This window comes from Myodes glareolus, chromosome 7 (assembly GCF_982192425.1).
Source record: "Myodes glareolus chromosome 7, mMyoGla1.1, whole genome shotgun sequence".
Classification (NCBI taxonomy): Eukaryota; Metazoa; Chordata; class Mammalia; order Rodentia; family Cricetidae; genus Myodes; species Myodes glareolus.
Window position 1 is genome coordinate 83,088,437 of NC_142032.1, and position 134,083 is coordinate 83,222,519.

The 134,083-nt window shown below is 45.5% G+C and overlaps 1 protein-coding gene across 1 annotated transcript; it reads right to left on the bottom strand.

Moving 5' to 3' along the window:
* Positions 1-45,744: 45,744 nt before the first annotated feature.
* Positions 45,745-115,724, bottom strand: Otoa (otoancorin). Its single transcript, XM_048460427.3, has 29 exons — positions 115,630-115,724; positions 115,355-115,449; positions 114,524-114,552; positions 114,402-114,432; positions 114,258-114,285; positions 112,783-112,870; positions 109,825-109,956; positions 106,976-107,211; positions 103,108-103,211; positions 97,090-97,190; positions 93,359-93,498; positions 89,187-89,310; positions 85,630-85,845; positions 82,350-82,517; positions 81,707-81,850; positions 78,854-78,912; positions 78,013-78,130; positions 76,564-76,637; positions 76,078-76,213; positions 74,918-75,108; positions 70,958-71,051; positions 67,788-67,917; positions 65,627-65,814; positions 61,416-61,571; positions 53,275-53,417; positions 52,900-53,036; positions 52,267-52,364; positions 47,879-48,065; positions 45,745-46,398 (listed from the first exon to the last, which is right to left on the bottom strand). Exons 2-29 carry the CDS (start codon positions 115,425-115,427, stop codon positions 46,328-46,330), a joined length of 3,396 nt encoding a protein of 1,131 aa, XP_048316384.3. The 5' UTR covers positions 115,428-115,449; positions 115,630-115,724; the 3' UTR covers positions 45,745-46,327.
* Positions 115,725-134,083: the final 18,359 nt, after the last annotated feature.

The window sequence follows — 134,083 nt, forward strand, 5'->3', positions numbered from 1 at the left end:
AGAGAACAGCGAGGATGCAAGGCAGAGAGCACAGCCTCCCAGATACCAGGAGCAGCTGGGGCTGCTGGCGCGGGAGGCACATGGGCAACTCCGCTTTCATGTCTCCGGTGCACCCTCAAAGGAGGTAAAAAATGCTGTCCCTTTAAAGGATGACACAGTTCCATCTGTTGATAGTTAAACTGTGCATGTGTGCACGTGTTATTGCAGAAAGAAATAGGATAGAAAAAAGTGATTCTTGACCGGGTATGGTGGCACACACCTTTAATCCCAGCACTTGGGAGGCAGAGACCAGCGGATCTCTGTGAGTTCAGGGCCAGTCTGGTCTACAAAGCTAGTTCCAGGACATCCAGGTCTACTGTCTCAGTAATGATAATATTAATAATAATAATAATAACAATAACAATAACAATTTAAAAACTGATTCTTTTAGAAGGGGCTACTTAAACTATGGTACATCAAGGTATGGAAACACTACAGGAAGCAAATGCTATACTATATAAGGGAACGAGCACACATACACTTATACGCATGTGAGAAGGTTCATAGCTATAGAAAGAACTCCTGTATGTGCTGTTAAGTGAGAGAGAAAGAGAGAGAGAGAGAGAGAGAGAGAGAGAGGTTATTTCATGTAATAAGGTAGAAAATAGAGATGTGTGTCTTTACTTTATGTTCATAAAAATACCCCCTGAAGGATATACAAGAACCTAATAACCTGTAGGGGCAAAGAAAAAAGATAGTTAAGGAAGAGTCAAAGGTAAAACTTTGCAGTGTATATCTTGAGTGTCATTTTTTTGTTGTTTTTATCGTTATGTGTATGTGTATGTATGACACGTATGTATGCACGATTTGTGTGAATGTTCGTGAGTGTGAATATAGGCAACATGTGCCACCTCGTGCATACTGAGGTCAGAGGACAATCTGGAGTGTCAGCCCTTGCCTTATATCTTACTTGAGACAAGTTCCCTGGTTCCCACTGCGCGTGACGGGCTAGCTGGATGACCAGCTTCCAAGGACGTTCAAGTCTCTGCCTCTAGTCTCACCATTAGAAGTGCCAGGATTACAGATATGTAAGTTGTGAATAAATCTTTAATATTTTCACAAAATAAATGATAAATATGTAAGGCAATAAACATGTGCATTAGCTTCACAAAACCAATGCATCCTACACCACAAATTACCCACTTTCTCTCTCTCTCTCTCTCTCTCTCTCTCTCTTACTCTCTCTCTCTCTCTCTCTCTGTGTGTGTGTGTGTGTGTGTGCGTGTGTGTGTGTGAAAGAGAGAGAGAGAGATTTATCCTACGTAATTTGTTTACCCAATTAAGTGGGAAAAACATAAAGATAGGATGCCATTAATGTAAAAGCACACACACACACATGCACACACACACACAAACACAACACTACACTAGCTGAAAGAACTCACATCCGGTAGGCAACTGTATCTATTCCCATCTTATCTCTGTAGATAGCCTGGGACTGTGGTCTTTTGTAGAGAGCCAGATAGTAAGTATTTGGCCCTGCTGGTCAAGCATCTCAGTCCTGTCTAATCAACAATTCCATCTAAGTGTAGACACAGGTTCCGACGATGTGCACATGAGTGATCTGTATTCCAATAAAACTTTATTCAAAGCATATGGTGAGCCATATTGGCCCTGCCATAGTTTCTAGCTCCTAGTTAGGCAACTGGGATGGGAGGTGTAAGTTAAACATTCTTTAATATTTCATTTTTTAAATTTTCATTTTATTTATTCTTTGAAAATTTCACATGTGTATACAATGTATCTTGATCTTTTCTACCCCTCAATGCCCCCTAGCTCCACCATGGCCCCAATAAACCCCCACAGTATCTCCCTCCCAACTTTATGTCCCCCCTTTATGTTTGCTTGCTTGAACCCGATGTGCACACGGGCATGGGATCATCCATCTGAGAATGAGGAAGGCTTTTCTGTAAGAAGGATGGGAGCCTTTATTAATGATCCTACATAACTAAAATGTGTGTCTTCTTGGGCTGCTATTATAAAATACCAGAGAGTGGGTGGCTGAAACGGCAGATAATTGTTTTCTCGCTGTCTGGCAGTTACAAGTCCTAGGTGCCAGGATTGGTCTCTGATGCGGACTTTCTCCTTGTCTTGAGGACAGCTTGGCTTCTCACTGTGTCCTGCATGGCCCGTCCTCTGTGGCCAGGGAATGATGTCGCGTGCTGTGATATTTCCACTCCTCCTCCTCTCTCCTCTTCCTCCTCCTTTGGATGAAAGTCCTGTCAAGTTTGGTCCTTTCCATTTTGGCCCAATTTAGCCTAACTACCTCACTAAAAGTGCTATATCCAAGCATAGTCACACTGGAAATGACAGTTTTAGCAAATGAATTGGGTGAGATGATTCAGCTCTATCTTCAAGAGACCCTAGAGTAGCACGTCTCAGCCTTCCTAAGGCTGCAACCCTTTAACACAGTTCCTCATGTGGTGACCCCCCCCCACCATAAAATTATTTCGTCGCTACTTCCTAACTGTAATGTTGTTACTGTTATGAATAGTAATGTTTTGATCTGTGTTTCCCGATGGTCTTAGGCAACCCCTGTGAAATGATTGAGTCAAGGTCATGGTGCTCCCCTCAAAGGAAGTGATACAATCTTCCTTAAAGTCTCTCTCTGAATTTGGCTAAGTTTCTCTATCTAGGACTAGCTTTTACCTATTTGTGGCGATATCTTCAGAACTGTGTCGATGCATCCACTCCAGAGATGAGCCATGGCTGGAGCAGCAAGTGATGCCCGAGGCTCACAGGCTTCTTGTTCTGTGATTCCCGCCCATCTTCCTCCACACGGCTATTTTCCCATCTATGCCCAGAAAATGGCTGGTTTCCAGGTTCACCTGTTGTAGTCATGAATCCGAATCAGAAATTCTTTCAGTGTTGCTTGAACAAACAAGGAAAAGACTCTAGAATAACGTTGCAATTTCTGTGCTGGGTTCTATTACTCAGAATAAAGAGAGCAACGGAAAGGGAGATGAGCATTCTCTTGGAGAGCTACGGTAAACTGAGGCACATCCATGGAAAGTGTTGAACACTAAAATTAGGGACTTGGCTGAGTGTGGTGGTGTGTGCCGTGATTCCAGGTCTCAGGAGGCTGAGGCAGGAGGATTGTGACTTCCAGGCCAGCCTGGACTACTCAGCAAGATCCTGTCCCAAAAAAAACATTCGTCATAATCATCTGCAGTTTGTCCATAGAAAAGAGCTCAAATCAAAACAAATGGGCAAGAGAAGTGATTATTCAGTTCACAGGAAAAGATAAATAACATCTCTTAAATATACAAACAGATGTTCAAACTCACTCGCAGCATGAGAAACGCAAGCTGGCTACCTGAACACCATTTCTCATCTCTCTACGGGAGAAAAACCTGAAAAAGGTAATGACGCCTTTTGTTGAGAGGGGACAAGAAGACTCCTATGCTGACGGTAAGAACTTGATTTTAGACAGTCACCGCCAGGAGCGATTTAGCATTCTAAGAAAATTAGAAATGTATGCATCCTCTGTCCCCCAATCCTACCTAAGGATATCCAGGTGCATGAGTGAGGTCCATTAGGGCAGAGTTTCTCATCACTACACTGCGGTAATACACGGGTGTTAGGCCAGGATCCCCGGAGAAGCACAGTCAATAATAGTCAATAGACGCACATACTCACGCATGCATAGGTTTCATACTTATGGATTCAACCAATAATACATAGCAAATATTTCTAAATGTCTCTGGTGCAAACATGTCCAGATTTCTTTTCTTGTCATTGTCCCCTAAACGATATAGTCTGGTAACTAGTTTCATCCCTGACTTGCTTAACACACAAAGTACACAGGAGGCTGTGCACAGGTTACACAGAAACACTTAACTATACCATATGAGGGCCTTGAGTATCCATGGTACTTGTAGAGGCTCCTGGGAATCACACACACACGCGCACACACACACACACACACACACACACACACACACACACACGAGAGAGAGAGAGAGAAAGAGAGAGAGAGAAAATAAAGATTTTGCTGACACAGTTGCGGCCGCTGAGAACAGGAAAGCCAACGGTGTAAATTCCTCTCTGAGTTGTGTGCAAAGACAAGACTGATGCCCCAGACCAAAGACAAACAGGCTGGGGAGAGAATTCCTTCCGCTTCTGTATTTGATTCCGGCCCTCTACAGATTGGATGAGGCCCACCCACAGTGTGGGGGGAGGTGACAATCAGCTACACCAAAGTTAATCTCATCCAGACACACCCAGAAGAGCGGCAAACCTCGTATTTGGACGCCTGCTGCCCAGTGAAGTTGACACATGACATCGATCATCCAGCAAGTGACAGGAGGCTCCTCAGTGGCCCACCTGTAGGAATCAGTGTAAGTAAATTATGGGACACCCAGACAATCGAATGCTGTACAGTCATAAATTTAGAAAAAAAGAAAGAAAAGAGAGGACAATGGAAGGGTTCTCTGCACCCTGTCACGGAAAAATCTAAACAAAAAGTAATGACTGTGTGTTTAGCATTCATATTTGTGTTTTCTTATGGATACATAAAGGTTCTGGAAGAGTTGTAAGAGACTAAAAACGTGACCGCTCTCGTTCAAAAGTGAGAAAAAGTCAAGTGAGAGCCATCGACACGGCAGCAGGTAAGATCCCAGGACTCAGGTGACGTAAGAAGGAAAACGACTTATGCAGTCTGTCCCCTCCCCCACCCCCCACACACAAGTGTGTCCCCTCCACCCCACACACAAGTGTGTGTCCCCTGCCCCTCCACACACACACAGACACACACACACAGTGTGTGACCCCACTCCCTCCCCCCCACACAAGTGTGTGTGCTCCTATGTGGGTTCTGGGGTTGCTTTATGGTTGTTGATCATGGGGGCAGGCCCTTTTACTGAGTCATCTTGTAGGCTCTAACAAACTTTTTCAAAGAAGTAGGAGACAAGGACTCAGAGCGGTTGCTCACTCTGAGGACCTGGGTTGGGTTCTCAGCATCTACATGGTGACTCACAAACATCTGTAATTCCAGTTCTAAGGGGTCCAGTGTCCTCTTCTGACCTCCTTGGACATCTAGCACTCATGCATACATACATACACACACATGCATGCATACATACATGCATACATGCATACATACATACATGCATACATGCATACATACACGCATACATACAGACAGACATACAGACATACATACATACGATGGTCCACATACAAACCTTCAGGCAAAATACTCATACATCTAAAATAAAATCAATAAATCTTTTTTAAAATGAATCGAATGCAAGACAAAGGACAGAGAATTAAACGATTTTTTTTATATCATGTGGATCTTAACTACGAATGTGTCACCCAGATTTGGCAACACTAACCTGAAAATCTGACACCACGGGATCACAAGTTGGCAATGTTTTGAGGGCCATCATGATGGAAAAATCTAGCCTGTGAAATGTTCATCAAGTGGAAAAATCCAGCCTGTGAAATGTTCTTTCATGCACGATGTTACTTAAAATACTATATAAGGTTACCTTCAGGTTATGTATATGAACATGAACTTTGAGTTTAGACTTGGGTCCCATTATCAAGATATTTCATTAGATATATGAAATATTTTCAAAAATTCAAAACACGATCCCAAACATTCTGAACAAGGGTGCTTAACCTCTACCTATCCAGAAAGATTTTTAAATAACTCAGGAGAGAAGAACAAGTAAGAGGTGCCAAGGAAGATAACGTTTTGGAATCATTAGCACAAGGCCTGCCAGGGATAAAGTCATGAAGGTGAGGTGGCCCAGGAGGTTATGCAGAGAGAAGGGGGTGATCTGGAAAACAGACCCCGGGAAGACTCTCAGTGCCTTAAAAATAGTGAGGTTGGGAAGAGGCAGTCAGACTGGTAAAGGACAGGAGAGATGTGGGCTCCCGGATATGGAGCGGTGGTAAGAAATACAAAGTGCAGACTTAAGCATTCGGATCACTTCTGGGATGATGTATTGAAGCAGGTAGTCTTTATTTTGTTTGCACTTTCTGCGAGAAATATATCACTTAGTTACATTTCTTCCCTGGAATTTCTTCCTCTCTTGTCAGAGCAACCTGATTTGAGATGTAAATAAACGGCAGAGATAATGCCCGAGTCTCCTCAGACTCGGGATTCTGCCACCAGCCCAGGATGGAAGCAATGATGAATGGCACGCGAGCCGCAGTGCAATCTCCTCCGCCTTAATATTCGATTATCACGTCCCTCGTCTTCCCCAGACCCGAGACTCCACACATTAACGTTTCTTTGTTCCTTCCACAATGCTGCTATCTCCGTCCCATCTCTAGCTTCGGTTAATATTGTTCACTATTGAAATGAACACAGAAAACCAATTACCCAGGTGGCAGTAAGAGCTGGTCCCATGCCCCACCAGCCTCACTGAAAACGGGATTCCCTGCTCAGATGCCGAGGAATCTGCACACAGCTGAGGCCCTCCCTCGAGCTCCTGGGTGTGGCCACTGATACAGTCACAAGAGGATCAGGCAGCCTGGCCAGCCAAGTCCTTGTCAATGAAGCAGTTGAGAGCAGAGATGCCCGGGATGCCTGAGGTCAATTGTTGAGGCTGCAGCTAAAGCTGTAACTGCATAGATCCTTAAATTCTCAATTCCTCCTGGTATCCATTTGTAAAAATAGAAACAGGCTGGGCATGGGGGTTCCCACGACTAATCACAGCTTTTTTTTTTTTTTTTTCTTTTTTGGAAGTAAGCATGAATATTTCAGGTTTAAAGCCAGCCTGCACTACATGGTAAGATCCAAGTCAGCTTAAGATACAGAGTAGGACCTGTATCAGTCAATCAATCAATCAGCCACCAAGCGATAAATCAGCACAGTCCCCAGCTGTAGCGCACCAGTGACCTTCTTCTACCAGCCAACCCCTACAACCGCTCCTAGGAGCTGGAGATCATTTAGTCCATATTCCGTAAAGGACACGACGGCCTCAGCCATAACAAAAGTGGTTCAGAATCAGGGCAGTTTCTAAAGCCAATGGTTGGTATCCTGAAGAGAGAGAAAAGTAGAGACATAGATCTAAACACAAGAAGGAAGAAGCCATGTGATGGCATTGATTCCAGTTTGAATGACACGGCCACAGGCCAAGGGACAGTGACCACCACTGAAAACCAGAAGAGGTAGAAAGGACTTTGCCCAGAACCCATCTGGGGAGCGGCACCTTTCTGCCACACTGCTTTCGGATTTCCGGGCCTTACAAGCAGAGGATAAGTGTCTACTGATTCAGGCCACCCAGTGTGCAGTATGTTGTAATAGCCACCTCCACGGAGTGTTAGGACGATGTATGTGGTGTATAATATGTGTGACGTGTGTAGCAGAGTGTGGGGTATCTCATGGACCACTTGAAAGTGTGGCAGAACCACCATTGCTCGCCAGCGTTACTTCCTAGTTGGTTGCCCCATGAACAATCAACTTAGCAGGTCGAACAACAGCAGGCAGATGGGTGGATTTGTGGCCTTCTGTCTTCAAGAAACTTCAAGCTTCACACTAATTAATGAGCCCAGCTCTGTTCTAAGCAGAGAGAGAGAGCCTAGGTCCTGCAGGCGATATGGGAGTCAGCTTTGCAGAACTGGGGAAGGAAAGATGGTAAAGGTATATACATGAACACTTCCATAGAGTCCCAGCCCATCACACGGCAAGAAAGCAAAATTTAAAAAAATTAAAACAGGAAGGAAAAGGGCTTTGGGAACAACAACAACAAAAAATTTTTTTTCAACATTTGAAAATAATAAGTATAATTTATAACAAGATTAGCAAAGAACATCTCTGTGTCATAATGAAAATGATAAATTCTGGTAAGACCAATAACGATTAAACATAAATCTGTTTACCTTTTGCAAATTCATACATAACTTTAATGCTGTAATGGTTGAGTTAAGGAGCAAGAACTGGACTGATTATCCCTTCTGGGTTTGTTTGTTTGTTTGATAAACAAATATTTATTTTTATTTTACATACATCGATGTTTTGTCTGCATGTATGTCTGTTATAAGGGTGTTGGACCTCTTGGAACAGGAGGTACAGACAGTTGTGAGCTGCCATGTGGGTGCTGGGAATTGAACCTGGACCCTCTGGAAGAGCAACTAGTGCTCCGAACTGCTGAGCCATCTCTTCAACCCCCGTTTGTTTGTTTGCTTGTTTGTTTGTTTGTTTGTTTGTTTTTAAAGGGAGGTTGGCTGACATGTAAAGGCAGGGGGAGGACTCGGTCACCTAAACCAGTGATGACAAGGAACTGGTAGCAGAAATGGGAGTACTCCACCTGCCTGGATGCTGTAAGCTCTTCCCTTAAAGACATCACAGCCCAGGGAGCCATGCCCCTCCTCTCAGAGAAAAAAAATGAACCGAAATAGACACACCAAAACTTTTGCATTTAAATTATTCTACATTGGAAATACATATCCTGTACATAAATAGAAGTTAAAAGCAATCTTTTTTAAAAAGAGAGAAAGGAAAATCTTGGTCTCATTATTTTATAACTTATTCTGAGATGCAAGGCCTATTTAAATGGGAGAGGGAGCAGATCCAAAATTGTAAATAAAAATCTTAATTCTCCATACCACATCTTAATGAGAACACCATGATTGCCTGGCTGGTAGAAGGACTGGAAATGTGGAGCCACCTTTATGTTAGTACCAAGTCATTCTCAAAATAGCACCAGAGGTTTGGACTCTGAACCCTCTATCCAAAAGTGGTGAAATTGTTACCCCTGTTGCTCACTTTACAAAGTTAAAATGAGCCTTGATATCAGCACCAAATCCTCCCACAAGTGTTAAATTCATGTCCTCTGTTTTCCTTGTTTTCTTAGATTTTTAAATTTTTTCCTATGTGTGCGTGTACCTGGGAATGCTCGCACGGGTGTGCCCACTAGTGTGGGCAGACACCAGATGGTATGTAGACCTGTGTCCTCTTGCATCACTCCCCGCCTGTTCCTGTTCCTCAGAGGTAGGGCCTCCACATCGGAACCAGCAACCCCTGGAAATCCTTCCGCATGTATGGGGACCCTCCACCTCTTACGCGGGTGCTGGGATCTGAACTTAAGTCCTCACGATGGTGGAACAAGCTCTTCACCTCTGAGCGGTCTCGGCAGCAACATCAATTTTCTTTTGTAGTTAATGAGGCCGAATCATCGAGGGGAGAATTCACGAAACCATGTCCAGATTTGTTTGTTTCTTTGTTTGTTTTGAGACCAGACTCACCGTGGAGCCCAGGCTGGCCGAGTACTCATTATCCTTTGCCTCAGCCTCCTAAGTGCTGAACAGTAAGTGTGCGCCATTAAGGCAGCTTCCATTCGAAGGTGGTCTCGTGGGTGAAGCACCTCAGAGAAGTGCTTTGATGTGTCTGGGTGTCCTCAGACTTTTCACATCCAAACCCTGAGCGGGCTCTGTTGGGCTCCAATCTGTGCCAACCTTTGCTTTCACCTTTGCCGAGTCTGGAGGGGTCAGTCCCCTATAGGGAAACGATTGGGCCAAAAGAGTTTATGACTTTTCTTCAACGACTTTCTTCAAGGTAACTGAAGAAACTTAGATGACAATATTTGTTGCATCCAAGTGACCATTTTATCCCCCAATATGTCCAGTAGTAACTGAATCATGCCAAATAGTTCTGGAAGGGAGTGTTTATTCCCACGAGACAGTGCAAATTCAGGCAATATGGTATCCAGAACTTGTGGGTTTGTTCCCTGGCTGAGCACTTATGTGTAAACAAAAAGACCATAATAGTCTGCATCCATTCCGTGACCAAATAAAATCTTCTCAAAGGGCCAGCTTTCGTGGCACTAGCCAAGACTCCTTCCAGGATTCTGGCCGAGTTTCTGTGCCAATCGTGGAAGACGCGAGGGAGCCATATGTGATTGTGAGCACGCCAGCTGCGACCAACTGCAGCCTTCCCGACAGACATTCCCTCCAGTTAAAGCCTGAAGAAAACCAAGTCTTCAGACACTGTTTCTAAAAGGACTGAAGAAAATGGCTCCTCCAAAGCAGTCAGGATGCATTGAAAGAGTGGCTGTGGCCCATCCTGAAAGACGTGGGTGACTTTACACCTCAGCAAACAGGGAAAGAGAAATTGTTGCCATTCCTTCTTTAAAATGGGAGTCACATACCCATCCAGAGCAGACAAGATTTTTTGAAAATGGTATTGCTTTGTAGGTGTCTCTACTCAAAGCCATTAACCAGGTCAGGCACCACTTGAGCGCTGGGTTTTTCAGGGCCATCCTTCAATGAATGGATACTCTGAGGAGAGGGGAGAGAAAGACTGTAGCATGCTCCAACTTTGGGGCTAGGACTGAGGCAAGTTCAAGAGCGGCGTCATCCTTTCGCCTCAGGAGGAGCATCCATGCTTCAGGACGCCTCTCAGCTTCTGATGCTTTTATGTGCTAACCGACAAGTAGTTCACATTCTGTGTGGCCTCAGTAGCCCATGAAAGGGACCTAACCTGTGATGTACTCTCTCATCTTGCTGCTTCCCTACCGAGCCAAGCTTGATCTGAGCAAAGAGATATTTCCATCTTCAATTTCTGCCAATGAGAAATTGATCTGGACAGGAACGAATGGCAGCAATCAATTCTGCATCTAAGACCTCACTGGGAAGCTACCCCTCCCACAACATAATTGATTAGAATGAAACAATTCCTTAATCATGTAATTTGACTCTCAAAACCAAAAGCCTTGCCATACGTTGTTAGAGTGTGTATAGAGTGTGTGTGTGTGTGTGTGTGTGTGTGTGTGTGTGTGTGTGTGTGTTGTGAACCAGATTTGAGGCAATAGGGTCTGGATGGGGCCTTGTTCAGGATGAACGCGATGAATGTTGTGAGCGGTATATCTAGTGAATGGCAGCCTTCCCCCACTCTGGGGCCATTTTTCTCTTGTTCTCTCTTGAGAACGGCTCCCCTGCAGTCTGGTATACACTGCACACCTCTGCCCACTGGCTGGCATGCACGTGTAGGCATTCCTTGAGAACCAGCTACTGTGTCCTTCAAGCTGCATTGTTACCTGTTGTCTATCTTGCTCTTGGAGCTGAGCTGCCTTGAACATCTCCCAATTTCCTTCAAATCTCCCTCATCTGCTTCACCAAACTCAACCAGAAGTTTCCATAAACAGCATTAAAGAGCAGGATATAAGGATGGGCCCTTCTCAATGGCCTTGGCCATGTGTCTTAACTTGGACCCACCTGCGTTCTCAGACTGAATTGTACATCCGGATTCCCGTACAAGCCACAACCAGCACTAGATTCAGATTGGATGGCTCAAACTCTCTCGATTCTTTTGCCCTTACTCTATAGAGTTCTTAGGAAAATCTGAAAATGCTATGTCATGCTTATGACTGTTGTGTAGAGGGACATATGAAGATACACGAAGCACCGGGATCCTGCAGAATAGTTTTACTGTTACTGCTATCTATGCCTCTGTTGCAGGAAAGATCTTCAAACTAAAGTTACAGGGGGGCATACCTTAGCATCCTGTACTGTGGCCAAAGGGCTAGTTCCTGAAACCCAGGGAGGCAGTCATCATGGGGAGGACCCTTTCTCTGACTAGATTAATCTGAGACTGGGTGGAAGAAGAAATTTCTAACTATAAACATCGTAGCAATGCCCTTCTCAAAGTACTTATCTATGATAAAAATAAATAACTCAAGAGGATACTAAAAGCTGCAACAGAGAAACCATAATTTGGCTCAACTGTAAATCTAAAGTTTGCTTTTAAAATTTATACAAAAAAATGTAAAAAGGGGTCTAGGGGGATGGCTCAGCTGGTAAAGCGCCTGCCCCCATGTAACACCCAGCTATGGTGGCATATATCTGTAAACCCAGCATGGGCTATGGTGGCATGTATCTGTAATCCCAGCATGGGGAGTGGTTGGGAGTACAAAGAGATAAGGAGATCCTGGAAACTTCCTGATGAAGAGAGCCCTTGGCTCAAAAAATACATAAAGTGGAGCTCCACTGAGGAAGACATTCAACATTGACCTACACACACACACACACACACACACACACACACACCACAAGTGTAGTGGTATATTATTTGTATTTTGATAAATAAATCTTGCCTGAAGACCAGAAGCAAAGTTAAAGCCACTAGAGGTCAGGCAATGGTGACACACACCTTTAATCCCAGGATTTGTGAGACAGAGTCAGATGGATCTCTGTGAGTTCAAGGCCACCCTGGGCTACACAAGATCAATGCAGAAACAAATCCAGGTGGTGGTGGCTCACACCTTTAATCTCAGTCCTAGGAAGTCACATGTCTTTCATCTCGGCACTAAAGGGAGTATAAAATGAGAAGAGAGAGAGGCATAGTCTGCTTAGCTCTCTTGCCTAGCCTTGGTAGGGGTAAGACTTCTCTAGTGTCTTGGCTGCTTTGCTTTTCTGGTTTCCAGGTTGAACCCCAATTTCTGTCTCTGGGTTTTTATTATTCGAGCTACACACATATGAATGCACACACACAATCAACTGAAGAGGCCACACTGGCTTCTGGAACTCCACAGCCTAGATCCTGAAGTACCTTTAACATCTACGCAGATGCGCCAGTTGGCAAACTGTCATAGCCTTGATTAATAGAGGGTTTCAAATTATGAAATCTGTTCTGCCTTGGGACCCCACTACATTGAAACAAGGTATTCCCTATTTGAGGTTTGATGAACATTAAACCAAAAGATATCTTTCTCCTTGACCATCAGAAATATTGCCTTGCCTAAGTTCCTCATAGTTAAAATGTCTTTGGCTCTCTGGAATATCCCTTAGTAGGGAAGGGCTGCGTGACTCCTCCTGGGAAGACATGGACAAATGTCTACCCACCCCAGATAAGACCCTGATGACCAACAGAAGGAACCCACCCAAGTCTGCTCAATCCCAGTGCCTTTATGAGCTTCCGTACAGGAGAATGGGTGAGGAAGGTTACCCACAGGCACACGGGTGACTCCAAGACAGCTGCATCGCCAGAAGCGTCTCACAGAGTGGGTAACAGCTCACCGAACTGCATCCATGGAGCTTCCTGAGGAACTCGTAGACAGTTCTACACAGGAGTCTCATCTCCCTCAGCAAGTGCTTGTGGCTGATGAGGAGGGACCCCCATGAGGCTTGGAACCTTGTCCTGCCTGAATCTCATCAGTTTCCTCAGCTTCCTGGGTCTTGTAAACCTCTTTCCTCCCTCAAGAAGAAGAAACTGCACAACAGTAAGAGCCCTCTGCCTCCACTTGTGATGATCTTTGTGTCTGTCCTACTAGAGATTGCTCCTAGGCACGCTAGGCAAGGGCTCTGTGGCTTGGCTACACCTCCCTTCCCACCACGCACTCAATTATGGTTAAATTAGGTCTTTCAGGTGTAAAATTGGGTTAAACCAAAACAGAGCCCCGTGGGCCTCCCTGATCCCGCTTAGAGTATTTAATAAGATCCAGTATAAGTCAAAACAAGGTATGCAAAACTGCAATGTATTGTGAAGGTCTAGTCTCCAGTTAGAAGCTCAACTTGACCCACTTTCCCCTTAGAAGGAAGGAATGATGCCCCACTCTTCCGCCACCTCGCTGCAGCTTAAGGTCATGGCCACACCCATATTCTCTGAATTCCTCTAATTGGCCACTGGTGAGTGCTTTGTAGTTGTATTTAGCTAAGTGTCTCCTTCTCTGTGCCTATCTTAACACATGCCCAGCTACACTTTACCTTCACCACCAAAGGCATTGGATACTCTTTGCCCCGTTTCCTCGGCAGCCTTGCCACTGCACGGTCTTTGCAGCAAATCTTAACCACATCCACCGCAATGAATCTGCCTAGAAGGCGCTGCTCTCTGTGCCTCACCGAGGCGTCTCTCAGAAGGAGTGTACCCAAGGCCACCACAGTCAGCCAGACTTCAGAAAGCCCAGTCAGCACAAAATGCCCTGGTCAATAGCTGGCCCCATCGGCACACTTCCCCAGACTTGCAGGGCCTCGCTAATGATCTGGTCACACAGTCTGGCCAATGGGAGGAATGTCTATTCCTCATCTAAACCTTCCTTTGGGGTAAAGAGTGTCATGAATCTCATGCTTCATAGATGCCCAAACCAGCCACTGAGCCCACTCATCCTGAATGCACCACAGCTGTTGATGAAGTCTTGCTTCTAAGAGCCACCTGCCTTGACCAGAGCTCCCAGCTCACACCTCAACACACGCAGAGCCAGCTGCTGAATGAGTCACTAAGAGGACATTTTATCTCCTTTGTCACCCTCTGGGTGTGCCTTCTAGAAAACCACAAGCTTTGTTAAATGAGTTCAGGCTCAAATGGAACACAGCAAATTTGAAAACATAGGCTATGCGACTGGAAAGAAGGCTCAGTGGTCAATGCTCTGGCTGCTCTTGCAGAGGATCTAAGTTCAGCTTCCAGCACCCACATGGTGGCATACAAAGCACATAACTCCAGTGCCAGGGAAGCTGTGCTCTCTTCTAGCCTCTTCAGACATTGGATTCACACGTTGCATATGTGTGTGTGTGTGCATATATATACATATATGCATATATATGCAAAAAACACACTCATACATATAAAAATAGATAAATAAATCTTTGTTTTTTAAAAGAAAAATTGGACCACATTACCCAGAAAGCTCTGTCTTAGACGTATAACCCCAAAGAATTGAAAGCAGACTCTGAGTACACAGGGAGAGATATTTGTAATGTTGACAGCTGCTAAAACAAGGACACAACCTACATGTCTAAAACAGACAAATGAAAAACAAAATGGGGTATAACAATATGCAATGGAATGGTACTCGCTTCTTAAAACAAAGAACTTTTACCATTATGTTCTATGTGGTGAGCTTTGAGATTGCAATGCTAAGTGAAATAGGCCAGCTGGCACCGTAGCACCCGCCACACTCATTAACCAATGTAAACTGGCATCCTAGTTCTGAACTGAAATAACTGCTTCCATGTCCTTCTTCCCAACATTTGCCAAACTTGAATGACTTTAAAATAATGTTTTAAAAAGTTTTGGTCGTGAGACTTAAGGTAGACCTTTCAATGAACAAGAAGATTGGTCCTTTTTAAGACACTTTGCAGAAGAAAAATTCCAAAAAGATTAAAACTGGTGCAGAGACCAAGGAAGCATTTTTTTCTATATCATATTGATCATTTCAAGTGGAACTGTTAGCTATCTTAGAAAAATTGTGGTTCTGAATTGCTTTCGCCTCTAACTCTGGACCTCTGTTCCTAAGGGGTTGTTTCCTAAAAGAAAACACTCAACCAGAAAATTTCAACACACCATAATCTCTCCAAAGATTCAGAAATCTCTGTGAAAAGAGCGAACGTCTAAATTGAAAAGTTCTGGCCATGGCATTCAGGTGTGAGTGAAATCTTTCTTAGTACGTACCCCTCCTCTGTCTCTGTTCAGGTAAGCCAACTTTTCTCTCTGAAGTGAAATAAAATTCAAGTCCGCGACACTAAGCGTCCGTCATACTTAGCGACCTCCTCTCCTGCTTCCCTTTTTGAGGTGTTCCCGGAGACAGCCATCAAATGCCACCCCTCTGCTTAGTCGGCCATTCTTTTCTGTTCATTTTCACATAACCTGAGTGACACTACTGGTGTCATTTCCAACGGGAACTCATTAGACCAGGTCATCTCTGGGGCTTCTTTCCAGGTTCTCTTATGAAGGATTAGTGTCCCCTCCACACTGTGTGGGGGTGACTTTCCATCTACATCAATGCCTTGTCACTAAAACAAAAGAAAATGGCATTCAATCTCTCAGTATGAGATCTCACTAAGTCTGCTATTGGTACGCTACAGATGGGACATTTGGGAAGCTCTCAGCCTTCCTGAGGACCTGTCCCCCCACTACTGACCTTGCCATACAGTCTTCCCAAGTCTGCTGTCTGACTTCCAGACCACCTTCTAGAAGGAGAGTCTGGATCTAGTCACTCAGTGATGCTGATGCAGCCAAGGGATACAGGTCCTCACATTCGGTGTTCCCCCTGGCTCCTGTGCACTACAACACTGGGGGAATGCTTTAAAGATGGCACCCAAGTCTCCCAACTGGCAGCTTCTCTGAGCCTGTGAAGCTGGAGGCCAGATGCCAAGTAGAGGCCAGATGTGGCTGCTACCCTGTGATATCACATGGGAACATGGAATGCGATAAGATATGGAAAATTAGACATCTTCCCTTTCCCAACCCTCCCTCAATCCTGATTCTCCTTCAGCATCAAGAGGCTCTTCTGCAAGGATGAACTTTTCTGTGCAGTGGGGCACAGGACCCACCTTACCTGAGTGCTTTTCCCATCACACTTACTGTCTTTGCAGGCAGTGCCCCTTTGCTAGTTTGCTGTGTAACTCTTCTCCTATGATTTACTTCATGTTTATTTTCCTTGGGAAGAGGAGGTGGAGTATGCATGCAAGTATGGTGTGCAGGTGACTTCTACATTTTTGTTTGAGAGCGTCTCTTACAGGCCTGGTCCTTTATGAGTAGGGCAGACTAGTGAGCTCCGGGGACCCAACTGTCTCTGCCTCCCATCTTGTCATTGCTGGGATGACAGGTGTGTCTCACCAGTCCTGGTTTGGGAACTCATAGGCAGAGCCTCACTCTTTCCAGACAACAGCTGTACTGCCTAGCCCCTGTTTGCTTGATGTTATTCTTCAGGCTAGCTCGGCTTTAATGGGTCTAGTCTTAACCAATAACCTGTCTGTCATTATTCACCAGGGGAATGAATTATATATTGCAGGGGTGACGCTGAGAGGAGACTGGCCAGCGAGAATCCCCTCCCTCCTTCTAGTCCTGTGGACAGAGCATCCTGGCAGAGAAGAGAAGTAGGGTGCCTGTGCCTCCCCAGCACTGGAGAACAGAGTCCAAAGTGAGCTCATGGAGAAGCAGTCACTTCCCAAGCAGCACACAGTACTTGACAAAATACTGTCCTAGAAGATGCCCAGACGAGAAACACCAGTTTGAGGAAATATACTTATCTGCGGATTTGGAGCTGGCTTTCCAGATCCCCTTAAGGCCCAACAAACAAATTATAATTTAGACAAGTCTGGGATTCTTCACAGCTCAGCTTGTGGTGAGGGTATTAGCTTCACAACTACAAACAAGCTAGGCTGCCTCTGTGAAAGCCACTCCGCGGCACCTCACTGGGAAACCTGCAGGCGCCAAGAGCACAGGGATTTCCCTGCATGTTGTCAACCGAGAGGAGCGCGTTGGACCCTCTGGGTGCTATGTCATCCTCAAGAAAGGGCGCTCTTCTAGACCTTGCATAGATACCAACCAACTGACAAAGTCAGACATGAGCTACTGAAAGCTCCCACCACCGTGGAGCAAGAATGACCTCGGCCATGGGTCCTGCTACTGCTGACTCCAGTTTAAAAATCTGTGCAGTCCAATAACATATAGTCCATACCTGGTTCCAAAATGAATATACGCTCTCACCCATCTTGTCTCATACTCCTTACAGTATGCTCCTTCCACCGAGAGTCGGTGTTCTTTCCCTCACTCCTTGCATCCAGGCTAGGTATGCAACTTGTTTAAGATAACAGAACATGGTAGAAATGATAGGTCCAGAGCATAAGACTCAAGGTCTCACATACAGGTGCTTTCTTTTAGGATCCTGTCTCTGCATGGACAACCCTGCCCAAGCTAGCCCAGGAGAGGATGAGAGGTTACATAGAGAAGAACCAATGTATCCCAGCCAACAGACACAGAGAGACAGACAGACAGACATAGACAGAGTGGCAGCTCTTGGATCAGAGTTGACATTACCTTGCCTTGATACTGGATCTCCCAGCTTCCACAGTTGTGGGAAATAAAGTTCTACATTTTACAAATCACTGTCTCTCACATTTTGTAATAGCAACCTGTAAACAGTGAATGAAACAGAGTACCCAAGACCATTCTTTCTCGCCCCTATCCAGAAAACCATTAGGACTTTGTTGGTCTGGTTTAAAAGCTACTTCTTCCGAGACCTCTCTCAGTCTTTGATAAAAATTCTCTTCCTTCATGAATCTTAACAAAACGATTTGTAATTCTTTATCTAGCTATGGAGCTTCTTATTATCTTCCTATTCACAACTGCTTATAATTCCAGCTTCAGAGTGCCCTCTTCTGACCTCCAGAGGTACCTGCACTCATATGACACACAGAAACAGACACCCACAGAGAGACAAACACACACAACACATAGACACAGACACACATCGACACAGACACCTACACAGACATAGATACAGATACACAGACACACACAACACACACACAGAGAGACATACAACACATAGACACAATGTACATACACAATACACATATAGGCATACATGTACACATATACACACACACACACCAACCACAAAGAAAAAGAAAAAGAAAATCTCCCTCAAATCAATGTATGACTTCTCAAAAAATTGTTTAATTCTTAAAGAGTTTCCTACCTTGTATTTCTATCATATTCATCCCTTCCATGAATGACTCCTCCTAGATCCATCTCCCCAGACCACCCAACTTTGCATCTTCTTTTTATTTGAAACCATTGAGTCAAATGTGTGCCATTCATATACTCAGGTGTAAGCCATCCACTAGGCCGTGGTCAATCTTACAGTGTGTCACAGCCTTAAAGAAAACCTCTGTCTGTCTGTCTGTCTGTCTGTCTGTCTGTCTGTCTGTCTGTCTCTGCAACTATAGATTACAATAGGTCCTCAGTTAGGAGTAGGACCTCACGCCCACCTTCTCCCTGCATTCTGGGATCTTGTGTGGCTTTGAGCTTATGAGGATCTTGTGTCATGAGTTCATGGGTCTAATCGCCCTGTTGTATCGAGATAATCATATGATGTAGGAGGGTCTTCATTCTATATGTTACTTTCATCAGTCAAATAAAGAAATTACCTTGGCCTTTTGATAGGACAGCAGCTTAGATAGGCAGAGTAGAGTGAACAGAATGCTGGGAAAAAGAAAGCAGAGTCAGGCAGATGCCATGAATCTCCGGTCCAAGAAGGACGTAGGTTAGGATCTTTCCCAGTAAGTTACAGCCTTGTGGTGCTACACAGATTTAATGGAAATGGGTTAATCAAGATGTGAGAGCCAAGAAGAGGCTAGATATAATGGGCCAGGCAGTGTTTAAATGAATACAGTTTCTGTGTAATTATTTCAGGTAAAGCTAGCCAGGAGCCGGGCGGCGGGAAGCCGCCCGCCGCTCATTTTACAATCATATTTTCCCAAATAGCACAGGAAAGAAAATATGTACCCAAAGATGTCTGGGCCTTAGCATGCAGTAACCCTCTACAGGCAGAAGGTTTAAATTGCTATCTCTTCAAAACTCCAATGCAAATTGTTTCTACTCTACTCGTCTTAATATAAAATACTATTTTTCACTTCTTGGACATCATTTTCAGTGGTTTTTAAAAAGATTCAACTTCATTTTTAATAAAAGAAAAGCAAGGAGCTGTAGAGAAGGCTCAGCAGAGAAGAATGCTTGCTGCTCTTGTCGAGGGACCGAATTTGGTTCCCAGCACCCATGCCAGGCGGCTCATGACCACCTGTAACCACCACAGGCACCTGCATGTGCACATATTATTTTTTACTCTTTTAAAAAGAAAGGCAATTTAAACCAACTATAGCATAATACCCATAAAATTGGGAACAATTTTTAGTGTGGTAACACACTGCTGGCAACGTTATGAAAAAATGATTCTCTCTACCTTTGGAACCTTGTGGGAGGAAGAGGTAGCTGCAAAAATTGTATCCAAAATCCCAAAGAAAGTTTTAAATCAAGCCACAGTTCGACCTCTAGGAGTCCAGCTTCCTGATTCCTCGCACAGACACATGTGCAAAGATTTCCATTCCGTGCTATCTGTAATAGAAAAAGACTGGAAGCCACTAGTGCCAATCATCAGGAGACGGGGTCCAGGAAATACTGTATGTGTTGACTGGGTTCTCTGCAAAGGGCATGCAAAGACAGAATGTAAAAGATTTACTAAAGCTACACCTACAAAGGAAAAAGAAAAGAGAAGGAATTGAGCAGAGAGGCCATTAAAGCCTAGTGTAGATTTGCTTTTCTGAAACCAGCAAAAACTACTTAGAGAAATTGTCTCCCTGACAGCAGACACATACTCAGCTACTGGCTGGAGTGCCTGCCGCTCAGAAGAGCATGCTGGAGCTCCACAGCTTAACTCTGAAAGATCTATCAGCTTCGGGCCGTCAGCACCCCACTCCTTGTAGTGCAACTCTGAGCAACCTCATCTCCCTGTCTGGCCCAAGAGTCACCCACAGCACAAACACGAAAGGGATAAATATGTACTCCACGAAGTACTGTTTGGTTGGCTGTCCGTTGCTGCAATGAAACACATGAGGCAATCAACTTATAACGAGGAAAAGGTTATTCTGTTTCACAGCTCTGGTGGGACCATTGTCCTGTTGCATTGGGGTATTAGAGATGTAACACAGGGAGAAGTAAACTGCTCACCTCATAGCTGAGAGATTGGTGTCCCATGATCCCCTTCAAGGGCACACACCTAAGGACCTACCACAAAGTCCCACCTTCTAAAGTTCCACACGTTGCTGGTGGCATCTAACACATGGACTTTTGAGGAAACACTTTTCCAAGCCATAGCAATAAGACGAGAGAACAAAAGAGAATGCAGTATTTGGGATAAGATGGGCTGCTAATTACAGCTGTGTGAAAACATGAGAGTTGTGTGCTTTAATATGCAAATTTCATTTATAATATCAATACTAGGGAAGTGGAGACCGGGAAATCCCTGCCGTCCCTGGCCAGCCAAGCTAGCCTACCTGGTAAGCTCTGGGTCATTGAGACACAGCCTGTCCCAAGAGTGGTAGATGGTATTTCTAAGGCTGACACCCAAGGTCATCTTCTGACCTCCTCTCTCACGTACACAAACACACAAATTTCTCCCGCACACACATATACACACATGCATGCTACATACTCATGACAAGAAAGGTCAATTTAGCATTGAGGAGATGATTCCATGCTCTTGGCAAATAAGTCTGAGGACCAGAGTTCAGATCCCCAGAAACCCACACAAATGCTTGGTGAGTGTGGAGACCCACCCACCTAGAATTCCATCCTCAGAAGGCAGAAACGGGGATCCACAGAGCAAGCTGTCTAGTGAGACTATCCACAGCTCTGGACTTGAGACCTTGTGCCTCAGGCAATAAAGGGACAGAGCGATGATCCCTAACATCAACACTGGGCCTTCACAGGCAGACACATTGTGCACATACACTCCTATGCTCATGTGCCCTCCCCCACACACACCAACATGCTTACACATCCATGCACACCACATGCACACACATGAAAAAAGGAAAGGGGGAAAAGTTAATTTTCATGTGAATTGTACCTCAATTTGTTTAAAGAAGTAGAAAATACAGGGTTACTGCTGCTTTGAAGACAAGGAAATTGTGTTCAGAACTGTGTACAGAGCTAGCGCGGACCCGTGCATGCAGCCGTGAAACTCGGCGTCTGAGGTCTCCAATCAGAAGACAGCTTCATTTCCTCCGAACAGCCTCTGTGCTGCTCAGATTTCTATCCCAGCGTATAATTACACCCCCTCTTTCAAAAACACCGCTAAAGATGTTGTTTAATTGTTCTCATGGAAGAATAAATTACTTGCCATCAAGAAAACAAGTGATGAAAAACTCCCTGCAAGACTGTGATTAGCAATTCACTGCAGTGCTGAGTGATCCTTCCAGGAAAGCCAGCCCCCATCGGGGTGCACTGACAGTGTCTATGACACAAGGCTCCGTCCTTCCAGGGTCAGAGCACCTCAAGGACACAGACACAGTAAAGTTCTGGAACAGCATGGCAAATATCAAAACTGGCTGGAAAGAAGAGTATTGCCTTATTGGGTGCTGGGAGACAGCTCGGTGGATAAAGGGCTCACTGTGTGAACATGAGAGCCTGTATCTATGAGAGAACATGAGAGCTCCAGCATCTATGGAAAAGCTTGAAGTGCAGCCCAAGTCTGCAACCCCAGTGTTCCAGCGCGTGCACTGGTGAACTGGAGCTCACTGCCAGCCAGTCTAACCAAGAAGTAAGACCCATGTTGAGTGAGAGACCCTGTCTCAAAAGCTAAGAACTATATTAGAGGAAGACACCCAACTTCAACTTCTGTCCTCCGCATTGATGTGCATATACATGGGCGTGCACACACAAATGCATGCATGCACACACACACACACACACACACACACACACACACAATGCTTTACCTGCTGATAATTGCTCAGCAGCAGGTGGATTGGCATGTCCTCATAGGCTGCTTTAAGGTAAGGCTGGCAAGACAGCTCCATCCCCTTTCATTAAAATATAAAGGACTGTCCGCCTACGTCTGTGCACCAAAGCACAGCTTTTGAACCCATTTGATGGTGTCACTCAATAAGGGCACCTTTTTCAACTTGGCTGCCTTTTTTTGACCCAAAAATAATTTCCACCTTTTCTCCAGCTCCAGGCTCCACCAGGTTTTTTATTATTGCGTGTTCCTTTCACGGTGATTCCGAGCTGACCTTGAATGAAGAGACAGACATTTTTTAACTGTGTTTGATTGCATTTCATATTGGACTGCTCCAAGCCCAGACTTTTCTTGGGAGTTGAAAAACCACCAGTTCTTACTTCCAAAGTCACACAAGTAGCTTTTCAATGTCTTTGCCAGTGTTTGGTTTTCTGCCGTCAGTGCTCAGATTTCTCTCGATAGAGAGACATATGGTCCAGGCCCAGTTTAGCAACTCCATAATAAAACCAATTATAAAAATAAGCATCTAAGAATATCTTATGCTTTTAGGCCTGACACGGCTGCTCACTACTCAATTGCTAGTTGTGGTTGGCACTGCACTCAGCATCTCTCTGTGGTCAAGTGTGCTGCTGCAGACTCGGAGGCAATGTCATGTAACCACAGAGAGATTCTGAGCCGGGCGAAGGGACATCCACTCATTGTGTCGCACGTGATGCCAGCTTCAAATTTTTGCTTTAAATTTTTATATCTTCTAGGTCAAAACATCACTTTGACTAGGGTCATCTTTGAGAAAGCACCCTGCATAATCTTGGTGAGGCAGGAAAGCAGATGGCAGAACTGCTTAGGAGGAAGAGGGGGCCAGCGTGGGGAGGCAGGCAGAAGAGGATGGCGGGTGAATGGATGTAGTTGAAAAGCTGTAATGAAATCCATATCTTGTATGCCAACTGAAAGAACTATTTCACAATGATGCTAACATTTCAGGAACTGAGGCAAGGGATTGCAAGCTCAAGGCCAACCTGGGCTACTAAACAAGATTGTGTCAAGAAAAGAAAAGGAAGGGAAGAAAGGGGAAAGAAAAGAAGGGAAATGAAAGAAAAGGGGAGAAGAGAGAGGAGTGAAGGGAGGGTATAGGAGGAAAGGGAGACACAAAAATCCACAAGGCCAGAATTCTCAGCAGTCGTATGTACTATTCATTTATTCCTTCATCCAACAAATATTCATTAAGTGGCTCTTTGCACCCCCAAAACTCTATGAGTCCTGTAAACACAACTGCAAAAAAATAAAATAAAAACACAGTCTCTGACCTCGTGGAATTTGTGATCTATTAGGGAGCTATAGATACTAAGTAAATAACCACATACATGTATTCTTACATGTGGTGAAACATTACAAAGAAAACCGTGCTACGCTAAATGGGACCAGGGGCTCACTTTAATCTGGAGAATGAAAAAAGCAATATTCAACGTGAAAACTGAAAGATTAGTAATTGGGCTAGAGCAAAGAGGGCAGAAATGCATTTCAAGTAGCCAGGGCGGCAAAGCGAGGAGAGCCAGCCAACAAAGTAGTTAAGTGAACGAAAGGAGGCCCGCAGGGCTCACACAGCTAGAGCACCGCAGCTGAGCATCCGAAGGAAGATAGGACCAGAGAGGCCGGCAGCGCCAGCCCATGCTGGGCCTCAGCTTATGATAAGAGTGTGGGATTTTCTAGAAACTGTAAGGGAGCTTTTGAAGGTTTAATGAACACAGCAGCTTGATCAGATAAGTGTTTGTTTGAGGATTCTCTGGCTTCTGCTGAGAAAACAAACTAGGCAGGGAGCAAAAGAAGTGTGGATGTGAGCGGAGGCTAAGGCCCCATCCTGTTGAGATGTTCTAGAAGCCCAGAGTGACGACAGGGTGGAGAGAAAGAAGCAGATAAACTGAATGAGGCTTGTTGTTGTTGTGTTGTGTTGTGTTGTGTGTGTGTGTGTGTGTGTGTGTGTACATACACCACAACACATATGTAGAGGTCAAAGTACAACTTTATGGAGTCATTTCTCTCCTTCCGCCTTAACATGGGTCTCAGGGATCAAGCTCAGGTAGTTGGGCTTACGAGGTAAGCACCCTTGTCCACTGAGCCAACTCACCAGTCAGAACTGGGGGTAAACTGGTGAACTACACAACAGTTGGAAAGAGAGTGTCTGTTCAAGGGCCAAAGAGTATGGTGTAGGAGATGTGTCAAAGCTGTGAGCACAACAGCTAATCACTGCCATAAAGCAGTGTGCCATCTGGGTATCTCAGGGCCTCAGTTTCCTCACCTTTGAAATGAGAACTCTGCTCCCTACTTTTGAAGATGGCTGAACTGATGGATGAGTCTGAAGACAATCACTAGTCAACACTAAAAGCCGGCACTCTCTAAGGCAGTCCGTTGTCACCATCTTCGCCTTTTCCATGATGCCGCTTGCCAAATGGGCTCAGTTTTTCTCTGTCTTTGTCCACCTTCTCACTCCTACTCAAACACTGTTTTGGCTCCTTTTGTGTAAGACTAAGGTCACAGTCCATAAGTCCTCTGGACTGTCAACTCTTTTTGTCCAAGAGAGTTTCTTCTACAACTCTGGGGAGAGCTGTGCCTCCCCATTATCAACAAGTCTTTCAGACACTGTAGACTTTTAGTAGTTCTTAATCTCTTATTATATTACTATTATTAGCACATGTGTGTGTGTGTTTCTGTGTGTGCATATGAGTATTCATGTGTGTGCACATGTGTGTGGAGGCCAGGGATGGATACCGGCTGTCTTCTCCCATTGCACCCCACCTCATTTTCGAGAAAGACTCTCTCACTGAACCTGGAGCTTTATGATTTGGCTAGACTGGCTGGACAGTGACCCACCAGTCTCAGTTCTCCAGAGATGGTGCTACAGGCACCCTAGCCCCAGCTGAGCCATCTCTCCCACCTGCTTTGGCTAGTGTTTTGTCAATTTGACACAAGATAAGTCATTTGGGGAGAAGGAAATGCCCTCACCTGTAAGCAAGCCTGTGGGGCATTTCTTGATTCATGATTGATGTAAGAAGGCATGACCCACTAAGGTAGTATCAGTTCTGAGCAGATGACCCTGGGCGCTCTAAGAAAGCAGGTTGAGCAAGCCATGTGGAGCAGTCCAATAAACAGCACTCCTCTATTGTCTCTTCATCAGTTCTATCTTCCAAGTTTCTGCCTTGAGTTCCTTCCTGCCTTGAGCCGAAATAAACCCTTCCCTATGGTGTTTTACCACAGTATAGAAACCCTAAGGCAAATTATTTTCATTATTTTTATGGTAACATATCATATCAATTTCTTTAACTATCTAAATTAAAGTATTTAAAGTAGCATGGTTTTATCTGAGCAATTCCATGACATGGAAGTCTATAATATGTAGAGAGCTATGTATTTAATGCCTACCTCTCCCAGAAAGTGCACAAGCTTCATGTGTCCAGGGACTATTTATACTGGTCACCACTGTATTTCCAGGGTCCCAGCTAGAAACCAGTGAAAAAATAGAAGGTGTGGCCTCACTGGAGCATTTTCTGGTCACTGTCGTGACTGCCAGTCCAAAATTACCTGAAGCTAGAGAGCTAGTTCAGTGGTTAAGAACACGTTATTCTTGTAGAAGACCCAAGGTTGGTTCTCAGTACCCATGTCTGTTTGACCACCTGTGCCTCCATCTCCAGGGGTTGTCTAATCATTTTTCTGGCCTCTGTGGGCACCCATGTATATATTGCACACACACACACACACACACACACGCACACACACACACACACACACACACACACGCATACACACACACAGACTAAAACGTAATTAGTCCTCATTGCCTACACATGATTCTTAAGTACCGGTCGCCACAAGGCCAACCACATCAGCTCCTCCACAGCAGGGGGACATCATGGAAATGTCTGAAGCCTGAGCTGTGGTTCTCATGGAGACAAATTGCAACTTCTTAGACCAGGAAACTCAAAGTTTGCAGTCAGCTGCTTTTGGATAACTCCCCAGTTAAATCAATTAAAGAATTAATAAATAAATAAAGCTTAAAATCAATCGGAATAGTATTATGCCAACATCAATTTCCGGGTTTTGGTAACATAATAGGGTTATGTAAATATCACCAAGGGAAGCAGCCGACGGACAAAGAACATTTCTGCACTATGTTTGTACGTCCTGTGAGTTTTGGACCATTTCAAACAAAGAGATTACAATTTTTCAAAACCATTTCAAGGCAGCTTTAAAAATTAATTATGGCCATCCAACGTGGAGCACAGCAGCTTCACTTCTAGAGACTTTGGGGAAGAACATAATACAGCTTCATAAGGTATAACTACGTCTCTGTTGATCACAGACCACAAATATGACAACGGTCCCATGAGATTGAATCACCTAGTGATCCGGGCGCTGTCTTCATCAGTCTAAGTACAAGCCGTCATGTTCCCACACCTGGGACACAGGCTAATGGTGCATTTCTCAAAATGGAATCTTGTCATTAAGAGATGAATGAGAGTACTTCACAAGCCATCCAAATGGCAAAAACAGTATACAGCTCATACACAAAGACAGGTAGACTCAACGCTGTAACAGTACCCCCCCTTACAGAATCAAAGGTCCCAGCCAGTGCCGGTTCATCTTGAGTGTCTGGTTGGTTTTTTTTTTAATTGAGAAGCACCTAGCACAATGGTTCTCAACCTTCCTAATGCTGTGACCCTCCAGTATAGTTCTGTGTGTCGTACTGACCCCAGCCATTAAATTATTTTGTTGTGACTTCCTAGCTGTAATTCTAAGACTGTTGTAATTTGTAACATAAATATCTGATATGCAGGATGTCCAATATGCGATGCTTGGGGATCGCGACCCACAGGGTGAGAACCAATGACCTAGCAGGTTAGTGAAGCATGTTCTGGGTGTGCCTGAGAGTTTTTCCCAAGAGGATTAGATGCAGAGGGCACTGACCTAATGAGTGGATTAGCCACTTGGTAGAGTCTCCTTCCAATGGCCATATTAGCAGCTGCTGGAAGATGGAAAGGGGAGCTCAGCTGGAGCACAAAGGTTTCTGGGGACCGTTCTTTGAGCACTATATCTTGTCCTGGTCCCACACAACATGGGAACTCCCCTACTTTCCCACAGGCTCTCTGACATAGTGGATTGAACCCTCTGAAACTGTGAGCAAAATAAATCCTTCCTTTAAGTTGCTTCTGTCTGACGCCTGCCCCAGTGGAGAAATCTTAACGCACACACAGCCCATTAGTCCATTAGTAAGAGTGGTGGCTATAGTTCTCAAGTCTGTTATAAATACTGTCTGCCTTGAATGCCTGTGCAGGGCTCCAAGATGAGTGTAGGGGTCTTCCCCCAACCCATCCAGCCCCACAGTCCTCTCTGCCTTCTTGAACCTGAACAATTCACATCATTCTTCTGTAGCCCTTAGTCCAAGCGTCCTCACGTATGTCCGCAATTCCATCCCTGCGTTTGTGACTTCTTCATCACAGTGGTACAGCATGTGACAGAAACAACTTAGGGAAGGGAGGATTTATTTTTGCTCACCGTACCAGAGGTTTTGTTTGCCATGGCATTGGGAAGGCGTGGCAAAGCTGAGATCGTGATGGCAGGAAAGTGTGACAGGTCCTGTTCACGTCACAACAAACCTGGAAGCAGAGAGAGGTTGACAGGAACCAGGAGCCACTATAATCCCTAAGACTCACCCCTAATGACCGACTTCCCCCATCCGGCCCCTCTTCCTGTGGGCTTCACAGCTGTAGAATAAGTATGTAAAACACAAACCCGTGGGAGACATGTCAGACTCCTGGTGGCAGTCCATACCCACAGATGGCAGGAGTGGATCAGCACTAACACTGACGACCACGCCTCGGTCCTTTCTGCCCACAGTTCACTTCCTGATCACAACAATAACCAAGCATTGAAAAACAATAATCCTTTCTTGGGTCAGCAATTCTAATCCAGGAACTCCTATGCCAGGCTCCTTGAGTTTGCAGCATCAGGACCTGTCTCCCCACCCTACCTTCGCTCATAACCCTGCAGGAAAACCTCTCACTTCCCCCATATAGAGAAACTATAATTGAAAATGGGGCCCCTCATTTCAGGTGTTAATGGGGGAATAGTCACTTCTTCATCTACTATGGCGTGGGGAATGTTAGCTTCACTGAGCCCCAAACAAGTTCTCAAATGCTTTGAAAAAAACCTATAAATCAAAGAGTGTTTGTCCATCTCTCAGCTCCTCAAAACACATGCGTGCACCTGAAGCTTAAACAAAGAAATCCATTAAACAAACAAACCTAAAGTCATAAAACCCAGATTTAGAGATTTATCCCCTCACAATAATGAATATCCAATTCAGAATACCATTTTGTCTTCAAAGAGCCCTGAAGGTTCTTATCTCCGTTATCTCTCCCTGCTGTTAGCAGAAATATTACATCTTTGGAATGAATAAAAACATTATTCCCCAAGCGAAAACAGAAAGGACTTTGAACTATTTGGGGGTTGGGGGAATAAATCAACTCGTAGTTACCAATAAACCAAAAATGAATAAAAAAGACTCTTTCAAACCAAGTTGGCTCCTCTTACCTATGTATGCAAGCGTCAGTTCTCAAATCAGCTTTAGAATAAACAGACACAATCAAATTCTTCTGCGTGCCACACAAGCCCCTATTCAATCAGATGATTTAATGCTCTCTCTGGGGAGGGAGCTGAGCTGTTGATTGAGTTAACCTGATGGCGGTAGACTTTACTTACGCCATGTAATATCTTTCACCTAGAATGGCGTTCCTCATACATTATATGCAATCCTATCTCTACTTCATTCAAAGTTTAAAGCACTTCATTCTACAGAATTGCTGGGTTTTATAATAAAGAATGATAGTGGATACCCGCATACTTGTTTGGTCTGGGTGCTCACTGGACGATGGCACAGGCCAAGGTGACCAGCGGGGACAAAGATCCAAAGGGCCATGTTCTTTTTGCAGGTTAGGCCATGTAGCCTGGCTCAAAGGCCCTTGGCCTAGAGGAAGGATGCCTTTTGATATCCATTAATCCCAGACAGAAGAGTAATTTTTTACATTTATCTACACAATATCAAAGCAGTTTGGCAGTTCACTAAAGGTATCCTAGGTGTCTGCCATGACTGTGGGCATCACCCACCTACTGGCTGCTGCCTAAGCTTCCCTTGCAGGTGGAGACAGGCCTTGGTCCCTAGCCTGGATGCACAGATAAAGCCTTTCCCTATTGTTATGTCTTGGCTCTCTCTCTCTCTCTCTCTCTCTCTCTCTCTCTCTCTCTCTCTCTCTCAGTGTGTGTGGGGAGGGAGAGCATACACTAATATTTTGAATTCAGACATTCACGTTCCTGGGGTACATGTGTTAGTTCTCACCTTCCCCCTTGATTGGCACAGGGTCTCTTGTTGTTTATTGCTGTATGCAGCAGGCGAGGTGGCCCAGGAGATCCCAGCAATTTCCTTGCTCCACTTCCTACCTGTAGAAGCTCTGGAATTCAAGATGCTCATTCTGTAAGCATGACTTTTATATGGGCTCCAGAGATTACCACTCACTAATCTCCTCAGACCTCCAGTATTCTTAAACTCTGGAGTTCCACTCCCAAAAATTGTGAATACAATACCCATTCTTTCTGAGTTTTCTCTTATAAAAAAAAATTACGGGAGAGATCATTCTCAGAATGCTCAACCCTTGACAAACAGAGGATGCTTCACAAAATGCATTATAGGACGACAGAAAAGAGAACATCGTGTTACAAATGCACCAAAGAGCCTTAGTGTTGGCAAACTTAAAATCACATTTCTGTCTTAGAGTATTATATGCAGATGACTAGAAGGATTTTTCACCTAAGTTGCAAAATAAATTTTAGATAAGCTAATTTTAAATATAGGACACTGGGTATGTGGAGAATTGGCTTTGAGAGCTTCTGGGAGAACCTCACAGATATAAACTGGTGTGTTTTAAAGTTTTAGAACAAAAGACAATGCTCCAGAAACATGTTGTACTGGTTGCTTTTAATTGTCCACCTGACACAGTCTATAATGATAACAATGATAGACAGACAGACAGGCAGATGTTGGCATTGTTAGGGCTGTGGGATGTCTACCAAGGAGCGCTCCATACATGGAGTAGATCCAGACTAGAGAGAATCTGTGCAAAGGCAACAGAGCAGAAAGGATGGGACTATATGTCAGCCCAGAAAGTTCCATTACAACCCCGCAATGCTGAACATACAACTGTGGAATTTGGTTTTGGGATTTCATGGGCTTGGGTTTTTTGTTTGATCATTCTCAGCCATGACCTGATTCTTCCATTTGCAATGAGAATTTTTAGCCTGTGACATTATATATTGGAAGTGTGTAACTTGTTTTTTATTTTATGGGAACTCACAGTCAAGAAACACCGTACTTGTTCGATTTTCTTTTAAGACTGGGAATTTCTAAGGTTGGACTATGTTTGCATTATGAGATTCTGGGGACAATAGGTAAAAGGTTACAACTTAAAGTGACACTTGTGTGTTGGCGGGTCAAGCTTTAAAGGGGTAGAGTTGCACTGGTTAGCTTTAATTTTCAGCTCGACACAACCTGTGTTCATCCATGAAGAGAGTCTCAAGGAGGGACTGTGTAGTAGATCAGGCTGGCCTGTAGGCATGTCTGAGGAGGATTATCTTGATTCTGTTAACTGCGTTTGGAAGACTTAACCACTGTGGGTGGCATCATTCCCTAGGCAGGAGATCCTGAATTATAAAAGAGTGGGGAAAACCTGAGTACAAGCATGCATGCATTAGTTCATTGCTCTTAACCGTGAATGTAACAGTCACACTTCTCTTATGGTCCTGCTGCTGCTGTGACTTCCCTGGTATGATGGACTGGAACTGGGGATTGTAAGCGGAATAACTCTTTCTCCATGATTTGCTTTTGTCACAGTATTTGATCACAGCAATAGAAAGAAAGCAAAGCTAGGACACACATACCGTACCAAGATGCTGTCAACTCAGAAAACACCAGCACTTTAGAGAGAAACCCTGAACCACTGGACTGAGTGGCAGCAGCCACACTAACTCAGGCCCTTAACTGTTTTTGCTTGGGCAACTCCACATAGCCAATGTCTGGAAGAAGTTCAGGAAAGACTCACTTTTTAAGTGATATTGGAAGGAAGTGATAAGTGATAAGGAAGACCAGAAAGATGGCTCCGTGGTTAAGAGCACTGACTGCTCTTGCAGAGGGCTCAGTACCATTCTTGGCACTCACATGATGGCTCACGACCATCTGGAACTCCAGTTCCTGGGACCCAATGCCCTCTTATGGCCTCCATGGGCACTACACACATGTGATACACAGACCAACATGCAGCAAAAGACTCATAGACATAAAATAAAAACAAACGAAAATTTGAAGGATGTTTTAGAAAAACAAATATATAACATATGCTTAAGAAACCTCCTGCTGGTTACATAAGAAGTAGAACTAAAAGTAAGGTCAATTGTATAAAGGGATGGTTGTCCTGATTTGCATAAGCCAAGAGCTAGCAGTTTAAAAGGAATTCAGTTCAGCAACCTGTATGGCATCACCCTTTACTACTTATCAGGTGTTGACATCCCCTGAACAGCTCTCATGGTGTCCTGAACATATGCAAACTTTCATTCTGCTGGAAGTGCCTTGCAGGCAGGGAGAACAGTCAAGAAGGACCCAGCCCCACGGAACGAGCAAATATGAGCCATGAGAGGGACAGTGAGGAGCCCGGTATGACTGGAGAGAGATGGTATGCGTTGAGTCCTGCACATAACTTTAAGAACCAGAGGTCTGATTCTGAAAGCCGTGGATGGTCACTGCAAGGTTCTCAGCAGGGACCTGTTTCTTCTCCCATCTTTTCTGAAACAGCACACAGTTGTCCTTGAGGGTCTGGGGGGAAGGTGCAAAATAGACCATGGGTATCAAAGCCAGGGGATGCTCAAGTCCGGTGTATACAGTGGCATGGTGACTGCATGTGGACACCTTCCCAGCCTCCAGTCATCTCCAGATGGCACAGAATACCCAACAGGATGAGGATGGACCATACAAGTTTGCCACACCACATTAATTATGGAATGGTGGCAAAGAAAAAGACTGAGCATGCTCAGTGCTGATGTCATTCCTTGCTGCTGCTGCTGTGTGAAACCCAGGCTGGCCTCCAACTCATGCTCCTCCTGACTTAGCCCTGCACCCTTGTGCCCGGTCGGATGCACTGTTTTCCAGTCATGACTGGTTTGCTTTGCAGATGTGAGACCCACCAACACAGACTGTCTGATGCATTTTGACCTTGTCATTGAGTCCATCTTTGAAGAAAGACCTCACATGAGAACAGATTGTTCTCAACTTTCTGTACCCAAACTGGATTTGTTCTCTCTTGAGACTGCTTAGGGCACAGCTAACGAGCAACACCCCCACATTCAAATTTGTCATCCAGTCTGCTTTTTAACAGCCTTAATTGAAATGCAATTTATATACAATAAAATTCACCGTGTAAGGTTTATCACTCCGAGGGTTTTCATATACTCGTGAAGGGGTACAGCTCTTAGTATAATTTATTTTAGAACATTCTCATCACCCCAAAGAGAAATTACATTCTCATCGGCAGTCACCCCCTATTTTCCCAGCTCCTCCTACTCCCCCACCCCCAGTCTCTGGCAGGCAGTAGTCTATTCTCGCTCTATAGATTAGCCCGCCATGGTCATTCCACAGAAATGGAATTGTATAACACATGGGATATATTTTGTGTCTGAATTCTTTCACTTAACATAAGGTTCTTCAAGATCTACCCATTTTGTAGCCCCAATCAGTAGTTCTTTTTTTAAAAACGCCTTTGCTGTTCTTAATGTGCATAAAAGCATCCATCCACACCATCACCCTCCAAACTTCTTTTCATTCTGTAAAAACTGAAATTGTATACCCATTAGGAAGAACCGCTACACACACTCTCTATCCCCTCTCAAGTCTGTCTGCCTACGCTTCATACTTTTTAATTGCTAACTAATATTCCATTGCATGTCTTCATCAAATTTTATTTAAAGTATCATTTCAATCTGGGATGGAAATAGGCCCTAAGGATATGTGTCAATTAGTTTCCATTACTGTTACAAAATACCTAAGAGAATCAGCTTATTAAAAACAAGTGGTTCATTTTGGCTCATGTTGGAATAAGGTAACAGACCACCCTAACAGGAGCAGATGGTAGAGAATGCCGTTCACCTTATGGCCAGGAAGTGTGGAGACAAAGAACTACATCCGGGCAGCAGTGGCCCCTGGGAGAAGGAGAACTAGCCTCTCCCAGGATGAGCCCCCTTATTGGCTGTCCAGTGCAGAGTAGGCAGCCCTAAAACTACTACACATTACCAATAAAGATGGACTCAGTCAGCTGTATTTACGTGTATCTGTACATATATATACATACACACATATACATATACATATGTATATGTGTGTAGGTGTATATAAACAGCAACAATAAAAGAAAAAGAAGATTTTGAAGAAGGGTCGTTGGGAGGGGCAGGAGGGAGGGAAATGATAGAATTATATTTCAATTAAAAACATTTTTAAAAAGCAAAACTTCACATAATTATTATTTATAATTCAGTAATATCATCCAATATATAGTCAGTGTTCACCTTCCTCTAAATGGTATATGTATGCATATACATTTAAATAGCTAAATGCTTAAGTTATGGTTTAAATAAATTTTATACACTAAGTTTTTTAAGTAAGAAAGAAAAAGAAAAAAGAAAAGGTGGGGTCTCACTGTCTTTGGGGATGCAACCCCAATGACTAGAAAACTGGGTCCCACCTCAGAATTCCCACCCCACCCCCCAGTATCATCGAGCATGGTCTAAGCCTTTAACACAGGATTTCGGGAGAGATTTCAGATGCAAACTGCAAGAGGAAAGACTGAGCTGGGAAAACATAGTGTTGTTGCAGCAAGAAGCCCAAAGGAGAGCTGAGAGCCAGTCACTCTCATGCAACACGGCTGGAAGAGGCCGCATTCTGCTGTGTGTATGTATATCCATCTCCTGAAGGTTTTCTTCACCTTCCTCTGTTTAACCGTTACTGCAAACACTCCACTGCACTTTATCCAGCTCAGCGGCTCACAAGGTTAAAACTGTGGTGTGAAAACTTACCTCAACCCTTCTCGCGGCCTTAGGTATGCCACCTCTGCACTCCTGGGACCTACCTGCATGAAACAAGTCCATGAGAATCTGCACAGCAGACACACTGCACAGAAATGCCATTCTTTCTCTGGAACAACAATTTTACAGCCTCGGTCTCTAAAATGAGTCCTTCACGTTCAACAGATACATATTCTTGAACCTCTGGCCAATATTTCCCGGTGACTTTGCCAACTAACCCTGTTTCTGCAGCAGCCTCACCTAACACGTCAGTTGAAATGCCCAGGGCTTTTTCTGTGGCTGGACCCCACACTGTGTGCAGACTCGATTTTAGTACCGCACACAACGGGATGACTTGATCTTGACACCATAAGGGCACTTAGGTTGGATTTTGTTTTTATGTATAATATTTTTAAGCATTGCGTAGTGAGATACGCTAGAAGTCGAGAGGACTCTGTACTGAACATTTCCAGCTACCATGATTTTACATCTCTATAACACGTTCTGTCTGAGGCCGGTGGGTTGTATTGACACAGAGCATGTCCCACCACTTCTGAACTTGAGAAGACTGACAGCAAGTTTGGGAATAAAAGTAAAAATATTTATATATATATTCTGTCAAGTGGACAAAGAATCAAAAACCCAGAGAATATCACTCTTGGGCTGGGGATGTTTTCAATGTAGAGCATTTGCCTGGCACACCAGGTCCTTGGTTCCTTCCCAGTACTGACAAAATAAGCAAATAGAATAGAATAGCATTCACCACCACAAGATGAAAGCCCCGCCTGATAAGACATAGTGTAAGCCTAGCACCCGAGAGCCCGAGGCAGAACTCAGCTACACACATACAATGACTAGAACGGAAGAAAGAGAGAAATCACTCTTCAGTCTTGCCCTGTTTGACTTTACTAGGTATTTTCTCTCTGCATTTTCAGAGAAAAGCAACGAGAGGGAGACAACGTTTCTACAAGGGAAGAGCTAAGGAAACACAGAACTCCATGGGTTGATCAGTTGTCTCTTTGTTGTAAAAGAATGCATGGTAAATTATACTTTGATTCCCATCCCCTCCCTCCTCCCCCTCCCCCATGATGGGCTCATCAGTAAAATCTATACTGTGGTATCAGCTGCCTGCCTCTGTGAAAGAAATTATCTGGACACCAGCAGCCTCAGACAACACCAGCGTATTATTGCCTCGGTCTCTATGGGCCTGGACTTGGAACCTGAGTCAGCTGGGCCCTCTACTTCCAGGTCTCTTGCACCTCGCAGGTCTTTCAATGAGAGAACCTCATCAAGAGACTTGCCCAGGGAAAGGTCAAGTCCGTCTTAGGAGCCGCCGTCAGAAGCCACCTTCGCTTGGGCCTTTGTCATGTGGAGACTGATCTACCAGAGTGAGGAAGCAAGACAGACTAATGCCAGCCAGACAGAAGTCCTAGTCATTAGTAACCTTATCTCAGAAGTGACACTCCATCCCTTTTCTACATCCTGCTGATTAAAAGCAAGTTGCTAGACTCAGCCGGGAGGGAGAGAATGATCTGGAGCCCTCTTCAAGGCTGTCCGCCACAATTACCCACCAGTGCTTTCATGTGAATGGGACTGGGAGAGGACTCATGCCTAGCACAATGAGGCGCATAAATAACCTGTAATTAGGAGGTGCCCAGAGGCAGTCATTTGCAGACATCCTGGTGAGGTTTTGTTTGGGGAACTGGGATGGTTCCCTGCTGGATCAGTTCAGGAAACACTTGGGTTAATTTGACAATTGTATTCAAAGTCATTAACTACAAGGACAGTTTCCAGCTGTCCCAGGCATAGTAGCAAGAAATTTGCATATCTATGGCATCAAAGACAAACTTAATTAGATAAAATAGGCAATATCAATTGACCTAATTCTGCTTTTATTGGGGTGGGAAGCTGGGGACATTTCCATAGTGTCCTCCTTGCGGCCTTTAAGGGTTAATTCTTTGACACTGGATGTGTGAAATGAAGCAGCCTTCTGGAGAGAAATAGGTGTCTCGCCTCAAATTGGGTAATTGAGGGCGGTTTAGGAGGGAAACTATTTCCAGGACTGTGGGCAAGGTGAAGAGAAACCAAGGGTGTGAAATGTTCTGGAATTAGCAACAGCAGGGAGCTCTTGTCCACCAGGTCTGAAAGGGAAAAGGGAAGAGAGAGGGTCCTGAGACTTGGAGAGAACTCAGCTATAAAAAAAGCAAGTTCTAGAACTACCAGGCTACACAGAGAAGCAGCTCTGTCTCAAAACAGAGATGATAGATAGATAGATAGATAGATAGATAGATAGATAGATAGATAGATAGATAGATAGATGATAGATAGATGGAGAGACGAACAGACAAAGGAAGGAAGGAAGGAAGGAGGGAAGGAAGGAAGGAGGGAAGGAAGGAAGGAAGGAAAGAGCTGTTCAACAAAGGTTTCAAGAGGGATCTAATCCCCCACCCCTCTTTGTCAGGGGGAAGCTGAAGAAAAGGAGATCCTGCTGTCTCCTTCTACCCTCTAACCTGCTCCTGGGTCCTACTAGCCCATCCCAGCTGGACACCAGAAGCTAAGTAGCTTAACCAGGCTCCCTGGACAAGCAAAGGTGACAAGAGGGCAGAACAATTTAGAGATGTGAGGCAGGAATTATTCAAAATCTAAATAAAAAGCCAGGCAATGTACTCGGGGCTTTTTAAAATGGCAGAGGTCATAAAAACCTCTTCAAGGTATGAACAGACACTATGAGCTTCTGAAATCTGGTGTTCAATTTTATATGGAGAAATTCAGTAGAAATTGAGGGGAGGCGTGTGTGTGTGTGTGTGTGTGTGTGTGTGTGTGTGTGTGTGTCCGCCCATAAGGGATGTGCAGAGGCCAGAGGTTGATGTTCAGAATCTTCCTCGGTCTCTCTCTACCTTATTTTTTTGAGACGAGGTCTCTCACTAACCCTGAGCTCACCAATTCACCTGAGGCAGCTTTCCCACAAGCCCCAGAGATCCGCCTGTCTCTGCCTTCCCAGGACTGGTACTACAGGCACAGGCCATACCTGGCTTTTCATGTAGGCAGTAGGAATCCAAATTTGAGTCTCCATGCTTGCACAGCAAGCGCTTAACAGACAGGTCCATCTCCCCGACCTCCACACAAAGCTGCTTGTGGAATGATACTCCTCTGTGGAAGAGCTAAAGTGCTTTCTAGCAATGTGCTCAGGAGGGTCACAGTCCTGTGTAAGTCAGTTTTCCTCAGTGTGACAAAACAAACCAGGCGGATAACTCAGGGAAAGAAAGCTTCATTTGGGCTCATGGATGCACAGGTTTCAGTGCATGGCCACTTGGCCCTTTTGTCTTTGGGCCTATGACACACAGCATGTTATGTTAGGGAGCCCATGGCAAAAAAGCTGCTCACCACATGGTGTCTAGGAAACAGAGAGAAAACTAGAAGACCCCAACATCCTCTTCAGTGGCGTACCCCCACTGATCCTACCTCCTACCTCAAAGCCTGCCTCCAAAGGCCACCCCTACCTCTCAATAGCACCAGCAACTGGGAACCAAGCCTTCAAACATGAGGACTTTTAAAGTCTAAACCATAGCAAGTGTCCACTCTCGATATCTACCCTTCCACGTCTACCAAGAGAGAATTCCCAGAGCCTAGCAAGGAGTTACGCCCCAGGAAATGCCTGAAGCTGCATCGCCAAGTCCAAAGCAGAAGCAGAACGAACCATACATGCATTGTGTTGCCGATGCATGCATACCTGTACATCGAACATGATATGAGATTGACAGTAATTAATACTAATAAACCAGAACAGTTATAGAAACACAGAATAATAAAAGTCATGTCGATGCATTTCTTTTCTGTTTCCCTCAAGATAACATCTTTGAGCTTTTGACTTTCCGGGACTTTCCATGGCTTCTCTCTGCCAGATCCCATTCGCCAGCATTGCTACTCTCGCTCTTGCTTCACTGAGTAAAATAAGAATCACGATGACGTCACTACAGTTAGTCTAGTAACCAAAACGGGTACTTGGTGAGTAACGGGTTGGTGGCACACGCAGCATAGATACCATAGCTGGGCAAGAGGATAGCCGACATCCTGGGCAGGATAGAATGGGTCAGCACAAGGTCTTATGCCTCTCGGAACACTACACAATTTAAGCCTATGAAGTGTTTATTTCAGGAATTTTAAATCTCATGTGTTTTGGACCATAGGTAACTAAAATCACGGGAAGGAATTACTGTACTCCTACTCAAACCTAGAAGCATTGTTCATAGGTACAGGACTGGGCCCTAAAAGGAAAGCCTTTAGCATGCCACAAGAATGATTCGAGAAGCCTGGCGTGGTGACACACACCTTTAGTCCCAGCACTCCGGACGCAGAGGCAGGTGGATCTCTGAGCTCAAGGTCTGCCTGGTCTATAGAGCAAGTTCCAGGACAGCCTTGGCTATACAGAAAAACCCTGTCTCAAAAGGAAAAGAAAACTAAAGCAAAAATGAAGAACAAATAAACAACAAAGACAAAAAAAATGATTCAAGAGTAGAGGAATAGGGAAAGGGGGGACTGAAGAACTCTCGTAGGATATTCGAGGGGCTCAACATCAACACATTTTAGTTCCTAGCACCGTTTGGCTTTCACTGCTGCAGCCGACACTTCGCCAGCTGAGTGTGGGTGCCTGGTTACAGAGACAGACACGGGGGCTAAATTCCTGGCTGTACCAACAAGGACAAAGACCACTGCGCCTGCACGAGTGCATGAGGGGTCTTCCTGACAAGCCACACAGCGGGGCACTGCGGATGCCAGCTACAAGATCCGACCTGATGGTTGCGGGCTGTCCTGTAAGCAAACTCCTGCCACATGAGAACTACAGGCCTCTCCTGGACCCCAGAATACTCGCCCTTGATGCTGCTAAATCGGGAGAAAGGTGAACAAAAGATGCCACTGGCTGCCCTGGGGGACTGGAAGAATCTGCCCAGCTGAGCTAGCAAACCACAATGCAAATGTGGGTACGACTCACACCCTTGAGACCTAATTCCCAGGAAAGAAGAGCCTAGGAGCGCGGGAAGAAGAAGAAGAACTGTCTTCTTCTGGACATATCCAGGGCTCATGGCTCATTTCGCTACTTTGTCATTTGTGTAGAAATGAAGTTTGGGTCCTTTAACCCATCAGACTCAGATACACCAGGTCCAAATTAAAGGCCAAGATTTCCTTGGGTAGCACCCAAGAAAGTCAATCAGAGACATTCACGGGAAAAAGCTTTTTGGAAGGACTGAGGGTTTGGTCAGAAACAGAACTCTTAACTGGGGGCGGGGGGAGATGCCCCATATTCAGTATTAATAGCATTTTTTTACTTATTTGTGTGTGTGTGTGTGTGTGTGTGTGTATGTGTGTGTGTGCAAGCGTGTGCGTACATCTGCCTGCCTGCAGAGGTAATAAGAACACTGGATTGTATGTTGTTTGTTAGTAGCTGACACGGGTGTTGAGAACCAAACTCGAATTCTCTGGAAGAACAAACAATAAGTGCTCTTAACTGCTGAGACACATCTCCAGCCCCATCACTACCATTTCTGAACTGCCGAGACACATTTCCGGCCCCGTCACTACCATTTATTAACTGCATTTTCTCAATTCACCTCTCCTTCTGTCCTTCCCTCCCTCCCTCTGTCTCTCTATCCCTGTCTTTCTCTGTGTCTCTGTGTTTCTGTGTCTCTCTCTTATATATATATATCTTTGCTTCTGCCTCTCTCTGGGTCTCTGGGTTTCTCTGTGTGTCTCTCTGTCTCCGTCTCTGTGTGTGTGTGTGTGTCTGTGTGTGTGTGTGTGTGTGTGTGTATTTATGACACGTGCACCCACATGTTGTAGTAAAAAAAACAACAACAACAACAACTTTAATCTTAATTCCTCCTCTGGTACTGTCTATTTTAAGTTTTGTGAACTAAGATCTCTCCCTGGTCCACTAAAGTAATTGGACTTGCTCTTTTTACCTGGATTCTGGGGGTCAGACCCAGGTCTTGAGCTTGCAATGCTAACACTTTACTGACTGGGCCATCTAGCCAGCTACTCTTGGTTCATTGCTGAATTCCACTGCTTCACACAGCTTCTCTCCCCACCATTTCAAGATAGCTAGCCAGCTTATTTCCCAAAGGAAAGAGAGGGTCCCCCTCTACCCTAACAGCTGAACAAAAATCACATCTGCAGAGGCCGAGGGACTGATTGTTGGGACAGTGAGTGTTCTGGGTGGAATAGCTCAGTGGGGTTTCAGATACAAAGTCTGTTCTGGCAAAGCATGCGGAACTTTCATGTTCGAAGCATGAGTTCTAACCTAGTTTCCCTCAGGACCTGATTTCTAGGGCCTGGAGATTTAGAGATGGGAACTAATTGGGTGTGGGGGGTAGTGGAGGACAGCTATCGAGTTGTATAGAAACTTTTGGAGGCAGAGGAGTTTAACAAGTGGGCCCCTGGTACTGAGCAGATGACGGGAGGGCAATTCAAGAGATCAAGTTATCATTTACCTGGAAATAGGAAAGGGCCTTCCCTGTGCAAAGAACCGACGCTAGCTGCATGATGGAGCTTGGGGTTAGCTGAGGCTTCATTGGCTGAGGTTGGCTGGGTTAGACCTGACTGAGTTTATTTCTGTTCCATGCACCCCTTTCTACAAAGTTACCTGAGGCATGCACATTTAAAAGTTTTACTAGGTTATGTCCTGTCTATTAACAGCACAGTGACCAAAACTCAGATTTAGCTGGTTGGGGATATAGACTCAGCTAATGAGACACTACACCTCACAGAATCACAGTCTGGGGCCAACAGCTTGTGTGTGTATGACCCTGACGAAGGGAGCAGGCAGTATGGTTGGAGCACTGTGTGAGGCACTACACAGAGGAAGTGCCGGCAGCTCTCAGAGGCTAGAAGGAATTCCCCACGTCAAATCCTCAGACTGCCTCCTCAAAGTTCAGGAAGGGGTGAAAGTAAATATGATCAGTTTACCAGTGACTGCAGATATGCCCGTGGGTTGAAAACTCAGCTCCTCTTCTGGACCAGCCAGCACCTGATGCAGTGAAGACAGGGCACATGATGAACTGCCCATAGGGACTGAAGAGTCTCCAAAATCACCAGACATCCAAAATGGGTTTGCAGATGGGGACTATTTCTAGGTCACACTCTAGAGATGTCCCAACCTAGCATGCTGTGTGGCTTGACTTCTTACTGATTTTTTGAAATAGGATCCCACTATATAGGCTGACCTTGAACTTAGTTCTTTTCCTTGGCCTCTGGAGTACAAGATTCCAAATGCAGGCCACCATAACTAGCCCACAGAACTCTTCCTTAAGTGAGACTTCTGCAGATATATAGAGATGATAGGGTACTTTCTTAAGTTTTAATTTATGTTCTTGAGTACTTTCCCAAATAACTGTGTGTCACATGTGGGCCTAGTGTCTTTGGAGGTCAGAGAGAGTGTTTAATCCTCTGCAAATGGAGTTGAAGATGCTTGTGAGTAACCCATGTGGGTGCTGGAACTGTACCTGGGTCTCCTGCCAAAGCAACAAGTGACTCTTGTCCTCTGGGTTGTCTCTCCAGCCCCAAGGACTAAGTACTTCTAAGGTCAAAGAAATGGCTACTGCTTGATATGAACTTGTCACTTTACCTTGGCAGCATTGCTTCAACAAAGCCAAGTCACCCGCCCCCATACATACAGAACAGCCTGTCACTGTTTCTGTGGCTGACTCCCTGGGTACCAGAACTGGAGGGAAAAAGCTGAACTCAAACTCCATTCGGTAGCAGGCTGAAGCTGCAGAAAGATTGCCAGCCCAGCCCAGAGCAAGCCAGGCCCAGCATCCGAGCAGCCTAAAAGTGGGGTGTCTGCAAAAAGACCAACTGGGTGATATTCAAGATGACTAACAACCAGAAGGCACAGGTCCTGCCCAGTCAGAACCATGGCCAGCGGCATACCCTTCTTTGAGAGCAAATGACCTCCATCCCTGCCTCTAACTACAAACCCCTTAAGAAGGGGGAGAGGGGAGTCCACTGGGAGGGCTGACATTGCAAGGTGAATGGGACAGCACCTGCCAGTGTGACCTACTGCGTCCCTGTATGCGAGGGACTAGGCATTTCAGTCTGACACCCCAGGGGTCCTGCAGGGCACAAGCTAGATTCGTCTTTCTGCCTGAGGCCATCACCAATTATCTGTACTGTGAGGCGAGCTGGCCTTCTGCCAGGAGAGGAGGTGAAGGGATTTACAGAATCTCTCTCTGATCTAACTTATTAGAGGAGTTAAAGTTGCCCATTCCGGAGGCAGCACCGCACAGAGGTGAAGAAGTCAGGATTCAACCCCCTACTAAGTGGGAGGGGAGCTCCTTAACCTCCTGAGGGGAGAGGGGCTCAGCTTCCTTGTCTTGCAGAGAGGAATCATCTCAGGACACACGCAGTCAGGTCCTGATGACAGTGGAATAAGCTAGTAACACAGCAGAAGCCCGACGAAGTGGGCTCTCCATGGGGAGTCATGATCAACCAGAGGGGAAGGGTGACCAGGAAGGTCAGAAACCAGTGATCAAAACTGAAGAGGACTCGCAAAAGTCACAAAGTAAGCAGAACTCAGAGAGCTCTGTGGGCAGGTGAGGTGGAGCACGCCTGTGAGCCCTGCATTCCTGAGGCAGGACTAGGAGTTTGAGGCTAGCCTGGGCTACATAGGGAGACCTTGTCTCAAACACACACGTGCGCGCGCACACACACACATGCATGCAAACATACATGCATGCACACAGAGGGTGCTAGACAGGTAGCTCAGCCAAGACACTGCTTGCCATGTCTTGCCTGAATTCAATCCCCAGAACCCCACCTTTTATTATTTTAAAAATAGAACCGAAAACATAAGGAGGAGAGGAAAGGGAGAGTGGTGGGATTATATTGTAATTTAAATTTTTTAATTAAAAAATAAGCTACAGAAATTAAAAACAATAAAATAAAATTCAGTTGTGGTGTCTCAAACTTGTAATCCTAGCTCTAGGGAGGTGGAAACAGCAGGTCCCTGGAGCTCACTGGCCAGTCGTCCTGGCAAAAATTGTGAGTTCCAATGAGAGACCCTGTCTCAAAAACACAGTTGGCAGCGACTGAGGGAGACACCCAAGGTTGGCCTCTGGCCTCCACATGCACATACAAGTTCACACACATGAGTGCCCACCTGCACATACATGCACCCACACACATAGAGAGACGCCGAGAGAGGGATTTTTATTGTTTGTCTCTAGTTTTCCAGGATAGCCAAGGCCATAGGAAGTGGGGAGAGCTGGTAGCATGAAGGCCTTTCTGAAGAGGCTCTGCTAAGTAGCATCGTGTACCTTTCCACACAGCCGGTCTGACGCTTTGAAACAGGGGACCTGCCGCTGCCCATGAAGCAATCTGTGCTTGGAGAGAAGCATTTGCTCCCACTTCCGCACCAGGAGGGAAGAAAAGCAAATGGTACATCTGTCCCCTGGTAGTCTTCCGGGTTTCCATGTAACCATGGATGACAGTCGCCAGCATTTACAACGGCACCCTTTGCAGGATTCCCTCAGCCTCATAGGAAGCAACCACAGACTTTGGGAGGCTCGCACTGTCTCTCCCTCCTGTCTCCAAAGGGGAGGTCTATTAAGGACTCACTAAGTAACCCAAGATAAGGGTGGAGAGATAGTTCAGTGGTTAGGAGCACTCGCTGCTCTTGCAGATGGTCCACAAGGTGGCTGTCTTAGTTAGGGTTTCTATTGCTGTGAAGGGACACATGACTTTGGTAACCCTAAATAAGAAAAAACGTTTAATTGGGGCTGGCTCACAGTTCAGAGATTTAGTCTATTATCATCACAATGGGAAGCATGGCAGCCTGCAGGCAGACATGGTGCTGGAGAAGGAGCTGAGAGTTCCACATCTGGATTGGCAGGCAACAGGAAGAGAGAGCGAGCCACTAGGGTGAGCTTCTGAAACCTCAAAGCCCACCTCCCGTGACACACTTCCTCCAACAAGGCCACACCTCTAATAATGTCAAACCCTATTCACCTATGGGGCCATTTCATTCAAACCACCACAATGGCATCACAGATCCAGTTATAGGGGATCCAGTTTCCCCTTTGGCCTACCATGGGTTCTAAGAACATCCATGAGCACAGACATACAAACAGGCAAGATATTCACACACACAAAATGAAAATAAATAACTTCTGAGAGATAGACCCAGGATGCTCCCCACTTAACACATGAGAGTTAGGAGTTTTTCCTAATGCGAGCTCTCTGCCGACGCAAATTCCCAATCAAGTCAAATCAAAACAAGCCGAATTAAGAAATATCCAGGTTTAATGGGATTCCAGCACTCTCAGGTGGCCCTGAGAGGGAACCCGAAGGAGTTCGACCTGCAAACGACCACCAGGAGGAAGGAAAAGAGACCATCTGATCCTCTTTGGGGAGTTCACTTAAATATTCTGTGGGAGTGGTCCTGACTCCCCCCCCAGGGAGGGGTCAGGACCTGACATGCTGGGATTTGGGGTCCAGACCAATACAACCCTCAGGCCTGGGGGCTGGGATAGATGCGAGGGGGCTGGGGTCTACACTCCCAACTTAACAATGAAGAATGACAGGTTGTTGTAGAATATTATTTTAACTAGGCAAAGATGTGATGTATTTGTTTATGCTGTGAAATATTACTTTAACTTTGTAAAGTGTTTTACATCTGTTTATGTTGCATTTGTTTAGCAATGTGATATAAGGATCTGTTACACTTGTTTGTGCTGAATTTGTTTAATTCTGTAAAGATATGTTGCGTTTGTTTCACCTTGCCTGACTAAGGCACCTGATTGGTCTAACAAAGAGCTGACCGGTCCATACCTAGGCAGGAGAAAGGACAGGCTGGTAGGGAGAGAGAATAAATAGGAGGAGAAACCTAGGCTTGATAAAAAGCAGAATGAGGGAAGAAGAAGGAGAGAAAGAAGGGCATGCCCTGGTCAAAAATCTAGGCAACCGCTAGCCAGACAGACATAGAGGCAGCCAGAAAGTAAGAAAAAGTAAAAAGCCCCAGCGAAAGGCAGATAAAGAGAAACAGGTTAATTTAAGTCAAAAGAGCTACTAAGAAACATGCCTAAGTTAGGCTGAACATTCAAAACCAAGACTAAGTCTCTGCATAATGATTTGGGAGCTGGTTGGTGGCCCAAAATAAAAAGCCAACATACCAAGTGGCTCAACACTCACCTTGCAAATGGTATAGCTCCCAGTAGGTGGTAAGGACCAGTGCTGCCCCACCCTTTCCATTGCTCTGACTTCTTGTTCGTAAGACCAAAAAAACCTGGCAATTCTAGAAATAAGTCATCCCAGAAGGATCAAGTGGGGGGAGGGGAGGGGCTGAGTTTTCCACACTGATCAGAAATCGCTTCAGTGATTGACACATCCAATATATTTTTATTTCTTTTTATTTCAACCCACTTGCCAAAGCCCAGAGCAGCTGAAAACCATGCCCTCTGCCCAAAATAAAAACGCTTAAGAAGGTTAACTTAACTCCGCTGATTCCCAAAGAAATAGGAACATCTGGAAAATGTATTTAGAAATTGATTTAATGTTGAGCCATGTTAAATGTTTTAATTTCCAAGCAATGTGATGCCCACCAAAACATCAATTAGTTGCAGCAATCAGGCAGGAATATTGGCTTCTGTTGAGAGATTCATTTGTTTCAGCCCAGCTAAGTGTCAAAGGAGAAATCCAACGCACCCTGGTGCTTCGGGGAAGGGAAATCAAGCCAGACCGGAAACCAGGTCATGCCCTGGCTAAAAGAGCACCCTCCCTCCTCTCCCCACTAGGGAAACAGGCTGACCTAAGAATTTGTAAGATGGTTTTTAATAATTATTTTTCTAAGGCCCCGGAGTCTCCCCTCCCTCTCTGAGACTCTTCAGGTAAAGGTCTCCCACAGTCTGAAGTAGCTTCCCTCTATATACTTCACCAACTTCTTGCAGCAACAAACAGGTCACTCAGCATAGGGACTTGGCCATCAGAAGTAGCAGGGGACAGCCAAGCCAAAGACCCTGGGAGGTGGGCTCTCCTGAAAGCAAGCACAGGGCAGGAAGGCCTGTGAAGTTTCTGAGGACCATAGGGGATAGATGCATTGTGCCCAACTCCCTGCATTTCTCTCTCTGCAACGGGACCTCTCGCTGCAAACCTTCATTTCTTCATCCCTTAAATGGGAGTGAAGGAGGGACTGGAACAGAATGGGATCGTGTGACTGTGACTCTGCATGTGCCAAGTCCACCTTAATCAAAGGAGTGGGGAAGCTTTTCCAAGTTACAGGTGCATGGCTGCATTGCTGGGTATACTGATTCAGGAACTCTTGGGGAGGCCCTGGAATCTACATCTAAGCATCACCCCACCCCAGTATTTAAGAAACAAGAGAAGGAGAAAGAATCAGCCCCCCCCCAAAAAAAGTGTTCACTGAATGGTTGTGGGGTAAGTGGAGGAATGGCATGTAGGGGCTTGTCTTGTCCCTTTCTGATGTTGTTTCAAGAGAAAACGGGTCCCTTCCTCCCTGCAGAGGATTTGACAATATCTCTTAACTTAGAAGTGTACTTGCCACTGGGACAGATGCAGACTGCCTAGCTGCATTATTAGTAACAGTAAACGAGATAGCCTAATTATACAGAGGATCTCTGCAGGTCTGGTTAGAGACCTAAGGCTCAGCCTATAACCAGCCTTTGTCCAGTTCCCACATAGGGTGTGGGATGCCCCTGAGGGGTATCATCGGATCCAAAATGCAGGGTGCAGAACAAGGGTACAGTAAGCCTTTGAAAAAGTGCAAGGCTTGTGTAGGCTTGGCTTGTTTGTGTGTGAACAGACTATATAAACAAATACACCAGACACTGGTAACATCGGTTGCTCCTGGAGAGAGGAACTGGGAAGCTGGGAGACAGGAGACAAAAGGGAATGGCTCATCACATCACTCTCAGGCCTCATGTGTTTAAAGCTTATTACCATGGGATATAGTCCGGTCTTCTGAACACAGCAAAAACACCTTCAGGCTGGGAGTCCTGCCTCCCTCCCTCCCTCCCTCCCTCCTCCCGATCTTGCTTAGCCCCCAGTCGTCATCATTGCCCCCCTACTCTTATGGCTTTGAGCTCTTATTGGCTAAGGCCTTGCCTGTCTTACTTGCATTCACACTCTCAGCCCCTACTGCAGACTTAGAACACAGTAGGTACCAAAGAGATACGCAGTGGTGAATTAATACTGGACAGCAAGTAGGCGGGTGAAAGGAGCCATTGAAATGAATTTAGCCCTGATAGATTCTGATTCGGTAGATTCTGGGCCACACCCAGGGAATTTGAAGTCTTTTAAAGATCCCCCGTGTAGCTTCAAAGATGACAGTGTTCAAAGAAAGCTTGGTGGGATTACAGACTGATCTTTGAGAGCAAATATCCAATGTCTATCAAACCTCCATCCTCAATCATGGAAGCCTCCCCACCTTTCAGGGTGGACCAAGGCTCAGAGATGGAGACTTGAGGTGTGGCTTAGGTAAGGGCTCCTCTGCTCACCTGTTGGGGACCCAGTGGAGGTAGGGTCAGCACTCACAGGATCATCCTGCCAGGAGTGAGTCTTGGCGCCATCTAGTGCCCGCTGGAGGCTCTGCAGCTGTGCTGAGCTGAGTTGCAGGCGCTGGGAGTTGGTCACCGAGGCAGCATTCTGAGGACCCAAGGAAGCGATCTGCTCCGTGGACAGCTCCTGCAGGCAGGAAAGTCGGGACAGACCCTCTGCACACCGTCTCTGGATCTTCCAAACCTCCTTTATCTGCTCAGAGCTTCATGACTTTGTCATACCCTTGTACTGTGACCGTAAGCAAGCATTAACTAGAAGCTGAAAGAAACGATATTGGAACCCCTGTTCGATTTGTCTACTAACAGCACCCGAACGTCTGGCCTCTTGAAAAATATGGGAGATTATTTAGAAGTGTTCAGGGATATTAAGCCATTCTAGCTCCAAACTGAGACTTTTATCTTGAAGTAACTACAAGTATTAAAGGGGATCTTGGTTTTCCACATGAGTGCTGTGAATGATCTTTGCACCAGAGAAAATACGGACGAAACCAGCTCCAGCCTGAATGCCAGCCTGAATCCGAGCGCATAACAGCTGTGTGATCTTCAGCAAGTTATATCACCTCCCTCGGCTTCTGGACTTGCCTTGAGGTGACTCCAAGAACTCATCTCCAAGGCCAATCCTTGTCCCTTTGGCATAACTGTTGTAATAGCCTCAGATGAATCCCGGTAGCTCAGAAGCAGGCAAGAGCAGCGATTTTCTGTTAATACTGCCGTGGACAGCAGAAGCATGCTCTGCTGCGCGCCCTGTGACTTCAGGGCTGTGAACAAGATATTTTCTGAAGTCACACAGTTTCGAAAGGACTTGGTGGCTCGCTCCAGGGAGACTAGGATAAGATGGCAGAGCGGAAGTGCCTCTGACATCTCCTGACTGTCTTAAAGCACCCCCAAAAAGTTAGGAATTCACAAGCTTCTGTTCCTTTGTCCCTTCCTTTCCTAGTGGTCACTTACTTCACTCCTTCCAAGAAGCAGCTTCCTGAAATCAAATCTTTCTGCTTATGATCATGGGATACAGTCCGGTCTTCTGAACACAGCAATAACACCTTCAGGCTGGGAGTCCTGCCTGTCTCTCCAGCCTCTCTCCTGATCCTCTTCCTTCCCGGCCAAACAAGGACCTGCATGCGCCCAGATGGAAGCAGCTCTTTGTACCTTCCTTGTGCCCTTCCTCCTGTCTGGGACACTGTCCTTCCCTCTGTAGGTGTGAAGCCAACTTGCTCACACCTGTCATTAACAGCCTGTATTACAGAAATTGTCTCTTTTTCTACTGCCTTGTGACCAGATTGAATCACTACGCCTGTGGTGTTTCCAAAATCAAATTTAAATTGATTACCAACATGTAAAATCGGGAGATTTCACACGAAAATGGAGATTTCTGGCTGTCTCTGAGAAAGCAAGGAAGATTCAGCAACACTGGGCTTATAGGGTCACACTGCATTGATGTGCCTATGGTGAGAAGACTGTACACACGAGCGTGCGTGCGCGCGCGCGGGCACACACACACACACACACACACATACACACCCTTGTAGCCTTAGTAGCCTGGGTAGCCAGTGCTCTACAGCTCAACTGAGGCCCCATCCAGCCTGCTGCATCCTTGATGTCACCTTCACATGGCCCCTGCGGGCACTATGCTATAACCTCTTCACCAGAGACTCTACAGACCCAAATGTACCTATCCTGGAGCATGTCATGATGTAGTGGAAATAGGAATTTCCAGAATAGGCAACTGCCTGAACAAGGAAGCTATCCCAGCCATCCTCCAAACATGACCAGAGGGAAGTACTCAGAAAATGCTGGGACTCATGGCCTCCCCAATGCCATCTGCCCAGAGAAGAAGGAGGAATTTGCTCAGTGGCTAGAATAGTTTGAGTCAGAAATGTCCCTCACCGGTTCCTGTGTTTGAACACACCTTTGAGACTCAGGGCCTATCTTGTACAAGTAGGCCACTGGATATATAGTACTAGTGGGCCTTGAGAATTGTATCCTAGCCTCGCTGCTTCCTGTCTGGCACAGACCTAGTGACTTCAGCTCCCATGCTAGACTGCACCCACAAAACCCTGATCTGAGACAAACACTTCCTTCCTTAATTTGCTTCTGTCATTTTGTTTTTATTTTTTTGGTCACAGCAACAGGACAAGTAACTAACGCAGTGGCCTTGAGGACAAAGCTGGGTTAAGAATAGTGGCCCAGGCCTGTGATTCTAGCACTCATGAGGTTTAGACAGGGGATGGTATTTGAGGCTAGCCTGGGCTACATACCAAGCTTAAGCAAATTGAAAAATATATTAATATATTAAGACATTATCTCCAAAGCAGAAAAGACTGGGGAGTCAGCTCAGTCAGTATCCCAGAACTGGGGAGACAAAGGCAATTAATTCCCTTGTTCATTAGCCAATCTAAGCCTTTTGCTCAACTCTAGACCAGTGTCTGAGTTAGGATTTCTATTACTACAACAAAACACCATGACCAAAGAACAAGTTGAGGAGGAAAGAGTTTATTAGGCTTATACTTTAGCATTGCTGTTCATCACTGGAGGAAGTCAGGACAGGAACAAAAATAGGGCAGGATCCTGGAGGCAGGAGCTGATGCAGAGGCCATGGAGAGGTGCTGCTTAGTGACTTACTTCCTATGGCTTGCTCAGCTCACCTTCTTAGAGAACCCAGGACCAGTATCCCAGGGATAGCACCACCCACCATGCACCACCTGGTTCCTCCCCGACTTGATCACTAATTGAGAAAATGTCTTAAACTGAATCTCATCGAGGCATTTCCTCAACTGAGGCTCCTTCCTCTGATGGCTCTAACGTGTGTCAAGTTGACACACAAAACCAATCAATACAACTCAAGATCCAGATCACAAGTGTGCCCTTCATATCTGGACTAACCAGTGAAGGATGCGGTCTCAAGGCGTGGAGCCTGGCAGCTAAGAGCATTTACTGCTCTTCCGAAGGACACAGGTTCCATTCACAGCACCCACATGGCAGTTCACAGCTGTCCGTAACTCCAGTCTCAGGGGATACAATGGCCTCTTCTGACCTCCTCACTGCACATATGTGCTGCACAGACATACATGCAGGCAAAACACCCAAACACACAAGATGAAAAGTTTTAAAAGGAAAAGGGGGAGGCCAATAAGATAGTTCAGCAAGGTAAAGGCACCTGCCGCCAAGCTTGAATACTGGATTCCAGGACAACATGGTAGAAGGAGAGACCAATAGTTTCAAATTGTCCTCTACCTTCACATATACACCATGGACATTGTGCATCTGTGCACAAACACACACACACACACACAATACACACACACACACACATGATTAAATGATTAATTTTAATTTTTAAATCAAAAGGTGGACGGCAACAAAGAAACAACACCCAATGTTGTCCTCTGGTCTCTACAAGCATGCACACACAAACACACACATAAAAACACCAAGCCTGCCCCCATCTCATGAGAGCAGACTGTCCCCACAAACCTCTCCTCATCTTGCTCATGGGAAGGGAGCAAGAATGCTTACTAGCACTCCGTTTCCCTTCCTTCTACTGAGTTAGGGCCCTCTGGCATGTTCCATGGTAGCTCATGTGTGCCAGCGTGGGTCTCCTCACACTCTTCCTCCCATCAATAGAAACTTATCGATATCAGCTCATTGCAAAAGAAGTGTTCCCAGCACTGTGATCCCTGTCTGCAAATCCAAAGTCCATGAGCTCGAAAAACTGAAAGTTTAAGACAAACTAGCAGAAGTTGACCTACATCGACAGGAGGCTATTTATAGTGTATTTAGTGAGACTTGTCACAGGTGTCTTCCCAGAAAATGTGTTCACTTGTGAATGCTCCCTCAGACACTGCTAGGGGTGTCGGGGCGCTGGGGTGGCCTTTACAAAACCTGGGACCTTCTGAGTTCTGAAATGTACCTGGGGGCTTTGCACAAGGATCTATGAACTAATCACAGCAGCAGAAATAGAAACTCCGTATCAGGGGGTATGAAAGGAAGAGGGCTAAAAAGAATAATAAGATAAAGTGGAAATTTAAGGGGAAAAAAAGAACATCTTTAAAAAACACCTCAAGGTATCGTGTGAGGATCCACAGTGGACAGGCTGATCTTCTATCACCCTAAAAAGAAAGACCTGGCTGAAAGTCCCAAGAAGCCAGGCCTGGCACCTGTTTCCCTGTTGGGTATAAAGTGAGGTTGAGCTCCCATCTATTGGGTCCTTACTCCCCAGCTTATCAGTCCTCAGGTAGCACACAAGGCCACATCCTAAAGCTGGTACCCAAAGCTATTGGCAGAATGAGTTCCCACAACACCCATCTGTCCCTGAAGAAATGAGCACCTACTTTGAATGTCTCACCAGGCAGGCATCTTATGGCTGAGGGCTTGAAGTGAGGCATTAGTTCCTTGTCGAGCACTCGGAGCTCTGCCTTAGTTAATCCAGCTAGGGAGAAAAGAAATTACGAGCATTCGGCTCAAGCTGCCAAAACTCCACAGTGCTGTTGAGGGTTATGCATAACATACAGATCAGTGATTCCCAGGAAAGCACCATTCCTTAGGTCACCAGAAAGGCAACCAGGGAATCTAGTTCCTTAATCAACTCAGGGAAATATGTGGGCCACATTAGCCCTGATTGGTCTCCTATAGTGGGACATATACCAAGAAGGATGTTCATTTACACACTTTAAGATTGAGTATAAACCTATTTAGGGGCCAGTCAAATCACATTCTAGACCAGTGTTTTTGGAACTATAGCATACACAAGAATCACCAAGAGGGCAAGAATCACCAAGAGGGCTCATTTAAAATGTAGACTTTTGGACACTGTCCCTGCAACTTAAGTCTTGACATCCAGATTCTACTGGACCTCCTTCATGTTTACTTTAATGAGACCAAGGACTGTTATTTTGTTCCATTATATTTTATTTTAGTCCCAGTTTTCAACTTAAAGAGAGGGAATGTGCTCAGGGACCTCTTACCTGCGATGGTCCCAAGTTCCTGCAAGATGAAGTTGGTCCACTCAGAGGGTCTCCCAAATACAATTTCTGCTTTCTTCTTAAACCCAGCCAAGACAGGGGTGCTGCAGAGCAGCGTCCCAATTCTGGCTACCACTGTCCTGAGTAGAGAGGAGGGATCTTGGATGGATGGATGGATGAATGGATGAATGATGAATGAATGGATGGATATATGAATGGATGGATGAATATATAGATGGATGGATGGACAATGGATGGATGGATGGATGGATGGATGGATGGATGGATGGATGGATATATGAATGGATGGGTGGATAGAATAGTGAATGTGTAGGTAAATGGAGCATTTGCCATTTTTTACACTTGCATTTTGGTTACCTGAATTCTGAGGTCTTTATAAGTGGAATTTCAGTGGTGTCCATAGCACAAAGAATGGAACCAAGTCCAACCAGATGGAAACTCTTCAGATCCTGGATACCGTAGCCTGAATCTTCAAGGAATGCCTTCAGAATGGTTTTAGCCTATAGATAGATAGATAGATAGATAGATAGATAGATAGATAGATAGATAGATAGATAGATAGATAGATAGGAAGGAAGGAAGGAAGGAAGGAAGGAAGGAAGGAAGGAAGGAAGGAAGAGGGTGGAGGAGGAGGGAGGGAAGGAGGGAGGAAAAGGAAGGGAAGGAAAGGAAAGGGAAGGGAAGGGAAGGGAAGGGAAGGAAAGGAAAGGAAAGGAAAGGAAAGGAAAGGAAAGGAAAGGAAAGGAAAGGAAAGGAAAGGAAAGGAAAGGAAAGGAAAGGAAAGGAAAATAAAATATATATCTGCCAGTTTCTTTATTTAGAAACCATTACGGCTTTCAGGTGACCTGGCTGTCCAAGTTCTTGGGCATCCAGATCTCAATATTTCCAGTATCCAACTTCACAACTCTCCAGCAAAACCTTCCATGTCCTGCCCCTCCTTGTCTCTGCTCAAACCTCCATATGAAATGTACTCCTGTATTTCCAGCTATTAAAACCCAGATATTCCCTGTGTTTTAGTTCAATTCAAATGTCATCTCATCATGAAAAGCTCAAGCTAGAAAGATTTTTCCCTTCTCTCTTTTCTACAGAACTGTATCATTTCTCAATCTTTAGTTTCAGACACTAGGAATGATTTTTGCACTTAAAAATAAAATTACACAGGGTATCTCCGATGAAGTTTCAGGGTCTGATTACAGGGTCATGCATAATTCCATCAGAGAAGCTGTTAAAACCTCATGGAAAACCACTCTCTCCTACTCTCCCCTCACCCCACGTAGTTCAGCTGGAGCCAGCTGCATCATGGGACCCACATGGCCTATCCTGTGCTAATCTTGTAATTTCCCTGCCTGGCCACAGTGACAGGTTCTAGATTAGTCATGTAATTTAGCCAGAACTAACCAAGATTTTGGATAGATTAATTCAAAAAACTTTTTGTTTTTCCTCTTGAACTTGGACAAAAACCACACAGGCATCCTTGAAATGATACACATATGTATCCTCTAGAACCCAATATGCTGAGAAGACCTACCTATGACAGAATGAAGCAAATACAAAAGAAAGCAGAGTTCCTTGATATTGGGAGAGCTAGATTCCCAGCAAGAGTGTTGAAACTCCTAGATGAAGCTGTCCCTGAACTCTGAATTTGAACTTTTCTGTTACGAACAATGTGGTGGTCTGAATGAGAATGGCCCCCAGAGAGTCATATATTTGAATACTTGGTCCCCAGTTGGTGGAACAAGTTGGGAAAGATTAGGAGGAGTGGCCTATTGAAAGAGGTATATCACTGGGGCTGGGCCTTGAGGTTTTGAAAGCCCATAACATTTCCAGTTAGCAGCACCCTGCCCCAGCCTTGTGAGTGTGGATGAGAGGTAAGTTCTCAGCTACTGTTCCAGTGCCGTGCCTGCCCGGTGCCATGTTCATCACCATGGTAGTCTTGCTCTCCCTCTAGAACTGTGAGTCCCCAAATTAAACACGGTCTTTTATAAGTTGCCTGGGTCATGGTGTTTTGTCACAGCCGTAGAACAGTAGCTAGGACAAACATCAATCAATTCCTGCCCTCACTCGGGTGAGTTAATGCTGAGTTTCTAACTGCTTATGAATAAATGGACCCTGCGTCACTTGATTTGCCTGGACTGGACCTGAAAAGGATCCCAACCAATCCCTTGGGGCTGAGCTACAAAATGAAGTGTGGGTACTTCGAGGCTGATGAGAGCAGACAGGAAGAGATCAGAAGACAAAGAGGAGGAGAAGGCATCCAAGCATGAACATGCAGCATTTCTCAGGGGGAGCAAAGGTGATGGGACATAGTCACCTTCCCTCCTTCCTCGGGGTCAGTCATCTGCATCGTTCAATACAAAGGTGATGCTGAGAGGAAATGCTGAGAAACACCGCAATGCTGAAGTGGGGTTCCCCTTTCCATGTGGCTGCGGCTGTCCCATCCCTCAAGTCTATTTAATGTCTCTATTCTCAGAGACAGCTATCCCCCTGGACTCCCCCACCTCAAACAGCATCCCCTTTCACTATTCTTATGAACATCCCCCTCTATCTCTGTTCCCCTGCATCACTTAGTTTTTGTCTGTCTCACTAGATCCCCAAAGAATCATGCCGAGCTTGTCATTGCGTTCCAAGTAGCTAGCCTAAAGCCTGCTATATACTTTATGAGTGATTGAGTGAAGAAATGATCATCTAAGTGAGTGACCCACATACATCATAGAAAAATATATGCCTCTCTGAGAAGACATCATTTTGATGCCTTCCCAAGATGATGACGGAAGTTACAAAATAATCCCACACTAGTTCAGATTTATGTATAATAAAGGGTTATTTATTTAGGGGAGACTCACAGATCACTGTCCTAGATCACAGTCCTCTGCACGAATGGGAAACAGGAACCGAATCTAGCGGCTGAAAGTGAGAACCAGAAGCAAGAAAGCGGGTGCACACTTTATAGCTGCATTTATAGTCTAAGAGACCAAGCCCAAGTGGACTGGTGTCTTAAAGGCTATTGGCTGAAGGAGCTGAAGGAGCTCCCACAGCCCCAAGACAGACTCCATTATGGTTTGAATATGAAATGTCCATATGTCAAACGCTAGATCCCCAGTTGGGGCAGTAGTTTTGAAGATTGTGGAAACTTTATAAGGTAGAAAGTAGACTACTGGGGCATGCCTTTAAAGGCTCGACCTGCTCCCCAGTGCCTTTCTCACTCTGTGCCCACCAGTCCACCATGAGGTGAAGCACCTCCTTCACCACACACTGCTGCAACCATGATGTTCTGCTCAAGGACATGAAGTCACATGACCATGGCCCAAACCCTCTGAAACCATGAATGAATAAGTCTTTCCTCTTTTAAGTTATTCATGTTAGATATTTTGTTACAACAAGAAGAAATGGACAGACTGGTCGCTGATGAGTTGCCTTCAATGGTTACATAGCTTTTTGCAGCTATAGATGAGGTCGGAACGCTGAATGCCGATAGCTTCAGCTGCAGCTTCAGTCTGCATGGCCCTGACTGGATGGTGATATGGGTCCAGGGCAATCAAAGCTAGCACATTGGAGACGCAGTGTTTGCTGCACCACTCAGACAGCTTTGCTGTACTGCCTCATCTACTCCCCAACCCCTGGTTAGTCAAATATTAAAGCCCCTCTCACAAATAACCCACTAGGGTAAGAAGAGGCTAAAATGATATCCATTTGCTGGGAACTAATAATTCTATGCCAAAAAAAAATCTGATGGAGGCTGGAGACATAGGTCAGTAGTTAAAGGCCTGCTGTGCAAGCGTGAAGATGGGAATTTGAATCTCAAGAACCCATATTAATGTCAGGTCAGCGTGGAAGCCCACCTGTAATTCTAGCACTCCAGCGCCATAGACAGGGATCCCCAGAGCAAGCTGGCTTGCTAGACTAGCCAAATCAATGAGATCTGAGTTCAATTGAGAGACCTTGAATAAAATGGAAAGAGAGAGAGAGTAAGAAAGTCTCCCAGTGTCAATCTAGGGCAGACAGACAGACAGACACACACACATACACACACACACACCACAAGGAATTTTAAAACCCAGGCAGGGGGACACACAGTTGTCTTAGACAATACAGATGTTTTGTCTCTGGAAGGAAAACACAGAAATTCAACAGCACCCAGTATCCCCAGACAGTCGAGTACTAGCTAGGCAGGCCCCACCCTGCCTGCCTCCTGAGATTAGGCAAGACCAGATCATTCGGAGTGGTGTGACCATAGACTGGATTTTTCTTATTAAATCTTCACAATCAGATTTTACTAGTTGACTCATGACGATTTGTGCTCCTCAAATATCATGGATGCCCATTTTCAGATGAAAGTGTAAAATTACAATTCAAATAAAATTGCCTTGAAGATGTGGTATTAAATTGTCCTTGCTCCTGGAACCCAGAAAATGCAAGCTCAGCCCGCAAGGTGATAAGTCAAAATATATTTTCTTGAATGACTGGACCAGTGTATGTGTGATGATTCTGGGACAATTAATACCAACACTTGTAGGCAATATTAACCACTGAAAAATGAGTAGCTGTAAGATTTCAATCTCTCTGTTCCTCCCTCTGGCTTCGATAATAGTTTTTTTCCCCTTATATTAGGTTTTAAGCTGAACTATCTGATAATGTAGTTCCTCCAGGTCTGACTATTAATCTAGAAACATGCATTTAAAGGTTTGATTGGAGGCTGAAGTTGAAGAACTGACTGCAAATGATATATGCAAATGTTACGTTTTCATATCCTTTTCAAACATATTGATATATCTTGCTGCCATCCATGGGAATTAAAACTGGCGCACAGGGAGAGGGATGCTCTCACTTTTAAGTTGGATCTATTTTTCGGTTTCTTCCAGGCTGCAAATAAATTCATTTTAATATCAGGAATGGAATGTGGCATTTCCTAAACTAGTTAAAACCAGTTTTAGAGTCAGAGAACCATGGGACTGCAGAATGTTAGTGGAAAGAACTTCAGATCATTGGGTGTCATCCTTTCCATTCTGCAAACAATAAAACCAACTCAGAGGAAGGGAAGTGACCATGGTTCTGGTGACTCAGGATGCTGAGGACAATGATAAAAAGACTAGGGACAGCAAGTGCTGTTTGAATGTGGAATGTCCCTTATAGGTTCACCAGTTTGAACACTTGGTCCCCGGCTGTAGCACTGTTTGGGAAGGATGTGGAGCCCACAGGAAGTGGAGCCTTGCTGAAAGAAGTTGGTCACTGGAAAGTGAGACTTCAAGATTATTTGCTGGCCTGACTTCCTGTTCTCTTTCTGCTTCCTCAGCACCCATTCAGTGGGACCAGCTGGCCTCCCTCTATTGCAGACATGCTCTCCTTGCCCGAAGTCACACCTTCCCCACCGGAATGGACTATGTCCCCTAAAACTGTGAGCAGGAATAAACACATCCTTCCATAAGCAGCCCCTTGCCAGGTGTTTGGTCATAACAGTGAGAAAGGGAACTAATGCAATTGTTTTCCTGACCTTTAAATATTATTGTTCAACATGTTTTATTTTTTTAAATTCATTTAATCCTCATGACCAGAATCTCCATATTAACCATGCTCCGGGCAAGGCATGATTTACACCATGCTGTATTTGAAAACTGCCACTCAGAATCGTGGGGTATCACTTACAAACACCTAATGAGAGAAGAGCCCACGCATTGGTTTTGCCCAACACCCATCCCCCTTGGCTTAGTAATACCACTACTTTTCCTTTCTTCAGCTATTCTGCATTAGTCTTACCTTTCTGCTGTTACAAATTACTACCAACCTGGTGGTAAAAACAGATGCATTCACTTACAGTTCTGGAGGCTTTAAGTCCTCAAAGGAACCAGTAGGCTGCGTTTCATCTGAGGGTTTTGGAGAGAATGTGTTTCCTTGCTTTTTCTAGCTACTGGTTAGTTCATTCCTTAATTCGTGACCACATAGTCCATCTTCAAAACCATCAGCCTAGCGCCTCAAAACCCGTTTCCCTCTGCTTTCATTGTTGAATCCTCTTCTATGGCTGTGGCAGCCTGGCTCCCTCTTACAAGGCTCCTTATGAACACTTTGGGCCCCTTTAGGATAATTTTACATCTCATTGTCTTTTTAAAAAATCTTTCTTACATGTCTGGGTGTGTGCCAGAATGTATGTTCATGCACCATATGTGTGCAAGTGCCCGTGGATGCCAGAAGAAGACATCAGATCCCCTGGCATTGGAGTAAGGGGCAATTGTGAGTCTTACATTCTGAAAGCTGGGAATTGAACCCAGGTCCTCTGCAAGAGCAGTAAGTGCCCAGGCCCCATCAAGATCTTTAAATGACTTCCATCTGTAAAGTCGTTTCCTGCGATGAGTTGTATTTACAGGTTCTAGGAACTTCAGTTGGAGATCTTTGTCTGATCTGTCTCCACACACCTTCCCCAGTTTCGGATCACCATGGAGTCACAGAGACAGGACTCTGCTCACTGTAGCAGGCATAACCAGCTAACATAGTCTGCCCCAGGTAGGAGTGACTGCTTAGAACTGAGCAACTATAAGAGTGGAGTTAACGATAGGATTTCCTAATATAATAAATGAAGCAGAGACACACTTTGATGGGGCTGCTAATTAGGTAGTGTGTAAACCTAATGCAGAAAACACCCTTGAGGGATAGCTGGCCAAGAGCAAAGCTAACACGGAAGCACTTATGACTAGATACCCCAAATGCCTCACCCAATCAAAACTAAAATTCTGGGGGGTGGGGGGACTCATTTAGTTCACAGGCGATTAACAACCAAACAGACTTTCAACCCATCATAAACAACTAGAAAATTGAACAACATTTAGGAAGTAATGACATTAAAATATTGAACAACCAGGGTGCATGTAAGAGCAACCATGAAACAGGGTAAATAAATAAAGGAAGCATTAAAATCGTCCCCCGAGAGGCATTTTCCACATCATAAAGCAGGAAAAACCAATGGATCCCAGTGATCTAGCTGCATTTTAGACATAGATTCAAGGTCAAAAAACCAAGCTACTGTCACTACTAGTTCAAATCTCAGCACTTACCAAATAGCAATCCACACCTGCTGACCTCTAGAGAAGAGAGTATCTTAGCATTCATTTACGCAATACATATTTATTTTGCAATGAAACATGCATGTGTAACCATATATTTTTAAAGAAAAGAAATATGTGCTAGTCATCTTTTATGGATACAATTTCTGTACCCAGGATCTAGCCTAAGCCAGTATAAATATCACAGATATTCCCCAGAGAAATGAAATCAAACTCTTAGAATGTTTTCTTCCCATAAGAGCAGCCTCAAAGAACTGACAATCTGGGCTTTTCTATAAATAATTATACAAAAATATGAGAGAGAAGCCCAAGTTCAGGAAGGCCAAAACAGCTCTCATTTCAGGTGCAAAGAAAGAGGAGGAAATTGTAGAGAGAGAGTTCTAAAAATCAGCAATTATGTCTTCTTGAGTACTGAGCCCTGATTTCTATATATCAGGATGTCGGGACTGAAACCACACAGCGGGCAAGAACCAGCAGAAGTGGTGGGCTAAGCAGTTCTTAAAGTTCACATGGAGTTGGAAAGAATTTTCTCTCCCTCCAGCCAGAGTGGAGAGACCTTGATATTCATGGAAAATAGGCAGGTTTCTTAGGAGAATCATGTCTCAATGAAGGAAGGACAGAAGGAACCATAGAATAAAGATCACTTTGTCCCAAATAAAGTTCAAAAGAATACAATAAAAAGATAAAAAAAATTACTTGCAAATACTTACATAATTGGAGTAAGACTGGTTTTTTCTCTTTTTTATTGATATTTATTGAGCTCTACATTTTCCTTTGCTCCCCTCCCTGCCTCTCCCCTCTCCTTCAACCCTCTCCAAGGTCCCCATGCTCCCAATTTACTCAGAAGATCTTAAGACTGGTATGTTTTAGGAACTACAACTAAGTCAAACTCTTAACAATGAGAAGTTCATAACATCTACCAGTCAGTCAAAATTAATAAGTATCATTGTTTTCTTGCCTTTGGCTCAGATCAAGTGAAAAACGACTAGGCTTTCAAACACAACTAACCCTTAATTAGGAGAAAAACCAGCCCATAGATAGCAGACTCAAAAGATGGCTCAGTGGTTGGGAGCACTTGCTGCTCCTCTGGAGGACCAGAGTTCAATTCCCATCATACACATTAGGCCGTTCATAACCCCTGTAACTCCAGCTTCGGGGGACCGATGACCTCTTCTGCCCTCCAGCAGTACCTCTCTCTCTCTCTCTCTCTCTCTCTCTCTCTCTCTCTCTCTCTCTCACACACACACACACACACACACACACACAATTTTAACAATAAAAATAAGTCTCTTTTTAGAACAGACTGAGAAATGGCAATAGCGATGGAAGTATTAGCAAGGATGTGAAAGAACCTATTATAAACATGATAAGTCGATTCAGGAGTATAAAGTCAAACAGAAGCAATAAAGGGAATGAGAATCTTTTAAAGACCCAGGAACATCCACCCACCTGTCCGGGGGTCCATTCCGACTGCTGACCAAGGGATGCCACAGTGTCTATAGAGCTGAGGTGCAGCTGCTCCAACTCACTCGCGTTGAGAGCCAAAGCAATGTGCCCCAGGGAGACAACATGGTGGCGTTTCCAGTGTGAGGGCACATCCCAGACCTTTAGGTAGGAGAAACACAGACCAGACCAGATGTTAGTGGCAACACCTGCTATGGTCTATACTTAATACCCTCCTAAAATCCATCACTGAGACCTAATCCCGAATGTGATGGGCGTAGAAAATGGCTCAACCCTCAGAAATGGAATTCCTGCCCCTTATAAAAGAGATCTTGAGAGCTCCCTGCCCAGTTCCACTTTATTAGAGCAAGATGCTGAAGGAAATGATTACCTAAGAGAAATTCACCCTCACTAGACATTGAATCTATCAGTGCCTTGATCATGGACTTCTTAGCAACCAGAACTGTAAGTAATAAATTATGTTGTTTATAAGTTAACCAATATAAGGTATTTTTTTATATTTCAACCTCCAATAATCTGTACAAATATAAGATATTTTATAGAAACCCAAAGAAAGGCTGTATTTGAAACACAGCGTGAATCTCCTCCCCTTCTCTCTCTCTCTCTCTCTCTCACACACACACACACAAACACACACATGCATGCATGCATGCACACACACAGCTTTTTGTACCAGGTCATGCCAAAAGTCTTGCAGAAGTTGATAGTCTTTCACAGGGGAGTTCTACTAAGAATTTAGCCTAAGAAAATTGTAAGACCAGGGTGCAAAGCTATATGTTTAAACATGTACAAAGGCTTAGATGGGGTTTGAATATGAAGCATCCTCCCAAAAGCCCATGGGTTGATGGCTTGGTTTCCAGTTGGTGGGGCTCCGAAGAGGTGGTTGGACCATGGTGGCATCAACCCCATTGAGAGATTAATCCATTAATGAGTTCATAGCCAAATGAACTACTACGATGTGAAAACTATGAGAAGAAGAAAGTCATGTGGGCACAAACCTTTGAAGGATAGTGGAGCGCCTATGTCTGTCTGTCTGTCTGTCTGCCGTCTGTCTGTCGTCATCACTCCCCTCCCCTGGCTGCCATGAGTGAGCACCCATGCTTCATCATGCCCTCTCTACTATGATGTTCTGGTATACCTTGATCCCAAACCAAGAGCCAGCTGACCATGGACCGAAGCCTCTGAAACCGTGCACCCAAAAGAGACTTTGCTCATGCTAAGCTGTCTTGACTTGGGTACTCTATCACAGAAATGGAAAGCTGGCTGGCATGAAGCATTTATAAAAAAAAAAAAAACTCAAAGAACCCAAAGCTAAATGACTAGCTAAATAAAGACCAGTCACAAAACACTGATGTATATTTATCTCTCTGATACGGAAAAACACATTGCGTGCAGAAAACAGGTTCCTGAATAATGAGTGTGATATCTATCGTTTTTGTAGCAGATACATGCGAACCGAGTTATCTTGTATCTGCATGTTCTGAGAACTGCAGACACAACAACCCATACGTTAAAAATGTTCTCTTAAAAATCCCATCCGAGTCTGTAGCTCAGTGGTAGAATGTTTGCCTTGCTTGTGCAAGGGCCCTTGTTGCTAGACCCAGCACCACCAAAGATACTGCAAGTGGACTGAACGTTTCTCACGCTGTAACAGACTGCTTAGGGCACACCCTAAGTAATTATAACTACCTAAATGGAATTTGTATTGTACTGTGTAGGGTAGGCTCTTTGCAAATATCACACCTTTTTACGTAGGGACTTGAGCATCCATGGATTTTAGTACCTGTGAAGGTCCTGTAATCAGCTTTACATAGGTATTAAAGACATCCACGTGCAGTACACAAAAGAAATCTATATATTTTCCATTCATATATGTAAATCTGCGACACTTCAAATCTGGCACCAAAATATCAGTGATGCCCTGGTGAAACATCATCACCAGTTTTCTTCTTTATCATTTTCTGACTTTTCTTGTGTATCAGATGATAATTTTGAATCCCTGGTTATTTCGCTGCCACTGATGTAATAAGCCAATCAAACCAAATTAATAAATTCAGGCTTAATGAACAGAGCAAAGCACTCCTGGGTGACCCTCAGGAGGGCAAGAAAGGTATCACACAGCAGATATACCTACGAGGTCTTAAGTGGCCTATAGGAGTGATCTTGAGAAGCCCCGAGGAGAGACTGACTTTAGGCGGGCTTTCTCAGTGGCGGAGTTTAAAGAGGGCAGCTCCAGGGGAGGGGCCACTGCTTGGTGCACTGAGGGTGGGGTTTGGAGAGGGCAGCTCCAGGGGAAATGCTGCTCAATGTGCTGAGAGCTGGGTAGAATGGGGGTCCCCCAAACTGGAGAGTCCAAACATCTGTGTGTCTGTGTGTTTGCATGTGTGCAGACATGCGTAAGTGAGCAGGTGCATATGTATGCAAGCACAAGGGGACCCCAGAGGTCAACCTCAGATGTCTTTCTTCAGATGCTGTCCACCTTAAATGGTATGTAAGTCAGACATTTTACAGGGTCTTTCACCCTTGTTTGAAGTTTACCACATAAGTTGGTTGGTCTTGACCCCCAGGGATCCTCCACCTCCATGCCCTAGCTCTGGAACTACAAGCATGACACCACGCCTGACTATTTGCTATGGATCCTGGAAATGGAACTCAGACCCTCATGCTTGTATAGGAAGCATATTGCCAACAGGACCTACTCTTCAGCCATATAGTTTCTGACCTTTCTATTATAAGCTCGGGTTACCTGCATAAAAAACAGAAATATGAATATAATTTTAACAACTTCTTTATCCCATGAGGGTAATGGGTTATTCTATAATCCCAACAGCTGTGATGTTCTTGGAATTTTTGAGTGTGTATGTGTGGTGTATTGCGTGTGTTCCCATATATGGGGGTAATGTAGGACCCAGGGCAGCTTAGTATACACCTGCCAAGACAGGCTCTATAGAGACCAACCAGAAAGTAGACCTGAGTCTCAGTAGTTTACCCTAAGGCAATACCTGGCTCCAATAAAGACCAGAAACTGAGCGCACCCAAGCATCACCTGGGAACAGACCATCCAAAGGTAATTCCTAATGTTTCAACTACTGTAGATAAGGTCTCAGGATGTCCCTTATCACAGCACACACCCATCCCCTTTTCACCAGGACACCCCTAGACAGATGTCAGCCAATCAGGGGTCCTGAACCCTAGAAATCCCTCACCCCAACCTCTGTTACTATTAAAAAAAAAAAACCCACCCCAACTGTGCTGGGGTTCTCCGGTCACGCCAATACATGGACACATGGAGAGTCTGAGTTCAAACTTGAATAAGAATAAAGGCTCTTTGCTTTTAAATACAGGACTCGGTCTCCTTGTTGTTTTTTAGGGGACTCCACGGATCTGGGCATAACAGGTACTTGTATGTGATGGGTGAATATGTGTGTGTGTGTGTGTGTGTGTGTGTGTGTGCGCGCGTGCCTGTGGAGGTCAGGGCTTGGCATCAGGTATCTCCCTTGATCTCTCTCCACTGATTAGATCACTTGAACCCAAGCTCACTGGTGTGGCTTCTGGAGCTAAACCAGCTTGCTCCAGGCATCCCCATCTCTGCCTCCCAGCGGCTGGGATGACACTGGGCCCTTGCACCACCAGCTTTTCAGGGAAGTGCTTTACCCACTGAGCCATCTCCCCAGCGACTCAAAGGGATTTGTGTGGCTTTGTTTTTGCCTTTTGTAGACTTGGCTGTCCAGGAACTCACTACATAGACCAGGCTGACCTCCAACTCACAAAGACCTGCCTGTCTCTGCCTCCCAGTGCTAGGATTAAAGACAACATTTTAAAATGACAATGACAAATTCCTTCCAATCCCCCCCCCACACTTTTTCTTGCTCTGGGAAGAATCTGCTGCAGGCACCTTTGGGGGTTCTCCACGAAGAGGATGCAAAGGCAGCAGTCTTGCAAGCATTTAGTTCAGAATATGCACAGACTTGATTGTCTGAGACACTGGTCATCTGTGTTTTACCGCTGCCCTAGCACAGAAGCGCTAACAGCTTGCCCATTTCTCAAATGAGGAAATCATGGCCACGCCACAGAAGCAACAAAACTTCAACAAAATTATATAGGTGCAGGGCCTCAAAGGTTCATGAGTGGAAAGAACGGGGCTGCATGTTGATGCTTGCTTGTTTTTCTGTTGTTCCTTCCTGAGGCGGGCTTACCTGTATTGCCTTTTCCTTCAGGGCCATTAGCTGAGGTCTGCGGAAACCCTTCACGGCCCCTAGCAGTTCCACATTCCTGATAAAAGTGTCCCCCTTCATGCAAAGAAGGGCCTCAGGGTCCCAGCAGGCATTGGCTTCAGCCAACTTGAAGATGTCATCAGAAGAGGGAGCCACAACTCCATGGCAACCTGAGGAACGTGTGCAATGTGGGGAAGTAACAAAGGAAATAGAATTGTGGGAAATGTTAGCTGCTTTCTTCAACAACAATCTTCACTAGCCGGATTCATTCACAGGAAGCACGGTGGTGTAAAGGCTGACAGTAGGGAACCAAGGACTCGCGCCTCTGGGTTGCATAGTAATGACCTGGTTGGACCCATCCACCAAGAGGCTTCACTGTATTGCAGCTGAGCAGGTGGTATATGCCTGTAATCTTAGCACCAGGAGAGCAGAGTCAAAAGCATCCGTGGAGCTTACCGACTCCCTAGTCTTATCAAATCTGTGAGCTCCAGGGTCATTGAGAGAGGCGGCCTTGTAGATCCTCTTTTCTGGTGCAACCTAAACAAACGTCTACCCTTTTTTATAGGGTCCCAACATAAAACGGTTTGCAATTCCAGCCAAGTCCAGCTTGGGAAAGCAAAGAGTTCATTGAGCTTCCTTACAGAGTTTGAGCAAGGGGTTTCTTCCCAAAGCATGGGCGACCATAAAAATCCCACGCAACAGTGAACTCTCACTCTGAATAAACAAGTGAGTAACAACTGCCAACCATCACTGTCTGTGACAATTAGGCTAGCCTGTCCTGTCACCTGGGTACCCTGTCCCTTTAAGAGACCCTGTCCCTTTAAGCTCCGCCCACTCCCAATCTTCCCCTGGTCTCCATTCTCCCTCCCTCCCTCTCTCCCTCCCTCCCTCCCTCCCTCTCTCTCTCTTTCTCTCTCTCTCTCTCTCTCTCTCTCTCTCTCTCTCTCTCTCTCTCTCCATTCTTCTTCTGAAGAGGCAGCTCCCTGCCTTTCCCCCTCCTCTTCCCTCTCTTCCCCCATACCCCTTACCTTTCCAATACCCACTAAATAAACTCTCCATACCCAAGCTCTCTCCACGTGTCCGTCTGTCTCCCACCCACCCGGTTTCCCACCCATGGGACCTGTCAGGGTCACCTGCACCGTAAATTGTAACACTATCCCCATCACTATGGTGCCAGGTATGAGTCTGTATTCAACAGGTACTCAGTACAGATTATAAAAATGATGACACTCTTGGTAATCCTGGTGCTAAGGAGGCTGAGGCAGGAGGATTAAAAATTCAAGCCCAGCCTGGTCTCAAAACCAGGAAGTAGAGGAAGAAATTTCTGATAATTTCCTACCATGACAAGCCCTTTGGAGCCTGGAAGGTTTAAACTCTTTATCCCTCACAATGACCCACCGCAGTTCAGAATTCATATTATCCAACTTGAAAGGGTGAAACTGGAGGCACAGCTAGGCATGGTGGCTCCCCCCTGCAATCCCGGCCCTAGGGAGGCTGATGCAGGAGGAACAGGAATTTGAGGCTGCCTAGACCACACAATGAGCTGCAAGCTACTGAACTACAGAAAGAAACCCTGTCTGAGACACCGTCAGTCAGAAGAGCTTAAAGTCACACGGCCAGTAAGTCACAAACTCAGAACCCAAACCCTTCCAACCTGTACCATTTAGCTGCTAAGCTATGCTGATCCTTTAAGATAAGTCAAATTGTGGCTGTGGAGACGGCTCAGCAGATAAGAGCCCTAGCTCTTTCAGAGGACCTGGGTTCAATTCCCAGCACCCACATGGCAAGTTACAACCGTCTGTGACCCGAGTTCCAAGGGATCTAGCATCCTCTTCTGCTCACTGAAGGAACTGTATACATGTAATACATGCATGCACGCAAGCAAAATTCCCCATCCATATAAAATAAAAAATAAATCTTTATAAAAAAGAAATATAAGCCAAACCTAATGAAAGGCTTGTCCCATGTTGACTTGTCAAGCCTTCAAGCCCGGCCCCTGATTTCAGATACAGGTCTGTCATTCTTTGGCCTGTGGGTCTTGCCATTTTATCGCTGTACAAGTATTTCATTCAGCCCCCTGAGAAGGAGACGCTGTTACGTCACAGGAAGCAATGCCTCCATAGATTCAGGGTTAAACACTCACCAAAGGTGAGGTCAGCACTGGGGCTCTCATTACTGCTGCTCCGAACAGACTCAAAGACAGCCCAGAGGAATTCTTTGGGGAGCAACATCCCAACCATCTTGGAAGCTGTTTGCTGTAGGATGTCAGGAAACTGTAGTTAAAAGAAAAGAAAAAAAAAACATGCGAGATGCATTTAAGTCAGAGTTTAAATGGTAACACTACTTAATGCCTCAAGATGGTGTTTTTCTTCATAATACCTTGTTATATAAATTTAATCCCTTGCCCAACTAATATCATCTCTAATGGGGAATCCTACCAAAATGATACTTGACTTCCACAGAAACACAATTAACACTGCAGAACAGGCATCCATCGCTTTCCACCCATTAGACTGCCAAAAATAAAATACTAATAATTAATGCTGAGCCAGATGTAGAAGGCTGTACCTGTGAGATTTTCCAGAACTGTCGAATGGTGCGCCACCACCAAGCAATCTGATAATATCCACAAAAGGTGTGGAAGTTTGCATTCATCTCTGCTTTAATACTATTTTAATTTTTAGCTTCCTGTTTATTATTTTTAAAAGGGGACAACAACATTGGGGGCTGACGAGAAAGTCCAGTGATGAAGAGGACTTTCTGCTCTTGTTGAAGACCCAGGTTCTGTCCCCAGCACCCACACTATGACTCACAATTATCTGCAAAAACTCCGGTTCCAGAGGATCCAGCACCCTCCTCTGACCTCCTGAGGCACAAGGCCTGCCAGTGGTGCATATACCTACACTCAGAGAAAACACACGTACACATAAAATACAAATAGATGGAGGAGGGTTATGTGTAAAGGTTAACAATGAGGGAGCTTTGGTGACCCTGGAGAAGGTGTCATTTCTCTTAATGGAAATAAACCACTTGGTTGAGACTTGAGATATTATTGGGAGCCCTGCGCATGTGACTAGAAAATGCATCAGGCTCTCTTACGAGGCCCTGCCTCACTGTTGCTCAGCCTCTAAAGAGAAAGAGCGTGCTGAGGCCCCTCCCCTATCAGAATCGAGTCAGGACACTCCTGCACTTCTCAACCCTGGACAGACGGAAGAAATGCCTGTGAATTATACAGACAATCAGGCCTGAACTCCATAGATGCTGAGTCAGACAGTCCAGCATTGTGACCACTGTAGTATCCTCGGGGCTCTATCTGTCTATCTCTATCTCCCTCCCTCACTGCTCCCCCATCACAGGGTCTCCCTATACAGCTCAGGCTGATCTGAAACTTGAGGTACTTCTGCCTCCAGAGTGCTGGGATTACAATCCTGAGCCACCAAGCCAGATCTCTCCAGTGCATTCAAATGTGCCCTAAGGTTCTGCAACGTTCACACACTGCAAAATCAGTCACGCTTTAGTCAAGCTTGGACTACAGATACAGTAACGTTCCCGCAAGTATGTGGTAATGCTATTGGTAAGCCATTGCATAAAAGCACAGTCAAGGGCCAACAAGATGGCTCATTGAGGTAAGGCACTTGTTGCCAAAGCTGAGGACTGAATTCCATCTCTGGGATCTACATGGCGGAAGAACTGATTCCCCTATTCTCTAACCTACACACACACACACACACACACACACACACACACACACACACATGCACGCATACATGCACACACCTACATACACACAAGAAAAAAGAAAGGAAGGAAAGAAGGAACGGAGAAAGATTTTGTTTCTTTGTTTGCTCATTCTTTGTTCTTGAAAGGATAGCCAAGTCCTGCTGGATAACATTTTAGGTCAACACACAACATACACATAACAACAGTAGGCCCAAGAGATGATGCCATTTGTTGCTATCAGTTTGTGTGGTGTGTTCTGTTTTACAGTGTTTGCTCAGTGAGATCACCCAAGGAGGTATGTCTCCTATGCTTCCCCAACCCTCATAACTTTTAAACATGCATTTATTTACTTATTTACTTGGGGAACGCCTTGCCATGGCACATGTGTGGAGGTCAGAAGACAACTCTGGGCAGTCAATTCTCCCCTTCTGCCATGTAGGTCTCCGGGTTCAGCTCAGGTCTTCAGGCTTGGCAGCAAGTGCCTTTCGCCAATGGCCCTTGTAGTTACGATTTTTTTTAAAAAATGCAAACTGAATAACAAAGTGCTTCGTATTTCTCATTATCTAGCTTTAAGAGGGATGTGTATGCACACAGGGTGGGATTTCTGAAAGGAAGCGGAGGGATCTGGGGATGGAGACCGGCTCTGATGGGGGTGGGGGGCTTGCTATTCATCCAAGAGCCTCTGGGACATTTGGGATCTGTTTAACCAGAAGTATGTATATCTTGTTTTATTTTTAAAAGCATAGAGAATGATCCAGCAAAGCACCCACATGCCCACACTGCCTGCAGCTTCAGAAATAAAACATCACAGACATAACTGACAGGCTCATTCCTCACACTCCCACCTTGCTCCTTCCTAGATGGAACAGCGATCCCGAATTTGGCAGAGACCATCCTTGTGTACACTGCTAAACCATTCTTGCTTTGAACATGCTCAAAATTAATTTAGCTAATATTTATTCATGTGCTGCGTATCCTACCACCATAATCACTTGCGGCGCAGGGATTTTTATAACTCCATGTTGCTTCTGAGCTTTTACCATGTTGATAGAAGGCTTTGACAACCTCGCAAGTGATTTTTTTTAAAGATCAGATCTGCATATAACACATGTAAATCTAGTGCTTTTGATTATATGTTTGGACACCAAAAAGACGGTTTTTCTATGACTGGACAGAGAAGGGAAGACATGTTCATGCTTGTTTTGCATGCTGCTTTCTTACATTGCATCTGAAGCCCACACCATAAAGAGTCATTGTTTTATGATATGTATGTATGTTCATGCAACCATGCCCTTCTGGGTATCTGACCTAGAATGGGCATGGGTATAAGGTGCTCACAGACCGCAGAATGCTAGATGTGTGGCATTGGCTGTCCTGACTCCATCTATGTGAGGAAGGTCTGGGGTTCATCTGGCTCAAAACTCAGCTACTTTCCTAGAGTCTTGGCCAGTTTGTGATGAAGCCAGAAATATCTGAGCTCTCTGAGACATGGTAGAAGTTTGGAGAACCACAGAACCTGATAGGTTCTAACCAGCCACCCTTCTTCTCCCTTTCAGATTCCCTCAGCCTTCTCCATTCACTGCACAGTGATACCTTTGTGGCCATCGTGCGCAATTCATCTCCTGAGAAAAATGTTAAGAAAGGCGCCACGTCCTTCATCGTCTCTGCTGCCCAATTCTGAGGCGGTCTAGGAAGAGACACAAGAAGCAGAGTGAAAAGGCATGCCATGAGGGTATCTGATGCCCTTGCATCCCATCGTCCTTCAAACCTAGAAAGGTTGTCGGTCCAGTCTTCTCACTTCCCTGAGCAACAAACAAACAAACAAAAGAAGGCATTTGGCAAGACTAACCAACCAGAATCACCCCTGGGACTTTCACTGAAACTACCACGAGGCTCTTTCTTTTCTCTGGATCTCTCCCGTGAAAGAAGATACTAGAGGTGAATCCTGTCATCCATGGAGAAAATGAGGACCACACCCAGGCCTGCTGAGCTGAGCTGGGGGGAGGACTATACCCATAATAACACCACTTGAGGTTATGGGTCCAGTCTTTCCTGGAGTTCCACTCATGGAATTTTCTACCGGTTCTCTTCCTGAACTCAGAGAATCTCTGCTTTTTTTTACTCTGAATTAAATTGCCTAGTTTCTGCCACACAGTGTTTCCTCCTTCCCGTCCTCAACAAAAGACTAAATTGCTGTAACTGTCCTGTCGTACACAAACAAAAATAAAAATTTCTTGAACTTGGCACTGACCCAGAATCCACTTAGACAGATCATAAATTCCTACACTGATATATCTTTGGTGACAGCTCTAAAAGAGATCAATCAAATTCGCACCGATAGTCCTCCTTGAGCTGGTGAAGGAGACCCTATTTCTGTGTGTTTGTTTTTTGGTTGGTTGGTTGGTTGGTTGGTTGGTTGGTTGGTTGGTTGATTCGTTGGTTGGTTGGTTGGTTGATTGGTTGGTTGGTTGGTTGGTTGGTTGGTTGGTTGATTCGTTGGTTGGTTGGTTGGTTGGTTGGTTGATTCGTTGGTTGGTTGGTTGGTTGGTTGGTTGATTGATTGGTTGGTTGGTTGGTTGGTTGGTTGGTTGATTGGTTGGTTTTGAGATGGGTTTTCACTCTGTAGCCCAGCCTACACCTGAACTCTTGATTTCTTAGCGCCAAATGTTGAAAATAAAGGCTCCTGCCTGCATGCCTGGCTCCCAAGCTGTTTTACAAAGTATTACCCCACTAGATGGATGATAAGTTCCTGAAGGTGGGAACTACACCTGTCTTAAGAGCCACTAGCATCTCCAACCAGTCCCCCTAGAAGGAAGCTGCTGCATGCTCGGCACCCGTGTGACAGGCTCTGCCCCAGGGTCTTCACTCGTGTCTGTCTCCATTCCACAGATGCCAATACTAAAACCGCTTACCCTGTCGATAACAGAAAATGCCTGTGACAAATGACTACAGTCAAACTTTGTTCCCAGAGTTCAGTAACCAAGACAGGGGAGTATGAGCTTGAGGCAGCCCGGGCTACACAGTGAGTTAGTTCCAGGTCAATGTGGACTGCAGAACAAGCTTCTGTCTCAACAACAACGACAACAAAACTGAAAACAAAAGAAAAATGGTGCTAGAGAGAGGGTTCTGCCGTGAAGAGCACTTTCTGCACTTGAGAAGGATCAGAGTGTGGGTCCCAGCACCCACAATCACCTGTGACTCCAGCTTCAAGGGATCCAATGCCCTCTTCTGGAATCCATGAGCACCTGCACTCATGCATATGCAAACATACATGTATGCACACACACTTAAAAATAAATCTTTTTTAAAAGCTGCCATCTCAGCACTGATTGACAGCAAGGTCCTACAGGAATGTCTGGTCCACAACAGGAAATTCTATATGGGAAACGACAGTTCTGCTTGGCTGCAGGGAGCTCACGTTCCCCAGGATCCAGGCTTCTTCTTCTTTATCATCATCAGTACCAATATCTTTTTGAATTTTTACTTCATTCATTTATTTATGGGGGTTGTGCCATAGCAGGCATGCGGGGGTCAGAGGACAAATTGAGGGAATCAGTTTTCTCCTTCCACCAAATTATTCAGGAAATTGAATTCAGATCTTCAGTCTTAGCGACAAGCAACTTTACTCCACGAGCCATCTCCCCAGCCCATCGTCAGTATCTTAACAACAACAACAACAGAAAATAACATAGAGAAACAGAACTTCTCACTCACTGATGACAAGAGTACAAGATGGGGCAGCCTCCATGAAAGGCATTTTGATGACTTCTCGAAAACCAAACACATCCTCAGCTTATGACCCAGCCACTGCACACTTCTGCCTTGACACAAGAGGCTTGAAAACTTTTGTCCCTAAAAATATCTGCATACAAATGTTTATCGCAGCCTTTATTATAATGGCCCAAACTTGGGAGGCATGGAGATACCCTCCAGCTGGTGAGTGGACAAACCACCCCAGATACCTCCAGACAGAGGGGTATTATTCGGGGCTAATGAAATGAACTATCAAGTCAAGAAAGGACAGGAAGAAAACTTAAATGTATATTACTAGGTGAAAGAAATCTATTTGAAAAGGCTAAATACTGAACGCTCCCACTACATGACCATCAGAGAATACAAAGCTATCAGTGGGGAGCAGAGGCACAGGGATGAGGAACCGACTAGGCAGAGAAGAGGTCTGTAGAAAAGAAAAATACTAAACATTTTTTGTTGGTATTTTATCATTTTTACATTTGGGGGAACAAAGGCCATGGCACATGTGTGAGGTCATAAGACAGCTTATAGGAATTCATTCTCTCCCTCCACCATGTGGGTTTCATTCAGGTCATCTGACTTGACTACAAATGCCTTTCCCCACTGAGCCAGTCGCCAGCCTCAGTGTGATAGTGTGTGTGTGTGTGTGTGTGTGTGTGTGTGTGTTTCAAGACAGGGTCTCTCTGTGTTGTGTAGTCCTTAGTGTCCTGGAACTCATTCTGTATATCAGGTTGGCCTCAAACTCGAACTCTGCCTCCCGAGTGCTGGGATTAAAGGTGTGCACCACCACTGCCTGGCTTAGTATGATATTTTAATGAGGAATATGGCATCACACATTTGCCCAAACCTAACGGATGTATACCAAGAGTAAGCCCTTGTGTAAACTCTGGGCCTTGCTAATGTCAACAGTGATACTAATTTGATTAGAATAAATACACGGTTCATGGATTAGGATAAATACACAGTTCTGGTAGGGAATAATGTAATATGGAAGCTATACTTGAGGAGTCGATAGGCAGAGGAGTAGTCTCTACCTCCTCTCAATTTATCTATGAACCAAAATTTATCTATGGCAAAAACTACTCTTTCCAGGTAAGGTGATATTTACCTACAATCTTGGCACTCAAGGGGTAGACACAGGCAGATCACAGTTGAAGAATAGCCTGGACTCCATAACTCAAGGCTATATACATAGAAAAAGTCTGTCTCAAAATAACAAGGACTGGGGATGTAGCCTAGTGATAGGGCACTTGAACAAGGTACTGGATTCTATCTTCGGCATTCAGGAAGAAATTCCATAATGTAATAGCAATATCTTACATCTAAAGTATCATATCTTGTGATGATGTGTGCATGTGTGAGTGTGTCTGTGCATACATGTGCACATGGGTGTTAGTCCTCAGGAGTTGTCCACCTCTTGTCCTTGTGAGACAGGGTCTCTCATTGGCCTGCAGTTCAACAAGTAAACTAGGTAGCGTGGCCAGTGAGCCCCATTTCTCCAGTACTGGGATTAAAGGAACATGTCACCACATCAAGCTGGTTTTGGTTTTGGTTGAGACAGGGTCTCTCTGTGTGGCTTTGGAATCTGTCCTGAAACTCTCTCTGTAAGATGGGCTGGCCTCAAACTCACAGAGATCTGCCTGCCTTTGCCTCCCAAGGGCTGAGAGTAAAGGTTCATGCCAACACCACCCAGCTAGTGGAGACTTCTTGTCCTAGCCTGGTGGTCTCTGCGGAAGCACCCAAGCCAGGTCACACTCATGCATCCTGCCATACCCCCGCAGCACAGTAGGTCCCTCTTACCCCCACTGCTCCAGAAGCCTGGACTTCACCGCAACCTTCTGCTCAGAGCTGAGAGCTGTGCAGCCCCTGAGGCCGTGCAGAGCAGTGGCCCAGGCTCTGGGTGAGATCCCTCTCTCAATGAAGGCAGCTGGGAGATGGCACAGGAGGTTTCCCACAATGTCCACCGTGTGCTCATCGGCAATGACACCGTCCTGAAACCAACAAGGACAGCTGATGGGAGAGCCAGCTGGAGTCAAGCTCATGACCCGTGGAGGACACTCCCCATCCCCAAACCCCATTAATCTTTCTGGATCAGAATCACCTACCTTGCCACAGCCCACCAAAGACGGTACTGAAGCTGATGCCCCCACCCAGGGATGCAGGCCTCAGGTGCCTGGCAACCCCCAGCTTAGCACATGCTTGGCCCTCAGTAAATGGAGACTGTTGCCATTGTTACTGCTCTAGGAATACTGTGGATTTGATAACCAAGAGCAGGACACACCCCTCAGTGATAGAGCACTCGCCCAGAATGCACAAGGCCCTGGGATCCCTCATCAGCAACATAAGATAGGCATCTTGGTATGGCATAGGAAGTAGCACCTGAGCCTCCAGCGCTCTTTCTCGAAATGGCAAACATAGCATGTGCATGTGTTGGCTGTGGGAAAGAGACTGTGGTAAGTGTTACAGGTCTAGTCCACGCCATCATCATAGGACCTGTAGGTACCAAGCATTTGTGTTCTGTACAGCTAGAGAAACTTCCTGGTTCCCAAGTACCACGCCTGGGGCTCTGGCACACAGCAGTGTGCTGCCCCCTTTGTGCCCACAAGTGCTGCAGAATGCTGTGCTTTTGCACCCACGTTACACATGAGGATGCTGAAGTGGAGGGAAAGGAGGGTTGGCTAAAGCCACAGAACCAGTTGCTGGCCAGGCTTAAAAAGAACCCAGTCCTCCACAGTAGCTGTCCAGCATTATCTCTCTGAGATGGAAGTTTCCAGTACCAATGGTCAAGATTACTCCAGACGATAAATTCAGGGCCTGCTCTGAGACTTACAAGTAAGACTCCTAGCCATCACTGCAGGCTCAAGATGCCACCGAGTCCCTGCCACAGCTCCCTGAGACTGCCACAGACACACTACAGGGTCGGGACACCAGGAAAAGTCTCTCCCAGGATGTTCTCTTACCAGACACTGTTGTACCTTCCTGATGACCAAACTCCTTTTATGGGAATCTAAAACCAAGGTGTCCAAGTGTCTCTCCCCCAGGCTGATCAGAAAACTCACACAGCGGGATGAGGGAATGGAAGCCAGGAAGCGGGACCTACAGAAAGACCAGAGGACGGAGGAAAGCGGTGTCTGCTCTGCACTGTCCACCCGAGACCAGAAGCAACAACAGCACCAGACACCACCCCAGGGATGTCGTGTAAGCTTGAGCCCTCCAAGGGATGCGCCTCATGTCTGAAAGCAAGTCTCGTACCTATCATGCTCCAGTTTAGAGACCCTGTGGCGCACTGTCTGCTCAGAGCCCAGAAGTAACCCCAGACTCGCAGGCCTGACGCATTCTTCACCCTGCCTCTGGCTCCTTAACAGATCCCAGAGGGAAAGAATCGCAAACTTCAGGAACCCCCTCATTGGGTGACTGAGTCAGAAAGGGACTCAGTGTTCACTTACGGGAGGGTAGTCAAGAGGAACGGTGGCAAGGAGGACCTTGAAACTTCCCAGTATTTCCACGCCAAACAATTGACCTACAAGGTAAGCGCGGGGAACTCAGCCAAACAGTAATAAAATCAAACACAGATAATGCCTCATAAATGTCCATTTATGCAACAGAGTGTCTCACAGTGTAGCTATCTCTCCTTTGACCACAATAGCTGTCTGAGGCACACTGAGGCACTGTCCTGAGACCAGAGGCAACAACACACCAGACCCCAGAGCCAGAGGCAGGGTGAAGAACACGTCAGTCATCTGAGCTAATAGCTAATAGTTGATAGCTGAGGACACTGAGGCAATAATAAGATGAATGTATTCATTCGTGTATGAGAAGAACTTCATTTATGATTCCAAAAGAGTGACGTTGCATCTTAACATTCTTCAACTGTTGTGGGAATTCATTCAGTCAATAGCCTTTTGGATACCAGCCCATGAGGTGTGGTCTGAGGTGCTACGTGTGGACTGATAAGTGCAGACAAAACAGCATGACCACTTTCTTGTGGGTGGTCGGAGTTCTCTTCGTAGCTTCCAGGGCCCACAGAGAACCACGGCTCTCTACCCTTATTGTGAGTTTTTCCGCAGATAAATACATGTTATCCTTCATTCTGGGCTATGATGGACCACATTAGTTATGACTACATTTTGGCATCCAACATGGGGCTCGAACCCACAACCCTGAGAGGAAGACTCTCATTCAACAGGTAGTCAAACATCTGGCATGTGACTAGAACAGGATATCATGTGACTATTCTTACTTTTCCCTATATTTATTCATTTACATGTGTGAGCGAGTGTGCTACAGCGTGCATTTAGAGGTCAGAAGACAACTTTCAGAAGTCAGTTCTCTCCTTCTGCCATGTGGGTCCCAGGGATTTGAACTCAGGTGTCCAAGCACCTTTACCTGCTAAGCCATCTTTCCAGCCTTTATGCAACGGTTTTGATTTAATAATAAAAATTTGTATAGTAACATACAAATACTTGTATACAGAGAGAGAGGAAACTGGTATGAATTCATGTGTTTTTATGTCACATGTATTATCAGGTACACAGGGGTCTTTGTGCTCAGAGATAACTAAGGGAAACTAAAGGAAACAGCCAGGCAGTTGGTGGTGCAAGTCTTTAATCCCAGCACTCAGGAGGCAGAAGCAGGTGGATCTCCGTGAGCTCAAGACCAGCCTGGTTTACAGGGCTAATTTCAGGACAGAGCTACACAGAAAAATCTGTTTTAAAAAAATAAAAAAAAAGAACTAAGGGAACCTGCAATGAGATCTGTTATCTTCCAGAAAGCTCTAGCTAGCTCAGTATTAAATCTGTATGATTCTGGTATAAATACCTTTAGATACCACAGTCGATCCAGACCCAACCCTGGCATCAGGAGAGAGCTAGAAGCAGGAAAACATCCCCGGGTACCTGATGTGGTGAAAGCAGGGAGAAGTTGTTCTCAAAATACTGAAAGTGGGCCAGGAAGACATGGGCACTCATAGCATCGATGTGTGAGCATTGCACGCCTTTCACCAGCTGCCCAGCACTGCGAAACAAAGCAAGGACCTCTGAGAAGGGGTACGGAGGGGAGAAGGAAGGAGCCAAAGGAGGCACATTCCACCCAACACGGGCTGGGCACCAAACAGCACTAAACTATGACTTTTAATGTCCCTACAGGCTCTGAATTTCAGTATTTAGTCCCCAAAGTGTTATTTTGGAAGACTCTAGAAACAGGAAGTAGGACAGAGGCAGAGGAAGTAGGCCACTAGGGGCAAGTCCTTGGCTATATGATTACTTCTCGTCTCCCTCTGTTTCCTGGCCCACCACGATGTGAACAGCTCTACTCCACTCTACCCTCCCTGCCATGATGGACCGAAGCCTTGGAAACTGTGAGCTGAGACAAAAATATTCCTCCTTTAAGTTGCTTTTTACAAACATTTTTATTGCATTTAGTGTGTGTGTGTGTGTGTGTGTGTGTGTGTGTGTGTGTGTGTGTGTGTGTGCATAAACACCCAAATACATGGCACACATGTGGATGAAGGTCAGGGGACAGTTTGCAGCACTTGGGTCTCTTCTTCTACCATGTGATTCTGTGGCTTGAACTCGGGTCATCAGGCTTAGCAGCAAGTGCCTTAATCCACGGAGCTATCTCACTGCCCTCATGTGGTTTTTGATATTGTCCCACAGCTCAGTTGCCCCTGCTTGGAAATCAGACTTCCCTGTGGAAGGCCTCAAAAGGCCTTCAGACCAGGCAGCCACACCACCCTACCTCAGGATCTCCTCAGGCCTGTCCGTGGTCTTCTCCAGAAGCTCATACAGGAACAAGGCCTGAGACAAGAAAGAAGAGACAGCAGTGATGGGGCCCAGCGCACTGACGCCCTGGGTGTGGGAAAGCACCCTGTGGTCTCATCTTACAGAGGGGGCCGCAGAGGCTGAACACGGAATGCTGCTAAGCTGAGGTCCTCCACCACTGAGTGGCTGAGCAATCTCAGAGACGGCCTGCCACACTCCAGATGATTCTCCATACTCTCAAACAGTGGCTCCCAACCTTTGGGTCGTGACCCCTGTGGGGTTGAGTGACCCTTCCGCAGGGGCCACCGAAGACTGTCTGCATATAAGATATTTATACTATGGTACATAACTGAAGCAAAATTACAGTTATGAAGTAGCAACAAAAGTAATTTTATGGTTGGGAGTTACTGCAAAATGAGGACGTGTATTAAAGGGTCCCATCATGAGGAAGGTTGGGGACCACTGCTCTAGGGGGTTGGGTGAAGAGCAGAAGCTTAGAGTGGCAGGGTTGATGTTTTACTACCTTAGCTTCGTGAAGCTGCAGCCCTGTGAAGGACTCCGTGTGGTCCCTCTTTGTGTGCCCATCAGCTAGCCCTGAACCAGACCAGCAACAGTGACCATCATGGACCAGAAAGTAACATCGATAAAGGAGCTCCTGCCCACAGCACACACTCCCCTCAAACCCTCCCAGGTGAGCACTCTAGAAGGCGAGAGCGCAGGCAGGGGAGTCGTTTGTTTTAAGGAATGAAATTTTACAGAACACCTAACTTGCAGAAGCGATCAAGTGCGACATTTGTCTATTTTATAGACTCTAAAACTTTGAACGTAATTCCCCAAACGCAGTAAATTATGAGCCAGAGTTAGGCAGAGGCTTCTGATATGTGACAGCTCAGGGCCTCAAAGTCTCCATAAAGCCGGGGAGCGGAGGAACGTTGCAGGTACGGTGTGTATGGCCCCTGGGGTGTCCAAGGACAGTAGGCCTGGGAGCCCTCTCACACGGTTCCCACTCTCCACTAGCCCAGCTGCGGGGCAGAAATACCTCGAGGTTGTCCACAGAAGGATGAATCTCCACACTAAAGCACGTGTGCAAGCTGCTGAACCGAACAGTGGTTTGTCACAGGGCAACGGAGTGCTAGGACCTTGTCCAGCCTCGTGAAAGACCCCACAGAAGATGCCCTGCTGTGTGGTTCACTTCTACATTCCTGGTCCCTGAGTGGTCTGGGAACATGGTAAGTCCGTGCTTGATAAACATTCCCAGGGCCCAGAGAGATGGCCCTGTGGTAAAGCGCTTCCCTGGCAGCATGAGGACCTGAGTTTGTCTCCCCCAGACCCATGTGAAAGCTGAGCACAGTCGCACACATGTGCAAGCCCAGCTGCTGAACGAGGAGATGGAAGGCAGGAACAGGGAAATCCTTGCAAACTCCTGGGCCAGGGTACTAGCTGGGTTTGTGTGTCAACTTGACACAAACTAGAGTGACCAGAGAGGAAGGAGCTTCGGCTGAGGAAACGCCTGCTTGAGATCCAGCTATAAGGCATTTTCTTATTTTGTGATCAATGGGAGAGGGCCCAGCCCTTGGCAGATGGTGCCATCGCTGGTCTGGTGGTCCTGGGTTCTATAAGAAGGCAGGTTGAGCAAGCCATGGTAAGCAAGCCACTAAGCAGTGTTCCTCCATGGCCTTTGCATCAGCTCCTGCCTCCAGGTTCCTGCCCAGTTTCAGTTCCTGCCCTGATTTCTTCAGTGATGAACAGCAACACTGAAGTGTGAGCCAAATAAACCCTTCCCTCCCCAACTTGCTTTTGTCATCATAGCAATAGAAACCCTAACTTAGATAGCCAGCTAGCTTGGAGTATGCCTCTGTGAACAAGAGATCTGTCTCAAACAAGATAGAAAATGAGGACCGATACTCAGGGTTGTCCTCTGACCAGCACATACACCCACCATGGCCCACCACACCCACACACAGAGAAACATTTTAGAAGTGATCGCTGGGTTCGGTCAATAAAGCACTTTCCACATAAGCATGAGGACATGGACTCGGTCCCCAGAACCCACAAAAAGAAGCAAAGTGTGGTTACACTGGAAGTGTGAAGACAGGGCAGATACCTAGGGCTCCGCAGACAGCCAGTCTAACTGAATCAGCAAGCTCTAGGGAGAACTGAGTCTGTCTCAAAAGGTCAAGTAAAGGGTGACCGAGAAAGGCACCTTCTGGCCTACACACACATGCATGTGCACATGCATGCACACACACACATTCTCCCACACACACACACATGCAACAGGCAAAATAAATCACTTCATACACAAATGAAGAGGAGTGTGACTAACCCAACAGAAAGTCAGGGAAGGTCCTGTGGCCAGGGAGCATCTCAGTAGCGCCACCTTTTCAAGCAGCCCGGACGCTGGCGATGTCTACCCATAAACACATAGCGGTGGTAACATGTACAGCATACTTCTCTCGGGCTGGGCATCCTGTGTCACCATTGCTGCCCATAATCATCCTCAGTTTGCACATGAGACCACTGGGACCATGTAAGGAGAAGTTTCTTCCTCTCAGCTAATAAACAGCAGTCAGGATTCATCCTCACGCCTTGTCTACCTTCTTACCACACACTACTTTGCTTCCTGGGCTCAACAACAAGAATAGAGTGTCTTTTCAATCTGACCTTAAACAGACCATTCCCATAAAGACAAACAGTGAGAGGTGCGTGTTCGGAGTTGGCCGTGTAACTCGGCGGAAACACGCTCACCTGTCCTATGGGAGGCCCTGGGTTCCACTCTCCACATCACAGAAGGAAATACAAAGTTGATCTGTGAGCCCTGCAGTCCTACCTGGCTCCTCCGCAGCTCCTTCTCCTTCAGGACTGTAGCGTTGAACTGGGATTCTTTCCACAGATCAGAGAGAGACACTTCCTTAAACAGAGTTCTGGGCACCTCCACAATGCCTGAAGCAACGGCATCTTCTGCTTCCATCAGCTGCCGAGAGGAAAGACAGCCCAGACGTACTTTTGAGTGTGTCTAGACACTGCTTCCCAGGCCATAAAACTTACTTGATCTTCCTAGCAATCACATGAAGTAGGGACTGTTATTACCCCCATTTTACAAGTGATCAAATCGAGGCTTAAAAGTGGTGAGTTGGAAGCTGGTCACTGTGACTCAAACCTGAGTCTGTGTAGCTCTAAAACCCACTGTTGGAGATGGAATGTGAACAGCTCCTCTTGAAAGCTCATGTTTGGAAAACTAGCTAGGAAAGCAAAGGGGTCTGAGGAGAGCGTAGCGTGGTCAAAGGCACTCTATCCGCAAGGGAAGATGCACCGCCAGGGGCCACGTGTTCTGGATTCAGACCACCCCACACACCACCAGCTGGGATAACCCCAGCCAAAATGAACAGCCCAAAGTCACGGCGTATTGCCAAACTCTGCAAAGCACATCCTCTGTAAGCCACGTGGCTAAGGATCAGACAGTTACGGCTCACCTTCCTGAGGATACCTTGCTGCTGGGCAGGTGACAGACCTGACACATGCTGGGAAACAGGGCTTTTCAGGACCTGCCAGAGGTTCTTGTGGTCCATATTGTAGAAGGCGTGTGTGCTGACCCCTGTGAGCAGCACGCCCATCTGGCTGACGCTGTGGAAGGACAGCACCTGGCAGAAAAGCAGTCGTGAGAACCATGCTCTCTCAGACATTTCTAGGCCAACCTGATGAGGTACAGGGATGGGGGATAGCCAAAGGGGAGCAAGGTGGATGCTACACACATGACCTTCCTTCTATCAAGAAAGAGCGTTAAATACAAAACGTGAGACCATGGTAAGTTCTCTGGTGGGGACTGCTATCCTTTGCAAGTCCATGTGAACATAAAAAAGTGGGTGGCCCTTGGGCCATTGATGGGCTTTGGTTTTGGGGTTCGACTCTAGGTAAGAGACCAGCTTCTTTGTCCAGGACAGCAGTGGAGTTGCAACCATCTCCCTCTGCTTCCTGGAATTATTTGCACAGAAAATGTCATCATAGACCCCCCCAGAACCTCTATCAAGGTCCAGAAAACCCAAGGTCTTCAGAGTCTCAAAACGAAGTCATCATGAACCTAGAGGAAAGTGACAAATGCTGGCCTTGGCCTTGAGTACAAAAGTGGACATGAGTGAACCATGGTTGTCTTCACTGGGGTTACCATTGCCGTGATGAAACACTGTGACATTGTAGTCTGTCATGGAAGGAAGTCAGGGCAGGAACTCAAATAGAGCAGGAACCTGGAAGCAGGGGCTGGTGCAGAGGTCATGGAGAGGTGCTGCTTACTGACTTGTTTCCCATGGCTTACTCAGCCTGCTTCTTTTTTTTTTTTAAGAACACTAAACCACCCACCCAGGGATGGTACCACCCACAATGGGCTGGTCCCTCTCCCATCAATTATTAATTAAGAAAATGCCCTACAGACCGGATTATAACCGGATCCTAAAGAGGCATTTTCTTAACTGAGGCTCGCTCCTCTCTGATGACTCTAGCTTCTGTCAAGTTGACATAAAACTAAAGCTAGCCAGTACAATGGCCATGGTGCCATGGTAGAGGTGGCATTCATAAGCAGACTCCAAAGCAGACACCCTGAGCTTTGCCCTCTCTGTTTGCCTTCCGCTATAACTTCAGCAACTCAGTCCCTCCATTCTCTGTGCCCCACGTGAATAACCTCAGAGATGAAGGTTATTAACACCACTGTGGCCATTAGGATAATAGGAAAACTAAGTGATTAACCCACTTAGAATAGATCCCAGCATACAGTAAGCGCTCCATAAATGTTTGCTATTATTTTCATACTGGAATTGGTCCCAACCCAACTGTCAAGAGCCAGTTGACATCCTAGGAGTGTTAACAAGAAAGAGTGCTTAAGAACCAAGTCTCTGGGGCCTGGAGCCTTTTTAACTGGACCCAACATAGAGAAAACTCTCCCCACACATACCATAAGAAGGCAGCTGCAGTGTGGACCAAGGCTGCTGCCCTCTCTACAGCCCAGGACTGAGACAAAATAGCATGACTCCTGACACCAGTGTGATGCGTAATTCTGCCTGCCAACCTGTTCAGAGATACCTAAGAGGTGAATAGCGCCCTGAACATGCCTTTTAGAACATTTTCAGGGAACTTTAGCTTCCTGGCCACCAAGAGAGGAACAACCTACACTTCCTTCCACACAGTCTTTTGGCCGCGATATTTTGTGTGGTCTCAGACTCAGAGCTAGAGAGCCAGTTGACCACGGACTGAAATCTCTAACTCCGCAAAGCCGAGTAAGGTTTGCCTCCTTTAGTCTGTTTCTCTCAGGTAGCTGGCTGTCACAGCCATGAAAATTTTGCATGCTAGGGGGTGTGTGGGCAGCCTTGAAACGAAGGAGTAAATCCTAGGGTGTGTCCCGCAAGTGTCCATGGTTCCATAGCGGTGCTCTCAAAGAGTTCACAGCCTGTTATGTCCCTGATGCCCTGTGTCTCCCTGTGCACTGCTTGAGTAATCCGCAGCAGTGTTGTGAGGAAGGAGCTAGTCTTAGCCCCATCTTAAAACAGGGGCACTAGGGCAGAGAGAAATTAAGCTATTGCCTAATGTCACACAACAAGTAGACGACAGAGCAAAGATTCAAACCCCGGTCACTTCCTCCACACTTCTGTAGAGTTGCTTCTGCTGGATGTGCCCATGGCTGATGGTTACAGACAGAATGTTTGTGGCCTCCCGCAAAATCCAGTCGCTGACTCCTAACCCCTGTGTGATGGTATTGGGTTACAGTGAGGTCACAAGACAGCTTGGTTAGTTTTACATCAACTTGACACAAGCTACAGTCATTTGGAAAGACGGACTCTCAGTTGAGAAAATGCCTCCGTTGGCCTATAGGCAAGTCTGTCTGGTATTTTCTTGATGGATGATTGCTGTGGGAGGGCCCAGCCCACTGTGGGTAGTGCTGCCTATAGGCAGGGAGTCTTGAGTTGTATAAGAAAGCAGGCTGAGCAAGCTCTGGGGAGCAAGCCAGTGAGAAGCATTCCCCCACAGCTCCTAGTCAGTTCCTGTCTCCAGGTTCCTGCCTTAGCGTCCCCTGATGATGGGTTGTTACCTGTACGCCAGATAAACCCTTTCCTCCCAAGTTGGTTCCGGTAATGTATCTTACCACGGAAATAGAAACTTTAAGTCATGAGATAATTAAAGTTAGACAGGGTCCTGAACGGTTAGAATTAATGCCTTTACCAGAAAAGAAAACAGGGCTGGGGAGATAGCTCTCGGTAGGCAAAGGGATTTCTACACAAGCATGAGGACCCTAAGTTTGGACACTCACATAAAAAAAATTGACCAAGGCAGTCAGCCTATAACTCCAGCATTTGTGGTGGGAAGCAGAGACAGGTGGATCGTTGGGGCTTGCTGCCTGGCCAGTCCAGCTAAAACGGCAAGCGCTGGGTTCAGTGAGAACCTGTCTCAATAACACAAGATAGAGAAATGCTAAAGAAGACATTTCAACATTCTTCTAGCCTCCACTCTCATGTTCATACATAAGCATACATGTATTCACCAGAGACAGAGGGACAGACAAGCTGGCGGTCATGGAGTTCACATAAGTACATAGAAAGGTTACTGCTGTCCACAAGCCAAAACAACAGCCCTTAAAATGAGACTTCCCAGGACTGTGAGAAGGGAAAGTCTGTTGTTTAAACCATCAGCTCTGTGATTTTTGTTACAGCAACCTGATTAACAGCACACTGGCCCTCTGGCACTTGAAGAAGTGGGAAGGTTCCCACTGACCTTTTCCTGGGCCAAGTATTTGGCAGACAAGATGCAGATCTGGCTTCTGCTCCAGCCTGTAACCTGGTTGAGGGTAGAGATGGCGCTGTGCACTGCCTGGGGGGAGAGGGATTCCAGCTCCCTGCTGCTCAGACCCACAACTGCATCCGACAGAGAGCCTAGGGTCTCGTTGAGGGTCTGGTTCTCGGTAGCAATGTCCAGAAGGTTGGCCTTGAGCTGGAACAGTAACAAACTGGCCTGAGCCTTGATAGAAAGCAAGGCAGTGTCTCCCTCCGACCACATCCCGATATAAGGACTCCATACCGCCCTCTCTAGACAGGGGCCCAGGGACAGCAAAGCAAGGCATTCTTGGCAGCGGCCAGTGACTGGCCCCCTGAGAATGCCTCCTCCAGGCCTGGCTGTCACGTGCTGAAAATTCACTTTGGGTTTCATTTAAATATTAATGTGTTGTTAAATCAACCTCCAAGCATGGCAGGAGAAATTTTATTCCCTTGTAACTCCATCACATTTTGTGGCATCCATTTCCCTGCTGTGATCCTGAACTCTATATCCATATATTTGGTTGCTTTCCTTTTGTGAACTATCCAAGGGCTTTCTCATGGTAATACATAATCTGCATAAAAATAATTCTCGGCAATACAAGAAAAATAAAGTGAAAACCCAAACACAAGAAGGTAATTACGGAAATGAGCATAGGGCTTGGTCATAGAACAGTTTCCAAAGGTGGGAAGGAAGGGGTAGGGGAAAAGGATGGAGGAGGGTAGGGAAGAAAGGGGGAGGAAGGGGAAAGAAGGGGGAGGGAGGGAAAAGAGTGGAGGAGTGAGGAATGAATGAGGGAGGGGGAGGAAGGAAGAAAGGAAAGGAAGGAAGTTGGGAGAGGGAGGAAGGAAGGTGGGAGGGAGGGAGGGAGGGAGGGAGGGAGGGAGGGAGGGAGAGAGAGAAAGAGGGAGGGAGAGAGAGAAGGAGGGAGGGAGGGAAGAGAGGAAGGAAGAACATGTATATCTTTCCACTTGTCCTATGCCTTTAGAAATATACAGTGTGAAGAGTCAACAGATTTATAATATAAACAGAACTACATAGGGCTTTATATTTTCACGTGTCTGCATGCTTCTAAGATTGTCCTTTTTTTAGTTTTTCTTTGTTTGGTTGGTTTTTTTTAGGTTTTTGTTTTTTTGTTTGTTTGTTTGTTTTAGTTTTTTTAAGACAGGATTTTTCTATGTAGCTTTGACTATCCCTGAACTCGCGCTGTAGACCAGCTGGCCTTGACCTCACAGAGATTCTACTGCCTCTGCCTCCCAAGTGCTGGAATTAAAGGCATGCACCATCACAACCTGGCTTCTAAGATTGTCTTAATGATTATTTTTATTGTAATACACTTCCCTAATTACAGTCAAGAATTCCTGTCTGGTAAGGAAGGAAATAAACTCACCAACTATATCATGATTTCTGTAAAATAATAATGACAATTTATTATAATAGATATAAATAATAAAAATGATGATAATAAGAATAATAATAATGAGAGGCTAGTGAGGTGCTTCAGTAGGTGTAGTTACTTGGTCACCAAGCCTCATGATCTCAGCAAGATCCCTAGACCCCACAAGGTGGATAAAAAGAACTGACTCTCAAATATTCTCTGACACATAAATACGCACACACACAATAAAGAAATAAGTAGAAATAATAAATAAATGCAAAGCATGAGGATAACGATCTATTTTAACACTTGAGTTTGTATAAACCGCATTCATTTCAGTCACGCATGCGTAACCTTTGTAGCTGCAGTCTTGAAATTGCCACTGGGAGGCAGCAGAGCTAAAAGGAAGAAGCCGGTTCAGGCTCTCACTTCGGCAGACTCCCGCCACCCGCTGGGCTCTTCCCAGGCCTCAGATGAAGGTGGCTCTCAAACCTGGTCCCAGGCAACAACAGCATCGTGTGGCCGCTGGAAATGCCCAGTTCCAGGCCACGATCAGACCTGAGGAGTCAGCTGTAGCACAGAACCCAGCAGTGTGCTCTTTAAGGAGTGAGACCCTTGAACCTTCAAGTCTGCAAACTGCCGAGCCCGGTTCCCAGCAACCCGAAGACAGCCCCCGAACCCCCCGGCACCCCCCCTTCACCTCCCACACTTCCCACCCCCGCTTCACCCCATGTCTAATTGCTTTTGTCTTTCTTCTTGGCCAAAAGTGTCTCTCTCTCTGGTCAAAAAATACAACGATTTTCTTATTATTGCTTGAACTTAAGAATTTTTCCTTGAGCACAAAAATAGACCTTGGCAAATATACGGCCATGGTGGGAGATGCCAAATGCAGCAAGGTATTTGGAGTTATGTGTGAATAACTGCTGTGGAATTACTGCTGCCTTTACCAAGATCTCCTTTCAATAGTGTTGGAATGTGGTGGTTCTAATTGCTTAATGAAGAAAAGAGCGATCTGAAATTTGAATGGGAAAAACAGAAATAGGAAGGCTAGGATATGGTAACACAGGCTTGAAATCCCAGCACTCGGGTGGCTGAGGCAGGAGGACAGCAAATTCATGGCCATCCAGGGATCCATGACTAGACTTCACTGAAAAAATTAAATAAACAGAGAGAAAGGAATAGAGGAGTGAAGGGAAGCCACATGCATTGGCTAATTTGACCTGGAAACAAGTCTAGGAGCTCCGTGAATGCACACTCATGCAGGGCTCCTCCATCCTGCCTGCGCTGGGATCATCTGGAGGCTTTCATCATTCAATCATTCATTCATTCATTCATTCATTCATTCATGGCGAGTAGGTTGCTCGTGTACCAAAGCACTAGTGTGGCAGCCAGGGAACAACTTGCAGGGTCAGTTCTCTGCTGCCACCATGTGGGTTCTGGGGGTCAAACTTTCGTTTTCAGCTTGGCCCTTGCCCTGGTGACTGTTTTTTGCCCTTTCAATTCTCAGGGTTAAACTTAAGGACCCACACAATGTATGCAAAGACTCTACCACTGAGCTACATCCCTAAACCATTTTCATATTTTTTTTAATTTTGAGACAACATCTTAGTCAGGCTGACCCTGAATTTGTGACACTCCTGCTTCAGACTACCAAACAGCTTGGATCACAGGTCTGTGCCACCATCCTGGGCCTCTGAACTTATTTAGACCTCTGGCATGCCCAGGCCACGACCCTAGACCAATAACATCATTCCCTGGTGTGGAGTCTGACAGAGCCTTTATCTCTGTGGAGCCCCTTGACCTCCAATTGCATTGTCTGTCCTTCAGCGGCTTGTCAGCATTGCCAGCCTCACCCTGGACCTTGGAGCAGGTCTGCCCTTAAGATCCCCGGGCTGTGCTCAGTACAGATGCTGAGATTCCCGGACCACCCTTCATTTCGGTTGGCCAAGGCTGTTCTGATTGTGTTTCAACACATCCATGTTTTCTCTACACTGGTTTTTGTAATTGCTTCCTATGCTCCTCTCCTCTAGGACTGACGATGCCATCTGCCAGGTCGGACTGCTCAATAACACATTTTTGTCCTCAAAGGCCAGGCAAACTGGTGAAACTGAGGCCCCAGTGGCCCGCATCTCCTCTGTACCTTCTGGATGCCAGCCTGGAAGCCCTGGAGGCGGCTGCACTTGAGCATCTGGTGGAGAAGGACTTGGGCCAGGGTGGCGTCCAGCAGCTCCAGGTCATCATAGAAGCAAACCAGCAGCCCCAACCTGTGTGAGAAGATTAGAGAGGCTGGTGGGGTTGCTCGGGGCTGAGAGCAGGCCAGACCACGAAAGTCATGTCCTCGCAGTGACCCTCGCTCACCTGCTTCATCCTGTGCCCCCCACCTGGATCGTTACCTCTCAACAACCCCACAGACTAGTTTTCACTAGACCTTGACATGGGTTGAATGTGGAATGTCGCCCCCAGGTGCACATGTTTGAATGCCTGGTCCCCAGCTGGTGGCAATGATGGCTGGAGGAGGTGGGAGCAAACAGTGGAGGGGGTGACTCTCTGGGAGCAGACAGACAGTGGAGGGGGTGGCTCACAGGGAGCAGACAGTGGAGGGGGTAGCTCACACGGAGCAGACAGTGGGGGGGTTTATAGCCTGGTCTTGCTTCTGGTCTTGTTTTCAGTTTCCTGGTCAATTATGATGTAAAGACCTGCAGCCTCATGCCCCGCCCCCATGCTTTCCTCGCCATGATGGGCTTTACCCTCTGAAACTGTGGTCCAGAATTCAACTCTCCTTTAAGTTACTTCTATCAGGTATTTATCACAGCAACAAAAAACGTAACGAATACAGCCCCACTTCACAGAAAGTCAGACTGAGATCCAGAGAGATCAGGGGACTTGTCCAAAAGCGAGCAATAGAGCCTGGAACTTGAATCTAGATCCATCCAGCTGAGCCACCTCATCTCCTAAGAGGAGAAGCATACGGGAAGGTAGATGCCAAAGATCTCCCTCCCCCATTTCAACACAGAAATATAAAATTGTCCACCCTGAGTGACAGCTCTAGGCTCAGGATGCTTTACCACCTGAAAAGAAAAGAAATAGAATATCCCAGGAATGGAGCAATGCAAACTCCAGTCTCGCTGGGAGCGTTATAGCTAACGGCAGAGAGCATCGACTCTGGCCAACTAGAGTTTGGAGGCCAGTTCTGTGAGATATTTGCCACAGCGCATGCTGTGGGCTAGGTACAGGATGAGCCTGTCTCTGAACTCTTAGTAGCTGGGTTTGCTTTTCTCGTCACAGTGCATCATGGGAACTATGACGATGAAGGAATGAGGGTGACTGGAAGTAAAGTAAGGCCAGGCAGGCCCAGTGATGAGTCTTCTTGGCGGATACTAAGCACTCACTCGTTAGCGGATGTTCTTAGCGATTACACAAAGACTATCCAGCTCAACATGGCCTGACCAGCTGGTTGCCTCCAAGCAGCCTGATTCAACCTTCCTGGAGACATTGGCATAGTCCGCCACAGACATAGATCACTAAGCTATAGAAAGAGTAGGATAGTGGTTATTGGAACTGGGGGGAGCCGCGTTCAACGGACACAAAATTTCAGTGAGATGAGAGGAGCAAGTACTGGAGATCATGGTGACTATAGTGAACAACCAGGCATTCCCACCACCCATACAAAACACACGTATGTATACCAGTCTACAATCTATACATATGGTATGGGGTTTTTTTTATTCATGGGGAGGGGCACGTGTGTGCATGGGTTGTACACACTTGTGTGTGAATTCAGATGTGAGTGCCACAGCATGAGAAGGTAGAAATACAACCTCCTGGGCTAGTCCTCTCCTTCCACATTGTTAAGGCCACAGTCACGGATGCATTTCATGGATGCATATGCATATGCCAGGCTTGCTGACCCACACACATCTAGGGATTCTCCTGCCTCTACTTCCCCTGTCTTTCCAGAGAAGATCTAGGATTACAGATGCTCACACTACATCCAGCTTTTATGTGGGTGCTGAGATTTGAACTCGGGTCTTCACCTTTGTATCGCTAGTGTCTTTACCCACTGAACCATCTCCCCAATCCTGTAGTTTCCATCTTAAATGTCCCTCAAAGGTTTGTATGTTGCAGATCTGCAACAGCACAACAGTGCTCAGAGGTGGGATCTTTGGGAGATGATTAAATCACAGGGGCTCAGATTCCCTCAACATGTTAGGCCATTGATAGATGCACGGCTTTATAGGAGGTGGTGAAGACATTGGGAGGCAGGGCTTTGGTAGAAGAAGTAGGTAACTGGGAAGGGCATGTTTTGCCCTGATACATTCATCCCCCCAACACACACACACACACACACACACACACACACACACACACACCTCTGCTTCCTGGGTGCCACGAGGTGAACAGCTTTTCTCTGTCACTTGCTTCCACAGTAATGTGTCAATGTGTCATCTCTACCAAACCCGAAAGCTACAGGGCCAAGCAACCATGGACAGAAACCTCTCAAAACCCTGAGCCAAAACAATCTTTGCTGCTTTAAGTTAGTTCCCTCGGGTATTTTGCCACAGCAACAAAAACTGACCAGCACTCTATACTATACACCATAAATGAACACAACTTTGTTTGCAAAATAATTTTAGTAAAAAATTTCATTTATCGAGCACATACAATGTGTCTGATACGTATCTTTTAGAGAAGCTAAAAAGGCAGGGTGATTTCATTTCTGTCTCCCATTTTACATATGGAGAAAGAAAGGTACAGGGAGGTGATAAGATGTGGCCAAGGTCACAACTTGCAAGAAGTCTAGTACTGGATCCCTGTCTTTAATTACCAGGTTAGTGTGCGTGTGTGTGTGTGTGTGTGTGTGTGTGTGTGTGTGTGTGTGTAAAAGAGTAAAATAGGATCCATGCTAATGGGTGGAATTAAGTATGGACAGGGAAGATTGAGACATGGTTCCAGATGAACACCCACTCTAGAAGGATTCATTTAAAGGATTTTAAGGTAATTCAGGGTGTGACAGCCAAGACCCTGAGAGGATGGAGAGAGGATTGTGTGCTGGTGAGTTTTTGCCAAGTTGACAAAAGCTTGGTGTCATGTCAGAAGAGGAAACTACAATTGAGAGATGTCTTCATCAGACTGGCCTGTGGGCATGTCAAGGGAATTTTCCTGATTAATGATTGACGTGGGAGGGTCCAGTCTACTATGGGTGGTGTCAGCCCTGGGCAGATAGTCCTGGGTGGTATAAGAAAGCAGGCTGAGCAAGCCGGGGGAAACAAAGGCAGCAGGCAGCATCCTCCATGCCTCTGCATCATTCCTGCCTCCGGGTTCCTGCCTTGAGCTCCTGCCATGGCTTCCTTCAGGGATGAATTACAAGTTGTAAGATGTGATAAGCCACCAACTTGCTCTGGGCAATTATCAAAGCAACAAAACCTAAACTAGAACAGAAGGTCCTTATCACCTCCTCCCCTGCCTGACCCCCTCCTTCCTTCCAGGATAAGACACCCTTGCCTGGAAATGGTTAATGATAAGGACCTTGGTGCCAAGACTAGATTCTAGAACTGACATCATCCAGCAGCTGCCCAGATGACAACCTGATACAAGGGATTCTCCCAAACATGGGAACCCACCAGCTGCCTCCAACACTTGCCCCAATCTAATAAACACACCTCGTTCGCCTTACAATGGCACCCTGACTAGTAAAGATGGCCTAGCTCGAGCTCAGGGCTGGAAAAAGCATAGGAGAGGTGTCAGAAAATGTCTGATCTCTAGGAGATGCTCAAGGATTTGTCCCCTTTCCCTTTGCAAATATTTATGAAGGGTGATGAGCCCTTGGGAGCAAACCCCTCTCCTCACATGCACAGAGAAGTGGGAGGCTATTATCAGGGAACCTTGGATTTGCAATCACTCTAAGGTAGCTGGTACTTAACACTGAATATGTGCATTGAGGAAGTGTGTGCATGTGTGTGTGTGCATATGTATGCATCCTCATATGTGTATCCATGTGGAAGTCATAGGATGACATAAAGTATCTTCCTAAATCTCCCTCCAACTTACTGACTGGGGACAGGATCTCTCAGTGAACCTTGAGTCCATCAGTTACCAAGCCTAGCTGATGCCAGCTCCCAGGATCATCCTGTCTCTATCTGGTATCCTCCCTCAGTAAAGGGATTACTGGTACATACTAACACACTTAGCTTTTTACCTGGCTGCTGTGGTTTCTAATTCAGACCCTCGTGCTCATTAGCCAATGGCTTTACTAACTGAGCCATCTCCCCAACCCTTGGAATAAATATTAGAAGGGCCTAGGGCCACCCTTGCCTGTGGATGGTGGAGATATTCCTCATGTCAAAGCTGGAGCAGCGGATCCTCTCCAGAAATGCCTGAGCCAGTTCAGGGGTGACATCATACACTGTGTCCAGCTGCTTGGTGGCGTTGTCATAGCTGATAAACAGCCCAATCTGGTGAATAAGAATGGGAAGATGGGTGAGGTCAGTGGGGACGGGCAGCTGTCCCAGGGGGAATCCATCCTGGTGGTCCACACTGTGCCGATTTCAGCCATATGATTACGCTACCAGTTCTCAAATTACTTTATTTCTTTTCTTTTATTATTATTATTTGTTTTGGTTTGGTTTTGTTTATTTGGTTTTTTTTCTTTCTCTCTTTGATTTTTCGAGACAAGGTTTCTCTGTAGCTTTGGAGCCTGTCCTGGAACTAGCTCTTATAGACCAGGCTGACCTCGAACTTACAGAGATCCTCCTGCCTCTACCTCCCAAGTGCTGGGATTAAAGGCATGTGCTACCACCTCCCAGCCTATTAATTATTTTTCAATATTCAGCGTATATTCTCACTGTATATGGCCCTGTGCTGCACAAAGGTATTTATATGAGTGTGTATCACCTGTTGTGCATTCTCCCATACTCCCTTACCCCTCGTCCTTCCCACTTCCCCCCTCCCATCTTGTTAGCCCTGTTTTTCCCCTAAACCTCTCACTGCTGCCCCCATGCCTTATATACACATGAGGTTTTTATGTATCTGGATAAAATCTGGGACCCACAAGCGAGAGAGAGCATATCTGTCTTTCTGAGACTGATTTAATTAGCTTGATACGATTATCTCCAGTTGCATTCATTTCCTGCAAATAACATAACTTCATTCTCCAGAGCTGAAAATTTCCATTGTGTAAAACCGGACTCAGAGAGGAAAGAAATAAAGAAAAAAAGAGGTCTCAACGTTGTGTGGGTGGGAGGGGATAGGGGATGAATATATTCAAAATGCGATGTATAAAATTCTTAAGGAATTAAGAAAAATATCATTAAAAGGTAAAAAGCACACTAATTTCAAATAAGCAAAGATGATAGGATGATAAGTTCCATTGTGCACAGAGAGTATATTTTCCTTATCCACTCCTTTCCTGCTGGGCATCTAGGTGGCTTCATCCATCTTAGCTGTTGGAGAGTGCTGCAAGGATCACTGATGGACACGGGTCTCTCTGACCCGCTGACCTGGAGGCTGCAAGGGACACCGATGGGCACGGGTCTCTCTAACCTGCTGACCTGGAAGCTTTAAGGTAAATAGCCAGGTAGTGTACCTAGGTCATATGGGAGATCTAGTTTGGGGGGATTGTTTGTTTTGAGATAGGGTCTCCTGCTGTAGACCAGGCTGGCCTCGAACTCACAGAGATCCACCTGCCTCTGCCTCCCAAGTGCTGGGATTAAAGGGGTGCCCTAGCATGCTTAGTGCTAAGGCATCCTTCTTGTCTGTATCCTCACTGGCACTTTTTCAGTCCTGGGAAAGGAATTTCAGCTGCACACTGCCAGGCTGGGCAGGAAGGTGTTGCTTTTAAACATTCCGGAGGCTGAAGGGATTTAAAGCTAGTGGTTCCGCTTGTGGTCCTAGACTTACTGTGCTGAGTACAAACAAGGCAACCCACAAATGTCCTGCTTTGAAAAGAGAAAATTATTTTTGAAATGGACGAACATGGTTATAGATGGCCCTGAGATAGAAGACAGAACATTTGTTCTCTTTGCAAGGTACAAAAATGTGGTCTATAACACATATAGTGCTCAGTGTATTGTGCCAACTCTAGTCCTGCTCCATTTCCTCTGCATGTCCAAGGATACTGCACTAGCATATACTACAGTAGGACTCATTGTGGTTTGACCTCCTTCGTATAAGAGACTTTGCTTTCTGGATGTTGGTCCACTCTAATTCTGTATTTTAAAAAGTGCTCAGTAGACTGGGGAAATAGCTCGGTGGATAAAGTCTAAGCATGAGGGAAAAGAGTGGATGAGTCAAACAGACGTGGCAGCCCCCCTGTACCCCAGCACTTCAGAGGCAGAGACAGGAGATCCCAGGGCCAAGCTGGTTAGCTATGCTAGCCAGAAGGAGCCGCCCTGGGCTCTGCTAAAGACGCCCTGTCTCGATAAACTAAGTGAGCTGAAGAGAAAGCTTGGCAGTTGAGAGCACTGGCTGCTCTTCCAGAGGACCCAGGTTCAATTCCCAGTACCACATAGCGGCTCACAACCATCTGGAACTTCAGTTCCAGGGGATCCGATGCTCTCTTCTGGCCTCCATGAGCACCAGACACATAGATAGAAATGCAGGCAAAGCACTCATACAAACAAAAATAACAAAACAATATTTTTTTAAAAAAAAATACACAGAGAACAATCAAAGAAGAGACACCTGATGTTGAATTTGGGTCTACACACCTTCCTGTACACATGTACAAATGTAGTTACACATATGTGTGCCCACACACACTGGCACACACCACAAACACACATGCACACACACACACACACACATACACACACACCATATGGAAAGGAAGGTGCTCTTAAAACCCCTCCCTTGAGGATTATCCCCTTTGACTGTATATAATCCCCTCCCCACTTCTCTATATTTGTTAAGTCACAAGAAGTTGCCCAGGGATGCCTGATCTTAGAAATCCCCCAAGAACTTGGATTTCTGAAAATTTAACTAAACTACTTCCTGAAAATTTGCTCAGCTTTGAGAGAATAAAGAGGGAAAGGGGTGACAGGGTTGCTTCAAAGACCCAAGCAAAACAGCAAAAATGTCTGAGGGGCTCCTAGCCTCCTAGGTAAAAGAGAGGAACCAGGGCTGGCGAAATGGCTCAGCAGGCAAAGGTGCTGGCCACACAAGCTTCAGTTCAATCCCTTGAATCCATCTTGGAATGAAAAGAACAAGCCCTGACAGCTGTCCTCCGGCCCTCAGACAGGCGCCATGGCGTGTACACCGTCTTTCTCACGTAGGCACACTGTGCATACAATGATACAAGAGGAACCAAGTCCTGCCTAGGTTTCTAACAACCAAACACTGTTGACTGCCGACGGGCCACTTTCTGAAGAAGGCGGTCATTTGATGCAAGGTGAGAGGCAAGGCCCATGTGCTTTTTCTTTTTGTTTTAATGGGACCCAGCCCCCTGCTCTTTAGGAACCTCTGTTGGAGCACCTCTTCAGAGACTGTATTTCAAAGTCGCAGTGCCCAAGGGATCTTAATGTCATTGAGTCACCATCAGAAGGAAAGAGACAAATTGACTGGCGAGTCAAGTAACACGAGTCACAAACATTTCTCCACTGTAAACTCCCGAGTTCAGATCCAATCATTGCTCATGTTGAAGCAGCTATTAATAGAAGTCATTATTAATAGAAGCAGCCATTAATCCATGCTGCCCTGCTTGCGCTCAGGCTTCCAGGGTCTGGAAGCTCGATCACTGTTGTCCTTGGCTTCTCTTCAGTACAACAATCTCCTCACATGAGTCTTGGTTCATAGTCGGTGTTCCCTTCATATCATGTTGGCCACGTCAAAGCTCTCAGAATTCCACAGTTCCTTTTCTTCCCAGCTCTTCTGTGCTAGAATCCACCCCCACCATTGACCCCTGGGGCTTTGTTCCAAGAGTTTTGCTTAAAAGGTAGAGAGAGTCTGGGCTGAGGCAGGTGTATGGTTTTCCAAACATTGGGGTTTAGAGCATGCTCTCTCGAAGTGTATTAGCAATGAGAACATAAAAATATACTTTTCCAACTTACTTCTCTAGGACTGATCTTCGTAATTTCTTCAAATGATAGATGAACCATGTATCTGCCCAAAATCCATAACTTTTCCGCACTGACCCATGAAACTGAGCCATCTACAAAGAAAGAGAAATAAATAAATAATAAGTAAATAAACAAGTAACCGCTTCTAAATGGGGACGTGGTTCAGTTGGTAAAGCACTTACCATATAAGCATGAGAACCTGAGTTCGATTCCCCAGAACCCACATTTAAAAAGAAGAAAAGAAGAGAAGGGAAGGGGAGGGGAGGGAAAAGGAGGGGAGGGAAGGAAGGGAAGGAAGGGAAGGGAAAGGGAAAGGGAAAGGGAAAGGGAAAGGGAAAGGGAAAGGGAAAGGGAAGGGAAAGGGAAAGGGAAAGGGAAAGAGAAGGGAAGGGAAGGGAAGGGAAGGGAAGGGAAGGGAAGGGAAGGAAAGGAAAGGAAAGGAAAGGAAAGGAAAGGAAAGGAAAGGAAAGGAAAGGAAAGGAAAGGAAAGGAAAGGAAAGGAAAGGAAAGGAAAGGAAAGGAAAGGAAAGGAAAGGAAAACACCAGTACAGTTGTGCGCACTTGCAATCCCAGCACTGGAGAGGGAGGACGGGAGGATTACTGGAGCTTGCTGGTCAATCAGCCTAGCCAAATTTGTGTGTTCCAGGTTCCATAAAAGATTTTGTCTCAAAAAGTAAGACAGAAGAGCTATAGAGATGGCTCAACAATTAAGAGCCCGAAATGCTCTTGTAGAGGACCCAAGGTCAGTTCCCAGCACTGCGTTGGGCGGCTCACAACCATCTGGAACTCTAGCTCCTGGGCATCTGACACTCTCTTCTGGCTTCCACAGACAGACAGACAGATAGACAGACAGACATACAGACAGACAGACAGACAGACACACACACACACACACACACTTTAAGATAAAGCTTTTAAATAAACTAATAGGGTGGAAAGTGATTAAGGAAGACACCCAGCTCTGACCCTGGCCTCCACATACATCCATGTGCACTTGTATCATATGATACTTGACATCTTTGATGTCAGAACTCCTGCGGCATTCTTTAATCTATTCAGCCCCCATGTATTGAGTCCCACCTGTGAGACCCCACACTCAAGGACCACAGCCACAGAGAGCCAGCACCTGAAACTTGCCACTCAACTGTGTGGTCCTCAGATCAGCATCATCAACATTACCTGGAACTTGGTAGGTACTCAGACGGTTTCTTTAACACTTGAGACCAGAAAATAAAGTGATTTCTTTTGAGCTCAATTCTTTAGTCAATAATCTGACACCTTAACATATGCTTGATTCTCTTTTATTACTACCTTTATTTTAACCTAGTTAGTAATAACTAGCAGGTTGTCGTCCTTTTTACCAGCACCTTACTATATTTGAGCAAAACCAAGATTCCCTGCATGTACCCCAAGTGCCCCCAGGATCTCTGCTTGCCTGGCATGTCTTTCCCTAATTTTTACCTACCTTCAAAGCTGGGTTCAAATTTTCTTTTTCCTTGAAGCCTTTCAGGGTGTGTGTATGTGTGTGTGTGTGTGTGTGTGTGTGTGTGTGTGTGTGTGTGTGTATGTGTGTGTGTATGTGTATGTGTGTGTATGTGTATGTGTGTGTATGTGTGTGTATGTGTGTATGTGTGTGTATGTGTGTATGTGTGTGTATGTGTGTGTATGTGTGTGTATGTGTATGTGTGTGTATGTGTGTATGTGTGTATGTGTGTGTATGTGTGTGTGTGTATATGTGTGTATGTGTGTGTATGTGTGTATGTGTGTGTGTATGTGTGTGTGTATGTGTGTATGTGTGTGTATGTGTGTGTGTGTGTGTGTGTGTGTGTGTGTTAGGAGCCATTTCTCATGTACTACCAACTTCTTTTTTTTCATCTTTGTTTTTCATCATTGTTTGCTTTTTGAAATAGGGTCTCTCACTTGTGTAGAACCCACAGAATAGGCTAGGCTGGCTGGCCAGAGAGCCCCAAGGTTTCACCTGTCATCTCCCGGCACAGACACTATAAGCACACACCACCACGTGGACTCTGGGAATTGAACTCGGATCTTCATGCTTGCCAGGCAAACACTTTACTGAGTCATCTCCCAGCTCTTTGGCTTTGCTTTTGCTTTTTTTATTACCATGATACTGGGGGTTGAATCCAAGGCGTCACACATGCCAGGCAAGGGCTCTACCATTAAGAAACTCTCCACCCTGTTTTCACTTAAAAGGTCTTACTCAGTTGCCTGGGCTGGTATTGAACTTGCTATCCTTCTGCCTTAGCCTCCCAACCAGCTGGGATTACAGGTTGTGCTATCAAAACTAACTGAAGCCTTCCTTTATCTCCTTAGCTGGAATAATCTCTCTCTTTGCAACTCCCAGAGGAATCTCTGTGTCACTGTGTTCTGGTATTTGAAATCCCCATCTGTGACATATCAATAGGACTTTGAGACCAGTCAAGCAAGGATCCAATATCAGATTTCAATAAACTGGAACTGGCTGGGGTTGCCTCACCCCTAGGCGTTTGGTACAGATGTTACACACAGCATTGCATTGGTAGCATTTAGAGAAAAGAAAGAACTGAGAGCATATAAATCTGTCACCAAGAGCTGTTTGGGGAGATGTGGACCCTGACAAGGTCAAAATGAGATAGACAAGTCACCTCTTTCTGGGATGATTTACAAAATATTGTTATCTCCTTAAGCTTGGGAATCAGGGGTATGGGAGTTGGGGGCTAGGAAGATGACTGAGCTGGTAAAGGGTCCTGAGTCTGCAACCCTAGCATCCACAGAAGCACACATCTGTGACCCCAGTATGCCAGTGGTGGCATTGAGGATTTAAGCCAATCCCTAGTGCTTATTGGCCCGTTAGTCTAGCCAATCAGTGAGCTCCAGGTTCAGTAAGAAACCCTGTCTCAAAATAATAAAGTGGAAAGTGATTGAGAAAGACATCTGATGTCTACTACCTCTAGCCATCACACATACACACACACACACACACACATGTACCCACATCACACATGTGCACATGCACCCATATTATACATACACACACTACATACATATATAAAGAGTTTTAAAATTGAAGTCTGTAGATGTCACCATTGGTATCTGGGAAGGCTGTTGAAGGAAAGTGTGGCCATAGAGGCACAATACCCACCAACATCCAAGCTGAATTGGCCTTTTCTCAACCAATTGCAAAGCAAGAGCTGCATTTCGGCAGAGCCATGATAGCCAAGCATGGGGTGTTTTAATAGTCAGAGTTCAGTCTATTACCTCTGGGAAGTTCATGAGCTAAAAGAATACAGGGTCCAAACAGAGTGAATCTGAATTCACTGCAATTTAATAATGGGACTTACTGCACACAGGGATCCTAGCAGGAAAATCAGTTCTTAACTAAACTGACAATAAAGACTTGAGTGACCTCCTCAATGCTGTGTACTGTGAGGCCAGGGCTGGAGGGAACTCACCCATGTATTTAAGACATTGATTGTATGCTGTTTAAAGTTGCTCCCATAGGAGTCTCAGAGATTAATTCCTGGAAAAGACTAATTGCATATCCTGTGCTCCAGCCTGTTGGCTTCTTCTGTCTTCTCAACACACTGAGTTCATTCTCACTCCAAAACCTTTGTATGTGTCTATGTCCCTCGCCCTTGGATGTCCTCCCTCCCTGAACCTCACATGACAGAATCAGTCTCCTCATCTTGGACTTAATCCAGATGGCATCCATTGGAAAGGTCTTCCCTGATTTCTTAGTTCAGAGATTGGCCAACCTCAGCCAACCATGGGACAAACTCAGGCCACCATCTGTTTTTATATAGTCTGAAAACCAAGAACAGTTTTTATATGATTGAAAAGCAAATTAAAAAAAACACTAATGTTTGGTAGTACATGAACATTATATTAATTCAAATACCACTGTCCATACAGAGTTTTACTGAGATTCAGGCCCTCATTCATCCATCAGTTGTGACTGCTTTCATGGTGCAGTGTGTACTATATGCCCAAATGGCTAAAATATGTACTAATTTTAGGATGGATGTACATGTATGTATGATGTATCTGTGTGTATGAGTGTTTATATGAGTGTGGACACACGTGTATGCATGTGAAGGCCGGAGGCTGAATGTAGGTGTCCTCCTTGATCACTCTCCCCCTTAGATGTTTAGTCAGGGTCTCTCCATTGAACCCAGAACTCACTGACTTGGTTAGTCTAGCCCACCAGCTTCCTCCAGGATGCTCCGCCTCCACCTCCTGCAGGCTGTGATTCCAAACAGGCTGCCATGCTCACCTGCTGTTTACCTGGGCGCTTTACCCCCTGAGCCATCTCCCCAGCCCTATTTCCTTTTCTGTTAAAGCACTGTAGAAAGGCCTTTGCAGCCCTGTTCTAGTCTGAATCAGTCACCCATCCTATGGCATTTATCTGCTTTATCTTCCTCATAACAGCTACCAGTATCTAAGATCCCCTCTTCTCTCTTCCTGCCCTTCCCTCCATTTCTTCTTCTCTCATCCCTTTTCTTTCTCTCTCCCTCTCTTCTCCCTCTGTACACCAAACAATGCCCCTAGAACCATGAGCCTAGGATCCCCTTGGTACCCAAACCCTTAGCTGTTCTAGTCCCTTATATAAATGGGCTAGCGTTTGCACGTGATCAACATACATCTCCACCGACACTTCACATCATCCTCGGATCATTTATAACCCTGAGCACAATGAGCCTGTTACGATAATCGTTGTGTTGTTCGGGAGCAGCGACAAGTGTAAAGTCTGCTCACGTTCAACACAGGCACACCTGATCACACATTAGTAAAGCACTTGCCAAGCAAACAAGAAGACCGGCATTTAAGACCCAGAACCCATTAAGGAAATAAAACCAGGCCAGGCATGGTAGCACATGCCTTTAATCCCAGCACTGGGGAGGTAGAGAGAAATACAGATCTCCGCGACTTTGAGGCCTGTGAGGCCTGTGAGTTCCAGGCCAGTCAAAGCTACATAGTGAGACCCCGTCTCAAAACAACTAAAACAACAACAAAAAGCCTGCTGTGGTAGACGGACTTGGAATTCCAGTTTGGAGAAGCGGAGCCAGGCGGATCCATGGGGGTTGCTGACCAGCTAGCGCACCCGGCCGGCGAGTCTCAGGTCTCAGTAAGAGAGCCTGTCTCAAACAGCGAAGCTGACCATGTAAGGAGCAACAGTTGAGGCTGACCTCTGACCTCTGCACACAAAAAAGAAAAACCTGAAGCTCTGCATTGGTTTCTGTCTCCACTTGGCCACTCTAGGACATAAGAAAAGTCTTAGTGCACAGCCCTCAAATAAATGCACCCCAAGGAATCGCTGCTTTGGTTGCCAAGAACCAACCGAAACTTTTCTAACAAAAACCATCTTACGTCACTTCAATGCGTACTTTTTTTGCTGGACAGAGTTGTGACAGGGTTTCTCTGTGTAGCCCTAGTAGTTCTGGAACTCACTCTTAAGACCAAGATGGCCTCTGTCTCCCAAGTGCTGGGCTTAAGAGTGTGCACCACCACACCCAGCTAATGCACACATTTGATACATGGGTTTTAAACTTGCAATCCCACTCTAAAGGCTGTCAGCAAATGGAAGATGTCACCACAGAACAGGGATGGGAGATAACTTGTAAGACAGATACCTCAGTGTTTGGACAGCAAGCTAATGCCATGGGATGTGTTTCTACTCTACCAGCTATATGACTTAGGTTCTGGGAGGTGGGATAAAAATCACCAAAGCAGGGAGCTGAAGAGATGGCTCAGTGATTAGTTAAGAGCACTGATTGCCCTTCCAGAGGACCCACACTCAGTTCCCAGACCCCACATGGCAGCTCACAACTCTCTGTAAGTCCAAGATTTGACACCTTCACCTAGACATATATGTAGGCAAACATTAATTGCACATAAAATAAAAATAAATTTAAAAAAATTTTAAAGCACAAAATCAATGAAATCAACCCTGATTTTGGAACTCCTTTAGAAGTCACTCCATCCAACCCTCACACCCTGGCAAGCAGGTCTCACCAGTGATATTGAAGGGTGTCCTCAGGATCCCGGTCATCCAGGAGTAGAGAGCTCTCTGGGTGTGAGCTGAGGTTTGGTCGTAGACATCTTTGAACACTGCAGATCTAAGACACAGGGACACAGGTGTCCATTAACAACACACAGGTGGATACCCACTAACAACACAGGGGCAGGTGCCCACCCTGAAGGAGCCGTGAGAGCGCTGTGCCCAGGGCTGTCACTCTAAAACCCCCACAAGTCTTGTTGACGTGTTGACAGCTTTTCCTCATTTTCCTCTTCCCCTTCACAGCTAGAAATCTTGCAAAAAGCAGCCTGTGTATCTTGTCTCTGCTTCCTTAGCTCTTAATTCCTTTTATGTGAATATAGTTTTTCTTGAAATATAAGGTACATAATTGAATTTTTTCTTTGGGTCACCAACCAGCTCCCAAATAATGACACAGAGACTTGTTATTAATTATGAATGCTCGGCCTTAGCTTAGGCTTGTCCCACTAGCTCTTTTAACTTAATTTAACCTGTTTCTATTCATCTATGTTTTGCCTTTGGGTTTTTTCCCTTTCTTTCATTCTGTATGTCCTACTTTCTGGCTTCCCCCATGTTTATCTGGTTGGCCCCTGGCATTTCCCTGGTATCTCCTTTTCTTTCTTCTTCGATCCTAAATTCCTCCTCCTAGTTACTCTCCCTGCCTGGAAGTTCTTCCTATACCTCCTCCCTCCATTCAGCTTTTTATTAGAACACTCAGGTGCCTTAAGCAGGCAAGGTAAAACAGTAACATGTCTTTACATTATTCAATAATGTAACACATCTTTACATAGCTAAACAAATGCAACATATCTTTGTATAGTTAAATAAATATTCTGCACCAAACTTACATGCCCTATAATTCACTTTAAAGTATATAATTCATCAGCACCTCCAAAAGCAGAATCAATTCAAGGTCAGCCTTGGGTATACAGCAAATTTGAGGCCAACCTGGGCTGCATAAGATCCTGTCTCAAGAAAATGAAATCATGACAGTGTTCAAGAAAATGGATGGAACTAGAAAATATTGTATTATGTAAGGTAAATCAGACTCCAAACACAGCATACAAAGGCCTTAGCTTCAGATTTTTACACATGTATGTGTGAGAGTGGGTATGTGATGGGTCTTCTTGGTTGTCAACTTGATTACATCTGATTCACTAAAACCCATCATCATCAGCATTTCCAGCAGCTTACAAGGAAAGTCTGCCCTCTTAGCTGTCACCCCTCAACCCCTAGCTCCCCAGCTCCTGGAAAACACTAATCTACTTCCTCTCTATGGATTTGTCTGTTCTGGATACTGCATATAAATGGAGTTGTGCCATTTGTGGAGGCCCAAAAATGAGAGCGTATTGCCACCTTGTCTGTTAGTCAGAGAGTTTGGAGGTTGCTCAAGGTAGTTGACAAGTGTAGCTACACATCCTAACTCAGGATGTAGTTACTCAGTTCTCTTGATATTAATATGACTCATACAAGTAAATCCATTCCATCCTGACAGATGGTCAGGATATGTAAGTGTACTTCTGTTCCTTCTTTTATAATATGAGGTTACCTGGGAGTGGTTCCCTTTAGGATACTTGGTCTACAGTGGCTTCACTGACTAAAAAATAAAATGCTAATGACTTGATGTCTCAAAGTATTAAAGCAATTAACTGTTTGAGTTGTCCTTTGTATCATGTTAAAGAAGTCTTTTGTTGCCTTCCCCTTTTGTATTGGGGTATAAAAGCATATGGAAAATTAAATGTGGACGATTTCAGTATTCACAGAAAGGCCCTCCCCGTACTATTCTATGGTTTCTGCTTCATTATTTTTCACATGTCTTCATATTCTTTACTTATACTTTTAAATCTTATATTTCTACCCTGACAAGAGGTGTTTTTGTCAAGGCGGGTCCCCGACAGCCATTCATCATTTCTGTGTCTTGATTCTTGTACATGCATGATGTTTTCAAACTGATACATGCTGGAGCATGAATTAAGCCTTCATTTCTTTTTATGGGTAAATAATATTTCATTATCTGGGTAGTCTACATTTTGATTGTCCAATGATCAGCCAATGGACATTTAAATTGTTTTCACCTTTTATTTTGCTTCTTTCTCTGTTGGTGCTTGGAGTTGAACCTGAGACCTCACACATGTGATATACATGCTCTATCAGTGAGCTGAGTATGCACACACATACACACACCATCCTCCTATTTAGCCTCTTAAGGAACCACCAGTTGTCTCTGCAGCAACTGCCTCACTGCGTATTCCCACCATCACCACAACTCATCTCTGATTTCTCTAATTGCCTTCAACACTTGTCAGTATCCAGTATTTTGACAAATAACCTGCTGCTGATATGAAGTGGCCTTGTCACTTTCTAAACCACTACAGTCTGATTTGCCACTGCTCTATCACACCCATGGCTCCAGTCACCATCATCTCCTCACCCAGAGGTCCTCATTGGTACAAATAGTGCTTTCCATTTCTTAGCCTCTCTGCCCATCCTTCATGCTCATCCTGAAAACCTTCCAAACCTCTGCGTCCTGGGAGCCTTCCTCCCCTCATACCCACACAGTGAGTGCAAGTCCCACAGACACACCATGAGTACAACTCTCCACATCAGCACCACTGAGTACAACTCTCCACATCAACACCATGAGTACAACTCTCCACATACAAAGTGGTAAACATCATTCAAGGGAAAACTTTCCCACTGCAAAAACACCTTTCCCTATGGAATGCTAATGCCTGAGGGTGAGTCATTTAGTCTCTCTGCCCTTCAATTTCCTTGTCCATAAAGAAGAGAAAGGGGAGATCAGGGTAGAGTAAGAAGGAGAGAGAACACCTGGGGCAAATCCCCTGGGTTCAGTCGTCACAGGGCCAGAGGTGGAACCCTCAGAAATAGGATCAGTGCCCTTGTCTAAGAGACTTCAGAGGGCTCTTACAACCCTTCTGCCAGCAGAGGACACAGCAAGATGATACCTATGAACCAAAAAGTAGGAAGATACTAGATCTGTCATGAACAAGATCTGATCTTGAACATCTCAGCCATTAGAAATAAGTGTCTATTGTCCAAAATGTCCATCCTACAGCTTACTAAAATACTCAGGAGAACAGCATAGGTAGTTAACGTATAGTAGCACTGTTTTTCAGTGTATTTTAAAACTACTGTTTACTTTAAAAAATATTGGCTTTCCATTTATGGAAACAAAGCTAAATTTACCTTAATTTTTTTCTTTTCCATGTATCTGCATGTGGTGCACATGTCTGTGTGTATATGTGTGGGTACATGTGTGTGTCCATGCCTATGGAGGTGAAAGTTGATGTTGGGCGTCTTCATTGTTTGTTTTTGCACCTTATTTGTTGAGGCAGAGTCTCTCAATTAAGCCCAGAGTTCATCAGTATGGCTAGTCTCCCTAAATGGCTTACTCTGGGAGATCCCTTGTCTTTGCCTTCCCAGGCTGGAGTTACAGGCAGGCTACCACATCCACCTACCACTTACATAAACTCTGGATATCCAGGCTCTGATCTACATACATGCTTACACAGCAAATGCTCTACCAATGAACCATTCCCCAGGCCCTAAAACAAACATTTTTTAGACAAAAAGGATGAAGGCTTATAAAGAAAATCATGGAACAAATCACAGGGCGAAAGGTAGATAGATGTGACAAAAACCAGAATAGTTCACAGACACTGCAATTAAGAGAGTTTTAATAAAAAGCATCTCTCCCTCTGTTTCCAAAGATGTCTGCCTATTCGTACCCACCATGTTCTCCCTCACTGGGTACTAACCTCCTTGGGTCAGCACAGCAACCCCTGAGCAGCACACAGAACTGAGAGTTCAGAGGAAAAGACTCACAGGTTCTTGAAAGCATCCTCACGCAGGTCCTGGGGTAGCTGCTCGATGACGTCCGGCTGCAGAAAGCCGCCCGAGGATCCTCTGAGCACCCTGCCCAGGACCTCCACACACTCCAAGGGGTTCAGCACCTGGAAACAGCGCTCCAGTGTAATGAGAAACAGGCTGCGGTTTACCCCAGGGCTCTGAAGGGCCACTTCCCAAATGTCCCCCAAGTTGATGACAGTGTCCTCCAGGTCCTGGAGGAAGGAGAGAAATTAGAATCACTGCAGCTTTGTGGCCAAAGTACATAAGAAGACAACCTGAAGGAAGAAATGTTTAATCTGGTCTCCTGGTTTCAGAAGGATTGATGCAGGGTCACTTGGTCCCATGATGAGGGTGGGATCTTGCAGATGCGTTTATTCACTACATTGTTGGCAGGAGAAACAGGGAATAGAGGGACCGTTTATAGTCTTTTAAACCTGCCCCCCATGACCTACTTCCTGCAATTAGGCTCCATCTCCCAAAACAGTCCCACCAGCTGGGAACCATGGGCTTATGGGGCACATTCCATATTCAAACGAATATAATCACACAAGTGCTGCCTCCTGACTCAACAGCCCTGGAAGGGGCTCACACACTGCAGTGTGAAGAAGTTCAGGATGACAGTTTCACATCTTGCTGCTGTATGGAAACTTCTAAACCTTTCCATCCCCTCTGGGTCAAAGGCGAGCCTTTCACCTGCTCTTCTGTCCTCTGGGTGGACAGCAGGAATGCCACATCTTCTCTTCCATTAGCAGAGAGGTGACTGTGGTACTTCCTCTGGGGTGGCCATAGGGTCCAGGCTCCACAGTGGGAGCAGGATCTTTGTCACCACGGGAGTCATTTGCACTTCTACAATGCCTTACAGCTACCGCAGACATCTTGAGATCTTTACCAGCAACACTTTTTGAGAGTTCCTGAAGGCACTAGACCTGCTGCTGGTTTCTCAATGTGTTGAAGAAACACACAATTTACCTCTGTTTGTACTGGGCCTTTCGATAAGTGTTCTTCAAGATAATCGGCTTCCTTTGCAATCTTCTGCATTTTGCTACATAGGATTTTAAAACATCACTCTGAAATAGGCCCACGGCTTCCTCAGGCAGGAACCCCTTTTCCAACCTCAGAATCAATCTTTCTAAGAAGTGTCACTAGAGGTTAAGCTTCAAGACTCCGTTTCCTCTGAATATTAAATGCAAGATTGTTTCTTATTTTTTTCTTTTGATTGCAGTCGCCATGCATAGAATTCAGGATATTGTTCATCCTGGGCCAGCACTCAACAACTATGCTAAACCTTCTGTCCTTTTTCATGTGTGTGCATGCATGCGTGTGAGAGCATACATAGAGCTTCACTCTGTAGTCCAGTCCGGACCGAAACTTTCTAGGTAGTCCAGAACAATGTCAAAAATCTCTCCCTGCCTCAGCCTCCTAAGTTCCAGGATTGCAGGCATGAGCCAGAAAGCCTGGCTTTAAATGGCAACATTTTTCTTAACTTATTTAATGTTGTGGAGGAGATTAAATCAATCCATGCATATTATACCCTTAAAACAATGACAGATGGCTAGCTATCCGATGGGCCAAAACTGACCCATTGCTTTTGTGTGTGTGTGTGTGTGTGTGTGTGTGTGTGTGTGTGTGTGTGTAAAAAGTTTTATTGGCATATACCCATACCTAATAACAGAGTTAATTAACTGTGACTGGGGGTATATGGCCTACAAACATTTTTAGTCACTGGTCCCTTGCTGGTCATTAGTTTACAAAAACATCTCGTACACAGAAAAGCCTCAATAACCATTAAACAACATAATTTTTAATAGATTTTGAGTTGAAGCTATTTTAAAAACTGAAGTTCATTTCAAAATGAAATCTATCCACAGCAACCTAGTGGCTATTATGTTTTAATAACCAAATAACTAATATTAAAGTAAGAACAGATTAGAAGTCAGGGATATAGATTTCCCAATACTCACGAGGTCCTAGTTTTGATCACTAACACTACCAAAATAATTAAATAAAAAATATATAATCATTAAAACATTCAAATCCTCTTAAAAAAGACTTGTGAATTAAAACTAAGAAGAATCTTAACATTTTAGAGCTGAGCAATGGGTCAGCAGTGAAGAGTGTGTCTGCTCTTGCAGAGGAACTCAGTTTAATTCCCAGCACCCACGTAGGGCAGCTTACATCTACCAAAACCTCCAGTGAACCCATGCCCTCTTCTGACCTCCATGGGTACCAGACAGACACATGGTACACATACAGACAGACAGACAAAAGTCTCACACACATTAAAAGAAAAATAAACCAGTCTTTTTTAAAAATAATAATCTTTCCATTCTGAGTTCACCTGAGGAAACTGGGGCTAAGCAAGGATTCAACCCCATTTTGGAACAGTGATCCACACCCAACTCTCACTAATAAATGGGTACCAGCTCTTAGCTCTGGAGCCTCAGGGCATTCTGGGATTTGGGGATCTTGCTCTCTGTGGGGCTCATGTCATTAACCTTGTTTTGTAGTTAGTGTTAGATGCTGTGTGTCTTCATCCTGTTCTGTAGCCTTAAGGACAGGGACAGTCCTTTCTACACCCACTGAACACAGCAACCACCCTCAGACTCTTACCAACTCAAACTATTAGAAGGCCCTCAGTACACTTAGTGCCCAGAAGAGTAGAAAAATGTAACGTGGAGAAACTGGAGAAGAAAAGCCAGGTTCTAAAGTCCCGAGTTTGGGTGGTAATGAAGAGAGAAAGGCATCAAGAATGGCCAAAGCCTGGGTAGGCCCAGCAAATACCAACTGCCCCCGCCCCTCCTCACAAGATGCCAAGCACGCCTCACCAGGCGGTCCCACTTGTCTTCCAAAAGGCATTTCATGGCAGTACGGAACTGCTGGGCATCAGCACCCCTCAGGTCTTCCAGGAGCTTCTGGGGCTGGTACAAATACTGCTCCAGGTGGGTTTCCATGACTGCCTGGGCATGGACGGGAGAGGTGCAGTCAGTGAGGACAGAAGCCAGGACAATAAATCAGCACCATGGCCAGCAGCCAGTGGGTTCCCCTTGACTCCCTGCAGAGCCCACCAGCGGACAAGCAGCCTGTATGTCGGGGCTTTAGTGGTTGCAAAGACTGTAAAGTCGGGGATTCCTCACAAAATCCAGATTTCCAACTCCACTTAGGGAATGCAGAGGATGGAAAAGGCTGGGCATGCTTCCCTCTTCAGGTGACCGGCCTGATTTCCCTATGCTGCTGCTTGCCTGGTCCCTGCCCGAGGCGGTGACCTCTGATGAGAAGCTATGTGTCCCTGGTCTCATTTCTCTTTTTTTCCTTTTTGTTTGTTTTGCTTTGCTTTGCTTTCCTGAGTCAGGGTTTCTCTGTGTAGCCCTGGCTGTCCTGGAACTCACTTTGTAGACCAGGCTGGCCTCAAACTCACAGGGATCCGCCTGAGTCTGCCTCCAGAGTGCTGGGATTAAAGGTGAGTGCCACCGCTGCCAGGTGTGTCCTTAGTGTCTTACCACGCAAACCCTAGCGCTGAGCAAGGAGAAAACCTAGGCAGAATGAGTAAATGTGTCTGAAGTGCCTTTTCAGGCCACCAGCCTCCCTGAAAACCTTTCCTCTGCTATTTGGGGACTCATTTTCTTTCTTTTTTTTATTAGGAACTTTTGGATTTGCTGCTGCTGTTCAGTTTAGGGAGTGAGGATCTCACTATGTATCCCTTTCTGGCCCTAAATCCACACTCCTCTTGTGTCAACTTCTCAGATGCTGAGGTTACAGTCATATGCCCAGCCTCAGTTTCTTAAATATTCCTTACATGAATATTCTCTAGGAAGGCAGTGTGAGACAATGCTTGTGGGCAAATACTGGGTACAAAAGATGAGTAACACGTACGCAAATCTCCAGGTTCACGCCTATCTGAACTTCAGCTTAAATAGGTATGGAATATTTGTGTGTTGTGTTTTGTCTTCTGAGAACGGCCTCATATAGTCCCAGGCTGGCTTCAAGCTCACTGTGCAGCCACGGATGATTCTGAACCTGTGATTCTTCTGCCTCCACCTCCCTAGTACTGGGATTGTAGGTGTGTGTCAACCATGCCCGTTTCCTGCAGTGCTGGGGATCAAACCTGGGGCTTTCTGCACGCTAGGCAAGATCTCTGTCAACTGAGCTACTCCTGTAGTTCATGGGCATCCTATATTTGCATTTGCCAAGTTGGCCACCCTACACCTAGGCCTCAGAATTCACATTTGGAAAACAGACCATGATAGATAGACCCATGCAGGGTGTTGTAAGAATTAGATGTCTACAGCGCTCTCAGTGGTACCTAGTGCAGAAGTGCTCGGTAGTGTCCGCCATCGTTTTCTACTCGTGATGAGTTTTCATTGACCTGATGTCTGTCTCTATCTCAGGATGGTGGGAGTAATGTCTAATTCTCCACCTCGTTCTCAGTGCCAACAGCTATGCCAACCTGCCAAGGGTGTCAAGAACCTGAGTGAAGATGTGTGTGTAGCAGTAATATATCTACCAGTATGGGAAACCTTACTGCCAGAGAGGAAGGGGTTACTCCTTACTGCTAATTACATTGCCAGGAGTGATGAAGACAGGTGCAATATGGGCCCAACAGTCCCTCCAGCTGGAGGAGCAAATATCCAGCAGGCTGCCCTCTGGGTGCAGTTCTGCTGTGGATATCTGTTGATATTTCTGGTTTTATTAAAACATAAGGTAAAGCTGGAAATAACAAAGAACGGTGCTGTTCTTTTATTCATCAGTCCATGATGTGACTTCATTGCTAAACAGAGAAACGGGGTGCCGGCCCGTATTAACCCATCCTCAGTCTCACACGGTATCGTCCTGAGCCACCAGCCATGACAAGATGCCCCCCTCATCACCCCCCCACTGTGCCCTACTGATCTCTAGCCAAATGTCCACGGCTGTCACCAACAACCGTGGACATGTTGGATGTGGTTTATCTCTCAAGACTCAGGCGTCAGAAGTTCGGTTCCCAGGAAGGCGACATTAAGAGACGATGCCACCTCGAAGAGGTGGACCCTGGTGTGAGGGATGGGAAATCCCCCAAGGGATGGCCTTGGGGGAAACTGAGATAGTTCCCATGAGACGCTGGCTAGCTCTTAGGAGAAGATTAATGTAAGCTTGACTGTGAATCCTGCCCCAGATTTCTGTCTCCCCACATGATCTTTCCCTCTCATAGCTGTGCCCACCATTGCAATACCGTCTACCAAGTTTAGACATGCAACTATGTCTTTGCAGGAACCAGCACTATACTAATGGATTGCTAGTCTCTAAAACCATAAAGTAAATTACACTTTTTAAAAGTATTTATTTTATTCGTGTGTGTTTATTTTATTCGTGTGTGTGTGTGTGTGTGTGAGAGAGAGAGAGAGAGAGAGAGAGAGGAAGAGAGAGAGAGAGAGAGAGCGCATAAGTGCACATATATATAGAGGTGCCCACAGAGGCCTGAGGAGGACATCAGATTTCTTGGCTATGAAGTTGCAGGTATTTGTGAGCCTCCAGCATGAGTGCCGGAATCTGAAATCTTGTCCTCATGATTGAGCAGCAAGCACTCTTAACCCTGATTCATCCCTTCATTCTAACCTCTTTCCTGCCTTGGGATTTTGTTATAGTAGAAGCAGCTGGTCTTGGATACTGTGTTCCAGTGATAGAAAAGTGTCTTATACACGCCTGATGTTCTTTCATCAGGAAATCCCCTCCAGTTTCCACTCGGTGCACAGCTGGTTTGCACTAAGACGACCGATAGAAGAATGTAGGAACAGGTCTCACAAGCGCACCTGCAGGCTGGGGATGGTAAAGGCCACATTCCGTGAGTTCAGATAGGCAAGGACTCTTTGGGACAGGTCTGCAGTCCACACGTGGGAGCTTCAAGCAAAGAAAGATGGGAAAAAGTCAATGACCAGGTCCCCTGAAAACATCCCTGTCCTGGCTGTGTGTCCTGAGGCTCAGAGGGGAGGAGAGAAATGGGCCGGGGATGCTAGGAACTTTATGTTGAGAAGTAAGAGCTGCCTTCACCTGGCACAGTGGGAGAAGGTGTGTTCATGAGTGTGTGTACAGGTGTGTGTGTGTGTGTATACACACACACACACATATATATATACACAGGTGTGTGTATCTAAGTGTGTATGCACACAGGAGTATGTGTGAGCATATACAGGTGTGTGTTTGTATACAGGGATATGTGTGTATGTGTGTTTGTATTCAGGTGTATGGGTATATTGTGTGTGTATAAAGGTGTGCGTAGGTGTGTATGTCTATATATACAAGTGTGTATGGGTGTGTGCATACAGGTATACGTGCATATGTGTGTATACAGATGTGTGTGTTTGCATGTGTGTAGGTGTGTGTGTGCTTGCATGTGTGTAAATACCTAAAGACAACTTCAAGTATCATTGAGACAGGTTCTCTCATTGGCCAGGAGTTCACTGATTCAGCTAGACGGCCTGACCAGCAGATCCTAAGAATTTCCTGTCTGTATCGTCCATGCAGTGGGATTCCAAACATGTGCCACCATGCTGAAAACTTTTATGTTCTCGAGGTCAAACTCAGGTCACGTGAGGCACACGCTTTACTGCCTGTGCCATCCCCCCAGCCACGGCAGCTTTTCTCTAATCTCTTTTTTGTTTGGATAAATAGTTGGATGGATGAACATATAAGTAAATAAATAAAATTACAGCCTGAAAAGAAGCATCTAAAACCCATGTTGGAGTTCTCACGGGAAGAGGAATGTTTACAGGGACCTCTCATCTTAATGTGATTGGCTGTCCCTGCCAGGGGCCCGCATTTCCTCTTCTTTATGGAATGCATATTAGGATTTAATGCTGTAAACAGTCTCTCAGCAACACTGCCACATCACTCCATCTCTCCAGCCTCTCACATGGGCCTGGGCATCACAGAGCAGAGGTGGCAGCAGGCCCTGGAGCCACGTGCCAGGGTCACACTCCAGCTCTGTCATTCCCTAGCTGTATGGCCTCCACTCACCGGCCCCAGCCTGAGGGGTAGGGTAAACACAGACGTGTTTCTCTTCCCCAGCACTGGGGAGAATGTGGCCTCCTCGGAAGCCCTTCAGGCATCTCCATCTTAAGCTACAGCAATGGAGGAATAGGGTTTGGGGGACGAGTCAACTCAAACACTACATTGGTGGATGCTCTTTGCAATGAGCATATACTACTTTTCTCAAGTGAGAAACTCCATATAAGAACTATTAGGGGAAAAACATCCCATCCCTTCCAACCCCTAGGAGGCAGATTACCTTCCAAACTGTATGAGATCCAGAAATGCTAGAGTGGGGACAAAATGAAGAGACAGCTGTAAGCGGAGTCATTCCACCGACACCACATCCATATTCTGGTTGAAGGTCTCAGAAGGGACACATGGGACAGACCAGGGACATTACCATTCAGATAGTTTCCCTCTATTATTTCTTCCTAAAAGGCAAAGAGATCAAATCAAGTAAAACATTCAAATTGACAGCGCCGGTAGAGGGGATTTTGATTAAAATGAAAATGGAACACTCACCGCCATTTTCTGCAACAATGGGTGTAAGTCTGTAAGAAAGCCAATGGACACGTGAGGAGAACTGCACTGGATGACCTTCATGAGGGCAAAGGCAGCCACCATGGGAGCCCAACAAAAGCCGCTCAGGTTTTCCAGGAGTAGTAATCATTACGATAACTATGCTCAGTGTGAGAAAACCTTGGCTCACAGCCCCCCACTGAGAACCTTCACACAGCATCACTGGGAGTGTCAGTTTGTCTAGCCACTGTGGAGATCAGGAGAGAGGTGTCCCACAAACCTAAGCGGAACTACTGTCTGGGCCACTCAGTGTCACACGGAGGCAGCTAAGGTACACACCACAGTGATACCTGCCCATCTGTTCTCGGTGAGGCAATTTTCACAATTACCAGGATATGGAGCCAGCCTAGAAACCTACCATCAAAATACTGGTGGGAAAGGTGGGGCCTATACACACAATGGAGCATTATTCTATCATAGAGAAGGAAACTGTATCGTTTGCAGGTGAAACGCTGAAACTAGAGATTATTGTGTTAACCAAAATAAAAACCAGAGTCGGAGAGACAGGCACTACGTGCTTCCCTCATGGGTGGGACCTAGTGAACCTGTGTGGAAAGCAAGGATGAATGTCACTGAAGTACATTGTGTGCATGTGTGAAGATCCCTAAAAACCCTACACATCCTCATGGGCACACAGATGTGCACACACAGATGTACACACACACACACACACACACACATTCTGAATGCATCATGAGCCTCAACTGACATATCCAGCTACATCCCCTAAAATGTGTGGAAGCCTTGAAAGATGTGTTTCTCCTCAGGACTTACCCTGCCTGGAGCTTGGGTCTCTCTGGCAAACACCTCCATGGCTCAGAAAGAGGACCAGGAGAAGGGAGAACATCCTAGGTCCCTGAGGCAGTCTCCTGCAGGTAAGTCAAGCACAGAAATTATTCAGGTTTTTAATTTTTTTCTTTTAAAAATGTATTTAAGAATATTCAGGAGCAAAGGGAACAGACTCCAAGTCCTCAAAATCACTTGAAATGACTCAATGATTCCGGTGTGTGTCTAAGACCCTTTCATCGTGCCCCCATTTCTAGTCTTACCACCACCCTGCTCCACTGCACCCAGAACAAAGGAGGGCTTCAAGTGCTCGCTCCGTTATCTCTCACATGAGCTCTGGAGCCAGGATGTAAATCTCACAATCCAGGAAGAAGACAGGCCAACAGGAAAAGAGAGTTGAACTTCCTTAAAATCGATATGAAAATGTCCAGTAAGCATACAGAAGCTACCACAGCATGTGAGTCGCTTTCTACAGGGCTCAGCTCAAAACAAGTTCCATTTGTGGGGTTTCTAATAAGCAGACAGGACAGATGGCTGTTTGCAAAATTTAAATCTATGCATGTCGCCTTCCTTCCTAGTGTCCCCAGGATAAAACAAAACATGTGAAATCCACAATGAGACCTCACACAGTCACTAAAATGCCTAAAAGCGAAAGACTGACAACAGCAAATTTTGGCAGTGCTGCGACAGGAAAACTATTTGCCAGAGTTTTATAAAATTACATATTTGGGGGGCTGGAGGGATGGCTCAGCGGTTAAGAGCATTGCCTGCTCTTCCAAAGGTCCTGAGTTCAATTCCCAGCAATCACATGGTGGCTCACAACCATCTGTAAGGAGGTCTGGTGTCCTCTCCTGGCCTGCAGACATACACACAGACAGAATATTGTATGCATAATAAATAAATAAATAAATAAATAAACAAACAAATAAATATTTTAAAAAAGATTACATACTTGGGACTCTACAATCAAGGAAATTCAGGGGCTCGGACTGTCGCTTAGTTGGGAGAGAGCTTGCCTAGCAAGGACAAAGCTCTGAGTTCGATCCCAAGCACCATAAACTTGGCACTGGAGGTACACACCTGTAATCCCAGCACACAGGAAAGAGAGGCTAGAAAAGCAGAAATGCAAGGTTATCCTCAGCTATCTGGTAAGTTCAAGGGCAGCCTGGGCTACATAAGACCCTGTCTCTAAAAAGAGGAAGAAAGAAAATAAAAAAGAAGAAAAAAAAAGGAAAGGAAAAGGGACCTTCAATCCCAGGTATTTGCCAAGAGAAATGGAAACATGTAGCTACAAAGATTGGTTCAGCCTTATTTGTAATAGCCAAATCTGGGAACAACCCGAGTGTTCAATGCATGCAAGGTTTAAGACAGCATCTATTCAACTGAACCAGTGGATCACCACTCAGCAGTAAAAATTAAACCTATTGCCTTAGACAATTAGAAGACTTTTGTGGAACAGAGTATTTGTTTAACTAAGTAAAGATGTTTTACGACTGTTTATGTCACGTTTGTTTAACTATGTAAAGATGTGTTGCATTCCTTTTACCTTGCCTGCCTAAGGCACCGGATTGGCCTAATAAAAAGCTGAACAGGCAATAACTAGGCAGTAGAGGGATAGGCAGGGCAGGCGGAGCAGGCGGGGCAGGTGAACAGAACTGATAAGTAGGAAGAGAGAGTGAGGGAAAAGAAAGGGAGACCCCAGGGCCGGCCAGCCGGGGGCAGTCAGGGGCCAGTCAGACAGACACAGAGGAAGCAGGAAAGCAGGATGCACAGAACACAGATGAGGTAAGCAAGCCTCGGGGCAGCACATCGATGAATAGAAATGGGTTAATTTAAGTTTAAAGAGCTAGTTAGAAACAAACCTAAGCTAAGGCGGAGCATTCCTAATTAATAATAAGTCTCCATGTCATGATTTGGGGACTGGCAGTCCAAGAAAGCATGCTACAGAAAGCCAGACAAAATACGTGAAACAAAGATTTCAAGATACCAAGTGCAGGAATCAGAAGACTGAGGTCTTGGAGAGAAGATCTGCAGACAAGCAGAGCCCAGCCCAACACTCCTGTTCTCACCATGAGTCTCCAGCCCACAGGGCAAGCTGAGGAGGCTGAATGAGAGATCAGGAAAGTCAGGGCATCCAGATGTCCAGGGAAGGGCACTGGAAAGGAGTGCACCACCCAGAGAAAGTTCTGGAGATCTGAGGAGGGATTCCTTGAGTACTGAAGAGGCCACCTGAGACAAGAGAAATCAAAGCACAGAAGGTGGGAACCATTGTTATCCGGGAACAGGGGCATGCCCACAGCTAGAGCAGAAGACGTTCTGTGTACATGCAGCACTGGGATGTTTCCCTGAAGAACCGCCTCAGGAATGGCTACAGGAGGCTTCATCACTTCCTGGATCAATGCAAGAGGAAAGGAGAGACGAGACTGGGTGAAGAACGTGAGACTTCATCCCACATTTTTCACTTCCTATCAGTCTGCATTCTGAAATGGGAAACTACAGTAATCACTGTAGAGTCCACGGGAAAAAGAACAAATGACTCACACGCAACAGCAAGGATGACTGTCAGCGGCACGCCGAGTGAACGAGTCTAGCAATGGGACTAGGAGAGGTGGCTTCACGGCTAAGCGCTCGCCACACAAGCATGAGGACCAGAGTTCAGATCCCAGGCACCTAAGTGAAAGGCAGATGGTGCATACCTGTAATCCCAGCCCTGGGGAGGGAAAGACAGGAGGATCCCTGAGGCTTGTTGGCCAACCAATTTTGCTGAACTGTTAAATTCCAGGTTCGGAGAAAGTGGAAGAGCCTATGTCAAAAAGTAAGAAGAGTACCCGATGTCAGCTTCTGGTCACTACATACATGCTACGCACACATTCACGAATACGCACCATTCATAAAAATAGGATCTCTATTGCACAGTTCCATTTATGTGCAACTCCAAAACAGTTAAAAATCATCTACCATGACAAAGTCAGGGGTCACCTGGGAAACTCTTAGGGAATGCTGGGAAGCCTTGCTGCAAAAGAGCACGAGAGAATCTCAAGGAGTCTGATGGAAATTTAATTATTTTTGTTTTGTGTATGAAGGACCCCAACTTCATTGGGGTCACAGTTAAAACTATGGTTTTAACTTTAACCACAGTTATAACGCTCTGCAAAGGTTTTCAGATAGCAAGCTCCATTAAGGCCTCCGGAGTCAGGACCTCCAGAGTGCTGAACAAATAACAGGCTTAATTCAAGACCTCCAGAATGCTAAAGCAAAGACACCTGAGATTAGAACGAGGACAGCCTTATCTGGCAGCAGGACAGGAGATTTATAAACTGACATGAGTAGGAACAAAGACTTCAAGGGAGGAAGAGAGGATTGCGAGGCCTGAGTCACGTACAGAGCAAGGCTCGTCACAAGCTAGGGGCTGTGCAAATCAGACATCGAGTCGCCAGCCAAGCTAGGAAGGCAGGAAGAGATAAGAAAAACAGGTAGCACAACCCCCTCCTTGGTATCCAGGTGGGTCTGGACAACCCCCTCCTTGGTATTTAGGTAAAAGGTCAAGAATGTGCCACTCAGCTTAGCCTTATTTGAACTGACCAATGAAATGAAAGCTTTTCTGCTTCTGTACCCGCGCTTTTGCTCCCCTATAAAAACCCCTCATCCCCAACCTGCAGGCGCGCAAGCCCTCCGAGAGACTTGTCGCCCGCAGGCACCTGTGTATCTCCAATAAACCTCTTGCAGTTTGCATCCGGCTGCGTGTTTTCGACTGATCTTTGGGGCGCAGGGGCCTCTCCCGAGGGAAGACGCCCCAGGGGAGTCTTTCATTTGGTGCGTTGGCCGGGAATTGAGGCCCCTATCCCAGAGACCGCCGAATCACTGCTGGGAGGTGAGGTGAGCTGGCCAGCATTTCTATGTTCTATGTTTTATGTACTTGTCTTACGTCTTTGGTGTTTGATTGTTGCGCTGCGAATTTGAATTTGTACGATTCAGCTGGGTCGATTTGTATTTTGGCGGGCCTCGGAAGGAGCTGACGGGCTTGGAAACTTCCCCCCCGCACCCCGGAAGACGTTCCGTGGGAATTTGGGAGCCCGATTTTTCGGGCTCATTTGTCTGAGCCCACGACCAGAGTCGGACTTTGTCCGAAGGTACGAGGCTCGTTTGTTTGAACCCATGACCAGTGTAGGACGTTTGTCTGAGGCGTCGGGGTTCGTTTGGGAGGTGGGGATATCTGGAGCCCCGTCGTAGTAAGCCTCCGTTTGCGCAGCATGTTTGATTGTCAGTCTGTTTGTCCTATTGTGCATCTTTATGGTTTTGTCTGTTTGTTTACGGAAACACCAGCAGGGGGCAGTCTCTGACTACCCCTTTTAAGCTTACTACAGATCGGTACCTGGGAGAGTTTGGCCTATGATCCACCCCCAGCGCGGCAGCATGCACGGGGGCTAGGGAAGCGGCCCCCCCCCCCCGGGGCCTGGGTGCCGGCCTTTCGCAGGCCGCTAGTGCCGCTGCCCACCGCGGACCCGGCTCCCGGGCGCCCAGGGCGCCCAGGCCTGAGCGAGCGGCCGGGAACCACGAGGGCTGGCAGCCTGCCTGGCCTCCCGCTGCGCTCGCCGCGAAAAGCGAGATTTACCAGCGAGCCCAGGGCAAGCAGCAGAGTCCCTGCCCAAGACCGCCCCCCCTCGGCCTGCGAGCCATCGCGGGCGGGACTCCAATGGGGGAGAAGACAATGGCCCCGCCCCGCCCCCGCCGCCCTGGGCCAGGAGAGCTCTGCCGCACGCTAAGCATTGTTTTGCGGGACCGAGGACTCGGGCTACGGTCGCGGTCTGGCACTCCTCTGCGGCCCCGCGCGCTTGCACGCCAGTGTCTTTCCCTCCCGCGCGGCCCTGAAGGCATGCGCGCTCCCCTCCCCCTCTCGCTGTCTGCGGGGCCGCTGAGGCGCGCCCCGCCTTTCAGCCGCCCTCACGAGCCGCGGGGGCAGCGCCCAAGGTGCGGCCCGGCCGGCTCCCCCGCCGGCGGCTCCGCCCACAACCTGGGCCCTGATGAGTAACTCGGGGCTGGTCACAGCCATGAAGCAGCTTGAAGACTGTGGTTTGTTTGATGTCTTTGTCCTGTGTATGTATATGTAAGGCCTTTGACTGACGCTGACTGACTTAATGACTTCTTGACTTTGATATTGTGATCACTTACAAGACTTTAGAGATATGGCCATAAACATAAGGGTATATTAAGAAAAAAAAAAAAAAAAGAAAAAAGAGAGTCAGCCTCAGCCCCAAGCACGTGGATGGCTGGGCTGGATAATTGCTATGACCTAAAGATGTTAACAATCTTTTTTCCTCAGTGAGCTGGGAGCTGTGCGCCTCAAACCTCTGGTCAAAGCTGGCCAAGGCTTAACTCCAACTGTGATGAACTCTTTCAGATCCTATGGGTTATAAATGTTATAAATATCTGTCATCATTTATAGAGGCTGGTTACAAATTATTGTTGGTTAATGTTAAAAAAAATTGCTGGTCTCAAATGTTTCGTACTGGTACAGGATTTTATGTTCTGTTGATTATATCCTTTGCTATGCAGAAAGCTTCTCAATTCTGGAGATCTCATTTATTGATTGTTTCTCTCAATGTCTATGCCACTGAGGCTATGTTTAAAAATGTATTTAAAACCCTTTTTCTTCTATGCGGTTCAATATTGTTGGTTTTATGTTAAGCTCTTTGATTTGTTTGGATTTTAGTTTTATGCATAGAGAAATACGGATTCACTTTCATTCTTCTACATGATGATGTCCAATTAATTCTTAAAGGGAGAAACTGACAGTCAGAATGTTGGGCTCATGGCAATTCTCAGGGGGGCTACAAGGCACCCCACTAATTCGGCCAAGAAAAGAGAGGTTCTCCAGGGGCCAGTTAGAATCTATGTTCCTTAAATGTTTAATGAAGATTTACAGGCATCTTACCCAACCTCTAAAAGTCAACAGACAGCGATAGCCATGGCCTTCATAGGGCAGTCAACATCAGATATAAGAAAAAAAGTTACAGCAGATAGATAGGTTGCAAGATTATACCTTACAGAATTTGGGGAGACAGAGAAAATGTTAAACGAGAGACAGAGAAAAGAGAAAACCGGAGGGATCATAGACAGGAAATTTGGACTCAGACAGATAGGGAGCCTGGGCAACAGAAGAGGACCAAAGACAAATAAAGATACACATAAATGACTCATTCCTCCCTGGTCATCCCTGAATGTATGACCAAAGGCTTTTGCTGACCAAACGAGGGACTTTTACTTTTCCTGCTGTTTTCAGTTCTGCAGAAGACGCAGGCTGCTTGCCTGCCTCTGCTTTCACCACACCTTCCTCACCAGGATGACCACCTCCCCATGCCATCACCATCGGAGAAATCCTTGCCTCCTAGCAACCGTCCTGGGGCCACACTTGTCTTAAAGCCTGCAGGAGCCCTGGCTGCTCACCTTGCAGTCTGCTCCCCTCACCTGTGTCAGACTGCAATAGAGCACTCACAATGCTACCACAGGTGCCCTCCTGTACCAGGCTGCTGCTCCTATGCCCTGCTCACGTCGATGGACTATGGATCATACCAGCATCTGCAGAAAGGACAGGCGGCTGGCAGAATGGCAGGCTGAGCAGCTCCAGGCAGAGCCGGAAATAATGGCGAAGCTTGCCTGGGGCACAAGGCTGGGAGTCAGAGCCAAGCAGGTATACAAGACTGGAGGTAAGCAAAAGATGGGGGCAGGAATGATGAACAGGAAGCAAATGATTTGGATAAATAGTCTCCCTTCAGGGACATTGGCCCACCCAGAAGGCTGAACTTGTGACATTGACACAAATTCTATGGATGGCAGAGGGAAAAGTCTCAGCATCTACACTGACAACAGGTATGCTTTTGCCACTGCTCATATTCATGGAGCAATATACAGAACATCTGCAGGAAAAGACATATACTTGTCCAAGACACCAAAAAGCTTGAGATGCTATGGCTGAGGAAAATCAGATGGCAGACTCTCTGTCTTGGCAGAAGAAGTAGTCAAAAACTGCAAGAACTGTGCTATGATTAATGCAGGACACTCCATATATGCTCCTGGGAAGAGGCTCAGGGGCGATTGGCCTGGAACCTACTGGAAAGTATATTTTGCAGAAATTAAGCCAGCCAGACATGGCAACAAGTACTTATTAGTTTTTTATAGATACCTTTTCAGGCTGGGTAGAAGCTTTTCCTACCAGGACTGAGACAGCCAATGCGGTGGCTAAGAAGATCAAAGAAGAAATCTTCCCAAGGTTTGGGATACCCAAGGTAATTGGATCTGATAATGGACCTGCATTTGTGGCCCAGATAAGTCAGGGACTGGCCGCCCAATTGGGGATCTATTAAAAATTACATTATGCTTACCAACCCCAAAGCTCAGGTCAGATAGATAGGATATAAACTGACAAAATTGGCCCTAGAGACCAGCAAAATGACTGGCCAGACCTCCCTCTGTCCTGTTCTGGGTTTAAAACGCTACAGCAATCGCTGCCACTAGTTCTGTTACCTGGCTAGTTAACTGCTACTCATGCATCTGCTGACTAAGGCTGACTCTGATGATGGATATCCTGAGCTCAGGGCCTGCACAGGACAGGCACATCTGCTGTAAGATGGGTTTGCATCGCCTTTAAGGCTCTTCTTTCCTGAAGTCAGAAGCCCACAGGACTCTGCTCATTTTTTTAAGAGTTAATGTCTTTTAAACACGGTAACAGATAACAGAAGCGAAGAGTAATTCTGTTCCGTTCCTCCCCTATGTGTCTGGGACCTATTGACAGAAATTATTTTATACGATCTGAGATTTTTCCAGATTAGACCATATTGGCAGAGAAAAGCAAGCACACTTAAATCTTTCTCACCTCTTGACTGGTTTTGCTTTTCTACAGGAAAATTTTGCTTTAGATTATATAATGGCCTAATTTTCAAAAGATAAACAAATATGGTTTTATTTACGATCACCATTCCAGTCCCTCTTAGTGCTAAGGCTGGAGAACCACTGTCTGGGTTCTCAAGATGCTGCTGAGCCTTTTCTTCTATTTCTGTTTTAGTTCTGAACATAAATCCTAATACACCATCTCCCTTTTACACTCCCATGGATTTTATTTCTGAATGTTGTCCCTAGGACCAAGCTGGCCTAATGTGTTAACGACATGTTGAGCTTTTAGGACTTACTGGGTTAATTATATTTATTTTTCTGTACCTCTTACGAACTAAACCTAATTCTTGATTTCTGCTTCCACATTGACTGTCCTCTGGCTTTAGGGCTCATTGTTTGTTTTAAACATTATCATTCTGTATTGCATTTTCTTTCATTGCTTGTTGAAGTTCTCACAATAGGCACAACCCTTGCACATTTGGATGAAGATGAAGCTGATGCTATAGAACATAATGGAAGCCGATGAATGTCATATGGTGCCAGCTGGGCTGAAGCTAACCTCTCAGGCGCATTCTCTGGAATTGAGGATCAACACTCCCAGTGTCTACAGCAAAGGAGATTTGTCTTCATAATACTGAACTTGCCTTTTAAGGGAAACATTGTTTTACAATGATAAGGCATCCATATGTTTCTTAGGACTGAGATAAGCCCTTTGTAGTCAATAGACTATTGCCACAATGATGGGTGCTAATCCCAGGTCTGCAATGGTTCACAATGTCTACCATGTAGTTACTTTCAAGCTTCATTCATCAGATAATTTTGCTAAGAGCTATTCTGAAGTAATGCTAGTTTTCATGTGGTTATTGTCTGAGCAAGCCTTTTGATTTTGTTTTCAATATATAGCTGGGCCCCTACTTATTTTGCTTCTTATCAATACAGTCGGCCCCTGCATTTTAAATCACCTGGTGCAACCTATGAAAGACAGGCTTTTAGTTATCCAGACCCTGGTCCTGACCCTCCAATATCAGCAACTGAGACAATAGGAGACAGAAATACCATGATCAGTTTGAGTTAAAGAATTAACTCCAGTTATAAGAGAAAAATGGGGAAATGAAGGACCCCAACTTCATTGGGGTCACAGTTAAAACTATGGTTTTAACTTTAACCACAGTTATAACGCTCTGCAAAGGTTTTCAGATAGCAAGCTCCATTAAGGCCTCCGGAGTCAGGACCTCCAGAGTGCTGAACAAATAACAGGCTTAATTCAAGACCTCCAGAATGCTAAAGCAAAGACACCTGAGATTAGAACGAGGACAGCCTTATCTGGCAGCAGGACAGGAGATTTATAAACTGACATGAGTAGGAACAAAGACTTCAAGGGAGGAAGAGAGGATTGCGAGGCCTGAGTCACGTACAGAGCAAGGCTCGTCACAAGCTAGGGGCTGTGCAAATCAGACATCGAGTCGCCAGCCAAGCTAGGAAGGCAGGAAGAGATAAGAAAAACAGGTAGCACAACCCCCTCCTTGGTATCCAGGTGGGTCTGGACAACCCCCTCCTTGGTATTTAGGTAAAAGGTCAAGAATGTGCCACTCAGCTTAGCCTTATTTGAACTGACCAATGAAATGAAAGCTTTTCTGCTTCTGTACCTGCGCTTTTGCTCCCCTATAAAAACCCCTCATCCCCAACCTGCAGGCGCGCAAGCCCTCCGAGAGACTTGTCGCCCGCAGGCACCTGTGTATCTCCAATAAACCTCTTGCAGTTTGCATCCGGCTGCGTGTTTTCGACTGATCTTTGGGGCGCAGGGGCCTCTCCCGAGGGAAGACGCCCCAGGGGAGTCTTTCATGTATATGAAGCGTTTGCCTGCGTTGATGAGTGTGCAGTCCCTACAGAGGCCAGGTCATCACGCCAGTTCCCATGCTGGCAATTTCTCTGTCTTGGTTGCAGTGGGTATTACACAGAATCCACACTTACTCAATCTCCTTGGAATGGCTGTTTTAAATCGGTAGGTATTACTGCATCTAAGTCATAACTCCCCAAAGTTGCAATCAAAAGAGGAAAGGAACCATGGGCTAAAGAGTCATGTAGTCTGGTTTCTGTTCCACCTCTGCCCCTCATTAGCTGTGTGATATCAGGGAATCTGATTCACTTCTGTACTTCAATTTTCCCTGTGTTTCAGTTTAAAATGGGGTAGATAGTGGTACTGTCTGAACTTGTATTATGCTGTTGTGATAAAATATTGATCAAAACAACTTGGGGAGGAAAGAGTTTGACTCCTGGCTTACAGTTCGTCATCCAGGGACGCCAAGACAGGAACCTGGAGGCAGGAGTCAAAACAGAGTCATGGATCTTGCTCCTAATGACTTGTTTGGTCTGCTTTCTTATACAATCCAGGATCACTGGCCCAGGGACAGCACCACCCACAGTGAGCTGGGTCCTCCTATATCATTAACTACTAAAATATCCCACAGACGAGCCTACAGGCCAGTCTGAAGAAGACAGTTCCTCAGGTGAGTGTCCCTCTTCCCAGGTGACTCTAGGTCATGTTGAGTTGACAGAAATGAGTCAGCACAGGTACTAACCTTACACTGTCTTTGGAGAAGTAAATCAGTCACTTGGAATGGAACTTTGCTTGGAACAAGTTCTGAGTGTGAAGGGTTCTTTTGTTTGTTTGTTGTTTTTTTTTTCAAGACAGGGTTTCTCTGTGGCTTTGGAGCCTATCCTGGAACTAGCTCTTGTAGAGCAGGCTGACCTCAAATTCACATAGATCTGTCTGCCTCTGCCTCCCGAGGGCTGGGGTTAAAGGCGGGCGCCACCACCACCCAGATGAGTGTGAGTTTTAATAAGCAAAGAGGTCAAATGTCAAGGTTTCAGCCTATGCCTCTCACTGTCACCTACTCTCTTTTTACTCCTCGGATAAAACTCTTTAGGGGTTGTCCCACCTACTTCTTTGTGCCTCGCTCCCTGAGGCTCCTACACAGAGCTTCTTTCTGTCCTTCCAAGATGTCAGATTTCCCAGGTCAAGGTCCTTCATGAAGATTCCTCCCCCCTTTTGGCCTGGCTAACTCAACTCTTTATAAATCCCAAGTCTTTCATGCAGCCCTCCGTGAATTCTCTAAGACAAGACAATTAGCGAGAACACCGATACTTCTCTTTCTGAGCACCAGGCATGGCTAAGGTACATATTTATATCTGTACAATTATTTCATGCATTCATTTATCAAATGTTTATTGAGCATCACTGCAGGCCAGGCATTATCTACACTCTGAGGATATGGCAGTTTGCAGAGTTGTGTCCCTGCTGATGTGTTAGGGAGTCAGGAGGAAAATAAATAGGCAATCTAGTAACTCTGCTTATGTCAGGGAGAGATGGACGCTACCGAAGAAAAAGAAGCAGTGAAGGAAGGGGAGCTATGGTAAAACACGGAAGGGAGGATCTAAGGACAGGAAGGAATGAATCACAGGAATATCTGGGAAAAGAAAGTTCCAGAAAGAAAAAAAAGAGCATGATTTGTTTGCACGTTTTCCCATAAACCACACAAGAAAGGAAGGCGATGAGGCTGGGAGCGGTTGGCCTCTCCGGTAAGCACTCAGCCTTGGTTTTGAAGCAGTTGGAGTCACTGGACGAGCATTAGCATGGGGACATCTTACTCTGGCTTTTATTCTAACTGGATACTGGATATGTGCAACTCCTTGGATGGGACAGAGGATGGGACACCAGCCTTGCTGAGAGGTCTAAGGAGGACTCAGTCCCAGGGAGTGGGGGTTAGGAAACTCAGCTGGTTCCGGGGGTGTTCAAAGGTGCAGCAGACACGGGCCTACAGGACAATAGAGAGAGAAGCCATAGATGGTGACAAGGATCTGGGTTTGAGCATGTAAAAGAGCAGTAGCCTGGGGAAAGCACTGAATCACCAGGTTGTGGAAGAATCACTGAAGCTCCATCTTGGACATTCTAATTCCAAGGGGCCGATTGGCCAATATGGTACGGATGGCATTGGGAAAAGCAGGATTTGAGTTTGCAGGTCGAGGGGGCAGCTCAGACCAAAGCTATCTACACACAGCAGTCAGCGTGTTTTTAAGCTCAGGAACTAGATGAGATCGCAGAGAAACAAGCGCAGAGAGAAAGATTTTTTAAGGAATGACATGTGGTAGGGCCGGAGGAGGGCGAGACTCTGTCATGAAAATGTCAGGTTGTCCAGGTACCAAGGGCAAAGTCAAGACTGGAAAACTGTCAGAACAAACAACCTAGCTCCTTCAGTAAATGGTAGTGGAAGGGGACTAAGGAGATACATCCATCACTTGTATTGCATAATTTAAATTCCGATTCAAATATAACATTTAGAAAACAATTAGGGAGCCCCTCCCCTGGGCTTTATAACCCAATCTACAACTTTGAATGAAGACTTTCACTTTATCAGAAACAAGGCTGGATTTTGGACCCCAGGTAGGACACTATGCGCCCACCATCTGCCAACACTCTTTAAAGCCCACCCAACAACCCTAGACTACACCCCATCCCCTGGCCTCTATATCCTGGTCTACAAATCTTTACCAGAAACCAGGCTGGATCTAGGGACCCCAGGCCCCCCAAAACCACAGTGGAGACACCCTACTGGAATTGAAGACTCGCTAGTCACCAGAATCTTTGGCTACTTAGGTCAAAAGACCAGAGAGAAAGGAGAAACCAAGGAACAAAACACACATCCAATAAAGGCAAATGCAACCAACACCTATACCCTATAATCATCCCAAATCCATATGCCTATATGCCAGTATAAGAACATAATCAATAACAGAAAGGGTAAAATGGCACCACCAGAACCCAGCTATCCAATGACAGCAAGACCTGAACGAGCCAAGATGGCTAAAGCACATGAAAATTACCTAAATAGTAATAACTTTATGAAGATAATAGAGATCCTTAAAGAGAAAATGAAAAAATACCTTAAAAATTGAGGAAAAGACGAACAAAAAATTGGATGCAATCAATAAATCCCTAAAAGAATGCCAAGAAAGCCAAGAAAAAAACAAACAGGTAAAGAAAACAGTTTAAGACCTGAAAATTGAAATATAACCAATAAAGAAAACACAGACAGAGAGAACCCTGCAAATGGAAAATCCAAGTAAGTGAACAGGAACTACAGATGCAAGCATCAGCAAAGAATACAAGAGATGGAAGACAGAATCTCGGGCATTGAAGACACGATAGAGAAAATAGATTCATTGTTCAAAGAAAATGTTAAATCTAAAAATTCCTAATACAAAATAGCCAGGAAATCTGGGACACTATGAAAAGACAAAACCTAAAAATAATAGGAATAAAAAAAAAGAGAATGATCCCAGTTCAAAAAACCCAGAATATAGTAAACAAAACCATAGAAGAAAATTTTCTCAACCTAAAGAAGGACACACCTGTAAGGTACAAGAAGCTTACAGAATACCCAATAGATTGGATCAGAAAACAAAATCCCCATACCACATAATAATTAAAACACTAAACATACAGAACAAATGAAGAATATTACAAATGGCAAGTAACATATAAAGGCAGACCTATTAGAACCACACCCAACTTCTCAACAGAGACCCTAAAATCCAGAAGGTCCTGTAAGAGATCACAGATGCTAGCCCAGGCTACTATACCCAGCAAAACTATCAAGCACCAAAGATGGAGAAAATTTATTTCATGACAGAGTCAAATTTAAACAATATCTATCCACAAATCCAACCATACAGAAAGAACTAGAAGGAAAATTTAACCCTAGAAAGTTAACTACACCCATGAAAACACAGGCAATAAATAATTTCATACCAACAAAACCCAAAGAAGGGAAACACACACATACAACCACACACACACACACACACACACACACACACACATACACTACCAACAACACCATCAACAAAATAACAGGAACTAACAATAATTGGTCATTAATATTCCTCAAATTCAATGGACTCAATTTTCCAATAAAAAACATGGGCTAACAGAATGGATACAAAAACAGAAGACATATCTTGTTACATACAAGAAACACACCTCAACATCAAAGATAGACAGTACCTCAGAGTAAAAGATTGGAAAGAGATTTTCCAATCAAACAGAGCTAAGAAGCAAGTTGGTGTAGCTATCCTAATATCTTACAGAATAGTTTTTAAGCCAAATTTATTCAAAAGAGATGGAGAAGGGCATTTCATACTCATCAAAGGAAAAATTCAACAAGATAGTGTCTCAATTCAGAACATCTATGTCCCCAATGTAAGGGCAACCCTTTTGTAAAAGAAGCATTACTAAAGCTTAAAACACACAACACCAGAGAGGGAAGCAGAGAAAAATGTAGAGCTCAATAAAATCAATAAAAAAAAAAAAACAACACACACAATAACTGTGGAAGATTTTAAAACCCCATTCTCACCAAAGGGCAGGTATTCCAGACCAAAACTAAGCAGAGAAATAACAAAACTAACAGATGTTATGGATCAAATAGACCTGGCAAGTATCTACAGAACATTTCACCCAAATACAAAAGAATATACCTTCTTCTCAGCACCTCCTGGAACCTTCTCTAAAACTGACCACATACTCAGCCACAAAGCAAGTCTCAACAGGCACAAAAAAAAATTGAAATAACTCTCTGTATCTTATCAGACTATCATAGATTAAAGCTGGATTTCAACAACAGACAGCCTACAAATTTATGAAAACTTAACACCTCTCTACTGAGTTACTGCTGGATCAAGGAAAAAATAGAGAAATTAAAAACTCCCTAGAACTCAATGAAAATGAATGTACAACATACCCAAACTTATGGGACACAATGAAAGCAGTGTTAAGAGGAAAGTTCATAGCACTAGGTGCCTTCTTGAAGAAGCTGGAGAGATCTCATACTAATGACTTAACAACACACCCGAAAGCTCTAGAATAAAAAGAAGCAAACACACCCAAGAGGGGTAGATGGCAGAAAAAAAAAATCAAACTGAGGGTTGAAATCAATAAAATAGAAACAAAGAGAACAATACAAAGAATCAATGAAACAAAGAGTTGGTCCATGAGTGGACTGTGAGCAGATGGTGATGGGAACAGGAGTGATCAGGTTGCATGGAGGATGATGTAGGGGACAGTACTGAAAGAGACTACTGGAAGGGGGGACATTTCCGGGTCAGGTAAAAACCTGGTGCGAGGGAATCTCCCAGGAATCTACAAGGATGATCCCAGCTAAGAATCCTAGCAATAGCGAATACATAGCCTGAACTGGCCATCTCCTGTGACCAGACAAGACTTCAGTGGAGGGATTGGGACACCAACCCAGCCACATAACCTTCAAGCCACACTCTTGTCCTGCTTATGATGTGCTGGGGTAAGGGTGGCCTAGAGATTGAGGGTGTAGCCAACCAATGACTGGTCTAAACCCCGTGCCAGGAGAGTAAGCCCACCCTGACACTGCCTGGAGCATCCGGGCCCACAGGCTGGATGACCCAGAAAGAATTAAATACAACTGGAGGGGGAAAGTGTTAATGTAACGATGCCTGATGATATTCTGCTGTGCATATGGATTGGTACCTAGCTCAGCTGTCATCAGAGGGGTTTCATTCAGCAACTGATGGAAACAGATGCAGACCCACAACAAAACATTAGGTGGAGCTCAGGGAATACTACAGAAGAGGGAGAAAGGATTGTAGGAGTGAGAGGAGTCAAGGAGACAAGAAAACCCACAGAATCAACTAACCTGGGCGGATAGGGGGTCACAGAGACTGAACTGACCACCAGGGAACCTGCATGGAACTGATCTGTGCACTCCACATATATGTTTCAGTTGTGTGTCTTGGTCCTCTTATGGGACTCCTAACAGTGGAGCAGGGGCTGTCTCTGACTCTTTGACTGGCTTCTGGAACCCTACTCCCCATACTGGGTCTTCTTACCCAGTCTTAAAACATGGGGAGGTGCTTAGTCTTACTGTGACTTGATATGTCATGTTTTATTGATCCTCATGGGAGACCTGCCTTTTCCTGAATAGGAGTGAAAACAGAGGAGGAGTGGATTGGGGGATGGGAATAGAAAGGGGGCAGGGATGGTGGGCTGGGAGGAGAAGAGGGAGGGGAAACCGAGACTGGAATATAAAACATACTGATAAATAAATAAATGGAAAATAATTAGGACTGCAAAAGTGGCCCAGTTGCCTAGCATGCACAAAGCCACAGGCTCAGTTCCCAGCATCACGTAAGTCCAACAGGCTGACACACACCTGGAATCCTAGTACTTGGGAGAGGCATGAGGGTCGAAGTTCAAGTCTTCCTTGGGTGCGTAGAAAGTTCAAGGCCAACCTGGGATATCTATCAGACTCTATCTCAAACAAAACAAAACAAAAACAAAAACAAAAACAAAAAGAACCCTGAAAAATAGGAGCCCTGACTATGTGCATATTTAAAAGAATATTTTTAAATTTGATGACAAAACTGTTGCTACATTTTCTAAAGAGCCATTATCTTTTTAAAAAATTTGTGTTCATTTATTGATCTTGAATCTATCTTGAGGAGCATGCCACAGGGTTCACATTGAGGGCAGAGGACAACTTGTAGAAGTTAGTTCTTTCCTTCCACCATGTGAATTCTAGGGACAAGACTCAAGTCATCAGAACGGGCAGCAAGTCCCTCTGCTGAGCCATCTGATATTGTAATAGAAGGGTCAGCAGCACCTTTGGTCAGTTCAAACAACTACTGATTTATACAGCTCACGAGAGGACCAGAACTGTGGTTGAAATGGCCAGTGTTCCCCTGAAGCTCACGTTAAAGGTTTGGTCTCCAGGATGGTGCTCTTCAGAGGTGATAGAGCCTTTGAGAGGTGATACTTTGTGGAAGGGTCTTGGGTCGATGCTCAAAGGGGATTGTGGAATCCTGGAACTTCCCTCTTTCTCTTCTGCTTTCTGGCTGATGAGGGGAGCAGTCATCCACTAAACATGCCAGCCATGATGCGCCACCTCGCCACAGACACTCTCTCATCTGTCATGGGGGAGCCTTGAAACCTTTGCTCTTCATAAGCTGATTGGCTCCTATGTTTGGGTACATTGATGATGACGTACAAATGTTTGCTTAAATGTTTTAAAAAATAGAAGAATAAGAATGTCTTTTATAAGAATATTTTAAAATATTATTATAAAACCATATTTTATAATATTGTAATAATAACTGTTATGAAATAATATCTTATGATAATATTATAGAAATATTATTATAAAATAAAATTTTACGGTATTATTATTATGTTATGCTTACAACATAAACATTCCACATATGGAATTCACATTTTGCACCCAGTCTTACACATGCAAAATCAATACCTAAATGGAATTTTCAAGTATTTACTGTGAAACATTGTGTCTGCCACAGAAACCTCATACAAACATATTTTTACCAGATTGGACTGCGAGCGACCGCCTGGAAAGACTGACCTGTAGCATTTGGGTTGCAGAAGCATGCACAATGCTTTTACACAACAGGCTTCCCAATGCTGCAATCCCAGACACTATTTCCACCGTTGAGCGATGCATGCTCTCATTTCTTTGTGTAAACGCTCACAGTTTTCTCCGTCTCAGCTTCTTTTAAACACAACAGTGGAAGTTGCTTTTCTTTGGGGTTTTGGTTTTGTGTTTGTTTGTTTGTAAATAAAAAAGTTGTTGGACAGATGTAGAGGAAACAAGAAAGAGAACTGAGAAGAGTGGCCACAGGGCTGAGGAGACCTGGGGAAGAAAGGTGACCAAGAGGAAGTAGACAAGTAGGATGAAGACCGGAAATTACACTTTGCTTCTGCTGACTCCCAGGCAGGCCACACCCCAGAGAGGAGAGTAAGGGGAGTCAGGACTGAAAAAAAGCTATGCAAGACTATCATAAAAACAAGCCAGTTTCCACCCGGTGGTGGTGGCACTTGAGAGGCAGAGACAGGTGGATCTCAGTGAGTTCGGGGCCAGCCTGGTCTACAAAGCGAGTTCCAGAATGACTAGAACTGCTACACAGAGAAGTCCTGTCAAAAAACAAAAACAAACAAACAAACAAAAAAAAGCCTGAGGGCATGGACTAGAGAGATGGCTTAGAGGTTAAGAGCATTGACTATTCTTCCAGAGGACCTGAGTTCAATTCCCAGCAACCATATGGTGGCTCACAACCACCTTTAATGAGATGTGGTGCCTTCTTCTGACATGCAGGCAGATATGGAGGCAGAATGTTGTATACATAATAACAATAAAGAAATAAGCCAGCTTGCAGAGGAAGACTTCCTCATCCTGGCCTCATCTAATGAACACAGCACATGTGAAAACAAGCCCCAGAACCACAGAGAAAGGATGCTACTAGAGACCACAGCATGGCCGAAATGTTTAGAGGTCTTTGCTCAGCTCTCTGGTCCACTCACATTCTCCCTCAGGAGAGCTTGTCCCTTCCGGATAAGCTATTTGCAACTTAAAAGCACAACTTTCTCCATCTCTCATGGTGGCTGCTGGGATTTTTCACCTCCCCTTTTCTATATGTTTTTCTCTTAAACTCCAATATAATTTTTTTTTAACCTTCGTTCTGAACCCATTTATAAATTGTTTTATTTATGAAACTAAGAACCTTAAAAGGGCTGGGCAGTGGTGGCGCACACCTTTAATCCCAGCACTTGGGAGGCAGAGGCAGGCAGATCTCTGTGAGTTCGAGGCCAGCCTGGTCTACAAGAGCTAGTTCCAGGACAGGATCTAAAACTACAGTAAAACCCTGTCTCGAAAAATAAAAAAAGAAGAAGAAGAAGAAGAAGAAGAAGAAGAAGAAGAAGAAGAAGAAGAAGAAGAAGAAGAAGAAGAA

Coding starts and splice junctions, on each gene's coding strand:
- Otoa (XM_048460427.3), bottom strand. CDS start 115,427: ATGTTCTCCCTTCTCCTGGTCCTCTTTCTGAGCCATGGAGGTGTTTGC. Junction 93,499..97,089: donor CGAAGATCAGTCCTAGAGAA/GTAAGTTGGAAA, acceptor CTTATTCACCAG/ATTGGGCTGTTTATCAGCTA. Junction 76,214..76,563: donor TTCCTCTTGACTACCCTCCC/GTAAGTGAACAC, acceptor GTCTTTCTGTAG/GTCCCGCTTCCTGGCTTCCA.